The sequence below is a fragment of the Cyprinodon tularosa genome, unplaced genomic scaffold (genome assembly GCF_016077235.1).
Source record: "Cyprinodon tularosa strain WSP-4 unplaced genomic scaffold, ASM1607723v1 ctg977, whole genome shotgun sequence".
Lineage (NCBI taxonomy): Eukaryota > Metazoa > Chordata > Actinopteri > Cyprinodontiformes > Cyprinodontidae > Cyprinodon > Cyprinodon tularosa.
Genome location: NW_024039759.1, coordinates 4,174 through 126,404, shown reverse-complemented (window position 1 = coordinate 126,404; position 122,231 = coordinate 4,174). Strand labels below are relative to the sequence as shown.

The 122,231-nt window shown below is 43.9% G+C and overlaps 4 protein-coding genes across 5 annotated transcripts; 3 read left to right on the top strand and 1 right to left on the bottom strand.

The window, feature by feature from the left end:
- The first annotated feature begins 1,111 nt into the window (after positions 1–1,111).
- On the top strand, positions 1,112–6,115 carry LOC119777015 (transcription factor HES-1-B-like). Its single transcript, XM_038275747.1, has 4 exons — positions 1,112–1,317; positions 1,394–1,489; positions 2,250–2,337; positions 5,490–6,115. Exons 1-4 carry the CDS (start codon positions 1,210–1,212, stop codon positions 5,927–5,929), a joined length of 732 nt encoding a protein of 243 aa, XP_038131675.1. The 5' UTR covers positions 1,112–1,209; the 3' UTR covers positions 5,930–6,115.
- An 18,244-nt stretch (positions 6,116–24,359) lies between these two features.
- Positions 24,360–26,509, bottom strand: LOC119777017 (carboxypeptidase N subunit 2-like). Its single transcript, XM_038275752.1, has 2 exons — positions 26,355–26,509; positions 24,360–26,276 (listed from the first exon to the last, which is right to left on the bottom strand). Exon 2 carries the CDS (start codon positions 26,269–26,271, stop codon positions 24,697–24,699), a length of 1,575 nt encoding a protein of 524 aa, XP_038131680.1. The 5' UTR covers positions 26,272–26,276; positions 26,355–26,509; the 3' UTR covers positions 24,360–24,696.
- Positions 26,510–30,159: 3,650 nt separating this feature from the next.
- Positions 30,160–50,297, top strand: cldn1 (claudin 1). Its single transcript, XM_038275735.1, has 4 exons — positions 30,160–30,638; positions 32,506–32,670; positions 47,015–47,099; positions 49,840–50,297. Exons 1-4 carry the CDS (start codon positions 30,416–30,418, stop codon positions 49,997–49,999), a joined length of 633 nt encoding a protein of 210 aa, XP_038131663.1. The 5' UTR covers positions 30,160–30,415; the 3' UTR covers positions 50,000–50,297.
- Positions 50,298–115,661: 65,364 nt separating this feature from the next.
- On the top strand, positions 115,662–121,331 carry LOC119777018 (B-cell lymphoma 6 protein homolog). 2 transcript variants are annotated; one of them, XM_038275753.1, is made up of 9 exons: positions 115,662–115,746; positions 117,630–117,801; positions 117,890–118,111; positions 118,200–118,928; positions 119,009–119,121; positions 119,230–119,394; positions 119,480–119,610; positions 119,703–119,840; positions 120,660–121,331. In XM_038275753.1, exons 2-9 carry the CDS (start codon positions 117,641–117,643, stop codon positions 120,801–120,803), a joined length of 1,803 nt encoding a protein of 600 aa, XP_038131681.1. In that variant the 5' UTR covers positions 115,662–115,746; positions 117,630–117,640; the 3' UTR covers positions 120,804–121,331. The 2 variants fall into 2 exon arrangements, with proteins under 2 accessions (XP_038131681.1, XP_038131682.1); XM_038275754.1 differs by lacking the exon at positions 115,662–115,746 and adding an exon at positions 116,640–116,863.
- Positions 121,332–122,231: the final 900 nt, after the last annotated feature.

The following is a 122,231-nucleotide window of genomic DNA, read 5'->3' as shown; positions in this document are numbered from 1 at the left end:
CCCTTGAAATATAAGACAATTAAACCATGCAATCATTTCTTTTCTTATTTTAAATGTAAATTGTCTTATTGCATTGGCAAAGTGTCTCACTTACCTCCTCCATTGAAGAAAAAATGACTTATTTAGATTTTTTGCAGTGTAATTTCACAAACAGAAATTTGAACCACAAACAAATATCAAAGGGAAAATTTGAAATCTTAAGAATTTTTGGGACAATATTTTCTGGTTTATTTGCTTTAATTGCTTAATAATATTTGAAATAATCAGATAATGTTGAGAAAATGTCTTATTTTTATGGCACATTGGAAAAAGTCATTTTTTCTTAAAATAAGTGCATTTTTTCTTGGATTAAGGAGGTAAAAGAGACATTTTTCCAATGGAACAAGACGATTTAAATTTAAAATAATATAACGCAATTGTATTGTCTTATTTCAAGTGCATTTTATCTAATTATCTAATGTTAAGAGTAAAAATACTCTTTCCATTGGTAAATCATCTAATTTACCTGCTCAAATTAAGTGTAAACACACTTAAATGAAGACATTTTTACTTATTTCTAGATTGTTTTTGCAGTGAACAACCACACTGCAAAAAATCTAAATCTAGAAAAGTCATTTTTTCTTAAAATAAGTGCATTTGTTCTTCAATTGAGGAGGTAAAAGAGACATTTTGCCAATGGAACAAGACAATTTACACTTAAAATAAGAAAACACAATTGCATTGACTTATTTCAAGTGCATATTATCTAATTATCTTATTTTAAGAGTAAAAATACTCATTCCATTGGCAAACTATCTCATTTACCTACTCAAATTAACGGTGAATACACTTAATTTAAGACATTTTTACTTATTTCTAGATCATTTTTGCAGTGCAGCATCAGAATAAAATATATCGAAAATCAATATTTAGTGAACCTCGTTTTAATCGGGATCCTCGCAGATGAACCAGTTTGACGTAAATCTTTCGGAGCACGAGCTCGCGAGCTCCCAGGCGCCGCATCCCGCGCGCTTATTGGACAGGAAGAGGGAACCCCGAGATGTCACACGAGCCGCTCGCGTGCGCATCATGCTGCGCTATAAAGGCGGAGGCCGGGAGTCCAGCGCTGTGAGTCTGAGGCAGAGCGGACTGAGGGCTGCAGGAGACGGAAGGACTGTTTTCATTCTTTATCTTTCACTGTTTGGTTTCGGTTGTTCTGCTGACCTGACCATGCCAGCAGGAACGTTAGAAAGATCCTCCCCATCCGCTGTGGCTGCGATCCCGGCCAGAGGGGACGTCACACCGGGGAAACCCCGCATCCCGTCAGAGAGCAGAAAGGTAGGATCCCTGAGCGCCTGCGGCTTAACAGGAAGTCTGAAAGCAAAAACTAACTGCGGTTTATTTCCTCTGCAAGTCCTCTAAACCAATTATGGAGAAGCGGCGACGCGCCCGGATCAATGAGAGCCTGGGTCAGCTGAAGACCCTCATCCTGGAGGCCCTCAGGAAAGACGTAAGGAGTTATGCTGCTATAGGCTTAGACTGCTGGAGGACTCAGGGACCACTTTTCTTCTGTCTGCTTCCTTCTACTTATAGCTCTGATTGCTGCCATCAGCACACTGCAAAAACGATCTAGAAATAAGTTTATTTATCCTTAATTTAAGATGATTTGCCAGTGAAAGAGATTTATTTACTCCTAAATAAGATAATTAGATAATATGCACTAGAAAAAAGAAAATGCAATTGTTTTTTTTCTTATTTTAAACGTAAATTCTCTCACTGCAAAAACAATTTAAATCTCAATAAGTAATTTTTTTCTTAAAATAAGTGCATTTTTTCTTGAATTCAGGAGGTAAGTGAGACATTTTGCTAATGGAACAAGACAATTTAAAATAAGAAAAAAACAATTATATTGTCTTTTTACAAGTGCTTGTTATCTAGTTATCTTATTTTAAGAGTAAAAATACTAAATCTATTGGCAAACGATCCTATTTACCTGCTCAAATTACGGTTAAATACACTTAATTTAAGAAATTGTTATTCATTTTTAGATAGTTTTTGCAGTGCTTGGCAAAGTCTCCCACTAACCTCCTCAGTTCAATAAAAAAAAGAGTTATTTTAAAAGAAAATGACTTATTTAGATTTAAATTTTTTGCAGTGCACCTCCCTGTTTCTGTCAGAAGATGACTTTTAACCAAAAAGGAGGAGGAACTTTAAAAACACCACTGTGCCATTTATTTAATGTTTACCTATTGATTGTTTTTTTTCTAAAGAGCTCCAGACACTCCAAGCTGGAGAAGGCGGACATCCTGGAGATGACTGTGAAGCACCTGAGGAACCTGCAGCGGCTTCAGACCACAGGTATGGAAGCCCAGCCTCCCAGCACGGCTGCAACGAAATATTATTTTACAAATCGATTCATCGACAGAAACTGGTTAATCAGCTCATAGCTGAAGATTCTTTAAAGAAGATTTTTCCCCTTGAGGAGTTCTGGATAGAGCCGACTGACAGAAAAGTATTTATTATCTTAAATGCAAAATGTTAGTTTATATATTTTTACAACTTTGGAATAATTAGTGAGTCGCTCTGTCAGCTAAAGGCATTTTTTTACAGTCTCTATTCTCCAGATAATGATTAATCGATTACTAAATTAATTACCGATTTTTTCATTAATCGATTAATCCATTTAATTGTTGCAGCTCTACCTTCCAGTTTTAGATCGTTGGTGCTGATGATGCATCCATCGGCAAGTTTAGAACAAATTCATTTAAGTGACACAGAGGGAACGTTTTTTTCTTTTTTTTTTCACGAGGCCAGAAAGAAGTTAACAAAAAAAAAAAAACCCCAAAAAAACCAGGACAACAGTTCATGATCTAATATAGTTCTATATTTAATATAACTCAACCTGAAAGAGCTGAAATGTTCACATCATTTATCTCGATTCAATTTGTATGACTCAAATTTCTGGTTGGAAAATCCCCTTATAATACACTGAAAAAAATAATGCAACCGCTTTTAGCATTTACTCAATCATATTTACTTACTTTAACATAATTGTTTTATGTCCTACTCTGCTAACATGAAACAATTGTGTTAAAGTAACTAAATATGATTAAGTAAATGGCAAAAACTGTAACATTATTTATTTTTTATTTTTTTTTAGAAGTGTCTCATAATGTTATGAGTTTATTCTAGTAATATTACGACTTTATTGTCGTATTGTTACGACTTAATTCTCGTAATATTACAACTTTATTCTCATAATGTTACAACTTTATTCTCGTAATATTACGACTTTATTCTCGCAATATTACGACTTTATTCTCGTAATGTTACGACTTTATTCTCGTAATATTACGATATTATTCTCGCAATATTACGACTTTATTCTCGTAATGTTACGACTTTATTCTCGTAATATTATGACTTTATTCTCGTAATGTTACGACTTTATTCTCGTAATATTACGACTTTATTCTCGTAATGTTACGACTTTATTCTCGTAATGTTACTACTTTATTGTCATAATATTACAACTTTATTCTCATAATTTTTTGACTTTATTCTCGTAATTTTATGACTTTATTCTCGCAATATTACGACTTTATTCTCGTAATGTTACGACTTTATTCTCGTAATATTACGATATTATTCTCGCAATATTACGACTTTATTCTCGTAATGTTACGACTTTATTCTCGTAATATTATGACTTTATTCTCGTAATGTTACGACTTTATTCTCGTAATATTACGACTTTATTCTCGTAATGTTACGACTTTATTCTCGTAATGTTACTACTTTATTGTCATAATATTACAACTTTATTCTCATAATTTTTTGACTTTATTCTCGTAATGTTACGACTTTATTCTCGTAATGTTACGACTTTATTCTCGTAATTTTATGACTTTATTCTCGTCATATTACGACTTTATTCTCGTAATTTTAAGACTTTATTCTCGTAATTTTACAACTTTATTCTTGTAATGTTGCAACTTTATTCTCATATTGAAGAATCATTCTTGAAATTAAAGAAAAAAAAATCTCTAGCCTTGCCCTAAAACTCCATCGTAGGCTATTTTGTTTTAGAAGCAGTAAAATTGTAAATTAAAACAGGCAGAATTTGTCATTTTGTGTTTTATTATTAATATATTCAAAACCGGGAAATAAACAGCAGAAAAAAACCCTCATATTTAAAAATGTTCTATGATTCCTGAGATGGGTTAAAATAGTTTCGCCTACTGTATAAAGATTAAAATCAGTTGCAGATGGTTTGCTGACATAAAAAAATATACTGGTATTAAAGTAAATGTATCTTAAATGTATTTATGTTTTTCATTGTGTATTTCTCACTTCAGTGCTATAGTGGATATCCATATCATGTATTATATATAAATACAATTTCAAGGTGAATGTATTTGTTTTAGTCACATTAATGTGTTTATTAGTTAATTCTGGCCCCAAGGCGACCTCACAGATCACATCACAATAACCGTAAAAACCAGATCGCCAAACCGCCTGGAATAAATGACCTTTAATATTCTTTATTTTTAATGGATTGATGCTAAATTCAGTTAAATAGTTAAAAAAAATGTATTTAAAACAAAACGAAAATACTTTAAAGACTTTAAACTCTTTTTTAGTTGTGCACTGATTTCCTTTTCTGGACGATCACCGATAATGATAATTCAAAAACACCTAATTTACTTATTCTGATTCTAACTGATATTTTCCTAATAAAAGTCCGATCAGAATTGAAAAAGAAAAAAAAAGAAAGAAACAAAACCAGTTAAATAGAAACATGTTTTAAATTCACTAAATTTCGATGAAAAGATTAGAGTGCTGATAGTGGCCGATTTTCAGACCTTTACAAAGTTTAGATCAGATTAAATTCTATTCAGTTTATTTCTATAGCCCCAATTCACATCATGTCATCTCAGGTCACTTTCCAGTTCACCAGATCATCCAGTCAGATTGATTCAAAGTTTTCTATCTAAGGAAAACCAGCTGATTGCATCGACTCATTGACTCTTCAGCAATCCCTCACACTAAGCATGCTTGTAGCGACAGTGGAGAGGAAAAACTCCCTTTGAACAGGAAGAAACCTCCAGCAGAACCAGGCTCAGTGTGAGCGGCCATCTGCTGAGGCCCACTGGGCATGATGACATGATGTGAATTGGCGCTATAGAAATAAACTGAATAGAATTTCCTGAAAAGTTTTGTTTACAGAACAAAATTCCCTCAATAATCTCTAAATCTGTCGGCTTAGAAATCAGTGCAACCCTGTTTTTTTATTGATTAAAATCAGATTGTGTGTTAGATAGTTTGTGAAATTCACTTTTCTTTATTCAGCTGCTTGGAAAGTTGGCCGGGGTCTAATTAGAGAGAGCTTTTCTAAGTGATTTGATGATTGGCACATTTTTTATTTTTTATTCAGGTGTGCCGTATGTATTTGCTTGCTTGTCCGTCTCTCCATTTGTCCATTTTCTAACGTCTTTCTTCTCCTGTAGCTGCATTAAACACAGACCCATCCAACCTGGGGAAATACAGAGCCGGATTCAGCGAGTGCATCGGGGAGGTCACCCGTTTCCTGTCCACGTGCGAAGGGGTCACTGCAGAGGTCCGAACCCGCCTCCTTAGCCACCTGGCTGCCTGTGTGGCTCAGATCCATTCCTTGAACCTAAGCACCCCTGGCCTCGGTGAGCTGGGACAGACCGGCGGCGTGCCGGTCGCAGCGCACCCAGGCCTTCAGCTTCCGCTCAAAGGTGTCTCGGTTTGCCCTGAAGGACCGAAGCTGTACGGAGGCTTCCAGGTCGTGGCGTCGCCAGACGGACAGTTTGCTTTTCTTATTCCCAACGCTGCTCTCACACCTCTGAGTGTCCAAAACAGCCATCCGCTGTCGCCCGCTGCACCCGCCGTCACTTCAGACTCTGTGTGGAGACCGTGGTAGAAACCATAAAAAGGACAATGAATCCAGGAATCTTATTTTTTTATATTTTGTAAATAAGTTTTTTTTTTTTTACGTCAATGTTTTTTATTTGTATATATGCACAGGAAGTGATCCTCCTCTGCCTCTTTAGTGGGCTTAAATAAATCCTGATCAAGTTCTTGGAAAGCACTGCATGTTCATAATAATAAAAACATAGAATTGATTGCAATGTGAAATTTAAAAATGAGCTACAGTTTAAGTTTGGTTCAGACGTGTCTAGTTAGCACTTTTCTGGGTCCATCGAGGAAACAGGTAAGCCGACACGTCTAAGGTTCAAGTTTAATTAGGTTGCTTAAATGTTCTAAAAAATGAAATTATTCTCATTTAATTCATATGTAGAAAAGAATAAAGAATAGAACAGTAAATCCATTTATTGCTCCACAATGGGGAAATTACAGCAGCAAGAAGTGGTCACTAAATGTGGACCTTAGAAAGTGTATAAAAATAACAGAATAAGCGACAAAGTTAAGAAAATGAATAAATAAGGACTGTACAGTGTTTTTACAATATAAATGCTCTGTGTCTGGAGAGTAAATGATCTTTACAACCTCTTAACCCCTAGAACCCTACGGACCCACCGGTGGGTCCAGCTGCTACGTGACCTCGTAATTTTAACAAACCCCCAGTATTGATGTAAAAAACATATTTGGCACAGTTTGGTGACATTTATGGATAAATGTGCCAAAATGGCCTCTCCGCCTAAGAAATTTCTCACTAATACCATTCTAAAATAAATATGATTCATCTGATTGAGTCCAAATTTGGTATATTTTTACACAACATTTAGATTTAAAAGTCTGTACTACTTTTTTGTGCGTTAAATAATAAATCCCCCAATCTGCAGTGACAGGTCAGAGCTGATACCTCTCATATCTGAGCACAGGAACGTTTCACAGCATGCGCCATCTGGCAAAAAACAAATATTCTCAGGCAAAGCAATCATTCACATACCCATATAACAAATGACATTAGTGGGGGCCCATAAAAGGCAACGTAAAGGAAGTCTGCAGGATTTGAGCAGCTTTTATTACAGTGGAAGCGCCTCTAACTGCAGCAATAAGCGGCCATATCCATATGGTGTTTTCACAGCGGGCAAAAAGCTGGGTGTGATTTTCTTTTTGCTTTGCGTTGCCTCTACCTTGGTTAAATATTGAAACCTCAAGGATGTGATTTGCACATAACTGGCCACGGATTGTCTCTGTAATCCGGCTCTGCAAGTACAGGGAGAAGCATTCATTGATAAAAAGCAAATACAAATAAATAAATCTTACATTGTCAGAACAAAATCTCTCACTGGAAAAAACTTTAGCAAATAAAAATGTTCAGATTTAATTTTGACAGTATCCTGTTACCCTGCAGTCATGATAGCCTTTATGACCCCTCTGCTAATAGCAAAATATGTTTGGCCCACAGCATCACAGGTCCTAGATCTTGTTTAACCCCTTGAACCCTACGGACCCACCGGTGGGTCCAGCTGCTACATGACCTCGTAATTTTAACAAACCCCCAGTATTGATGTAAAAAACACATTTGGCACAGTTTGGTGACATTTCTGGATAAATGTGCCAAAATGGCCTCTCCGCCTAAGAAATCTCTCACTAATACCATTCTAAAATAAATATGATTCATCTGATTGAGTCCAAATTTGGTATATTTTTACACAACATTTAGATTTAAAAGTCTGTACTACTTTTTTGTGCTATAAATAATATTTTGGTAGTGTTTTGCAATGTTTATTTCAAAGAAAATTTTGGCGAGGTTCAAAAAATGCAAAATATTTTGTATTTTGTCCCTAATATTTCAGGCAGGGTCAAAGCTACAATGGTGCTGACACCAGAAAACCATTCATGACATCTTACCTTTACAGAGGTACCAAAAGTTTCTTCTTAAATCTAATAGCTTTGAGGCTATAAGTTATTTACTTTTGTGTGTTTTTGTCAGGCAGAAATTTATTTATACACCCTGAGGGTGTAAGAGGTTAACATTCACCTCATTTTCACCTATTCTGCATAACCAAATAAAAAAGCAAATAACTGTCTGCCCAAATTTCATGTGCAATCCATCATTTGAAAGCAAACACCTTCTAGTTTCTGAATATATGAATGAAAATTGGGCGAGTAAAACACAGACCAAGCTGCATCAGTTCAGACATGACTCAAAGTTGTTTTTTTATGTTTGAAAATGATCGGTCTTTTTCAAACAGCAGTAATATAGACATGCTCGAGAAAAGGCTTGTTGTTTTATATTTGTTCTACATCATGTCAGCCACAAATGCAGAAACTTTCAGACCTGTAGCTCCAACAGTTCCAGAGCTGTGAGGTGTTGAACCTTTGACCCACAGAATAACACTGAAGCATTTTCATGGCATCAAAACATTTATGAAGCAAATATTTTCCACTTTTTTTCAGAATCCGTTTATTAAAAATGTAATATTTCCAAACATAAAATAACATAAAAATCTATAGAAAAAAGGGAAACTGCTGCTTTTCAAGCTACAGGTGCTGGTCATAAAATTAGAATATCATGAAAAAGTAGATTGATTTCAGTAATTCCATTTAAAAAGTGAAACTTGTATATTATATTCATACATTACATACAAACTCATATATTTCAGATGTTTATTTTGTTTAATTTTGATGATTACAAATGACAACAAATGAAAATCTCAAATTCATCATATCAGAAAATTAGAATATTGTGAAAAGGTTCAAAATTGATGGCCCCTGGTGCCACACTCTAATCAGCTAATTAACTCAAACCACCTGCAAAAGCCTTTAAATGGTCTTTCAGTCTAGTTCTATAGGCTACACAATCATGGGGAAGACTGCTGACTTGACAGTTGTCCAAAAGACGACCATCGACACCTTGCACAAGGAGGGCAAGACACAAAAGGTCATCGCTAAAGAGGCTGGCTGTTCACAGAGCTCAGTGTCCAAGCACATTAATAGAGAGGCGAAGGGAAGGAAAAGATGTGGTCGAAAAAAGTGTACAAGCAAGAGAGATAACCGCACCCTGGAGAGGATTGTGAAACAAAACCCATTCAAAAATGTGGGGGAGATTCACAAAGAGTGGACTGCAGCTGGAGTGAGTGCTTCAAGAACCACCACACACAGACGTATGAAAGACATGGGTTTCTGCTGTCGCATTCCTTGTGTCAAGCCACTCTTGAACCACAGACAGCGTCAGAAGCGTCTTGCCTGGGCTAAAGAGAAACAGGACTGGACTGCTGGTGAGTGGTCCAAAGTCATGTTCTCTGATGAAAGTAAATTTTGCATTTCCTTTGGAAATCAAGGTCCCAGAGTCTGGAGGAAAAGAACAGAGGCACTTCATCCACGTTGCTTGAAGTCCAGTGTAAAGTTTCCACAGTCAGTGATGGTTTGGGATGCCATTTCATCTGCTGGTGTTGGTCCATTGTGTTTTCTGAGGTCCAGGGTCAACGCAGCCACATACCAGGAAGTTTTAGAGCACTTCATGCTTCCTGCAGCTGACAAACTTTTTGGAGATGCAGATTTCATTTTCCAACAGGACTTGGCACCTGCACACAGTGCCAAAGCTACCAGTACCTGGTTGAAGGACCATGGTATCCCTGTTCTTAATTGGCCAGCAAACTCTCCTGACCTTAACCCCATAGAAAATCTATGGGGTATTGTGAAGAAGAAGATGCAATACACCAGACCCAACAATTCAGAAGAGCTAAAAGCCACTATTAGAGCAACCTGGGCTATCATAACACCTGAGCAGTGCCACAGACTGATCGACTCCATGCCACGCCGCATTGCTGCAGTAATACAGGCCAAAGGAGGCCCAACTAAATACTGAGTGCTGTACATGCTCATACTTTTCATGTTCATACTTTTCAGTTGGCCAACATTTCTATAAATCCTTTGTTTTTATTGGTCTTCAGTAATATTCTAGTTTTCTGATATGATGAATTTGAGATTTTCATTTGTTGTCATTTGTAATCATCAAAATTAAACAAAATAAACATCTGAAATATATGAGTTTGTATGTAATGTATGAATATAATATACAAGTTTCACTTTTTAAATGGAATTACTGAAATCAATCTACTTTTTCATGATATTCTAATTTTATGACCAGCACCTGTAAAATAAGCCCCAGTGTCTTTTCTGAGCTGTATTTTGTTGTATTTTCAGCCTTAGGCATTGTAATAAAACAAAAATCAGCATCCAAACTTAAAATAAAACAGGACCGTTGTTATTATTCAGCTTGGAGCTGCTGGCATTGATCCCCTCTCAGCTGTGTGTTTCACTCCTATGCAACGCTGCCTGTGAAACGGCTCTGCCTTATATAACCCTGCCGTTTGCAGGCTCGTCTGAAACCTCATTTCATTGGCTACAAAGCCAAACAGCCTACATGGTCTTAACCAATAACAGCAGGACTCTATCAGGCGTAATAGCGCGTGTCACTGGCTGACAGGAAGTGACCAGAAGTGCGTTTTCATCGACTGTTGTATCTGGCGTAAATCGCGTCATAAAAAGATGCTTTTGTCTTGTAGGTAAGGAGACGAAGTAAAGAACCACACCGAACATCGTAGGCTAACAACTGAGGAAAAAATATTAGGAAGTAAATATTAGCATGATGCTAAGCATTAGCTATGATGAGCTAACTTTTCTGATGTCAATAACCGGACATTATGGGCAATTTTCTCATCATGAAATATTTTTATTACGAATATTCTGGATTACTTTTAATCTGTGGACCCTTAGGGAGGAATGGAGTATAAAGAATTGAAGATTGGATTTATATTACAGCTTCTGGACGCCTTCAAACGGCCGTAGCTGTGGCTGATTTGTTTGTTTACATTCTGACATGCTGCTATTTCTGTGTTAATTGGGCTTTGGTGTCCATAAAATGAACTTGGTGGTTGAATTGTGGAGAATCTAAGCTTTCCAACGATGTCTAACATGTTTATATTGGTTAACATTTTACAGGTGGAATTTCCATGCATTGAATTTTCATTATTAGCTATGAACACTTTAAAAAGGGTCAACGGCGATCGGGTGTAGACATGTTTACAGTAATGGATATTTAAAAATAGCAGCAACATCAGAGATGTGCAGAATGACAGCAGCAGGTTATTTAACTGACTAAGGTAGAAACTGAGCAGAATCAACATGAATGGAAGAACTGGTTGAGGTTGTTGGGAACAGTGGTGGTTCTAGAGTCTTCCAGCTGCTGGGAGGAAGGACCTGTGATAACGCTCCCTGGTGCATTTAAGGTGCAGCAGTCTGTCACTGAATGCATGCTATTACCTCACAGTACCAATCTTAAAGGAAAATTCACTTTTATTCGTAAAATCCTTCCTCATTGTTTCATAAAACAGAAGCATGTGTTGGAGAATTATAGAGGAATATAATTTTAGAGAGAAATAAGGATCTATTTGTGGAAGTCAGATGATTTGAAGCAGACAGATGGAGTAGATTGTGTCTATAGACGAGTCCAGGTCTTTCTGTCCCTCTGGCAAAAGAAATAATGTAGGACTGCCTATGTCACATCCGTATGGACTAAAGTTAGCTTTGTGTCAATGTTCTTCCAGGATCCCTGAAAAATATATAAACATTTTCCATTTAAAATAAAAAAATAAAATATTCTAATAAATATTCGAAATATGTTTAAATCCAGAATAGAATTTAAAATCCTCCTTCTCACATATAAAGCCTTAAATGGCCAAGCTCCATCTTATATCAGAGATCTGATTGTTCCTGATGTTCCTAACAGAGCACTTCGCTCTCAATCTGCAGGTTTACTAGTGGTTCCTAGAATTTCTAAAAGTAGAATGGGAGGCAGATCTTTTAGTTCTCAGGCTCCTCTCCTGTGGAACCAACTACCAGTTTTAGTCCGTGAGGCAGACACCCTGTCTACTTTTAAGGCTAGGCTTAAAACTTTCCTTTTTGATAAAGCTTCTAGTTAGAGTGGCTCAGGTTATCCTGATCTATCTCTATAGTTCTGCTGCTATAGGCTTAGACTGCTGGAGGACATAGGGACCCCTTTTTCATCATTCTGCTTCATTCTATCTCTATTCTCCCACTCTGCAGAATCTGTTAGTTCAATCTCTAACGTTCTGCTCTCTCTGCTTTTTCTCATAGTAGCTTCATCTGGTCTGTTCCTGTTTGGCTGTGACTCCATCCTGGAGAGAAATATCAGCTGTGCTGCTGCCATCAACACCTTTGTTTCTAGATGTTGGAGCTTGGCCTGTTTTCCAGTGTAGTCCTGTTTCTCTGACTGTGACTAACTGGATGTGCTCTCTTCATCCTCTGACATGGGAGCTGGCTCGGAGCTCGTCTGCCTGGCTGTGTGTTTCCTGGACGGGGCCGCCTGTGGAGCTGGTTGACAGTTGCCTTTTGTATCTATGCTTCTTTTTCTATGTCTGCTTCTGTCTCCTTGAACCCCAGTGGGCCTCAGCAGATGGCCGCTCACACTGAGCCTGGTTCTGCTGGAGGTTTCTTCCTGTTCAAAGGGAGTTTTTCCTCTCCACTGTCGCTACAAGCATGCTTAGTGTGAGGGATTGCTGAAGAGTCAATGAGTCGATGCAATCAGCTGGTTTTCCTTAGATTTGACTGGATGATCAGGTTGAATTGTAAAGTGCCTTGAGATGACATATACAGAAATAAACTGAACTGAATAGAATAAAATTTTTGTTTACTAAACAAAATTCCCTCCACAAACAATCGGCTGAAAAAATCGGTGCAGATTGTAGTTTGTGAAAATCACTTTTCTTTGTGACTGAAATGAACTGTGGGTAATACGCTTTAGTCTGCTTAGATCTATGCTTAGCCGAGGTTTACTTCATAAACTGGCTACCAAAGTGCCTTTGACTCGATGTATCACATAAAATACATCACAGTTTTATGCTTATAGCAATAAAAAATAAAAATAAAAAACTCAAAGGGTATAAAGGCTTTTGCAAATATTTGAAAAACAAAGAAGTAAAAGTAAAACCAGTATTTGGAAATGCTTTTCTTTTCCTCGTGGATTTTTTTTTTTTTTTTTACAGCTATCCACTCTGTGACAATAGCCTCTTGAGAAAGTACTCATGCAGCTGGAAGCTGAAGTGTTGGAGGCATTTCAGATGTTTGGTGGCAAATAAACCCGCTGAGTGTTGCACTCGCTCTTGCCTAGAACAACCGCATGTAGACAATGCAGCCATGCATAATAAAAGCTCTCCATCTGGGAGGCTGGAAACAAAAAGCTCCTTGCTTTGGAGAGCATGCTCCACAGGGCCATAGTTCTTGATTGTGAGCCTATAGTTCCTCAATAATTGTAATGTGATGATAAGGAGCTTATAGTCGCTTGTTGTGTTCCAATAGGGATGGAGAAGACAAAGGGCAGTGAACCAGGGCGCTAAAAGATTACCATTATGATGACATCTCCACGTCCACTTAACACCCACATCAGGTCAGCCGTCCTTAATTTGGTCACCAACCCCAGTTTAGCTGTGATCTAGGGGTCTGGATGCTCTGGGCGGTAAACCGTGACCCCGGTTTGTAAGGCAGGTTCACAGCCTGAGGGGGAGAATGGCCTGTTTGGGTTGTTGAGATGTTTGGGTCATCATATCATGGAGGAATGTGCGTCGTCCTCTAACATGGTAAGAGTCAAGCTAATAGCTGCCTGCCTGCACCTAGCAGCAACCGGCGGTGTTCTGTCAGACCAGCATACCCATAGTCAATACCCATTTATCCCTTTAGTTTTGTATGAAAATTAGACTTTAAAAACCTAGATGAGTCATTTTTTCTTAAATTAAGTGCATTTGTTCATGAATTGAGGAGGTAAAAGAGACATTTTGCCAATGGAACATGACAATTTACATTTAAAATAAGAAAAAACAACTGCATTGTCTTATTTCAAGTGAATTTTATCTAAATATCTTATTTTAAGAATAAAAATACTCGTTCCATTGGCAAATCGTCTCATTTACCTACTCAAAAAAAGGGTAAATACACTTAATTTGAGAAATTTTGACTTGTTTCTAGATCGTTTTTCCAGTGCATCCCCTTAGTCATGTATAAAAGACTATTTAATTACTTGCTAATTGGTGTTTTTTTTTAAGCATATTGCGATCTGACCTAAAATAGTTTTTTTTTTTGTACATGACTAAAGGGATACACGCCCATTGAGGTAGTTTAAAGTCTGACATCTTGTGTATTGACTCTACACTGCAAAAAGTCTAAATCTAGATAAGTCATTTTTTCTTAAAATAAGTGCATTTGTTCTTGAATTGAGGAGGTAAAAGTGACATTTTGCCAATGGACCAAGACAATTTACACTTAAAATAAGAAAACACAATTGCATTGTCTTATTTCAAGTGCATATTATCTAATTATTTTATTTTAAGAGTAAAATTACTCATTCCATTTGCAAACTATCTCATTTACCTACTCAAATTTAGGGCGAATACACTTAATTTAAGAAATGTTTACTTATTTCTAGATCGTTTTTGCAGTGTAGGTATGCTCATCTGAGAGAACAGCGGGCTGATCCTCAATCTGAATGAGCTTATTTCAATGGAGCTGAGAGAAAAATGCTAATAATAATAATAATAGTAATAGTAAGTCATGGTAAAAGTTGTCCCACTCCTGGTAGACCTTTATTATTTACTGCAAGGTGATAATAGAAAAAAATAAAACACAACATTTTAGTTTAAGCATTCGTACTAAGATGGCAAAAAAGAAAATCAGTGATTTGGAAAATATCTTAAAATGATATGGGGTCGATTTTGTTCCATTATTGTGGCAAACAAAGAAGACATTTTGCAAATGGAAATTTAAAAGAAAAAAATGCAATCCAGCAATAAAATTTCCTTATTCAAAAATATTTTAGGGTAAGTTTTAAGAATAAGAGTCAAATACTTTTTAAGTTTTTCTAGAGTAAGGAAGGAAAAGTTTTTACCAAAACCAGCATTAGCTGAGTTAATGTTAGCGCCGTCTTCGCTCCAGGAGGCCGACTCTCTCCTGCTTCAGCTCACATAGGCTACGTTCACACAGCAGCCTGAAGTGACCCGAATATTATTATTTTTTTTGTCCATAGGCAACCTTAATCTGATCTTTTCATTCAACGGAGTATCAGGGCCAGGCTAGAGATTCCTTTTATTTCGGAAATAAAGTCGTAACATTACAAGAAGAAATTCGTAACATTTCGAGATTAATGAAATACTCAACAAAGGTCACTATTCTGCATCTTGCATCTTGGGAAGAAAAACAAGAACCATGGTGGACGATAATGCTAATACTAGATGCGCTCCAGCGCTAACATCCATGTTTACGTCCGTTAACACAGAGCACTCTCGCTTGTGACGTCATTGCGTCTTCTACTGCGCATGCGGGACACTTGAGCTGTATGAATGCAGTTCAAACAGGAGATCAAATACAAGTTGCATTTTTTTGGAAATGTTAACGGCAAAGCAAAAGAATTGTATTTCACAAAAAAATTGGAATCGATTATGAGGCCTGCAGTGTGAACGTAGCCTTAGTCCCTTCCTTTTTAACGTTTTAAAATGACGGACGGCAGGCCGGTGATGATGTCACTATCTAAGGTTATTTCAGCTCTTCTGATCACAGTTTTTACCCCGAGGGCCTGAGCCTTAGCTGACCTTTGCTCTTTGTCCTGAGGACCCTGCCCTGCCCTCTCCACCTCTGGTCCCTGGTCAGTGTGAACACTGTGGGAACCCCCACCCTGGTGCTTTGTACCGTTCTGGACATTGTTTGTTGCACCACATAATGTCTCCTCCCCTTTATTTCTCTCCTTTTCAGTCTGTGTTTAGAGCGCGGTGTCCAGTGCTAAAGAATCCCAATGCTCAGGATAAAGAGAGAAGATTTGAGCAAAAGGCTTCTTCACAGCAGCTCCTCATCCTCCATGCATTGCCTCTGGTTTTCCACCGAGTGCTGGGACACACTGCTCAGTTCTGACAGCTGATAGGGGATTAAGGATGACTCCATTAGTCTCTCGGGTTCTGCTGTTGTTGTCATTTATATTCCGACATCATCGTTCAGCTCGTTTACTGCTTGAATTGTTTCGTTTTTGCAATTTTCCAACTTTGATCTGCTGTGAATTTTAGGAGATGGGCTGGGATGAGTAAGGAAAACATGCTAGCTCATGTCCTGCAGGTCAACCATTGGATGCAACCAGTCTAACTGTATTACCTGATTAAACTGTCTCTGTAAACAGCCTTCAGATGTTAAGAAATACATGTAAAAAAAAAAAAAGTTTTTTACCTAATTTTTCACCTCTTCAATTACAATAAGATCTATTGGTTACACTTTACAATAACCATCATAACCGTCATTTATAAATTGGAAATGAGACCATTAATTATTATTTTATTTATTTATTTATTTATTTATTATTATTATTTTTATCTTATTTTTTTATTTTTATTTTTTATTTTTATTTATTTTATTTATTTTTTTTATATTTTTTATTTTTATTATTTTTTTTATAAATTTTTAAATTTTATTTTTTTATTAACATTATATAATTACATAATAAAAAATATATATATATAAAAAAAAAAAAGAAAAAAAAAAAAAAAAAGGGACCATTAATTAATGATTAACACATAGTTTGTCAAATTACTAAATTGGTCAAGGTTGCCATCAACATCGTCTATTATAGCTGCTAGAGTTGGACACTTTTTTAGTCCTGTTTTTCTCCCAGGAATAGCAATGTGCCCAAGTTCACTGTAACTTGATGTGGTCTCTTTCAACCACTGTACACCCAATCAGAGCTTCTTCAACAGTCTTATTAAAATTTCCGCCTCTTTCCAATCTTCACTCATCGGTTTCTACTTGCATGTTTCCAAGCGATACGAGGCTTTGTCTATAAAGACTCAAACTCACTGCAGATCCAGACATTTTAATTGAGAAAGCTTCCTGGAGAGGTGGCGAAACGTCTTAAAACTTTGGAAACCAAGTCCAGTGGATGTTTTTTTTTAAATTTTACGGAATTTCCAATCAATCTGTAAAGTCTGTGGAGCATTTTTTATTTTTATTTAACCTTTATTTTACCAGGAAGTCCCTTGAGATGAAATCTCTTTTTCGAGGGAGACCTGTCCAAGAGGCAGCAGTACAATAAGACATAAAAAAACACATAAAAACAACATAATAAAATCAATCATAAACTAGACTCTAGAATAACAGTTACAATTCTCTGTGCAGCGGTTTTCAATAGTGATTTAAAATGCTGTAGCGGAATAAGAGTCAGGGAGTTTTGAATATTGTGCCACGACCATGGTGCTGCATAGGAAAATGATGTTTTGCCAAGATCTGTGTTGATCCTGGGAATAGTGAAAGAACCCGACTTGAAGACGGTGAGTTGTAACCACTGTTAGCTACAGACATGAGGTGACACAGGCATGGAGGGAGTTCAGCCAGGATGGCCTAAAAATGAAAGTAAGCCAATGATGTTGTCTTCTGAGGCTTAGAGAGGGCCATGAAACCAGAGCATACAGTTCAATGATGAGTCCTGAAGGCAGAGTTGGTGATGAAACGTAAAGCTCTGTAATAAACTAGAGCTGAGGAGGCAGCATTCATATATATGATGTCTCCATAGTCCAGAACAGGAAGGAAGGTGGTCTGAATAAGTCTTTTCCTCACTGAATTTATTGCCAAGTGTTTTAGTTGATTGTATTGACTCGTTGACTCAAATACAATCCCTCACACTAAGCTATCCTGATGTGAAGCCAACGCAGCTCCTCCAGATTTACCATGGGTGTCTTTAGTTTGAAACTCAACAAAACTTTTATGTAGTTAAGTTTGATTTTATAAAAAACTGGAAAAAAAACAAAATCACAAAGAGATTACATACATCACAGCAGGACTATATCTTAGACAAACTTTATTGCCAAGCACTGTGTGTATACAAAACAACATTTCAATGTGAACGGCTTTTCAACAGTAAATGAGCAGCTAACAGCAGTGAAATTCAAATTAAAGTGTAGCAGTGGTCAGAATGTAAACAGTGAAGGAGAAACGGAAAACCAGTTTAAAGACGTGGTGTAAAAGGCATCGATGTTGGAGGCTCAGAGTTGTGCAAAATAAATACATATGGTGCAAAATGCAGTAGAACACTGAGTTGAGTTCTATTTAAAGGGATTTGAACATTCACCAAGTAGTGCAACTATCATGTTAACGGTGTGATGCAGAGTTTCGATTTGCTGCTTAATTAGTATTGCGGCTTCCAAACACATCCTTTTGGCCGCTGAGAGATGGGTCGGCTACTCGTTGGTTGCCCTATTTGAGAAGCGATTAATAGTTTATTGTTACAGATTCGCTGACATCTAGGATGCTTTTTGCTGTAGTCCAGGTCGTTGTCGTCTCTGATGAGGCCCACCGCCGTGGTGTCGTCTGCAAACTTCACCATGTGATCGGTGGTGAACCTGGGGACGCAGTCGTGTGTCATCAGGGTGAACGGCAGGGGGCTCAAGACGCAGCCCTGAGGGGAGGGGCTTAGGCTGATGACATCAGAGGTGTTCTGTCCGACCCGGACTGACTGAGGTCTGTTGGTGAGGAAGTCTAGCAGCCGATAGCAGAGGGTTGTATTGAAGCCCAGCTGTCCCAGTTTGCCCATCAGATGCTGTGGGATGATGGTGCTGAAAGCTGAACTGAAGTCCAGGAACAGCATCCATCGTGGGTGTTCTTCTCCTCCAGGTGTGCCAGGCTCAGGTGGAGATTAGCAGAGATGGCGTCCTCAATGGAGCGGTTCCGTCAGTAGGCGAACTGGAACGGGTGGAATGTTGGCGGCAGACTGGAGATGATGTCTTTTGTCTCACAAGATGCATAGCTTCTCTCCAGAACCTCCTCCCTCAATCCAAGAAATACTGAAGCTTATTGAATGTGTCTCTATGTTGCCTTTAAGGGCGATGGTGTACATGCATGATAGTCTCCTTGTTGACATGTCTAGAATACAACATCTGTTCCGTTAAGTACCTCCAGAGACGAGCACCAATCATGCACTGACCCAGTTTGGTGCCGGAAATCTATGGAAGAAAATCTCTGAAAATGCTAAATATACACTGACTGAAATGGTGGATTTATTTAGGCTGAGGCGACATGAGTAATTTATAAGGCCTGGGGGAATTTGGGGCCCCATGAAAGACATTGATATTGCCCCTGCCCCCCCCAAAAAAAAAAAAATTGATGCAAGCTTTAAAACTGCTATAAAGATGGACAAAGGAGGATCCTTAACATTATCGTTGTAATTTTTACTGTACAATTTCAAATAAGGAAAATTAATCTCACACAAAAAAGTTAAAGTCGTAGGAAAGCGGCTGTTCGAACCGTTGCATTTCCGAATTCTCCCAGTGGTGCACAACTTTACACGGGTGAATAAAGTGAATGTGATTGGTTGATTATAAAGGGGGCGGGATTGTTGTGGCAGAAGGTTCGCAAGCCTTTCGGTTGTGGCTGGTGTCTCGGAAGCATCTTGCTAACCAGTTAGCAACTTAGTGCTAGTAGGTTCCCAATGGGAAATTCCATTGGGACCAGAGATGGGAAGTAACGAAGTACAAATACTTCGTTACTGTACTCAAGTAGATTTTTCTGATATTTTTACTTTACTTTACTACTTATTTTTATGGCGACTTTTTACTTCTACTCCTTACATTTTTACACAAATATCTGTACTTTCTACTCCTTACATTTTAAAAAATTGTCTCGTTACTTTAGTTTTGAATCATTTCAATGGAGTTACCGTTATTATTTTTCACGTCATCAATACCAAATTCAATCTAATTGGATGGGAATCTACGTTGCATTTGACGCACCACTACAAGATGAATCGACAGATTCGGCGGTATTCATTGGCGGCAAATCATTGCAGCTCGGTGGCGGTGGCGTTAGCATAGTAGCATGGACGACGAGATGATTGAAAATGAACACAACGGAGATCTAGTCCTATTGGCAGACATCCATTTAAAATGTAGGCAACGGCATGAAAAAAGTGGTTTCTACTTTTACTTTTATACTTTAAGTAAATTTACAAGCCTGTACTTTGTTACTTTTACTTGAGTAAAGAAGTTTAATCAGTACTTCCACTTTTACCAGAGTATTTTTTAACACAAGTATCTGTACTTTTACTCAAGTACGGAAAGTGAGACCAAAATTGGGACCAAGTAGCACTAAATTGGTGACTTAGAAACGACGCTGTCAAGGAACGCTATGGACAGCGGAAACATGCAAGAGGAGGAGAGTTTAGTGTCGGAGGTCGTGGATGAGTCTCCTCCGTCATCCATTTTTTATTTAGAGGAGGAAAGCGGGGACGAAGATGTTGTGGAAGAGGACGCCAGGGCAGCAGAAGCTTGGTTTGGTGTAGAAGGCTTCCAGCCGTACATGTTTGAGCCCTTGCCTCGCAACGCTGCCAGTTCTGTTAGCTCTACGCCTGCCGAAGACACAGACGTCCATCCCCGTGAACACTGGGACGCAACTCAATGGGAAAGGAAAGGATTCTGATTTCAACCGTTGCGTATATTAGCTGCAACAGATGAATCAAGATGCTATGACCGAAAACATTTGATTGACAGATGACCGTTGATATATGATTGGCTGAATTTAGGTGTTCAGGCTGACGTAGAACTAACTGGCCTGCAGAAGATAACGGAAAAAAAAAAGATTTTAAGACAGGATTTTTTTAATAGAAATTTTCAAATTTTTTGGACAATCTGGTCTAATAAAGAGTACATTTATATACATGCTTAAGCCAGAATGATTTGACATTTAAATATGATTTCCTTACAACTGAAACTATTAACACTTATGTTTCTATTTTAGCACTTCAAATGTTTGTCTTTTATTTTCTGTTTTATTTCTCTCTGATACAAAATCAAAGTTCTAAATTAGCTTCATCATCCAATCAGGGTGGAGGTAATCTGAACTCCACAGCTTTTTGTCCTGTTAAATGTGATTCTATTCACATCAAAATGAAGAGCCAATTGACCCCATCCCTCCATCTGACCCCTGTTAACCACCACTAAGTGTTGTATTGGAGGTGAAGCCATCTGTGTGCCTTGCTGTGCAGAGGGGACGCTTTGTCATCCCTCCCAGTCTTCAGGACCAGAGGGGTGACCACAGGACGACCAGTGAGTCTCTAACATGTTGTGGGACTCTGCATGGATGTGATGGGCTGCTTTTGATAATTTAAATAAAAACATATGTTTGCAAAAATTGTATATTTGTAGTTAATTCTTTGTTTGTTTAATTTTTCCCCTGATGATAATTGAACATTGTTTAACATTGATTAGTTCTTTCTGGGGGAAAGTTTTCATTTAATATTTAGAAACTCAAACATTTAGAAAACTCTTAATCCCAGTCGTTTCCAAATTCACCTTTATTCCTCTTCCTATTTTAAACCTGCAGAGACTCACGTAGAAAAAGTGCTTTTAGAAAAGTTTTATTCAATTTATTTAGAAGTAACTATCAAATTGGATTAGATTTACAATTAAGGAAAAACCAGCTGATTGCATCGACTCATTGACTCTTCAGCAATCCCTCACACTAAGCATGCTTGTAGCGACAGTGGAGAGGAGAAACTCCCTTTGAACAGGAAGAAACCTCCAGCAGAACCAGGCTCAGTGTGAGCGGCCATCTGCTGAGGCCCACTGGGGTTCAAGGAGACAGAAGCAGACATAGAAAAAGAAGCATAGATACAAAAGGCAACTGTCAACCAGCTCCACAGGCGGCCCCGTCCAGGAAACACACAGCCAGGCAGACGAGCTCCGAGCCAGCTCCCATGTCAGAGGATGAAGAGAGCACATCCAGTTAGTCACAGTCAGAGAAACAGGACTACACTGGAAAACAGGCCAAGCTCCAACATCTAGAAACAAAGGTGTTGATGGCAGCAGCACAGCTGATATTTCTCTCCAGGATGGAGTCACAGCCAAACAGGAACAGATCAGATGAAGCTACTATGAGAAAAAGCAGAGAGAGCAGAAGGTTAGAGATTGAACTAACAGATTCTGCAGAGTGGGAGAATAGAGATAGAATGAAGCAGAATGATGAAAAAGGGGTCCCTATGTCCTCCAGCAGTCTAAGCCTATAGCAGCAGAACTATAGAGATGGCCTACAGGTGCTGGTCATAAAATTAGAATATCATGAAAAAGTAGATTGATTTCAGTAATTCCATTTAAAAAGTGAAACTTGTATATTATATTCATACATTACATACAAACTCATATATTTCAGATGTTTATTTTGTTTAATTTTGATGATTACAAATGACAACAAATGAAAATCTCAAATTCATCATATCTGAAAATTAGAATATTGTGAAAAGGTTCAAAATTGATGGCCCCTGGTGCCACACTCTAATCAGCTAATTAACTCAAACCACCTGCAAAAGCCTTTAAATGGTCTTTCAGTCTAGTTCTATAGGCTACACAATCATGGGGAAGACTGCTGACTTGACAGTTGTCCAAAAGACGACCATCGACACCTTGCACAAGGAGGGCAAGACACAAAAGGTCATCGCTAAAGAGGCTGGCTGTTCACAGAGCTCAGTGTCCAAGCACATTAATAGAGAGGCGAAGGGAAGGAAAAGATGTGGTCGAAAAAAGTGTACAAGCAAGAGAGATAACCGCACCCTGGAGAGGATTGTGAAACAAAACCCCTTCAAAAATGTGGGGGAGATTCACAAAGAGTGGACTGCAGCTGGAGTGAGTGCTTCAAGAACCACCACACACAGACGTATGAAAGACATGGGTTTCTGCTGTCGCATTCCTTGTGTCAAGCCACTCTTGAACCACAGACAGCGTCAGAAGCGTCTTGCCTGGGCTAAAGAGAAACAGGACTGGACTGCTGGTGAGTGGTCCAAAGTCATGTTCTCTGATGAAAGTAAATTTTGCATTTCCTTTGGAAATCAAGGTCCCAGAGTCTGGAGGAAAAGAAGAGAGGCACTTCATCCACGTTGCTTGAAGTCCAGTGTAAAGTTTCCACAGTCAGTGATGGTTTGGGGTGCCATGTCATCTGCTGGTGTTGGTCCATTGTGTTTTCTGAGGTCCAGGGTCAACGCAGCCACATACCAGGAAGTTTTAGAGCACTTCATGCTTCCTGCAGCTGACCAACTTTTTGGAGATGCAGATTTCATTTTCCAACAGGACTTGGCACCTGCACACAGTGCCAAAGCTACCAGTACCTGGTTGAAGGACCATGGTATCCCTGTTCTTAATTGGCCAGCAAACTCTCCTGACCTTAACCCCATAGAAAATCTATGGGGTATTGTGAAGAAGAAGATGCAATACACCAGACCCAACAATTCAGAAGAGCTAAAAGCCACTATTAGAGCAACCTGGGCTATCATAACACCTGAGCAGTGCCACAGACTGATCGACTCCATGCCACGCCGCATTGCTGCAGTAATACAGGCCAAAGGAGGCCCAACTAAATACTGAGTGCTGTACATGCTCATACTTTTCATGTTCATACTTTTCAGTTGGCCAACATTTCTATAAATCCTTTGTTTTTATTGGTCTTCAGTAATATTCTAATTTTCTGATATGATGAATTTGAGATTTTCATTTGTTGTCATTTGTAATCATCAAAATTAAACAAAATAAACATCTGAAATATATGAGTTTGTATGTAATGTATGAATATAATATACAAGTTTCACTTTTTAAATGGAATTACTGAAATCAATCTACTTTTTCATGATATTCTAATTTTATGACCAGCACCTGTATTTCAGTATGTAGCCCTCGTTAAAAGTAATTTTATTCCAAAAATACTCGACTTACCACTCTGCCTCCATCCTCTTTCCTCAGTTGGCGTTAGAGATATTATTATTCTATAATTATCCTAATATGCAATATTATCACAAGGGTTTCAAACTTTATGACTCTTGACCCCATTCCAATGCAACAGACTGGTGACCCCCTGAAAAGAACATATCATTTTGATTAATAAATATAAATTTAACAAATTGAAGTTGACATCCATTTATTTCATTTATCATTTTAAATTTATTTTTAGATATTCAAAGGGATATATGTATATTGGTTCCTTTTGTATCTCAGCTTCTGTCTCCTTGAACTGAGCCTGGTTCTGCTGGAGGTTTCTTCCTGTTCAAAGGGAGTTTTTCCTCTCCACTGTCGCTACAAGCATGCTTAGTGTGAGGGATTGCTGAAGAGTCAATGAGTCGATGCAATCAGCTGGTTTTCCTTAGATAGAAAACTTTGAATCAATCTGACTGGATGATCTGGTGAACTGGAAAGTGACCTGAGATGACATGATGGGAATTGGAGCTATAGAAATAAACTGAATAGAATTTAATTGAATAAGGCGTTACAACATTTAATAATATCAACTCGTCCTGTTTTTCTATATTTTACTCTTATTGAAACATTAAAAGTATGATTTTAATCTGCAAGACGAAAAACTTCTACTTGTTAACAGAAGATTAACAGGAAGCAGAAATCGATCCTTTAAACAATTTTTTTAGCTTTACTGTCTCCCAAACATCAAAGGGTTTGTCTCTGTTGTTTGATTCTGGAATAGAAAGAAAACTTTTTCTGGTCATCATCAACACATTTGATTTTTACTTCTTCTTTTTAGCCAATACAGGATCTTAAATAAAAATGATAATTTGAACTTTGCACTGAAAAAGTTTGTCATCCAGCAGCCTTCCTGTTATCAGTTGGTGACTCAGAGGTTTGCTTACAGTGCAGACTGGATGCATGATTGGCTGCTGCTGTGGGGGAAGCATCTGAGCAAAGTCCTCAGTCAATCGATTCTTCTCGCATTCAGGGTCTCATTGCTGCACTGAGACTTTTCCATCGTATTATTGAAGATGTGCTCCCTAATCTCACCGCTTTCCTCCTCCAGCTGCAACCTTACCATCGCCGCAGAGCATTTCTCCACTCTGCACCTGATGATCATGGTGTCGTTAGCTTCTTGCAGCCAGCAGGAGTTCAGATCAGGCGCTTGGTTTCCAGCCGGGTGACAGACCAGCTGATCCCGGCCAACTGACCCCACGGTTCGTCCCCTCAGAAAACCTGGGCTCTGACAGGACAACCTGTCCAAGATCTCCCTGTCGCTGCTGTTCGTCAGCAGCCAGTCGTAAAGGTACCGCAGCTGGCAGTCACATCTCCAGGGGTTCCCATGAAGCCTCACTGTAAGCTGCAAGAAAGAATTGTCCAAAAGTCCCGGCGGGAGCGTCTCCAACCGGTTGTCAGACAGGTAGAGCCGCTCAATCATAATCTGGTCCTCAATCAGTTTGGCGTCCACCTTTTCCAGGTGATTATTGTGGAGGTTTATCACGCTGATGCTCCACAGAGCGTTGAAGATCCCTTCAGGCAGAGAGGCCAGCTGATTGTCAGACAGGTCCAGGGTCTCCAGGGCCGTTAGGTTTCTGAAAGAGTTTTCTTTGAGGCTGGAGAGCCGGTTGGCTGATAGCATGAGGTCTGTCAGTGAGCTCAGATGGCTCAGAGAGGACAGCTCAGTCAGTCTGTTGCCTTTCAGATTCAGTTCCCTCAGATTCGTCAGCTCAGATCCAAACGCCGCATCGCTGAACGAATTCAGGAGGTTTCCACGGAGATTCAGCACGCTCAGGTTTGTCATAGCAGAGAAGACGTTGTCATCCAGGTGGGATATCCTGTTCCACTCTAAGTGAAGCTCTGTGAGCTGAGGAACGCTCCGCAGCGTTTCCCATGTAAGGTTACTAATGAGGTTGTTGTTCAACCTAAGGATCTTCAAACCAGCCAGACCAGAAAACGTCCCTTCTGTTAAATTCTGGAGTCGGTTTTGGGAGAGATCCAGGAAATGCAGCGAGCCCAGGTTCTGGAAGAGAAGAGGAGGGAGGCCCGATAGGAGGTTCCCCTTCATCTGCAGAACCTCCAGCTGTTTCAGGGAATCAAACATCCCAGGAAGAACCGTTTTCAAACTGTTATAGTTGAGCAGCAGCTTGGTTAAATTCTCCTGCTTGGAAAAGGTTCCCAGGTAGAGATGATCCAGTGGAGGATTCCCGCTGAGCTCCAGCTCCCGCAGCTCAGTCAGGTGCTCAAACGTGTCGGAGTGGATGCTTCTCAGAGCGTTGTTTAGGAAAACCAGCTTGGTGAGCTGTGGGCTCTCCGTCAGGGAGGTGGGGAAAAGGTAGGCCAGTGAGGACGTCATTATCACCACCTCCCGGACCTGCCTGGAGATGACTCTGGGGAAACTCGACATCCTTTCATCAGCACACAGGACTTGAAGTGAGGTGAAGCACTGACATTTGTACGGACAGACGCTCTGCCAGTCGCTGTCGCCTGAACGGCAGAGAAGCAGCAGCAGAAGGAGAGTCTGACCCAACTGCCTGTCCATAGTCACTGGAAAAATAACAGAATCAAGACAGATGATATTCAGAACATTTCTTAGCTGTGGAATATGAAAGAAATCCAACGTACCTGTTTTTTCCACTGGATCTCCGGACCAAAGCAGCTGACGCTAACTGCAAACAAAAGGCTTTGGAAAGATCTAAACCTTTGGACAGCAGCGAGACGCTGCCAACATTTCATCACTAAAAGTTCCCGCTGAGATAAGTTAGTTACAGCAGGAAGTAAACAGAACTGAGCTAAAACAAGGCAAAAGGGACTGATTTCAACTATTCCGTTTAATTAAATTTTAAAACTTAAAATTATTTATTATTTTATGGAAAAAAATCATGAAAAGTCCCGTACATTGCGATGAACGTCCCTCCTGACTCTCTCTGTATGAACGGCTGGGACGTTTGGGAGGCCCAGAAACTTAAAGCTCATAATAAAGAATAGAATAGAATAATTCAATTCTATTCAGTTTATTTCTATAGCTCCAATTCACATCATGTCATCTCAGGTCACTTTCCAGTTCACCTGATCATCCAGTCAGATTGATTCAAAGTTTTCTATCTAAGGAAAACCAGCTGATTGCATCGACTCATTGACTCTTCAGCAATCCCTCACACTAAGCATGCTTGTAGCGACAGTGGAGAGGAAAAACTCCCTTTGAACAGGAAGAAACCTCCAGCAGAACCAGGCTCAGTGTGAGCGGCCATCTGCTGAGGCCCACTGGGGTTCAAGGAGACAGAAGCAGACATAGAAAAAGAAGCATAGATACAAAAGGCAACTGTCAACCAGCTCCACAGGCGGCCCCGTCCAGGAAACACACAGCCAGGCAGACGAGCTCCGAGCCAGCTCCCATGTCAGAGGATGAAGAGAGCACATCCAGTTAGTCACAGTCAGAGAAACAGGACTACACTGGAAAACAGGCCAAGCTCCAACATCTAGAAACAAAGGTGTTGATGGCAGCAGCACAGCTGATATTTCTCTCCAGGATGGAGTCACAGCCAAACATGAACAGACCAGATGAAGCTACTATGAGAAAAAGCAGAGAGAGCAGAACGTTAGAGATTGAACTAATAGATTCTGCAGAGTGGGAGAATAGAGATTTTTTTGCAAAAATACAAATTAATAAAAAAAATGAATAAATTGATTTAACATAGAAAACAGCAAAGCTACTCTCAAAACCTGTGTTTGGTCATAACAGTTTCATTTCTGGAATGTATTTTTTAAATAAAATCCATAAAGAAAATAATATGTTTTTATATAATCTCAGTCTTTTATCTAAGGTCAAATCATTTTTATCTTTTTAACCCTTTGGGCAGATTTTACATTCTTATTTCTAGCCATCTGGACTACTGTAATGCACGTTATTCAGGCATTAGCCAGCGAGCTCGTCTTTTAACAGGGACCAAACATCAACACTTTACACCAAATCTTGCTTCTTTTCAATTCTGTTCATTTTAGAATTGATATAAAGATTTTATTGTTTGTGTTTAGAGCTTGGAATGGGATGGCTCCTCAATACATTATCGATCTTCTCCGGATTTACTCCAAAAAAGTCAAAAAACAATCCACTGGACTTTGTTTCCAAGTCTGAGGATGTTTCTCTTCCATCCAGGAAGATTTTTCAATCCAAAATGTCAGAAATAGCGTTTAGTTCCAGGTTTTATCAGCAGCCCAACAAAGCCTGGTTTTAGTTTAGAAAACATGCAAATAGAAACGGATGAACGGGTCCCCCCCTTTGGAATGGGGGTTGTTTGGCTTCTTTGTTAGCCTGCAATGCCCCATACCTGTCTATGTCTCTGAAAGGGGGGGTCGTTAGAGGGAATAGTTGGCCTGGCTGAATAGGTGTCAGGTCTAAGCACCTAAAACATCATACATACATACATACAGGGAAAGAAAGAAGGCACAGAGACAATTAATTTAGTTACTCGCGAGGAGAGTTGAAAGAGACTGCAGAGTTTACAATCTCCACCCCACTCTGCAGTCTTCAGCTTTCACGCTATTTATTGAAGTCAGGGGATGTCCCTAATTACACAAGCTGAGGTTTAACTAGGGGGAAGGGAAACAAAAGGATCTTACTGTAAACCTCAGCACATATGTTAAAACAAGGCATGTGGTTGTTTTACATTTGAATTGTTCCAAGAACACATGTTTGGAAGAAACACGTGATAGAGGATGTTCAGACCTCTTTCACAACCCGTCTGTTGCATGACCTTTATCTGGAACGATCTTAAGCAAGAGTTAATAAACGATGAATCACATATTATATATACATCATAAGAGTTCATTAGTACACAACCCATGAAACACAAACAAAGTAAGAGTATAAATAAAATATTTCTAATAATAGGTGAGGTCTTCCGGTCTCCTGTAAAGGGGGTGGAGCTGCAATGATAGCGGGAAGGAATCAACTCTATTGCTGCATTGGAGGTTCTTGAAAGCTGGAATCTGAGTTCCCCCCCCCCCTCTGTTTCAGGTTGTTTTTTCTTTCTTAACATAGATGCTTCCTTCCTCTCAAACCACCTGTCTTCTTTGTCTAAAATGTGAACATTCTGCTCCTCCAAAGAATGTCCTTTGTCCATCAGGTGTAGATGTAGTGCAGAGTGTTGTCCAGAGGAGGGCGCTCTTCTGTGTTGGTCCATGCGTCTGTGGAGAGGTTGTTTGGTTTCTCAAGTATAAAGATCAGAGCATTCCTTACTCGGAATTGAAAAAGCTTCCTGGAAGCGAAACGTCTTCAGACTTGGAAACAAAGTCCAGTGGATTATTTTTAAACTTTTTTTGGAATGACTGTGACCTGGATGACTGAGAATCTTCACCAGCATATCCTCCAGATGTAGTTTCCGCCCCCTGCTCTGAGGTCTGAGCGCCATCTTCAGCTAATAGTGTCATGTTGGGGTCTAAGCGTCTAACCCACATGCAGAAACACTCTTCAGACAGGGAAAAAGTTAAATGGTTTATTTACAAAGTTTACAGAGAAATGTGAACTGGATCTTGGCTCGGCAGACTGGTCATGGGAGGGAAGCACTAGAGGAGGACAGATCTGTTAGAGTGGATCCAGGAAACTTGCAGTTTAATGATGACTTGGATTAATACCTGCTCAGAGGGTATTCTGATCAGCAGGGGGGGAACCTTGTGGGTCCAGAGGCTGGTCGGCAGGCTGAGGGCAGAGGCAGAGACAGAGGCTGAGGCGGAGGGCAGACAGGCAGGTTCCAGGCAGCGATTGTTTTCTCCAGGATTAGGCTGATTTCCAGATAAGTCAGGATCTGAGAGGCAGAAGAACACAGGGTCAGACTAGTTCACAAAATCAGAGAATCAGATCAGAGAAGCCGGCTCAGGTTTTGCTGGTGCCATTACTGGCAAACACTCTGGCAGGGAAGTGTCAGCCTCCTCCTCCTTAAGTAGGGGCTCCTGATGAGCAGATGGGAAACAGGTGTTTAGAAGTCAGCTCATGCCCTCAGGAGGAAGATCTCAGGCACCCTCTGGTGGAGAAAGTAGACAAGCCTCCAGATCCCAACAAATAGTGCAGAAGACCAGGCTTGAAACCAGAGGGGACAGATCCTTTCTTGAAGTTGGCCCCAGACTGTGGATTCATTTTCCCTCCATATACCAACAGCCTCCACAGTGGAGCATTTTAAATCACTTCTTAAGACCCACTTTTACTCTTTGTCTTTTAACACCTCCTCTTGCGTTGTCTTCTGTGTGCTTTTAATTAATTTATTTATTTTAAAGTCTTATTCATTTCCTTTTTTGATTGTGTGTGGGTTTTTATTTTGTTTTTTTACGTACAGCACATTGGAAACATTTTTGTTGTTAAATTTGCTATATAATTAATGTGGATTGGAAACTAAATGTGTTTTTGCTGTAACTGTAATGGAAAACTTCCCTCCATCATTTTTCTGTCTCTCTAGGGAATGTAATGGGAACTCTGGGCCTTGCAGTGGACCCTCAGGTCCACACAGTGTCACCCTTTTTCTTCACAGGATGAAATTCCTGGATCCTCCCTTCTTCTCCAGGTTCGCCCAAAGGGATGCACAGCAGCACACCTTCTCTTTGTGAAAGAGAAAATCCACTGGGGGAAGAAACAGCAAAGCAAGATCTTAAAAATCTGTCTCATCGCTCTACTTTTACCTTTAGCTAAAAAAAAAATGGCAAATGCTGGAGTTCAGCTGCTGGGTTTCACGCTGGCCTTCCTCGGCCTGATTGGAACCATCGCTTCAACCATCCTGGTGGAGTGGAAAGCTTCGTCGCACGCGGGGGACAACATCATCACAGCCCAGGCTCTGTATGAGGGTCTGTGGAAAACCTGTGCATGGCAGAGCACCGGGCAGATTCAGTGTAAAGTCTACGATTCCCTCCTTCAGCTACCAGGTAAGGTTTCACCTGTCAGGCTCTTTTCACAACTCTCAACCAAATTCACTGCAATGAGGATGTTATACAAAAAAGGCAAAGTTTGTAAAATATTTAAACCGCTTCTGTGGATTTACTGACATGTTTGACTACACTCCAAAAAATTATATCTAAATAAGTCAGCTTTTCTTAAAATAAGTGGATTTGTTCTTGAATTGAGGAGGTAAGTGAGACACTTTGCTAATGGAACAAGACAAGTTAGATTTAAAATAAGTAAAAAAAAATTCTATTGTGTTATTTCAAGTGCATATCATATAATTATCTTAATTGAAGAGTAAAAATACTCATTCCATTGGCAAATTATCTTATTTACTTACTCAAATTAAGGGTGAATGTACTTAATTTAAGAAATGTTTACTTATTTCTAGCTTGTTTTTGCAGTGTAACTGCTTTGCAGAGTAAATGTTTGCCTCCGTTTTATATTTTTCCAGGGTTTTCTGAGCTACCTTCCTCTTTAGGACCTCTGACATGCTGAGACACGTCGGTCAGATACCAGCACTGAAAAGAAGGAAGCGGGTTTTTAGCCCTTTTAACATATTTCCTGAAAGTTATGTTAAAGTCCTGTAATAAAACAGTTATTTATCATTTCTCTTTTGTTTTTCAATGTTCGTTGAGGAAACATTAATGTAAGTAAAGGGTTAGGGTTACTTGTGATGAATTCCTGTAAGCTGGATGTGACTCATCCTGTGTTCATTTTCCTGAAACCGTGACAGGATGAAAAAGAAGGAAATTAGTTTCTCATTTAAAGTCACAATGACTCAAGAAAATTAAACGGGGAAAAAAAATTCTCCTGTTTTTTTTGTTGTCTTTTTTAAATGGTTAAGATTGTTTCACTGCAAAAATGATCTAGAAATACATAAAAATTTCTTAAATCAAGTGTATTTACCCCTAATTTTTGTAGGTTAATGGGATGATCTGCCAATGGAATGAATATTTTTACTTTTAGAATAATATAATTAGATAATATGCAATTTTAATAAGCCAATGCAATTATTTTTTTCTTATTTTAAAAGTCTTGTTCCATTTGCAAAGTGTTACACTTATCTCCTTACAAAATGGACTTACCGGTAAAGAAAAAATGACTTATTTAGATTTCAGTTTTTTGCAGTGTGCATTTACTAAAGTAAAACAAAAAAACAAAAACTGAACTAATCAAGTAATCAACCCGTTTATTAAAAGCCAAACGCACCACTGGTTGACTTATGGAGTGGAAAGTGATAATACAGTTCTTCTGAAAATGTATTTAAATTCATGTTCGTTAATTTTAGCAGAAAGAAAAAGTTAAGCAGAACTCATCATGATTCATTTTTTATAACAAAAATCTGATTAAACATCATCATTCTATTCAGTTTATTTCTATAGCTCCAATTCCCATCATGTCATCTCAGGTCTCTTTCCAGTTCACCAGATCATCCAGTCAGATTGATTCAAAGTTTTCTATCTAAGGAAAACCAGCTGATTGCATCGACTCATTGACTCTTCAGCAATCCCTCACACTAAGCATGCTTGTAGCGACAGTGGAGAGGAAAAACTCCCTTTGAACAGGAAGAAACCTCCAGCAGAACCAGGCTCAGTGTGAGCGGCCATCTGCTGAGGCCCACCGGGGTTCAAGGAGACAGAAGCAGACATAGAAAAAGAAGCATAGATACGAAAGGCAACTGTCAACCAGCTCCACAGACGGCCCCGTTCCCACATTTTAAATCCAACTTACAAGCAAAAGCAAAGGATATTTAGGACTTCTATTAAATGTGTATCTATTACCAGGTAGAGGAAGCAGTTCATCCTGGATGTGTTTGACCGGCGCCGTGTCCCTCCTCTGTTCCTGCAGGGATTGTTCAGGGAACTCGGGGACTCATGTTGGTGTCCATCTTGCTCTCCTTCATCTCCATGTTGGTGGCCGTAGTGGGAATGAGATGCACAACCTGTATGGAAGGTCAACCCCAGCAGAAGGACAAAGTGGCGCTGGCTGGAGGCATTCTCTTCATCTTAGCTGGTAAGACTGGAACCAGATCAGGGTCACAAAAAAACAAAAACTCGCTTCTATACATACAACTGATTTCCCCCACATCAAATCTTATTCTTTCAACTATTCATTATTATTAACTTTGTTCTTTTATTTAATTAATTTTATTATTTTAAACTATTTTATTTCATTTCAGCTAATTCAATTTAATATATTTTTTAAATTTTGTTATCTTTCTATATTCTATTCTGTTTTGTCATTATTCTATCATTCAATTCAATTCAATTCAGTTTATTTATATAGCGCCAAATTCACAACACATGTCATCTCAAGGCACTTTACAGTTCAACCAGATCATACAGTCAAATTGATACAAAGTTGTCTATCTAAGGAAAACCAGCTGATTGCATCGACTCATTGACTCTTCAGCAATCCCTCACACTAAGCATGCTTGTAGCGACAGTGGAGAGGAAAAACTCCCTTTTAACAGGAAGAAACCTCCAGCAGAACCAGGCTCAGGGTGAGCGGCCATCATCATCAATAAACTATTCTATTTTATTGTACATTTACTCTTTTCTATTCTATTTCAGATGCTTTGAATTTATTCTTTTTTATCTTATTTGATTTTTGTATTTTCTGTTATCTTAATATATTTTATTGTATTTTATGATTTTATGCTGTTTTATTTCAGTTAACGGTACTTATCATATTCTATTCTATCTTATTCTGTTCTATTCTATTCTATTTTATTCTATTCTATTCTATCTTACTCTGTTCTATTCTATTCTATTCTATCTTATTCTATTCTATTCTATTCTATTCTATTTTTTATTTATTTATTTGTTTATTTGACAGGGACAGTACAATTAAACATTGCAACCAAACAGGTGGCCGATGTCTAAGTACATAAGGCTTGTAGCCATGGGCTAATTTGCAGCCTTCGTCCCTGGTTAGGCTTTTAAAAGGTGTTAGCATTGAGGGGGAGGGAGGTTAATAACGACACACAGATGCATAAAAACACACAAAAAAACAAAAAAAACAAAAAAACAAGAGAAGTTAAAACAAAAATGTGCAGTACAAGCCAGTTTAGTGCTCACACTCTTGATTGTCTTTGAGCCATTTTTTCAATCTTGTGGAGAAAAGTCGAATATCAGTCTGTGACTGAAGCTCCAGAGGCAAAGAGTTCCAGAGATGTGATGCTTTCACTGAGAAGGCAGACTGACCCATAGATGTCCGACATCTTTTAATCCTGCAGTTCCCACTAGCTCCAGCTCTTGTCCTGATTCCTTCATTTGCATACTTTAAAACAAATTTACAGATTACCTCAGGGGCAAGACCATTAAGGCATTTAAAAATAGCTTTTAAAAATTAGAAATTTATAAAATTTTCAAATGTCATCATATTGTGTTTTTTAATAATTTTGCAGTGATGCCACTTCACCGGTTTTTGATCGAATATTTTTAATGCTTGCTTGTGAAGTGAGAGTAAAGGTTTTAAAACAGACTTTGTGGCCTGGGCCTAAACGATGGCGCAATAAGACATATGAGATAAAATCATTGCATGTAAATATACTTGTGCAGCTTGATTTGATACATATGGTCGAATCATTCGAAAACAGTTTATATTTGTCTTTATAGTTTTTGTCATTTTCTGTCTATTCTATTCTATTCTATTCTATCTTATTATTATTCTATTCCAGATAATTTCTTACAGCTTGGAGTATCAGTGCTACTTTTCTAATGAAACAAACAATCAGTAGATTTTCTGTTTTCGTTGTTAAACTGTGATTTTTTGTATCATGAAGTGACGCCAGTGTAAAGGCCATTCACCATTTGTGATCCATTTAATCCTCCCACAGTAGATGAGGTTGTATCCGCCATATTGATCTGTAGAATCAGAAACCAGCTGGAGGATCTCCATGGTTGTGTTTGAACGTCCGCCCTAATCACTATAGTGGTTACGCATTTTAAATGAGTGTCTGAATGTCTAGTGGATGAAATAGCAATGGAAATTTCCCACAATGCACCTTGAACAGTAGTGATCATCCATGGTCACTAGACGAGCGGATATAACCCAGAACATATAACCCCTGTGACAGGGGGGACACATGCCAAAGATGGCGCCGTTAACTGATGATTCGGACGGGTGATGACTGCCTTTCGCTCCCTGTTGGTCACATAACTCTGCCTCCCCCCACGGCCCCCGCGCCATCTTTGTTATTCGTTGCCGCTCACACCACCCGACAGGAGCCCGCAGTCACAACAAATCCAAAGATGCTTTGCAAGTAGAGATCACGAGTATTTCAGGATATATCTGCTCGTCTAGTGACCATGGATGATTACTTCTTTTCAAGGTGCATTGTGGGAAATTTCGAGTCCACTACTTTTTCTTCCACTAGATGTTCAGACAGTAATCTAAAATGACCTAATCACCATATAGTCCACTACAGTGCACTGTATGGTGATTAGGTCGAATGTTCGGACGCAGCCAGAGTTGTTTCGGCTTGTTAGATCGGAAGCGACTAGTGGGTGTGTTGAGGTCCACACGTTGCGTTCCATGGTATCAAGCGATTTTTTGTTTACATTTTTTTACTTTTTTATTTCATTATTTTTTATTTATTTGTATCACGTAATTTAGTGGGTCGACCCTGCTCTGGTGTTCCCACAGCAAGCCGACAAGAGCCGAGCAGTTGCGCCACCAAGGGGTGGCCAGGTGTGGTCACCTGTGTGATGCCCTGGCCACCCCACTGGCCACCCCACTGGCCTTCCCACTGGCCACCCCACTGGCCTCCCCACTGGCCTCCCCACTGGCCACCCCCCTGGCCTTCCCACTGGCCACCCCACTGGCCAACCCACTGGCCTCCCCACTGGCCACCCCACTGGCCTTCCCACTGGCCTCCCCACTGGCCACCCCCCTGGCCTTCCCACTGGCCTCCCCACTGGCCACCCCCCTGGCCTTCCCACTGGCCTCCCCACTGGCCACCCCACTGGCCTTCCCACTGGCCACCCCACTGGCCTCCTCACTGGCCTTCCCACTGGCCTCCTCACTGGCCAACCCACTGGCCTCCCCACTGGCCACCCCACTGGCCTTCCCACTGGCCTCCCCACTGGCCACCCCCCTGGCCTTCCCACTGGCCACCCCACTGGCCTTCCCACTGGCCTCCTCACTGGCCTTCCCACTGGCCTTCCCACTGGCCACCCCACTGGCCACCCCACTGGCCTCCCCACTGGCCACCCCACTGGCCTTCCCACTGGCCTCCCCACTGGCCACCCCCCTGGCCTTCCCACTGGCCTTCCCACTGGCCACCCCCCTGGCCTCCCCACTGGCCTTCCCACTGGCCTTCCCACTGGCCTCCTCACTGGCCAACCCACTGGCCTCCCCACTGGCCACCCCACTGGCCTTCCCACTGGCCTCCCCCACTGGCCACCCCCCCTGGCCTTCCCACTGGCCACCCCACTGGCCTTCCCACTGGCCTCCTCACTGGCCTTCCCACTGGCCACCCCACTGGCCACCCCACTGGCCTCCCCACTGGCCTTCCCACTGGCCACCCCCCCTGGCCTTCCCACTGGCCACCCCACTGGCCAACCCACTGGCCTCCCCACTGGCCTACCCACTGGCCTTCCCACTGGCCTCCCCACTGGCCACCCCCCCTGGCCTTCCCACTGGCCTCCCCACTGGCCACCCCACTGGCCTTCCACTGGCCACCCCACTGGCCTCCTCACTGGCCTTCCCACTGGCCTCCTCACTGGCCAGCCCACTGGCCTCCTCACTGGCCACCCCACTGGCCTTCCCACTGGTCAGCCCACTGGCCTCCTCACTGGCCACCCCACTGGCCTTCCCACTGGTCAGCCCACTGGCCTCCTCACTGGCCTCCTCACTGGCCTCCCCACTGGCCTTCCCACTGGCCTCCTCACTGGCCACCCCACTGGCCTTCCCACTGGCCTTCCCACTGGCCACCCCACTGGCCACCCCACTGGCCTCCTCACTGGCCTCCCCACTGGCCTTCCCACTGGCCTTCCCACTGGCCTTCCCACTGGCCACCCCACTGGCCTCCCCACTGGCCTCCCCACTGGCCTCCCCACTGGCCTTCCCACTGGCCTCCCCACTGGCCTTCCCACTGGCCTTCCCACTGGCCTTCCCACTGGCCAGCCCACTGGCCTCCCCACTGGCCACCCCACTGGCCTCCCCACTGGCCTCCCCACTGGCCTCCCCACTGGCCTCCCCACTGGCCTTCCCACTGGCCTTCCCACTGGCCTTCCCACTGGCCACCCCACTGGCCTCCCCACTAGCCACCCCACTAGCCACCCCACTGGCCACCCCACTGGCCTCCCCACTGGCCTCCCCACTGGCCTCCCCACTGGCCTTCCCACTGGCCACCCCACTGGCCACCCCACTGGCCTCCTCACTGGCCTCCTCACTGGCCTCCCCACTGGCCACCCCACTGGCCACCCCACTGGCCTCCCCACTGGCCTCCTCACTGGCCTCCCCACTGGCCTCCCCACTGGCCTTCCCACTGGCCTCCCCACTGGCCTTCCCACTGGCCTTCCCACTGGCCACCCCACTGGCCTCCCCACTAGCCACCCCACTGGCCTCCCCACTAGCCACCCCACTGGCCACCCCACTGGCCACCCCACTGGCCTCCTCACTGGCCACCCCACTGGCCTCCCCACTGGCCTCCTCACTGGCCTCATCACTGGCCTCCCCACTGGCCTTCCCACTGGCCTTCCCACTGGCCTCCCCACTGGCCTTCCCACTGGCCTCCCCACTAGCCACCCCACAGCCTCCCCACTAGCCTCCCCACTGCCTCCCCACTGCCTCCCCCCACTGCCTCCCCACAGCCACCCCCACTGCCACCCCACTGCCTCCTCACTGCCTCCGCACTGGCCCTCCCCCACTGCCACCCCCACTAGCCCACCCCTCTGGCCTCCTCCCCCACTTCCTCCCCCACACTCAACTGGCCTCCCCCTCCTCCCCACACGCCTCGCCCACTGGACGTCCCACAGGCCTTCCCACGTGCCACCCCCAAGGGCCGCCCCCACTAGCCACCCGCCACTGGGCCTCCCCACGACCACCCGCACGCCACCCCACTGGCCACCCCACTGCCCCTCACTGCGACCTGCCCACTGCCTCCACCAACTGGCCTCCGCACTGCCTCCTGCACTTGCTCCTCAGCTCACCCACGGGCTCACCCCACTGCCACCCCCACGGGGGCCTTCCCCCCTGGCCTCCTCACTAGCCGCCCCCACTGGGGCCTACGCCCACTGTGCCGCGTCCGCACTTGCCTCCAGCACCTGGCCTTGCCCGACTGGTGCCTTGAGTGCACCCACTTGGCCGCTACTGGCGCTCTTGTAATCTCTCTCTCTCTCCGAGAGATCACTGGTCTCTGCATGGTGTTGTAGGGTGGGGTTACGCGCCCCTTGTATCCACTCTCGCTCGGATGTGTCCTTCCCACTCCTGCCAACTGGCCACCCACGCCTCCCCAGTACGCCTTCCCACTGTCCTTCCCCACGACCACTCTACCACCTGGTCCGCTCCACTGCCTTTCTCCACTGCCTTCCCCACTGCCTCCCAACTAGGCCTCCTTCACTGAGGCCTCCACTGTCCTCCCCACTAGCCAGCCCCTCGTGCCTCACCCACTGCCTGTCCCACGTAACGACCCTTCCCACTGGCCACCCCACGCCTCCCACTACCACCCCACCTGGCCCCTTTCTCCCTCAGATCCACAACCCACTGGCCGACACCAACTGTCCACCCCCCACGGCCCTCCTCACTGGCCACTCCCACTGGCCTCGCCCACTGCCTCGCACCTGGCCTCACACCGGTCCGCCACACGGCCTTCCCTCTGGCCCCTTCCACACCTGCCCCCCACTGGCCTCCACTGCCTCCAGCCCACTAGCCACCCCAGCTAGCCCACCCCACTGCCACCCCACTGGCCCTCCACACTGGCCTCCCCACTTGCCTCCCCACTGCCTGCCCACTGCCACCCCACTGAGCCACACCCACGGCCCTCATCACTGGCCTCCTCACTGCTATTGACTTACCGGGGCCTCCCCACTGGCCACCCCACTTCCACCGTACTGCCTACCCCACTGCCTCCCCACAGCCTCCTCACTGCCCCCCACTGCCTCGAACCCACATGGCCTTCCCACTGGCCATCTCTCCCACTAGCCTTCCAAAACTGCCTTCCCACAACGCCACCCCTCGGCCTCCCCACTACCACCCGCATCTGCCCCTCCCCTCACTACCACCCCCACTGGCCTCCCCACGGCCACTAGACCCACTGCCTCCTCACTCTGGCCACACCCACGGCCTGCAAGCCCGAACTGGCCTCCGCACTGGGACTACATCTCTGGCCTCACCACTGCCTTTCCCACGGGCCTTCCCCACGGGCCCTCCCCACGGGCCTACCCACTGGCCTCCTCACTCCACTCACAACCCTGCCTTCCCACGGCCTTTCCCTACTAGCCCTTCCACTGCCGCCTCACTGGCCACCCCTCGGAGCCGTCCCAATGAGGCACGTCTCAACTCTGGCCCTGCCCACTGCCTTCTTTCCCACTGCCTCCTCCACGGGCCACCCCTCTGAGGCCTGCCACTCCGTCCCCATGGCATTCCCACTGCCTACCCACTGCCCCTCTCGGGGCCTCCCCACTGGCCACCCCCACGCCTCTCCCACCTGGCCTCCTCGACTGGCCTCAATCACTGGCCTCCCCCACTGGCCTCCTCACTCCACCCCACTGGGCCTTACGCGCCCAACCTGGCCTTCCCACTGCCTACCCCCTGCACTTCCCACTGTGCATTCCTCACTGGCCGCCCCACCCTGGCCTCCCACTGCCTTCCACGTGGCCACACCCCACGGGATCCCATCACTGCCAACCTCACTCTGCCTCCCCTCTGCCACCCACTGGCTTCCCCACTGTCCACCCCACGTGCCATACCCACTGGACGTTCCCCTGGCAACCCCCACGGGCCTCCCACTAGCCACCCCAATGGGCCGCCCCACTGCCTCCCCACTGCCTCCCCACTAGCCCCCCCACAGGCCTCACGCCACGCCGTCCCCACTGCCTCCCTCACTTGAACAAGCCTCCACCACTGGCCTCCCCACTGCCACCCCACTGGCCTTCCCACTGCCTACCACTCGGCCGCCTCACGGCGCTCCCCGACTGGCCGTCCCACTGCGCTACCCCACTGCCTTCCCCACTGGCCACGCCCACTAGCCACCCCGCTGAGAGGCACTTCCCACTAGGCCTGCCCAACTGGCCTCCTCACTTACTGGCTCCTAACCACTGCCTTGCCACTTGGCCACCTCCACTGCCCTCCCCCCACTGGCCTCCCCACTAGCCACCACCACTCCTTCCCACTGGCCTTACCCACTGCCTCCTCACTCCTCACCCACTGGCCTTCCCACGTGGCCACCCCACTGGCCACCACCCATCTGGCACTCCCCGCACTGCCACCCCACTGCCACCCCACTGCCCTCGCCCAATGGCCACCCCACTGCCTCCTCACTGCCGCCCCACTGGCGAACCACCCCACTGCTCCCCACTGGCCACTCCCCTCTGCCCTCCTTCACTGGGCCCCCCACTGGCCTCTCCCACTGGCCTCCCCACTGCACCCCACTGGCCCCTCCCCACTACCCCCCACTGCCTCCCCACTGCCCCCCTCTGGCCACCACCACTAGGCCTTCCTCTGGCCTCCCCCACTTAGGCCACCCACTGGCCTCCCACACCCACTGCCTTCTTTCCCCCCCCCCCCCAACCGGTGCCCTTCACTGGGCCTTGCCCAAGGCCTCCCCACACACACCACTGCCTCCCCCACCGCCTTCCCACTAGCCTTCACCCACTGCCTCCCCACTGGCCTTCCCTCGGGCCTCTTCCTCACTGGCCTTCCCACTGAGGCCACCCCCACAGGCCTCCCATGGCCTCCCCACTGAGCACACCCACTGGCCGCCCCACTGGCCTTGCCCACTGGCCTTCCCACTGTCCTCCCCACGGGGCCTTCCCACTGGCCTCTCCTCACGGGCCTCCCCACTGGCCTTCCACTAGCACCCCCTGGCACCCCACTGCCTCCTCACTGCCTCATACCACTGAGCCACCCCACTGCCTCCCCACTTATGGCCACCCACTGCCTTCCCAGGCCTTAGTCCAGGGGGCCACCCCACGGCCTCCCACTTAGCCACCCCACTGCCTCCCCACTGGTCCTCCCACTGGCCTTGCCCACTTGGCCACCCCACTGGCCTTCCCAGCTGGCCCCCCCACTGGCCACCCACTCCTCCCATCTACCTTGCCCACTGGCCTTCCCACTGCCTCCCACTGCCTTACCCCACCTGGCCCCTCCACTGCCTCCCCACTATGGCCATTCGCCACTGCCACCCCTACTTCCACCCCACTGGCCTCCTCTCTGGCCTCACACACTGGCCACCCCACATGGCCTCCCCACTGGCCACCCACTGCCTTCCCTACTCCTTCCACTGGCCACCCACTGGCCTCCCCACTACCAGCCACCCCCACTGGCCTCCCACCTGTCCTACCCCACTACCACCCACTGGCCTTCCCACTAGGCCTTCCACTGCCTCCTTCACTGGCCTCCCCATGTGTTGTCTCGTCCTTCCCACTGCCACCCCCCACTGGCGCCTCCCCACTGGCCGTCCCACTGCCTCTCTCACTGCCACCCCACTGGCCTCCTCACGCCCCCCGACTTCTGCCTCCACCACTGCCTTCCACTTGGCCCTCCCCCCACTTGGCCACCCCACTGGCCTCCACACTCGGCCACTCCCACTGGCCTTCCCACTGCCACCCCCCTGCCTTCCGACGGCCTTCCCCCCACGGCCTTCCCACTGCCTCCCTCATCGCGGCCTCCCCACTGCCTTCCCACTGGCCTCCTACCCACTGGCCACCCCACTGCCGTCTCTCACTGGCCTCCCACTCCACCCACTGCCTCCCCAGCTGGCCACTCCCACTGGCCTCCTCACTGCCTCCCCACTCCACCCATCACGGCCCACTGGCCACCCCACTGCCCGCCCACTGGGCCTCCCCACAGCCTTCCACTGGCCTTCCCTATGGCCTTACACACGGCCCCCCACGATCCACCCCACTAGGCCTCCCCACGGCCTTCCCTCGGCCTTCCCACATGCCGTATGGGACCCACTGCCCACCCACTGGCCTTCCCACTGCCTTGCCCACTGGCCACCCACTCGGCCGCCCACTGCCACTTCCCACTGACTTCCCACTGCCTCCCCACTGGCCTTCCACTGGCCTCCACTGCCACCCTCTACTGATCCTTCCACACTGGCCACCCAACTGCCTTCCCCACGGCCTTTTCCCCACTGGCCTTCCCACTGAGTCCTTCCCACTGCCTCCCCCTCGCCTTCCCACTGCCTCCTCACGTTTGGGTCCTCCCACGCCTCCCACTGGCCACACCCACTGGCCTCCTCACTGGCCTCCCAACTTTGCCTACGCCCACAGGTCCTCCCCACGCCACCCACTGGCCTTCCCACTGCCTTCCCAATGCCTTCCCCACTGGCCGCCCACGGCCACACCCACTGCCTCCCCACTACCTCCCCACTGGCCTCTCCCACTGCCTCCCACTTCCTCCCCACTGGGCCGCCCCACTGCCACCATTACCCACGGCCTCCCCAAGGCCCTCTACCACGTGGCCTCCCCACTGCCGTTACCCAGCTGCCGTGTCCACTGGCTCCCCACTGGCCTGCCCCGCCATCCCCACTGGCCACCCACTGCCTCCCCACTGCCTTGCCCACTGGCCTGCCGACAGCCCATGCCCTCGCCTCACCCACTGCCTTACACCCCACTGCCTCCCCCACTGGCCTGCCCACTGCCTCCCCACTGGCCACTCCACTGGCCTCCCCACTGGCCTTCCCACGCCTCTCCCACGTGGAGCCACTCCCACTGCCTTCCTCCCCATGGCCTTCCCCACTGGCCTTCGCACTGGCCACCCCACGCCTCCCCACTACCCTGCCTTTTCCCACGCCTTCCCCAACGACACCCCCACTGGCCATCCCACTCCTGATCCCACGGGACGCCCAACTGGCCCTCCCACGGCCCGCACTCCCCCACTGGCCTCCCAGCGCCTTCCCACGGCCACATCATAAACCCAACTGGCACCCCCCCCCACTGGCCGTCCCTCAGCCCCGGCACACTGCCTTCCACTCCACCCCACGGCCACCCCACGGCCTCGCCCACTATCGGCCTTCACCCACTGCCTTACCCACTGGCCACACCCACTGGCCTCCCCACTGCCTTCCCACTGGCCTTTCCACTGCCCGCCCCACTGCCACCCGCACTCCCTGGCCTTCCCCACAGGCCTTTCACTGCCACCCTCTCCAACGCCACGGGGGCCACCACCTACGCCACCCCACTGGCCTTCCCCACTGGCCTTCCCCTCTTGGCCTTCCCAACGGCCTCCCCACTACCTCCCCTAGCCTTTAATCCCAGCTGAGCCTCCACAGGCCACACCCACTGGCCACCCCACTCCTCCCATGCCCCCCACTGGGCCTTCCCCCTGGCCCTTCGTCCACTGCCACCCACTGCTCCTTTCCCACTGCCACACTCCCCCCGGCTTTCCCACTGGCCTCCCCCTGAGCCTTCCCCCACTGGGCCTTACCACTTGGCCTCACCCACACTGCCTTGCCCACTGGCCTCCTCACTGGCCTCACCCACTGCCGCTCCCACTCCACTGGCCCTCACACAGGCCTCCTCACTGCCTCCCCACAGCCACTGGCCCCACTGCTGGCCCGCCCCACTGGCCACCCCACTGGCCTTCCCACGGGCCTTCCCACTGCCGTACCCGACTGCCTTCCCACGACCACCCCACGCGGCCTCCCCACGAGCCACCCCACTTGCCTCCCACTGCCTCCCCACTCCTCCCACGGCCTCCCCACGGCACCCCCACTGGCCTCCCCCACGGGCCTCCCCCACTGCCTCCCCACCGCCTTACACACTCGGGCCTTCCCACTCCTCCCCAACTAGCCTCCCCACTACTGCCTTCCCACTGCCTCCTCCTGCCTTCCCACTGGCCCCCACTGCCACCCCCTACTCCTCCCCACCTGGCCGTCCACTGGCCCACACGCCCCACTGCCTCCCCACTGGCCTTCCCACTGCCTTCACTGGACACCCCACTGCCACCCCTACTGGCCTTTCCCACTGCCTTCCCACGGCGCCTTTCCCACTGCCTCCCACTGAGCCACTCCACTGCCTCCCACTGCCTCCCCTCTCCCAATCTGCCATCCCCACTGCCGTACCCCACTGCCTTCCCACTGCCTCCCCACTGCCTCCTCCCCACTGGCCTAACCACTGCCTCACCACTGGCCTCACCCACTGGCCTCCCCACTGGCCTTCCCATCATAGGCCTGCCCACTGGCCACCCCATACGGCCACCCCCACTGCCTCCACTGGCCTCCTCTGCCTTCCCACTGGAGCCCCCACTGCCTCTACCCACTGCCTTCCCACGGCCTTTCCCACGCCACCCCACTGCCACGGCCCACTGGCCGTCCCTCTGGCCGTCACACTGCCTTCCCCACGGGCCACCATCCACGGCCACCCCACTGGCCTCCCCACTGGCCTCCCACTGCCACCCCACGGCCACCCCACTGGCCTTCCCTCTGCCCGTTCCCACGGGCCTCCCACTGCCACTCCCACTCCTCCCACCATCCTCCCACTGCCTTCCACTAGGCCCACCCCACTGCCACCCCCACTGGTCCTTCCCCAACATGGCCTTCCTCTGGCCGTCCCCACTGGCGCCCCACTACCTCCCCACTGACCTTGCCCTACTGCCGTTCCCACTGGCCACGCCCACTGCCACCTCGAGCTCACAGCCTTCTCCCACGGGCCGCCCCACCAGCCACCCCACTGGCCTCCCCCCCACTGGGCCGCCCACTGCCTTCACTCCTCTGCCTCTTCCCACTGCCTCCCCACGCCTTCCCACCGGGCCATTCCACTGCCTCCCCACACTGGCCTTCACCCAACTACGCCACCCCACCCCGCCTCCGCCCTCCACTGGCCACCCCATCTGGCCTCCCCACTGGCCACCCCACTGGCCTTCCCACTGGCCTTACCCACTGGCCTTCCCATGGCCTTCCCACTGGCCACACGCCACGTTGGCCTCCCCACGTAGCCACCCGCCCTGGCACTCCCCACGTTGGCCTCCCCACTGGCCTCCCCCAATGCCTTCACCACTGGCCACACCCCACTGGGCCTTCACCCACTGCCGCCCCACTGGCCTCCCCACGGCCTTCCCTCGGGCCTTCCCACTGGAGCCTCCCCACTGCCTTCCCCACTGCCTTCCACGGACCCCCCTACAGCCTTCCCACTGGCCGCCCACTGCCACCCACTGGCCTCACCACTGCCTCCCACTCCTTTCCCACTCCACCCCACGCCGCCCCACTGCTCCCTTCCCACTGGCCTTCCCACGACACCCCACTGAGGCCACCCGCCTGGCCTTCCACGGCCTTACCCACGGGCCGTTCCCACGGGCTCCACGGCCTTCACCATCGCCTCCCCCACTTGGCCTCCCCACATGGCCTCTCACTGGCCTTCCACTGCCGTCGCCCCAACTGGCCTCCCCACTGCCTCCCCACTGCATTCCCTCGCCTCCCCACTGGCCCGCCCCCACTGGCCTCGCCCACAGCCGTTCACCCACGGGCCTGCCCACTGCCACCCCACTGCCTCCCCACTGCCTTTACCCCACTGCCTTCCCACTGGCCTTTCCCACAGGACTCCCCACTGGCCTCCCCTTCTGGCCTTCCCACTGCCTTATCCACTGGCCACCCCACTGCCACCCCACTGGCCTTCCCACTGCCTTCACTCTGGCCTTCCCACTGGCCACCCGCGGCCATCCCCCACTGGCCCCCCACTGCCTTCCCACCTGCCACCTTGTACCCCACTGCTCGCCCGACTGGCCAACCACTGCCTTCCCCACTGGACCGCCCCAGCTGGCGACACCCCCCACCCCCACGTGCCCGCCCACAGCCTTCCCACTGGCTTCCCACTGGCCACCCACTCCACACTCCCAATGTCCGTCTCCCACTGGCCTCTTTCCCACTGGCCTTCCCACTGGCCGCCCCCACTAGTCCTCACCCTCTGGGCCTTCCCACTGGCCTTTCCCCCACTGAGCCACCCCAATGCCACCCCACTGCCTTCCACTGCCGCCCCCCACTCGGCCACCCACGGGCCTCCACGGGCGCATCGTCCCCCACTGCCTTCCACATGGCCTTCCCACTCTCGCCACTGCCTCCCCACTGGCCGTTCGCCTCCACTGCCAACCCCACTTGGCCACACCCCTGTGCGCCGTGCCCACTGCCTACCCACCGGCCTGTCCCACTGGCCCTCCCCGCTAGCCTCCTCCATCTGCCCGTACCCACGGGCCTTCCACTGCCTCCCCACGGGCCACCCCAATACGTCCCACCTGGCCTCCCACACGGGCCACCCCACGGCCGTCCGCACCCACTGGCCCTCCCCACTGCCTTCCCAATGGCCTTCCCACTGCCTTCCCACATGGCCTCCCCTCTGCCTTTCCTCGCCTTTCCCACTGGCCTCCCCCACTAGGGCCTTACCCACCCTCCACCGGCCACCCCACTGTACCTCCCCACTGTGCCAGTGTAAATTGCATGTAGCATCATGGTAGCATTTCCTCTCATCAGGCACACACGACTAAACTATAAAATCCTTAATAATCCAGGATCGGAGGAGGGTGTTTACTGAATCTGTAACGGAATTCTATTTCTACAGTCTGGTTTACCATTATATGTAGATCAAGACCCTAAATGATCTTTAGTGCAGTGGCCTCCCCAAGGAGGTCTTTCGGCCGCATATCGGCCCCCCATGACACCTTTTCTCAGAACCCACGGTAGCCAAGGTGAATGTTAACAAGGTCGCGTGAATTAGATTAAACTTATTATTAACTCAGTTGGCCAATCAGTTACTGAGGAGCCCGATGAACACGTGTCAGAATCGTTCACCTCTATAAAGACCCATGGTCCAAGGGTTTTAAAGTGTTTTTCTGCCAGTGGGATTTGGGGTATCAAATAAAGTCCTTCCTTGTGAAAAAAAAGTAATAAACGCAGGGGGATAAAACGACCAAATCAAACCGCACTGAGTATTTGCAGTTGTGAGAGGTGGAAATAAATTCCACATGACATTGCATGAGGAAGATTATGCTTAGGACTGAGTGTTCTCCCCCATCGATATGAAACTGAACCAATATAACATTAGATATTTTAATAGAATAAACCGGATCGCGGGATACAATTGTTGATATCTGCTTTATTGTTATAAGTTTTTCCATGTTTTGGAGTTTTTGTGTTTCCTTGTGAGATTGAATATAAACTGCATGAAACAGTAATAAGTTGATGTTGTTTCTGCAGGTCTGTTTGCTCTGGTTGGAACATCCTGGTACGGCCACAGAGTAGCCCAGGACTTCTACAGCCCGTTTACCCCAACTAACTCCAGGTCAGTCATCAACTAACCTGTCGGTTGAACTTTCAGTATTAATGTAAAAAAAAACCTGATCCAAACATTGAATCAGTGAATTAGCTGAAAAAAGTTTAAATTAAAGATTGCATAAAATCTGAAAATATAAATGTTTAACATGTGAGTGTGAAAAGAAATTCAAATGATGAGATTTTTTTTATGTGGCGCCGAAAATAGATTTGAATAAAACAATTTATACTGTAACATTTCTTTAAGTTAACTCACTTTCCAACATTTAGAGCTTTTTTTCCTACATTTAGTTTGGTATAATGCTTCAATCTATTATGTCCTGTATTTAAAATTTTATAAAAATTTTAAATGTAATTTTTAAAATCTAAATACATATGTTTTGTTAAGCTAAATTTGAAGCCAAAATTAATAAAATTCTAAATCTAACATTGAAATCTTTTTAAGATATGCTAATTACCGGCACAACTTTAACTAAATACCTTATGGCCGCACCTGTCTCCCATAGAAACACCAATAAGATGAACAGTTCACATATTTATTTAGATTCAGATGTAAAATTTGGATGAATTATTTAGTTCTATTTATTCTATTTAGAGCTATATATATCTATATATATATAGATATAAATAGATATATATAGATATCAAATGAAGCAAAAATTATCATACAAATGGAGAAATAATATCGATATGATATAATATGAATTAATATTTATATTTTAGCGTTTTTCCCATAAATGTCAGGAAAAAAACACTTAAGGTGAGAAAGAAGTGCATTAAACAACAGAAATGTAAAAATATTGTTTTGCATAATTTTTCACATTTGGCACCCCACAGTTTTAGTTAAGCTGGATCTTAGTTCAGGGTGATTTCTACTTTCCAGTGTTCTGTCAGATTAGCATATCCACAGTCAATACGCATGTGCAAGAAGTCAGATTAGCATACGCCTATGCTAGTCCCGTTTATACCTTTAGTTCCTTACGAAAAATACACTTTAAACTACCTTGATGGTTGCGTATTGCAACGGGGTATTAGGGCCAGGCTAGAGATTTTTTTTCTTTTATTTCGAGAATAAAGACATACAATTACGAGAATGAAGTCATAATATTAAGAGAATAAAGTCCTAAAATTACGAGAATAAAGTTGTATTTTATGACAACTCTTCCAAGAAGCCCTTTCTTCCCTAAAATGAGGAATGTGGAGCTTCATGTGAAGTTCTACTTTAGCATCGGTTTGACAAATCAGGAAATCTTTTAGCAGCAGCATCAAACTGGGCAGGATGTCAAAGTGGACTCTGGTGGCTGATTGGTGGAACTGGTCGGTTGTCATCTGCTGGGTGGAACTCCAAGCTTTCTTTCTCAAAGCGGTTGTTGTTTGATGACTTCATTCTTGTAATGTTACAACTTTATTCTCATAATGTTACAACTTTATTCTCGTAATGTTACGATTTTATTCTCGTAATGTTATAACTTTATTCTCGTAATATTACGATTTTATTCTCGTAATGTTACAACTTTTTTCTCGTAATGTTACAACTTTATTCTCGTAATGTTACGATTTTATTCTCGTAATGTTACAACTTTATTCTCGTAATGTTACAACTTTATTCTCGTAATGTTACGATTTTATTCTCGTAATGTTACAACTTTATTCTCGTGATGTTAAAATTTTATTCTCATAATGTTACGATTTTATTCTCGTAATGTTACAACTTTATTCTCGTAATGTTACAACTTTATTCTCGTAATGTTACAATTTTATTCTCATAATGGTAGGATTTTATTCTCGTAATGTTACAACTTTATTCTCGTAATGTTACGATTTTATTCTCGTAATGTTATAACTTTATTTTCGTAATATTACGATTTTATTCTCGTAATGTTACAAATTTTTTCTCGTAATGTTACAACTTTATTCTCGTAATGTTACGATTTTATTCTCGTAATGTTACAACTTTATTCTCGTAATGTTACGATTTTATTCTCGTAATGTTACAACTTTATTCTCGTAATGTTACGACTTTATTCTCATAATGTTACGATTTTATTCTCGTAATGTTACAACTTTATTCTCGTAATGTTACGATTTTATTCTTGTAATGTTACGATTTTATTCTCATAATGTTACGATTTTATTCTCGTAATTTTACAACTTTATTCTCGTAATGTTACAACTATATTCTCGTAATGTTACGATTTTATTCTTGTAATGTTACGATTTTATTCTCGTAATGTTACGATTTTATTCTCGTAATGATACAACTTTATCCTCGTAATGTTACAATTTTATTCTCGTAATTTAACAATTTTATTCTCGTAATGTTACGATTTTATTCTCGTAATGTTACAACTTTATTCTCGTAATGTTACGATTTTATTCTCACAATGTTACAACTTTATTCTCGTAATGTTACAACTTTATTCTCGTAATTGTACGACTTTATTCCCGAAATAGTAGAAATAAATCTCTAGTACGTCGTAATCTATCCCTTCAGACTAAAGGGAAACACGAGGTAGTTTAAAGTGTATTTTTCTACAAAAATAAAGGGATAAATGAGGATAAACTAAAAGGGTAAACAGGTATTGACTATGGGTAGGCTGGTCTGACTGGGTATAATGATGTGACAGAACACCGGATCTTGTTACATCTGTTTAAACCAGGAAGGATTTTATTATCATCTATATTCTGTAAACAGACTTTTAAAGCTGTGTGGTTTTAAGGCATCATGAAGATCTCTGTATCATTCACAGGTATGAATTTGGGACGGCCTTGTACGTTGGATGGGGGTCGGCCTGTCTGTGCCTTATAGGTGGGGGCTTCCTCTGCTGCAACTGTTCAGGGAAGAGCAGCTCTGGGAAAACCATGCACTACACATCAGCCGGCGCTGCAGGGGACCGGAACTACGTTTAGGAGGACAGGCTCTGTCCAGCGTTTAGTCAGAGCCTTTAAAAAGCAGGGAATATAAAGCTCTGTGTTAATAATCACCAGCATGTTATATTTTTCATCTCTTTCTCTAAAGATAACTAACATCCAGTGGCAGTTTGTAGTTCTTAAAGTGCGCATAAAAACATCTGGCATCACTTTTTTATTGTGTCCTTTTTTAGAGCTGATGTAAATGTGATCAACTTTATCAGGAATTTGTTTTATATTGATCTATATTGTTTTTAATTTGTTATTAATAATCCAATTAAAGCTAAATGATAATGTTTCTTGATGTATAGGTTTGTTTTAATGTAGGTAAGATCTGTCCCTGCAGAAAAGAAACTTCAAAACAATGTTTATTAAACTCTATCAACCAAGTTCATTAGCACTCCTGCTCTTTGTCTGCATCGTTGTTACGCTGATCTGTTGTTACCCGATCCGTACCACACCCCCAACCCCTTTACAGGGGAACAGAAGACCTCACCTGTTCAGCCAGGCCAACAATTCCCTCTAATGACCCCCCTTTCAGAGACATAGACAGGTATGGGGCATTGCAGGCTAACAAAGAAGCTAAACGACCCCCATTCCAAAGGGGGGGACCCGTTCATCCGTTTCTATTTGCATGTTTTCTAAACTAAAACCAGGCTTTGTTGGGCTGCTGGATAAAACCTGGAACTAAACGCTATTTCTGACATTTTGAACTAAAAAAAGCCTGGATGGAAGAGAAACGTCTTCAAACTTGGAAACAAAGTCCATCGGATTGATTTTAACTTTTTTGGAATAAATATGACCTGGATGACTGAGAAGATTCAGGTTTTATGACTTTCTGAGACAATTAGATGCTTTTTCCATTTTCTCTGATGTCATCAGGGGACATGCTCAGAGCAGTACAGTAAAATATGATCATGTTTATCTGCATTTTAGTTGTTTCTTTCTTTAGATTACGCACTACATACCATAATGTTAACACGAAAGGAAAATGTAAAACTCTTAACTGAAACGCTTCAATCCAAAGCTGGAAAAGTTAGCTCCTGGGAGTAGCGTAGCATCCCATTTCTGGAACAGATCACGCACAGAGGGATAAAACAGAAGGGATTTTAATACATTTATTTTCTTAGGAAATGTTTTATTAACCTTTAACATGTTGTTGTTTACTGTAACGTATGCCTATTTTTTTTATGGAGGGAAAAACGTAATTTAGGTATTTTTTTAAAAAGTAAAATCGATGGCGACCCGGATGTATATCTGATTGCCCGGATGAGCTGATGGTACGGATCGGCCGGTGACATGTATATCAGTACTGACTCTCTTTCCTGGTTATTTTCTAAGGTTTGAGATCATTTTAATCTTCTGTCCCTTTATGTTCCTAACAGTGCACTCTATTCTGAGGGTACTGGGCTTCTAAATGTTCGCGAAGCTAAAATATATTAAAATATAATGAAAAAAGCTTCTTAAGGTGGTGCTCTTTCCTTTCATGCCCAATCCTTGTGTCACGGTTTCTGTCGGGTAATCTCTGAAGAGGTTTTTAAAGTCATTAACTAAAGACCAATTTGTTCAATCTGTCTAATCTAAGTTATTCCTGACTCTAATTGTCTTGCTTTTCTTGCTCTCTGCTATTAAACCATATTGTTTTTATTCATATTTGGTTTTTCTATTCTTATTGACTCTTCAGCACTTGATTTGAAGTTAGAAATATTCTTAAGCTACTTGGGTTTGATTTAACCTTTTTATGTGTTGAGAAAAATCACATGTTAAAAAATAAAATAATTTCAATTAAAATGTTAGCAGACATAACGATTAAATGTAATTAAACCAGTTTAACATTTCTTTTTATTTCTAAGCTAATCAGAATTAAACAAACAAAAAAAAAATGTCAAAAACCCATGACTGATTTTTGTAGTTGTTTGAGTAATTTCAAAATTTTCCATCTCAAAATACTCAATCTAGAGTTGTTCATCTCCTACCTGTCAGATTGGAGGAAACTGCATCGACTTCAACTCTTCAAAATCAATCAGTTTCTTAAAGTTTGATGTGAATGTATGAGTTTCAAACATATTTCTGTCCCCTAACTTGTCCAAATTGGACAAGTACACTGAATCTATACATTTTTAATTTTGGTAGTCCACCATTTCTTTGTTACTAAAAAAGAAATAAATTCCAGATATGAATTTTAATTCAGATTAGGTTGGTTTGCACATTCTGAACTACCCATTTCACAAACTTGTAATGCTAGCTTAGACATGATTGGATTTGTTCAAAATGTGTGTAGTCCCATGCATTCTTATGTTCAGACTTTGGTTCAGACTTTTGCTAAAATATGACATTGATTGAGAATTAAAAACAGCATTTCCTCACAAAATTACTTTAAACCAAAGATGGTTTCATTATAGAGTCAGATAGTACAGTGAACATTTTAAAGAATCTGTCATTTTCTCCTCCCCTGTATCACCGATTAAATTAACAAATTGATTATTTTTTGATGGGGTTACTTTATTTTCTGTGCACTGCTTCAGACAATGTAGACATTTATAAATATGAGGCTGGCTTCTTAGTTTAATACAGAGATTATCCTCAATAATAGAGGAGAAAAAGAATAATCCTAGATATTTTTTTAATCCAGTTGCCAAACTCACCCAGAGCCATAGCTCTGTTGAACCGTCCATTCCATCTGCTCTTAACAGTAACGATTTTATGGGATTCTTTATAAATAAGATTGATCTTAATAAAAATAAGATTATTAGCACTCCTCTATCCGCGATTGATTTGTCTCTGGAGGGGGGGGGCAGCATCTGAGGTAGTCATGGAATCTGAGCCGGGTTTAGACTGCTTTGATCCAGTTGAACTTTCAGAGTTAGCAAAACTATTGTCTTCATCTAAGCCTTCAACTTGGATGTTAGATCCAGTTCCAACCAGGTTATTTAAGGAGGTATTCCCTTTGATCTCCTCCTCCATTTTAGATGTGATCAATCTATCTCTGTTACAGGGATATGTACCAAAGGCTTTTAAGGTTGCTGGAATTAAACATTTACATAAAGGAAAAGTCCGCTCATATTCAGGATTCAAACTTCTGAACATACTTTAAATCTGAAATGATTCCATCCTGTTCAATAAATGATCAGTGTTTTTAATCCAGAGTAATTTTCATGTGAATGTGCTTTACTGAAGGCATCCATTTTTGTCAAAGAACACTACTGCCACCTACTGGTATGTGACGTCACGGTGCGGTATCGGCTGTTGATCAAGTCCCAGTGCTGTATCTGGTGTTTGTCACAACGCGCTATTATCCAAGTCATTTTGAAAACATTCTTCTTCCAAATGTTGGCTACATATTACGGGTTTTTTCTCTGGCCAGAAGTTCGATGGCAAATCCTCCCTCTTCAAGTTGGCGATCCAACGACCAACCCGTCCGTGGAGGATCAGGAATCAGAAAGGTGGAATAACTCTTTTTTTTTCACTTTTACCCGATGTATTCCAGCATCCAGCTGCCATGCACGTGGGCATTGTCAGTTTCACTATAGCTCTGGTGAATTTCAATGGTGAAGTCCTCTGGAAATCTTCAATAATTGTTGTTGATTGCAGATGTGTCTAGTAGTTCCCATTGATTTAGCTTGGAAAGCGGGGAGAATGGCGCTAGGCTTACCGCACCGTGACGTCACTGCTGGAAGATGGCAGGAGGGAGGGGCTACTATATTTGGGCAAAAATGGCCGCTCCCAGACTCAGTGATCGCAACGAAAATTATTGTTTTTATTTTTTTACTAATTAAAGCTGCAGTCTGTAACATTGAGAAGAGAGCAGACTTCGACTGAAAATTTTAAGAAAAACAGGTTTCACGCCACTCCCCCACCCTCTCTGTTTCACTCATGCCCCACTTCCAAGCTCCACCCCTCTCACAGCATCTGCGCGGCTACCGCATGCGACCAGAGGGGGGGGGGGGGGATTCAGCGTGTGTGAGCTGTGATTGACACTCCATCAGACGCTCCTCTGGCTGTGATTGGTTGTTTTGACTCGTCCCGAATTATTCTTTCCAGAGTGAAATACAGGCAGTATGCGGTACCAATTGAAGCAGTTTTTTTCACAGGTTACATATCACATGTACTGCTGTCTGGGCATAGGGACAGTTTTAGCCAATATGACAAAAAAGTGATTTTTAAAAACTTACAGACTTCTGCTTTAATGCTAAATTCATTAAATCACGGCGAACGTATTAGTTTCAGGTATAAATAATGATCAATTCATTATTCCTTGTTGACCGGACTTTTCCTTTAAGAAACCGTCTCTTGACCCAGATTGACTTGCTCAATTATAGACCTATATCCAATCTTCCTTTCTTATCTTAAATTTTGGAAAAAAGTAGTTGCTAAATAGGTGTGCAAGCACTTGCACCATGATGAACAGGCTTTTAGAGCCCAGCATAGCCCTGATACAGTGCTGCTTAAAGTCACCGATGTTTTTTTTTATGGCCTCAGATAATGGACTTTAACTAAAGGGTTAAGTCCAAAGGGTTTTCACATTAAAATTTTTAAAGTTGTATGCACCTCTTCACTACAGGTTATTTCATATGTTAATTATCCAAAAGGCCAAACCAACAACAAAACTGTTTGCAAGGCACATAACCGACTGTCGCACCAAATCTGGCACTGGGTCTTTTTATTCAGTGATCATATTGTTCAGAATTTGGAAGAGAAAAAATATTTGATGATTTTACCTGGTTTCAATAATGAGTTAAATAATTGGGAAGAGCGGTGCAACCTTTTCTTTTTAGTGGCTCTGCTGTAATACAAAAGTTATTAAGAGTGGAGGATCTTTCCCTCTTCCTATTTGTATGTTTGTTGTTTATTTTTTATTAACCAGGCTTTCATAGTGCGTCATAGACTTCTCTAGTTCAAGTTACAAAGAATATAAACCAAACTGATTGTGCAAAGGTGCAGAAAATATTTTTATTTTTTCTGAGCTTCTCCAAACTGGCTTGTCTGTTTCAGTCTCTGTGTTCACCAGCGGCTTGAACTCATCTGAATGTTTCTTTGATAATTAAAAATAATAATTGAACTGCATTGATCTCTCCGCATTTAACCCTTGGGAAGCAGTGGGCTGCCATTGTGCGGCACCCAGGGAGCAATCGCAGGTTAAGGGTCTTGCTCAGGGACCAGGAGGGGAGGCAGTGGGATTCGCACGGCTCTAACCAGTACACCATCACTCCCCATTATTAGGAATATTCTAGAGATTTCAGAAGACAAATAAATGGGACAAAAAAGTCCACTTAAAAAAAACCAACAACAATCTGTTATCTACCTTAAAAACAAGTAGAAATTAGTTGCCAGAGGGAAGGTAATTTACTTCCAGGCAGGACGGGCGTGGGCTGATGAGCGCCTCCCTTCACACCACCTGTCCTGACATGCCTTTTATCTGAAGGGTTCCTAAGAAGCTGCTTTCAGGAAACGTTAGAAGACATTTGTTGCAACGTGAAGGAATGGAATGCTGTGTATAAAGCAGCCATTACCTGCAAGGAAAAGGAGGAGCAGTCCTAAAAAAGAACAACAAAACTTTCTACTTAGACTAAACTTAGACTCAGACAAACTTTGTCATTTTTTTCAAATAGGGTGTGTAAAAAAAAGTTAAGCAGTGATAAAATATAAAAATGGTGATCAGAAATAAACATATGACTGAGATATGTGGATATATATATATATATATATCAAGAAGATATATATATATAATGTATTAATATAATATTTGTTAATACAGTACTCTGTGTTAAGCCATGCTTTGATGTTAGTGTTATTAAAGTACAGCCTTTAAGGTAAATGTAGGAGTTTCCTGATTGTCAAAGGAGCCTAAGGCAGAGATTTTAAAGGAAAAAGGGCGCCACCATGTGGCGTTTAATAAACTGCAGCTGTCATCTGTGGGCTTCTCCTGAGAAGTTTGCTAACTGTAGAAAATTACAAAAACTACAAAATTAAAGTTATGTAATAAAATCAGATCGGAATCAGATCAGAAAATCTGATCAATCAGTTGGAACCATGTAAGCCGTGAACCTTCCTCGTTTCCAGTCAGCCAATTTATCTGGAAATCAGTTCAGAGAATCTAACCTTATCCAGAGCCTCAATTGAAGCGTATTGCCTCTGACAGCAGCTTGGTCTGACCAAAGATGGCCGCTCTCTCAGCATGCCTCACACTCAAAGGCTGTGTTTGAATTCATGAGCTTCATCTTCCAAGGACCCGGTTTACCTGGACTGGATCCTTCAAAGTCCTTAAAAATAAGGAGACTGGAAGAGTTTAGACTGTGGATTCAAACAGGTCCAGCTTTCAGCTGCTTTCTCTGCCCTGCTCTGTCGCCTAGCAACAGCTGACACAAGCAGGAAAAGAATGAATACCGCCATTCACTTTTCAAAACAGTTTTTTATTATTGTTAAAACTCTTTACAGTTTTTAATGTTTATATTACTTGTTAGTTAGTTAGTTAGTTAGTTAGTTAGTTAGTTAGTTAGTTAGTTAGTTAGTTAGTTAGTTAGTTAGTTAGTTAGTTAGCAGGGGCGGATCTAGAAAAATATTTATGGAGTGGCGGGAGGGGGGCAGGAATTTTTGAGGGGTGGCAACATATGGCATTTGTTTAAACTGATTTTAATCAGTTGTCACAGTTTGGTGAGAATAGTATGTACAGTACTAGTGTTTCATGTGAAACAGTTCATATTAATAATACATCATACAATGTGATCTCACTTAATAGGAGATAGAAGAGTGATAACTCTACTTCTAGAGGGGCATTATCACAAGAAAAGTATTAAGGTAAGACACAGATGCTGAGTCGCAGATGTGTGAGATTGACTGTCAGAGGCTTTGCAGCATTTGCACAAGAAAAAACTATAGAAAGAAAAAGTTCCCCATCAGAGATCTATGGACTGAGCTGCACTAAAGTGAGCAGAACTACACAGTAGAAATAAATGGGTCAAGGCACCCGAACAAGGTACTGGACATCTATGTAATGTTAACTCTGAACACACATTTACTCCATTTGTTCCTCAGTAACGTGACATACAAGAGTTAAGGCAACATGAAAGGGACATTTCATGCATGTAGATATGCTGTAGATAGAGCTGCTTTATCAACAAATCAACAAAAAGGCAGGTACTGTATGTTACATTAAAATCTCCACAAATCTGAAAAGAAGCAACATAAAAATACATTTCGCTTCCAATCTGAAAAAGTACAAAACATTTAGTGAGTAGGTTCATACGGGTCATTTCTGGAGAGTTTCATACTATGTATTCAAACAAAGAAACAACAACACTGCTTCATATTAAGCAGGATTCACACCAGTATCACATTTTAACTTTACTTTTAACACTTTTGGTTTTATTAAAGGAAATACCAGATTTTCTCAGGTGCCAAAACAAAATGTAACAACCAAACTTGATAATCTCTTTTCTGTCATGGTTGACCACAAATATGTCTTTATGAGCCTGAGACGTCAGGCCTAACTAACATCATAGTTAGAGAAGTAATGTTCTGCAACCTGATTTTTATCATCTCAAAATCAGCATTGCAGCTATGCTAGCAACATTGTGCTTTCATTATGATTTAATTTCTCAATAGATAGTTAATCAGTTTTCACCTGTTTCATCCGGTGTCTCCTCTCCCCATCACCCCTGGCTCCCTCGCTTTGCCCCATTCGGTTTTCAAAACTAATCAGTCTCAGTCGCTTTCGCGTGCTGCATTCACTGCAGTCCGACATTGGAAATTAGCGGCCGTAATTCTCAAATTATCCATAATTTATAAGCCTCGCCACCCCTACCGCCAACAGGGGTGGCAGCAGGGGTGGCAAGGCTGTCATTTAGGGGGGCATTTGCCACCCTATGCCACCCCAGTAGATCCGCCTATGTTAGTTAGTTTATAGGTTCACCACCGATCACATGGTGAAGTTTGCAGACGACACCACGGCGGTGGGCCTCATCAGAGACAACAACGACCTGGACTACAGAGAGGAGGTGGAGCAGCTGGTGGAGCAGAGATAACAGCCTGATCCTGAAGGTGGAGAAGACCAAGGAGATGATGGTGGAATTCAGGAAGAAGCGGCCTAACCACGCTCCACTGCTCATCAACAGCTCAGCTGTAGAGGTGGTCAGCAGCACCACATTCATCACAGACACCCTCACCTGGACTGCAAACACCACCTCACTGGTCCACAGGGCCCAGAAGCGCTTGGACTTCCTGCGGAGGATGAAGAGAGCCCACCTGCCCGCCCCCCATCCTCCCCACCTTCTCCAGAAGCACCATAGAGAGCGTTCTGCCCCCCCCCCATCCTCCCCACCTTTTCCAGAAGCACCATAGAGAGCGTTCTGAGCAGCTGTCTCACTGTGTGGTGTGGAGGCTGCAGCGCCTCAGACTGGAAGAAGGTGAGAACAGCAGAGAGGATCATGGGGGCTCCTCTTCCCTCCATTAAAGACATTTCATCCCAGCGCTGCGTGTCCCGAGCCCGTGACATCATCACGGGCTCGGGAATCATTGAAAATAATAAAATGTGTGAAACTGAAAAATAGAAATAAAAAAATACAAAATCTTAAAAAAAAATTATTAACAATCAGAAAAATGTATAATGAACATAAAATGAGAAAAATAAGAAATCTGAGAAAACAGCCAAGTTACTCTCAAAACCCTTTTTTTATGAAAATCCTTGTATATAGCTTCGTTTCCTTTCTTTTACAAACCATGTTCTTTACTGGCAAAAATAACGAAACACAATTCACTCCATATTACTCGGATGAGTGTAAAAAGTATACTTTAGTTTATTCTTCACACTAAACTAAGAGTTTTAGGTTTATAAAACGTATATTCTAGGTACACTGTTACACAGCACACTTTAACAATATTCATCAAGTTTATTCATCCTTATACTAATACTATAAAAGGTTTTTTATGCTTGGTTCACCTTTCAATTTATTAAATAAATTAGTGTAGGATAATTATACTTTTGATATTTCATGTTCCATCGTGGATAGAGCATAGAAATAAGTATAAAATTTAAAATAAAATCTTGAATTTATGTTCTTGTATATTTTCAGTATAGACCAATACCCATGCTAAAGTATATAAAGCGTAGTTTATAAAAAAAACTAACACACGGAAATGTTTGAAACTGATCTGAGGAGTAATGACTAATAATGACCACTAGAGGGAAGCAGAATCCAGCTTTCCACTTGTTTAATTTTTCAACTTTAAGAACTTGAGGTTTAAACCAGCTACAAGAACAAAAAAATACATTTTCGACAGAGCCAAGACCCAGAGATGGTTGTTGGTAATAATCTGATGACTTTTTTTCATTATAAACTGGGAGCTGTGGCACAGAAGTCACTCAGCAGGAGGTGACATTGGCAGAGGATGAATAATAGGTTTAACAGCTTCATAAGTATTTGGAGACATTTAGTTCTAACATTTCAGCACATCTTCTTCACTATTGTCTCAAATTAGGATATTTAAAGTTCAAAAACTTCTCAAAATGTAAAGAGATCGTTTTTAACTGCACTATAAACGCGCCTTAGCAGACAAACATGTCAGCATCTTGTCACTGCAAAGTCTCAGCTGCTGCTATAATTCTGTAATAGGCTTAGCTAAATCAGTGGGCAAACTCCTCTGCTATGCTTGCTTGCTAACATGTTCCCTGCTAAGCTAAACAAGAGTCAAAGCTAAAAAGGCAAAGCTAAACATAAACATGTCAGAAACGTTGTATAAGCAGCAAAGCTCAGTGATCTACAGCTTGCTGTCACAGCTGACCCTCCCACTGCAAAAAATGAAATCTAAATAAGTCAGTTTTTCTTAAAATAAGTGGATTTGTTCTTGAATTGAGGTAAGTGAGACACTTTGCCAATGGAACAAGACAATTTACATTTAAAATAAGGGGGGAAAATCATTATTTCAAGTGTATTTTATCTAATTATCTTATTTTAAGAGTAAAAATAATCATCTCATTCACCTGCTCAAATTAAGGGAAAATACAATTAATTTAAGAAAATTTTACTTATTTCTAGATCATTTTTCCAGTGAGTGAGATCAGGCCACATTTGTGAGCTGTGCTTGAATCTTTGGGCTAACAGTTGGGGGCAGCTGCTCTCTGCATAATACACAGGAGGCCCCCTCTGCAAAATTGGGATTTTAATCTGCATTATATATTTTGAAAAAGATGTTCTACAGTAGAGAGAGCGCATAATGTGCTTTGTTCCTCCTGGCAGGGAGGATTCAGTCCTGACAGATGTTTCTCCTTGGTTCTATCTTTCTCATACCTCATCTAACATATGTTATCCTGAGCTATCTCTATAGCTATGCTGCTATAGGCTTAGACTGCTGGAGGACATAGGGACCCCTTTTTCATCACTCTGCTTCATTCTATCTCTATTAGATTTAGATTACATTACACTGGAAAAAATAAAAATCTAAATAAGTCATTTTTTCTTGAAATGAGGAGATAAAAGAGTAATTTTCTCAATGGAACAAGACAGTTTACACTTAAAATAAGAAAACACAATTGCATTGTCTTATTTCAAGTGCATATTATAGAATAAACTTATTTTAAGACTAAAAATACTAATTCCATTGGCAAACTTATCTTATTTACCTACTCAAATTAAGAGTAAATACACTTAATTTAAGAAATTTGGACTCCTTTCTAGATCGTTTTTCCAGTGTAGATTCAACTTTATTGTCATTACACAGGTACAGGTACAAGGCAACGAAATGCAGTTTAAGTCTAACCAGAAGTGCAACAGCAGCAAGTGCAGGATAAATAATGGTTCTATAAATACAGGACATGGTTTCTACTAAATGAGTTTAGAGATGGATACTATTATAAATAATGAATATAATATATAGATCACGAGTGTTATGAACTAAATTTACAGCTGGATATGTACTGAATATAATATACAGATGGATATTACTATTAAAAAAAGGTTTTTACAGTTATGTACAATAGCATAATATACAGATGGGTTTTACTATAAAATGAATAAATAGAGTTTGGCCAGAAGCTATCTAAATTAAAGTGCAGTGGAAGGTAATTGCATATTAAAGTTAAAGTACGTTATTGCAGATGTAAATGTTAACAATTGGTACTGTGAATAAACAGTCGGCAGTGCAAATCAATATTCAGTCAAAGTGAGTAGTGCAAGATGCATGTAAAGAGTTGTTACTATAGTAACAGTCAGGAGTGCAGGTGAACTTTACAGTCTTTAAAAAAAGAAAACAGAATAGCAAACTCTGCAACTCTGCAGAATCTGGGTCTCTTGAACTAGATGACTTGGTCAATTATAGACCTATATCTAATCTTCCTTTCTGATCTAAAATTCTCGAGAAAGTAAATGCCAAACAAGTGTATGATCAAGTCATCAGGTTAAGACTAGACTCACCTTGATGAGATGAATGGAGTCTGGTGTGCTACTGCTTGGGTGGAAAGAAAACCAGCAGCCACACGGCCCTTTCTGGAACGACTTTGACACCTGTGCTCTAAAGCCTACCATCCATAGATTCTGTCAGAGTCTAGATCTGTGTGCGATCCTCATGGCGTGCAGCAGCCTCCCAGACACTGTTTTCCCTCCCTGTAGATCTCATCTTTCATGAAGGACCACAGGTTCTCCATGGGGTTCAGATCAGGGGACCAAGGGGGCCATGTCATTATTTTTTCTCCTATTTCTGGCCGCCACGCTGTGGTGTGTTTTGATGCGTGTAACGGAGGATTGTCCTACAGGAATATCAGGTGTTTCTGGAATGATGGCGACTTCTTCTTGTTCCGCTGTTTGAAGAAGGTGTCTTCCAGAAACTGGCAGTAGGTCTGGGAGTTGATCTTCACTCCATCATCAACCTGAAAAGGTTCCACAAGCTCATCTTTGATGATAGCAGCCCATAGCATTACCCCACCTCCACCTTGCTGGCGTCTGAGTGGATAAGGAACTTGCTGCCCTTTACTGATCCAGCCTGGTGCCCATCCATCCATCTGGACCATCTAGACTCTCTCTCATTCCATCAGACCAAAACACCTTGGAGGAATCAGTCTGCAGAGATTTCTTGTTCCAATCTTGACGTTTTGTCTCGTGCGTCTTGTTCAAAGGTGGCCTTTTTTCAGCTTTCCTTACCTTGGCCAGGTCCCTGAGGATTGAGCACCTTGTGCTTCTCGGCGCTCCAGACATGTTGCAGCTCTGAAATATGGAACAACTGGTGGCTAATGGCTTCCTGGCAGCTTCACGCTTCATCCTTCACAATTCATGGGGAGGTATTTTGCGTCTTCTTTTTTCAACTTGCCTCTTGCGCCCCTGTTGGCTATTTGCCATGAATCGCTTGATTGAGCGATGATCACGCTTCAGAAAATTTGGCAATTTCCAAATCGCTGCTCCCCTCTGAAAGACATCTGACCATTTTTGACTTTTCAGAGTCTGTAAATCTCTTTTCTGGCCCATTTTGCCAAAGGAAATTAAGTTGGCTACAAATTAAGCACACCCTATATAGGGTGTTGATGTAATTAGGCCACACCCCTTCTCATTACTTAATTTGTAGTTGGCTTTCAAGCCTATACAGGTTGGAGTAGAACAACATGTATGAAAAGGATGATGTGTCTGCTTCTGTCTCCTTGAACCCCAGTGGGCCTCAGCAGATGGCCGCTCACACTGAGCCTGGTTCTGCTGGAGGTTTCTTCCTGTTCAAAGGGAGTTTTTCCTCTCCACTGTCGCTACAAGCATGCTTAGTGTGAGGGATTGCTGAAGAGTCAATGAGTCGATGCAATCAGCTGGTTTTCCTTAGATAGAAAACTTTGAATCAATCTGACTGGATGATCTGGTGAACTGGAAAGTGACCTGAGATGACATGATGGGAATTGGAGCTATAGAAATAAACTGAATAGAATTGAATTCACCATTGATGCTTTTAGATTTCGTAGGTGTGAAAACTTTCCCACAGCACAGTGCTTCATCCGCTGCCTCTGTGACCGTTTTCTGGTGCTTGTATATGTCTGTGTGACTCAATATGGAGAGACTCCAACGCCACCTGGAGCTCTCAGATCAAAATAACCTGATCTGTTAATCCAATCACGGAGCTGCTCTAATGCCGCGTGTCTCAGCGTAACCTGCAGAACCGAACCGGGGAGCAGCAGAGTGATGTGGGATCACTACTTCCTCCTCAGTCGTCTCTTCATGTTCTGCACTGTAAACACAAACATCCTGACGCTGAGTTCACTGTGCAGCACTTTCAACCCCCCCCACCCCATAATCTGCCATAATGCTCATGCAATGTATTTTGGGATCCCTGAGGCTTTGCTCGGGGTGAAAGAAATGCAACCACCCGCACAGTTTCACGCCTCTCAGAGCGACTATGAGGATATTTTCTGATACCTGCAAAAGCAGCATTGATGCTTTTTTTTCACCTTGACGTGAAAATCTCCTTTTAACCGCCACACACACGCATAGACACACTCAGGCCTTCTCAGGCCACGCGCTCCTTAAAGGTGAACTAATGAGCTCGGTGCGTCTTAGAGATTTTTCCTCCAACTTAGCAGCCTGTCTAAGTCGTTAACGTCGGTGCTTGAGCTTCCAGCCATCCTCACGTTTGGTGCGTTCCTCCGTGTACGTGTGAACGGCTGAGCCAGCATGTGTTCTGTGTCGTTTTTGTTACATCCTCTGTGAATTGGCCAGCAGTTCACCATCACTGACATCCTCCAACACCTGGATTCTGTTCTGTACACAACAGCTGCGGGTCTCCATGGGAACTGGGTCCTCTCCTTCAGATTTTTCTGGAGCCGAGGCTGCAAAAACAAACACGGTTTCTCCATCTGCTGCCCTACTGGCCGCCGAGGCACAGCTGCATTTGGTACAACAAAAACATCAGGCCTCTTCTTTTTTTATGGTTTTAGAAAAAGAGTAACTTTATAACCATGTTGGAAATTTTTTTTCCAATCGGTTGACTTAATTTTATGAGGTTTGACAGAAAAAAAGCTCTGGCCAATCACAGGAGGAGGCCTGTGCTTCTGCTCTTCTCTGCTGAGTTTCTTGGCAAAGCATTTTCGAAGGTTCAGTGAGCAACTTTTTCAAACCTCTAAGGAGAGTTTAGAGCTCAGTCTGACCACACAGAGAGCTTCTATGAGCTTTGCCCCAAAATCCTCATCCAGTTCAGACTTTGACTAGGCCATTCTTTAAAGGAGAAAATTCTTTAAATGTGAAATGATTCCATCCTGTTCAATAAATGATCAGTGTTTTTAATTCAGAGTAATTTTCATGTGAATGTGCTTTACTGGAGGCATCCATGTTTGTCAAAGAACACTACTGCCACCTACTGGTTAGTGACGTCACGGTGCGGTATCGGCTGTTGATCAAGTCCCAGTGCTGTATCTGGTGTTTGTCACAACGCGCTATTATCCAAGTCATCTTGAAAACATTCTTCTTCCAAATGTTGGCTACATATTACGGGTTTTTTCTCTGGCCAGAAGTTCGATGGCAAATCCTCCCTCTTCAAGTTGGCGATCCAACGACCAACCCGTCCGTGGAGGATCAGGAATCAGAAAGGTGGAATAACTCTTTGTTTTTCACTTTTACCCGATGTATTCCAGCATCCAGCTGCCATGCACGTGGGCATTGTCAGTTTCACTATAGCTCAGGTGAATTTCAATGGTGAAGTCCTCTGGAAATCTTCAATAATTGTTGTTGATTGCAGATGTGTCTAGTAGTTCCCATTGATTTAGCTTGGAAAGCGGGGAGAATGGTAGCCTGGTGAGACCATCCTGATCTCGCGAGCTTTCAAGGTTTCACTCGCAGATCAGTCTGGAGACTCTCCGTTAAAGAAAATTTGGAGCCGTTCACCAAACGAACGTCCAATCAGCGTTGGCTTTGAGGCGGGTTGAGGTGTGACGCAACGAGAAGCGCGACAGTTCAGTCTAAAGAACATGGCGGCTTCAGCCGATGAAACTAGCGTTAGCGTGGCTATCGAGCAAGTTTTATGGGAATTACAGAGTATTTCTTCACTGAAAGAAGAGCAAAACACTGCTCTGGAGGCTTTTCTCAGAGGAAAAGATGTTTTTGCTCTTCTCCCGACTGGTTTCAGCAAGAGTTTGATCTATCAATTGGCTCCTCTTCATCGTCGCTCTGTTAGTACGTCATATGCTTCGTTGATCTGATTGGTTTATTTGGCCCGTCTATCACCAACATAGGCCAATCAGCTAACCAGTATTTTCGCCCCTTCCCAAAATTACTTCAACGGAAGGTTTCCAGATGGATATGCGGAGCAAATCCATCTGGTGGAGTCACGTTAGGAGAATGGCGCTAGGCTTACCGCACCGTGACGTCACTGCTTGAGGATGGCAGGAGGGAGGGGTTACTATATTTGGGCAAAAATGGCCGCTCCCAGACTCAGTGATCACGACAAAAATGATTAGGCCCGAGCGCTGCAAAAGCCTATTGTAATCCGAATGTTAATTATTTTTATTTTTTCACTGATTAACACGAAATTCATTAAATCACGGCGAACGTATTAGTTTTAGGTATAAATAATGATCCATTGATTATTCCTTGCTGACCGGACTTTTCCTTTAAAAGAATCAGAAACACTTCATTACATCTCAAGGTGTTTGTTTAGTTCATAGGTCGACAACTCAAACTGTTCAAAGAGCTATATTGGACAAAAATAAAAAATCACATTTTCTGTCTGGAGCTGCAAATATGTAAAACCTTCTATAAGCCTCTTATGGTAACACAGGCTCTAAGTGAATTAGCCCACTATTAAAAAGGACTACATGGGCTTAAATCTATAATAAGCATTCATGACTGAATGTTCATCCTGGAGCAAATGTCACATCATGTGACTCTGCTCCTATAAGGTGGTTTTAGTTTAAATTCCTTTACAATATTAATGCATTAGGTTTGGTTGCATTAATGAAATTAAAGAAACACTGCAAACAACAACTTTTTGCTGTAATTTTTATTTTGAGGGGGAAAAATGGAGGAAAGTTCCTATCCCTGTATCAGAGCGCAACCTGTTGGATCTATGAACGGTTTTCTATGCTTGCAACCAAACTAGCAGCAGTAGTAAAGCTTAGAGATGCAATCTACTTCTTAAATCTATCTTTGCTCTCCTTTAATTTATCCAGAAGTTCTGCAATCACACTTTTCCTCTTCCTCCCAGCTTGGTGGTCGGCTGCATCGTTAGCAGCCTTCCCTGGAAATGTCTTTCCTAATGACTCTTTTTATTACATGAAAACTTCTTATTCCAAAGCAAACATGCAGGCAATCCTTCCTCATTGGTAATGAAAGCAAATGATTCGCTCCATTTTTCTTTGAATCCTCTGTTCTCATCAGCCATCTTCCTTTTTTCCCTTTGGGATCAATAGTCCGAGGCACACCCTCCGCTTTGTTTACAGCAGCCACCTGCCTGGCACCGCGCCGCTCTGAAACATGTCACACAGCCTATATGATATGTACCAAAGGATTTTAAGGTTGCTGGAATCAAACCTCTGCTTAAGAAACCGTCTCTTGGCCCAGATGACTTGGTCAATTATAGACCTATATCCAATCTTCCTTTCTGATCTAAACTTCTTGAGAAAGTAGTTTCCAAACAAGTTTGCGATCACTTCCACCATAATGAACTTTTTGAAGAGTTTCAGTCTGGCTTTAGAGCTCATCATAGCACTGAAACAGCTCTGGTGAAAGTCACTAATGATATTCTCATGGCCTCAGATAATGGTCTTGTATCTGTGCTCTTGGACTGGATGATCTGGTGAACTGGAAAGTGCCTTGAGATGACATGTGATGGGAATCAGCGCTGTACTAGAAATAAACTGAATTGAATATCTTTTTAGATGTGCAAGATAAATATTAATTCTTTCATGATGACTAAAGCTGTTTCATTCGTCGTCGGATTTGTGAAGTATTTCCATAAATCGTCCCCTGTAGACTCTGGTTAAAAGTTGCAGCTCCTCTTCAATCCTAAGATAGGAGCATCCTGGGGAGCAGCTCTCCTGCACCCAGAGCTGAAAGCAGCTTTATTTGCGCTGACGTCACAGTCGTCTGTCAGAGAGTACGGTTGATTGACAGGTTTATAGAATTATTTAGCTCCAAGGCTAGGCTAACTGCATGCAGCGAGGCTAACTGCATGCAGCGAGGCTAACTGCATGCAGCGAGGCTAAGGCTTTATCCTGCTTCCTTTTTCAAACATCAGGATCTGAGCCAGCATGGATAAAGACAGCTAGGACTGATTTAAAGCACTTTGCAGAACATTTTAGGATGTTGTTTTTTGTTGTTGGCATTCATATAAATATACTGGTGTGATACCTTAGTATACATTTGATTGGTTTTTGGTATAGGCCTAAGTCTAATTTGAAGTTGTAGCGCCCCCTGGTGAAAAATCTTTTTGGGTTTTTTTTTTCTGCTACCTTTAAATCTTTGTTAAATGTTTTTTTTTTTTTCATAGACCTTCCATCTATGCATGGGGGGGGGGGGTTAAATTAGGCAACTCCAGGCAGTTGTCAAAGGGCCCCAAGATCTTGGGGGCCCCATAAAACTTGTATGGTTAATACAACTATTCCTTATTTCTGCACATTAATTATGTTTTTGATAAAGATCCTTTGGCTAAAATGCCATCAGAACGCTGATAATATTAAGTGTGTCTCAGCCCCCCCCCCCTTCAGTGTCCACCATATTGGATCAGTCCATTTGCTGCACATGTTCAGAAAGGTCCAAACAGACAGCAGCAAACCATTTGAAAACAAACCATGCAAAGAGCAGTGTTGCCAACTTAGCGCTTTAGTCGCTATATTTAGCCACTTTTCAGACCCCTCTAGCACTTTGATTTCTAAAAAGCTCCTAGCGCCAAATCTAGAGACTTTTTTCTGCTACTGGAGACTTTGGAGACAACATCTAAAAGCAGCGAACTCTGCTCTCCAGAGCGAGTAGATTGGTAACCCCGCCTCCTGCTCTCCTCTATCTTGTCTGCTGTCATGATTCATGCAGCTATTATTTCATCCAAATGAAAAATGGAGAACAGATAAGCAGATCATGGCTTGTCTACAGTGAAAAGAAGGACTGGGTTATTTACTTTGGCCTTTTTGGAAACACAGGAAGGAGCAATCAGCTAAGTGAGCTTAGTGCTTGGAAAAAATCTTTCATTCCTTTAGAGACAGCATGAAAAGTCAGCTGAGTACAAAACATAGAGAGGAAAACAAGAAGAAAAGGGACAAGAAGAGAGGGACACAACCTAGAACAGATAATGGATGTCTATTCTATTAACATTTCTACATCTGGAGAATGGGGCTGATCTATGTGTTCTCCATTCAGAGGGCCCCCTGCCTGTCTTTGCCCAGGGCCCCACATTTCCTAAATCCACCCCTGCCTAGAAGGTCAGTTTTTATGAACCACTGCTGTCCCAGCTTCTCCAGACTTTTCAGAGTGAGTTTAGGTGGACAGAAAGATCTCTGCAGGTTTCATAACCAAACTCTGCTTCATCCAAACCTGATCTTCTTTCCACACTTGACCTTAAATCCTAATGAAAAACACGGAGGTGTGTTTATTTATAATGTGGAAACATTGGAAAAAGTTAAAGATCTTTGATCACTTCTGTGAATCTCTCTCTGGGCTAAACTCAGAACTAGTCTGGTTAGTGGAGACCTTCACTACGCTGCTCAAGAATCCGTTTCCTGCCAGATTCCTTCTTGCCTTTTTTCCACCAGTACCAGTCTTGGGTTTACGTTTCTGTCACAGTTGGTTTAGCTGTGCGTTGAATTTATGTTTCCGGACTTCCTGCATCTGCAGATTCATGTTTTGGTTAAAGTTTAAGCTTGCTGTCTCCTACTTGCTTGCTGTAGTTCTTCAAAATACAGCTCAGAATAGTTTCCATCCAGCAATGAATAAAAAAAAAAAGGCAAAATGACATAAAATAGGTCTGACTTTGTTAGAGGGGATGTAAAAGCAGCTATTTAATTAAAACAAGGAGAAATGAAAGTTGGAGTTGCTGGATTTTTCCCATCCTGGGTTAAAATCTAAACCTTATAGTAAATCTGAACCTCTCTATAAATTATATTTCCTAAACGGGAACAAAAAGTGATTTAGAAAGTTAACCAACATGAATTCAGAAACACAATGCAGCTTTTTCCCCAAATCCTGCTTGCTGGTTCTAATGTTCTGAACCACGATATAAATCATACTTTTAAGCCTTTTTTCCAAACCAGCCACTCAACTCCTCCTTTCCTCTTTTTCTCTGAAATATTTGCAAAAACACCCAGAATGCTAAAGTTTTCCCCACATCGTCTGTATAACTGGCTGAAGCGAAACGCATATATTTTATGAGGTTCTACAGAATCATCAGATTAGAAAAAACATGTGGTCTGGAGGACCAATTCTTTCAGTGCCACCCCTTCTTAAAGGGACGGTATCTTCAGTATCTTTAACTCTGTCTTACATGAGATGACTCCAGTCCTCCTTGTTTTTAAGGACAACTGAACTAAATCTAGTCGTTTTGAGGATCGGCCTGAGGAAAGTTTCCCTCCTTATTCTCAGAGGGGAGATGTTGGAGGATTTTCTTTTATGCAAACCTTGCTTCCAGTCATCCAGCTCAGTGAGAATCAGACAAACTTTATGGAACTGTTGATGCTTTTAACAGTGAATGAACAGATTACCGCAGAGAAATGAACATTTCCATTAATAACATGCAGCAGTGATCAGAAGAAAATGGTGCGAATGCAGTAGAAACACTGAGTTCTATTTAAAGGGGTTTGAAAATGTTCCAATTTGTAGTGCAAATATATTTACAAGTGTGATGCAGAGTCTAGATTTGTGACTAGATTAGAGTTTTCTCATCAGTTCATCAGTGTGATGGCGGTGGGGAAGAAGCTGCTGCAGAACCTGCTGGTCCTGCACTGAATGCTGGGAAGCCTCTTCCCAGAGGGCAGCAGGGAGAACAGTCCATGGTGGGGGGGTGAGGGGTCATTGATGATGGTAAGCCGGGCGTACACTGTATGATTGTTTCAATAGTTGCACGTAGCTGCAGCTCAAACTGTACGATGAAACTGCAGGGTTTAAAAGTTCTCAGCTCCCGATGTTTGTTCTCACGCTGCGACCCGACGCTCTGATGCGATCTACCTGCTCACGTCTAAAAACCAGGTGGGACTCAGCTCCGCAGTGAGATGGCGCTACTCGGACTCGTCTATCTGGAAGCCAAACCAGTAGCAGAGGAACATGAAGCTCACTAGAGTGAAACGCGCTGCCTTGGATATTTGGGCAATTTAGTGCTGAAAGCCCTAAAAAGAAAAGGAGACGACGTATTTGGACAAAGACATGGCTGAGCTAACGTGGCTACTACGGTCTGTCAGTTTGACAGAAAGAACTCCATTTCACTCATTGCCCCCCGCCATGCTGCTGGGTTTACATCTGAGAGGAAGAAGAAGAAGAAGAAGAATCCTTGTTTGCCCGCTGAGAGATTTGCCGACGACCAGGTTAACAAAGATGGCTTCCTTAACTCCTCTCTCAAACCATGAGTCTTCCTTGGCCAGAATCTGGACGTTGTTGTCTCCAAACCAGTTTCCTTTAGCCAAGGAAGGACGACAATAAATCTGCTCGTAGCTCTGCTTCAACAGACGGATTTGCTCCCGAAAACCTCACGACGGCCGACTGAATTTCATACGTTTGATTTTCTCCCGACCTTACATTTCCTGATGGGGAGGTGGATCGCCCCTCGTTACCCCCTGTTCACTACATCACGCACCATCAGGCTGAAAGTTTGCCCGTTCTGGAAGCCGACTTTCTGGAGATTCTGCAAAACATCGTACAGAGTATGCCCGGCGTTACGGGCTCGGGACACGCAGCGCTGGGATGAAATGTCTTCAATGGAGGGAAGAGGAGCCCCCATGATCCTCTCTGCTGTTCTCACCTTCTTCCAGTCTGAGGCGCTGCAGCCTCCCAGTGTATTCTCATTATCAGCTCGTATGAAATCGTACGAAAAGTTATGCACCGTAATTTTGTACGTTTTAGACGTTTTTTTCGTGGCATTTCGTTGTATTTTTACGTCTTGCCTCGAGACAAGATATCCTTGCACATGCGCATCTTACGCACCATTTAATAACATAGAATTTAACATACAATTAACTCTAACCCTAAGATACAAAACAGCAAGCAACGTAGTTAGAGACCTGAAGAAGTGATTATTGCACTGTTTTTCCCAGTTTTACGTCCGTCCGCGGATCAGCTTTTTTCGTCTGTCTGGCTGCGCATGCGCACTGATCTGTATTTTCGAGGAAAAACGTCCAAAACGTACAAAATACTGTGCATAACTTTTCGTACGATTTCATACGAACTGATAATGAGAATATGTTGAGGCTCCACACCACACAGTGAGACAGCTGCTCAGAACGCTCTCTATGGTGCTTCTGGAGAAGGTGGGGAGGATGGGGGGGGGGGCAGGAAGTCCAAGCGCTTCTGGGCCCTTTGGACCAGTGAGGTGGTGTTTCCAGTCCAGGTGAGGGTGTCTGTGATGAATGTGGTGCTGCTGACCACCTCTACAGCTGAGCTGTTGATGAGCAGTGGAGCGTGGTTAGGCCGCTTCTTCCTGAAGTCCACCATGATCTCCTTGGTCTTCTCCACCTTCAGGATCAGGCTGTTATCTCTGCTCCACCAGCAGCTCTGGTGAACTGGAAAGTGACCTGAGATGACATGATGTGAATTGGAGCTATAGAAATAAACTGAATAGAATTGAAATGGTGAGGGTCACAGTTAAGCTGCAGAAATTAATGGAAAGTCCCCACAAAGATAGCAAGTTTGTGTGTGTGTCTGTAATCCTAAACGGTTGGAAATAAACGGCTGCAGTGAGACGGAGACGCTGGCAGGAGTCGCTGCACCTCTTCTCTGAACATCAGCTTCTCTCCTGTAAGAAAGGAGGCCAACGATTCGTAAAACGCCTCACCTTTGGTTCTCAGAGCTGAACCACACCTGTGATGAAGAAACATGCTCCAAGCAGGAAGACCTGGGTGTGGCACCGCTGCACACCCCGACTGGGCTAAAGAGCTGTCTGTATAGAGCAACATGGGAGTGTTACAGCACCACCAGAGCTTTCTATCATGTACTTAACACTGGGGGAAAAGCTTCACATGGTTGCTGGTAGAACTCTGACATCTTCTAGGCTCTAACTTATAAACTTGAATCTGCTCATTTCTATGATAAAAGACATAAACAAAGCTCCGTCTGTCACTTCCTATGAACCGCACTCTGCTGAGTTACCCAGTAAATCACATATTTCTCATTGGGCCCCAGAGAACCGGAGCTTTTTCTTTTTTTCATAACAAAGCCTAAACAACTCCAGTGAGTCCTCCACGTGGCAGACACATGGTTCTGATCATGAGACCTGGAGAGTCACAAACGCCTCTGCTCCAAACACACATTTACATTCTGGAAGAAGAATAACAACCTCTTGTTTAAACATTAATCCTAAAATGCATTTCCACATGGCTGCAGTATAAAAGGAGCCTTATAAACAATGTTTCTTGGACAGTGTTCCTAGAGACTCTGTTCAGACTCGCGGTTTTTGGTGGAGAAAACGGGCCTCTGTTTACGCGCTCAGCTGCAGAGGAGCCCGTCAGCCTCACAGCTGCGACCGTGTGAAGGTTACTAACAGCGTAGGCTCCTGGTGAAACGAGGTTGCTGACTTTTCCAGTTTTTTGATGGATCTCTTTTGGATTGAGGCTCCTCCCTGGCTGGCTGGGTGGTGCCAGCTAACAGTTGTGTAATTTATCTTGCAGGGACAAGTTCTGTCAGTCAAAGTAATGTTAAAGCCAAACTAAATAAGGCAGTCAAACAGCATGGCAGAATGTTGTCAGCGTGGATGCACCCTAAAGTTCTAGCTCTGGATGGATCATCATTTTAACGTTACGACCGAGTGTTAGGGTCAGAATACAGATTTACATTTTTTAAAATATGAGAGTAAAGTCATAAAATGAAGAGAATAAAATCATAATAATAAGAATAGATTTGTTGCATTCCAAGAATAAAGTCATGATATAACAAGAACAAAGGGGCAACATTACAAGAATAAAGTCAAAACGTTATGAGAATAAAGTCATAATATTACGAGAATAGATGGAGAATTGTATGGAGTGAATTTTGTTCCTTTATTTTTTAAGCAAATAAAGTGTTTTGTAAATTTAATCTGAAAAAAATTAATCTAGGTCTAGCCCAGTAATGAAACCTTTAAAAATGCTTTATTTAACAAAAGGTTCTGCGAGTAACTTTGCCGTTTTTTTTAAGATTTTCCTATTTCTTTTTTTTTTTTTTTTACATTTTTTTTTTTACATATTTTTCAAAATAAAGTGTATTATTTTAAATTTGTGCTTTACAAACAACAGTTGTTTTGACTTCAAGCCCAATAAGGACTCTAGCTCTGGGCGGTGCGTCCAGCAGACCAATAGAAACACGTCTTCACTCCTCAGTCCAAAGCAAAGCCCGCCCCCTGATGTAAAAGAATGTCGTCACTAAAGCACAATTTGAAAAGCATGTCTTTTGTAAATCAATCTAAAAAAAACAGAATTATAAAAAAAGAAAAATATATATAAAAAATGCACAAAAATGGTTTGAAAAAAGTTCTATTTGAAAAAAATATATATTTAAAAAATTCATCCATTTTCTTCCTCCTTATCTGGGGTCATGGAGGCAGCAGTCTAAGCAGAGATGCTCAGACTTCCCTCCTCCAGCTGCTCCCAGGCCAGCTCAGAGACATCGTCCCTCCAGCGTGTCCTTGGCTGTCCACCACACTTCCAGGTTTTTTTCCAAGGAGCTGAGTGGGGGGGGGAGCTCTCGGTTTACCGATCGCCTTATCAAACTTTACTGTAATCTAATAATAATGAATTGGAAATCAAGATTTTCTTAGGAATATCAGTATACAGGAGGAGCCATCAATTGATGGGCCCTTGGCTGGTCCCTGGTTGGCCCTTGGTTGGCCCTTGGCTGGTCCCTGGTTGGCCCTTGGTTGGCCCTTGGCTGGTCCCTGGTTGGTCCTTGGCTGGTCCCTGGTTGGCCCTTAGCTGGTCCATGGCTTGTCCCTGGTTGGCCCTTAGCTGGCCCTTGGCTGGCCCTGGTTGGCCCTTGGCTGGTCCCTGGTTGGTCCTTGGCTGGTCCCTGGTTGGCCCTTGGTTGGCCCTTGGTTGGCCCTTGGCTAGTCCCTGGTTGGTCCTTGGCTGGTCCCTGGTTGGCCCTTGGTTGGTCCTTGGCTGGCCCTTGGTTGGCCCTTGGCTGGTCCCTGGTTGGCCCTTGGTTGGCCCTTGGCTGGTCCCTGGTTGGCCCTTGGTTGGCCCTTGGCTGGCCCTGGTTGGCCCTTGGTTGGCCCTTGGCTGGTCCCTGGTTGGCCCTTGGTTGGCCCTTGGCTGGTCCCTGGTTGGCCCTTGGCTGCTCCCTGGTTGGTCCTTGGCTGGTCCCTGGTTGGCCCTTAGCTGGTCCCTGGTTGGCCCTTGGTTGGCCCTTGGCTGGTCCCTGGTTGGCCCTTGGTTGGTCCTTGGCTGGTCCCTGGTTGGCCCTTGGTTGGCCCTTGGCTGGTCCCTGGTTGGCCCTTGGTTGGTCCTTGGCTGGTCCCTGGTTGGCCCTTGGCTGCTCCCTGGTTGGTCCTTGGCTGGTCCCTGGTTGGCCCTTAGCTGGTCCCTGGTTGGTCCTTGGCTGGTCCCCGGTTGGCCCTAGGTTGGTCCTTGGCTGGTCCCTGGTTGGCCCTTGGTTGGCCCTTGGCTGGTCCCTGGTTGGCCCTAGGTTGGTCCTTGGCTGGTCCCTGGTTGGCCCTAGGTTGGTCCTTGGCTGGTCCCTGGTTGGCCCTTGGTTGGCCCTTGGCTGGTCCCTGGTTGGCCCTAGGTTGGTCCTTGGCTGGTCCCTGGTTGGCCCTTAGTTGGTCCCTGGTTGGTCCTTGGCTGCTCCCTGGTTGGTCCTTGGCTGGTCCCTGGTTGGCCCTAGGTTGGTCCTTGGCTGGTCCCTGGTTGGCCCTAGGTTGGTCCTTGGCTGGTCCCTGGTTGGCCCTTGGTTGGCCCTTGGCTGGCCCTGGTTGGCCCTTGGTTGGCCCTTGGCTGGTCCCTGGTTGGCCCTTGGTTGGCCCTTGGCTGGTCCCTGGTTGGCCCTTGGCTGCTCCCTGGTTGGTCCTTGGCTGGTCCCTGGTTGGCCCTTAGCTGGTCCCTGGTTGGCCCTTGGTTGGCCCTTGGCTGGTCCCTGGTTGGCCCTTGGTTGGTCCTTGGCTGGTCCCTGGTTGGCCCTTGGTTGGCCCTTGGCTGGTCCCTGGTTGGCCCTTGGTTGGTCCTTGGCTGGTCCCTGGTTGGCCCTTGGCTGCTCCCTGGTTGGTCCTTGGCTGGTCCCTGGTTGGCCCTTAGCTGGTCCCTGGTTGGTCCTTGGCTGGTCCCTGGTTGGCCCTAGGTTGGTCCTTGGCTGGTCCCTGGTTGGCCCTTGGTTGGCCCTTGGCTGGTCCCTGGTTGGCCCTAGGTTGGTCCTTGGCTGGTCCCTGGTTGGCCCTAGGTTGGTCCTTGGCTGGTCCCTGGTTGGCCCTAGGTTGGTCCTTGGCTGGTCCCTGGTTGGCCCTTGGTTGGCCCTTGGCTGGTCCCTGGTTGGCCCTAGGTTGGTCCTTGGCTGGTCCCTGGTTGGCCCTTAGTTGGTCCCTGGTTGGTCCTTGGCTGCTCCCTGGTTGGTCCTTGGCTGGTCCCTGGTTGGCCCTAGGTTGGTCCTTGGCTGGTCCCTGGTTGGCCCTAGGTTGGTCCTTGGCTGGTCCCTGGTTGGCCCTTGGTTGGCCCTTGGCTGGTCCCTGGTTGGCCCTTAGCTGGTCCCTGGTTGGTCCTTGGCTGGTCCCTGGTTGGCCCTTGGCTGGTCCCTGGTTGGCCCTTGGCTGGTCCCTGGTTGGCCCTTGGCTGGTCCCTGGTTGGCCCTTGGTTGGCCCTTGGCTTGTCCCTGGTTGGCCCTTAGCTGGTCCCTGGTTGGTCCTTGGCTGGTCCCTGGTTGGCCCTTGGCTGGTCCCTGGTTGGCCCTTGGCTGGTCCCTGGTTGGCCCTTGGCTGGTCCCTGGTTGGCCCTTGGTTGGCCCTTGGCTTGTCCCTGGTTGGCCCTTAGCTGGTCCCTGGTTGGCCCTTGGCTGGTCCCTGGTTGGCCCTTGGCTGGTCCCTGGTTGGCCCTTGGTTGGCCCTTGGCTTGTCCCTGGTTGGCCCTTAGCTGGTCCCTGGTTGGTCCTTGGCTGGTCCCTGGTTGGCCCTTGGCTGGTCCCTGGTTGGCCCTTGGCTGGTCCCTGGTTGGCCCTTGGCTGGTCCCTGGTTGGCCCTTGGCTGGTCCCCTACAATTCCTTATTAAACAACTAAAATATTCTTTCTGTCATGATTTGTGGACATTAAAATCAAAAGAGAAGCTTCATCTCCTGGTCAGACCCTGTAATTCAGTGAAATGGTGCAGTCAGAGTAAAAAATATGCATGCCCAGGAGGCCAGTGGCTGGAAGTTGGAGGGGATTTTGCTGCCATTCAGCTGGCTTTTGACTGCTACTGCAGTTAAAGAGACAAAGACGTCAGGCATTCTTTGCAGGGTCAGATCATTGATAATTAGAGAGCAGGGAGGCAACGGCAGGTGGATGAAGTGATTAATCGGAGAAACTACTGGAGCTGCGATCATTGCTGACATTGTTGTAATAAATTTTTCTGTGTTATACCTTCCAAGCAGTTTCTAGGAGTTTACCTCCAGCTTTATTGTCCCTACCCTTGAATAAATCTCCAACTAACACCTCTATGTTTATACTTGCCAGGAATACTTACTATTATCACCGATAGCCTGCTGTGGTTCTTCCGCTTTAGTCAAAACATCACAAACCAATTTCCTGTCTACTCATCCCACTTATCCACCTTTCACAGAGTTCAGTGCAATGAAAGGAGCCCATCTCTCTCCACCATGAGGTCCGCCATCACCCTGAGTCATCTTAGGATCCCTCATTCCTCTCTCTTTACTGGCAGCGTTTAGGAAGCAGGTAACAACAAGTAAGATGTAGTTCATTACCCAACATAAACCAATTTTCCCCTTCTCAGCTTGTTCCCTGGTCAGCTGCTCTAATCACCAACTTGTTCAGAACGTTCTGGAATATCACAATGATCTTATTAACTTACCCACCCTCATTCTCAGTATGGTTCTGTGTTTGGGTCAAAAAGCAAATCTCAAATCGTGCCCCCCAACAGCAAATGAGATTCACGTCTTTTCAGCCGAGTTACCCTCGCTTTTCAAATCAGATCAATTACATGTTTATAAAGAACAAAATGAGTAACAGAGTCTATGTGAAGAATGCAAATTTAAAGCTTCAAAATCATGGCTGCCTGATTTAAAGAAACCATTCAAGATGCAACCAGATGCAGAGCAGTTTTCATCTCTTACACTCATTAAAAAGTCCCCCGAACAGTCATGAGTAAGCCATCCATCAGTGGCGGCTGGCCAATAGAGGCGCTAGGGCGCCGCCACAATCCCCCTATGACTTTGATTGAGACATAAAAAAGTTATAAAAATTAAGTTATAAAATAAAAATATTTCAAAATATATTAATATATTTTTTAGATGTGCAAGATGCATATTTAATATTTAATGACGAGTAAAGCTGTTTTGTTCATCATTGGATTGGTGAATATTTCCCCCCTGGGGTGCAAAAATCTTCCCCCATAGGCTCTGGTTAAAAGTGTCCATGCGCAGTAGCTCCTGTAGGAGCATCCTGGGGAGCAGCTCTCCTGCACCCGGATTGACAGGTTTATAGATCGAATGAATTAGTTAGAAGGCTAGGCTAACTGCATGCAGCGAGGCTAGCGCTGTATTGTGCTATCCCTGCCATCTTTTTTTCTCAAACATCAGGATCTGACCCAGCATGGATAAACGTAGCTAGGACTGATACTTTAATACCTACCTTGATATCTTGACCCACGCATACACTGTACAATTTTTTGCCTTTTTGAGGGTGATTCTCCTGACTGCGCATCCTGCGTCATGTAGAGTACAGGGGGTAAAGAGGGGTGATCAGCCTCTCACGACCACCTCCCAATCAGGATTTGTAAGGTCGGGATAAAATCAAACATGTTTGAAATTCAGTCGGCCTTGCTGAGGTGTTTGTGGACAAATCCTGCTGTTGAAGAAGAGCTATGAGCCGAATTACCAGAACCTCAAGCACTGCGCATGCGCAAACAAGGGAGTTCTTCTGGCTGCGGCAGCCAGGGCCAACGTCAGCCCGTCTGTGGCGGCCAGGGCTAACGTCAGCCCGTCTGCGCCGGCCAGGGCCAACGTCAGCCCGTCTGCGGTAGCCAGAGCCAACGTCAGCCCGTCTGCACCGGCCAGGGCCAACGTCAGCCCGTCTGCGGCAGCCACAGCCAAAGTCAGCCCGTCTGCGGCGGCCATGGCTAACGTCAGCCCGTATGCGCCGCCCGGGGCCAAAGTCAGCCCGTCTGCGGCGGCCAAAGCCAACATCAGCCCGTCTGCGCCGGCCATGGCCAACGTCAGCCCGTCTGCGGCAGCCACAGCCAAAGTCAGCCCGTCTGCGGCGGCCATGGCTAACGTCAGCCCGTCTGCGGCAGCCAGAGCCAAAGTCAGCCCGTCTGCGGCGGCCATGGCCAACGTCAGCCCGTCTGCGGCGGCCATAGCCAAAGTCAGCCCGTCTGCGCCGGCCATGGCTAACGTCAGCCCGTCTGCGCCGGCCAGGGCCAACGTCAGCCCGTCTGCGGCGGCCATGGCCAACGTCAGCCCGTCTGCGGCGGCCATGGCCAACGTCAGCCCGTCTGCGGCGGCCATAGCCAAAGTCAGCCCGTCTGCGCCGGCCATGGCTAACGTCAGCCCGTCTGCGGCGGCCAAAGCCAACATCAGCCCGTCTGCACCGGCCAGGGCCAACGTCAGCCCGTCTGCGGCAGCCACAGCCAAAGTCAGCCCGTCTGCGGCGGCCATGGCTAACGTCAGCCCGTCTGCGGCAGCCAGAGCCAACATCAGCCCGTCTGCGCCGGCCATGGCTAACGTTAGCCCGTCTGCGCCGGCCAGGGCCAACGTCAGCCCGTCTGCGGTAGCCAGAGCCAACGTCAGCCCGTCTGCGGCGGCCATGGCTAACGTCAGCCCGTCTGCGGCAGCCAGAGCCAATGTCAGCCCGTCTGCGGCGGCCATGGCTAACGTCAGCCCGTCTGCGCCGGCCAGGGCCAACGTCAGCCCGTCTGCGGCAGCCACAGCCAAAGTCAGCCCGTCTGCGCCGCCCGGGGCCAAAGTCAGCCCGTCTGCGGCGGCCAGAGCCAACATCAGCCCGTCTGCGCCGGCCATGGCTAACGTCAGCCCGTCTGCGCCGGCCAGGGCCAACGTCAGCCCGTCTGCGGCAGCCACAGCCAAAGTCAGCCCGTCTGCGGCAGCCATGGCTAACGTCAGCCCGTCTGCGGCAGCCAGAGCCAACATCAGCCCGTCTGCGGCAGCCACAGCCAAAGTCAGCCCGTCTGCGGCGGCCATGGCTAACGTCAGCCCGTTTGCGGCGGCCAGAGCCAACGTCAGCCCGTCTGCGGCGGCCAGAGCCAACGTCAGCCCGTCTGCGGCGGCCAGAGCCAACGTCAGCCCGTCTGCGGCGGCCAGAGCCAACGTCAGAGCCAACGTCGGCCAGAGCCAACGTCAGCCCGTCTGCGGCGGCCAGGGCCAACGTCAGCCCGTCTGCGGCAGCCACAGCCAAAGTCATCCCGTCTGCGGCGGCCAGAGCCAACATCAGCCCGTCTGCGCCGGCCATGGCTAACGTCAGCCCGTCTGCGCCGGCCAGGGCCAACGTCAGCCCGTCTGCGGCAGCCACAGCCAAAGTCAGCCCGTCTGCGGCGGCCATGGCTAACGTCAGCCCGTCTGCGGCAGCCAGAGCCAACATCAGCCCGTCTGCGGCAGCCACAGCCAAAGTCAGCCCGTCTGCGGCGGCCATGGCTAACGTCAGCCCGTTTGCGGCGGCCAGAGCCAACGTCAGCCCGTCTGCGGCGGCCAGAGCCAACGTCAGAGCCAACGTCGGCCAGAGCCAACGTCAGCCCGTCTGCGGCGGCCAGAGCCAACGTCAGAGCCAACGTCGGCCATGGCTAACGTCAGCCCGTCTGCGCCGGCCAGGGCCAACGTCAGCCCGTCTGCGGCAGCCACAGCCAAAGTCAGCCCGTCTGCGGCGGCCATGGCTAACGTCAGCCCGTCTGCGGCAGCCAGAGCCAACATCAGCCCGTCTGCGGCAGCCACAGCCAAAGTCAGCCCGTCTGCGCTGGCCATGGCTAACGTCAGCCCGTTTGCGGCGGCCAGAGCCAACGTCAGCCCGTCTGCGGCGGCCAGAGCCAACGTCAGCCCGTCTGCGGCGGCCAGAGCCAACGTCAGCCCGTCTGCGGCGGCCAGAGCCAACGTCAGAGCCAACGTCGGCCAGAGCCAACGTCAGCCCGTCTGCGGCGGCCAGAGCCAACGTCAGAGCCAACGTCGGCCCGTCTGCGGCAGCCACAGCCAAAGTCAGCCCGTCTGCGCTGGCCATGGCTAACGTCAGCCCGTCTGCGGCGGCCAGAGCCAACGTCAGCCCGTCTGCGGCGGCCAGGGCTAACGTTAGCCCGTCTGCAGCAGCCCTCTCTCTGCATAGCCGTGTGTGAAGTGCTGCTGGCTCTGATGGAGATTTAATTGTTTTATTTGGCAAAAGGTTCATTTGATTTGTGTTTATCTGACTGTGTTCATCATTATTCCTCCACTAAAATAAAAAAGTCATAATTTATTATTATCTAGAGACTATTGATAACAGGAGGTGAAATGCAGCTCCAGACGAGCTTTGAATGTGGTGATGTCATCAGTACGCTGCTGTTCCAGTTGACCCAGACTATTCTGCGTGCTCCCGTTGATATTTGAACATAGTTGGCGAGGATACGAGTCCGTTCTCGTGTTCTTGTGAATTGAGAAACAGCATGTAACCTTGTTAAGCTAACCATTAGCTTGTGACCACACTTGGTAGCCATAGCGATATTGGTCAGGGCTCAGGATTCTACACATCTATATTTCCTTTACTCCTTCCCTTAAATGATCAAACTATATATAAAGTACTGAAGAACATTGAACAAATGTCCCCTTTAGGATGTTTATTTGCACTATATCACTTGTTTTATCTTTGACCCAACAGATATCCCACCTGTACATAGTTTAAGTTTAAAGGTATATAATCATAACCTTTATGCTGCATATGAGTTATTTTCTGAAATGAGTCACCAGAGTAATTGTACTTTTCCATGATTTTACAGGTCATGTAATTTATGTCAGACAGGTTGATCTTGTAGGATCATGAGGTGTGCATGCTTTTGGAGTTTATAACTGGAATCAAAGAATCCACAGGGTGTGGCCAATAATTCGACAGCATTCACTGATGCAATAGGCATGTCTGTTGTGTTTGAGTGGGCGGTGATCTTTGTACAGGAAGTCAAACAATTAGCAGCTAAATGTCATCAGCGTTCTTTTATTTTCAGCTTAGTAACAGATTTTTTCTGATTAGTCTGTTTTTAAAGCATAGAGACTATGGTACGGGACAACTGGTGGATCTGCTTTGTTAAATAAATACATTTATTTATTTATTTATATATATATATATATATATATATATATACCTTTAATTCCTTGTTGGGAGCCTTCTGCTGATTAAAGTGGTAGATAATTAACTGAGAGTTGGTATCTAAGGTCCTATGCACACAGGGACAGGATTTTAACGTTATTATTATTATTATTTTTGAGGCCAGGTCAAAGAGTCGGATACCGTTTAAAATCGTGGCGGTTTCTTTCAGTGTCAACATGCAAGGTGCCTCTTTTCTTAAATTACATTACCAGCTCAACTCTCCAGTAGAGATCATTCACTCTCATTTACACACACACTCAAAGTAAAAAGGATAAATAAATAAATGAAATGCGTAAATCAAAGTAACTGAATCAATGAATGAATAAATAGACAGCTAAAAATAAATAAATATATAAAAAATAAATAATTTGGGGAAAAAAAAGGTGTAAATAAAATAAAAATAAACAAAAAATTATAAAAACAAATGAAAAAATTCCTTTTACTTGCATACATTTAAACTCTTAGATGTCTCATTATTTCTTATTATCTGGTCATTTCCCAGAATGTCACAGTAATGTTTCACCCTAAAGGTCACGTTAGACTCCCATCTTCCCGGATTCAGTGAAAAGCAACTTTCACATGACAAGTGTTCAGCTGAATTAGTTTGAAAATTACAATTAATGCTTCAGTACCGAATAGAATTTCTTCACAGCGATTTTCTGCTGTATAAATAAATAATTTCATTTGCAGCTATTGCATACTATACTAGAGATATGAACCTCACAGCCTGCAAACTGTTGTCATGGCATCTGACAGTCGGTTCAGGCGGTGAGCGGAGTTCAAGCAGCCAGAGAGGAGGCCTCATCAGACAGAGTTTAAGGAGGCCATGTTGGGCGTTTCTAAGAGGTTTGGATCATGAATCTGGATGACATGAATGATGCCCAGATTTCACCATTGCTCCAAGTTAATCCAGTGATTACAGGCAGGGGCGGATTTAGGACATTTGGGGCCCTAGGCAAAGACAGTCGTTTGCATGGTTTGTTTTCAAATGGTTTGCTGCTGTCTGTTTGGAGCTTTCTGAACATGTGCAGCAAATGGACTGATCCAATATGGCGGACACTGAAGGGGGGGGGGGGGGGGGGGGGGCGTTCTGATGGTGTTTTAGCCAAAGTGTTTTTATCAAACGCATAATGTGCACAAATAAGGAATATTTGCATTAACCATACGTGTAAACAGAGTGTTATGGGGGCCCCCAGGAACCTGGGCAACAGCCTAGCTTTGCCAAATGTTAACCCCCCCCCCACCCCCCCTCAGATAACAGGTCCAGCTTATCCAAGACGTACAAATACCACAAGTTTATTTAAAGGGCTCACTCACACACTATACATAAAAAAAAATAATAAAAAATCTTCCTCCATCCTCTGCTGGGGTAACGGCATCAGAGCTAATGACTGAAATAAGCTCAACCAGCTAATAAAGAAGGATGGCTCTGTTCTAGGAACTCCTCTAGAACCTCTGGAGATGATTTCACAGAGAAGGAAGAAGATGATGGACAACAGTGAGCATCCTCTTCAGAAGATTTTTAACCAACAGAGTTTCTTTAGTAAGCGGCTTCTGCAGATCCACTGCAATTCAGATAAACGTGTGTTGGATCTGCTATGACGTCAATTCCCTCAAACTAACTATAAAGAGCCTGGAGATGACGTGTTGTAAATTGCCGCTTGAATTGAAAAGATACATCAAAAATGTTAGTTCTTGAAGATCCTTACAAGTAGTCGAACATATTCGCCTAAATAAGTTGAAATTTTCCTGTTAAGTAAAAAAAAATGCCATTTGTGATTTCTAAAACCTCTTAATTACTCTTCTAACAGGGTTAATAATAAATAGAAAATCAATGAAACTGAAAAAAGGAAAGTCAAACATTGCTTTTCAACAATGCTACAACAAAATTATATTAAAAAATTAAACAATGAAAGCGACTCACACTAGGTCCAAAGATGGAGTCACAGCCAAACAGGAACAGACCAGATGAAGCTACTATGAGAAAAAGCAGAGAGAGCAGAACGTTAGAGATTGAACTAACAGATTCTGCAGAGTGGGAGAATAGAGATAGAATGAAGCAGAATGATGAAAAAGGGGTCCCTATGTCCTCCAGCAGTCTAAGCCTATAGCAGCAGAACTATAGAGATAGCTCAGGAAAAACCTGAGCCACTCTAACTAGAAGCTTTATCAAAAAGGAAAGTTTTAAGCCTAGCCTTAAAAGTAGACAGGGTGTCTGCCTCACGGACTAAAACTGGTAGTTGGTTCCACAGGAGAGGAGCCTGACCCCAGGCTCACACCGACTCCGGTCTTACCGTTGCGGTGCGGTGGGTGCGGCGCCGCAGTGATTCCAAGTCATTAAAAAGACGTAAACCTCTCTCACCGGCTGCTGAGCTGTCCGGCTGCGGTTACCGAGACACTCCGGCGCTGCAGAAAATTCCGCAAGAAAGCTATCCTTGCGGCGTGCCGGAGAACCTCCGCAACAAGCTCTCGCAAATATCCTTATTTGGGCCGTGTTATCGCGTGAAGTTACGTGAACTCAAGTGAACTTCTGTTAAATCTCCGGACCTGTTGCCGGAGCCACACCGCACCGTAGTCAAAAGGGCGGTGTGAGAGGGGGTGTGCGGGAGTTGCGGTCTCCGTCGGCTCGGTAACCGCACCGGAGCCAGTGTGAGCAAGGGGTGAGAACTAAAAGATCTGCCTCCCATTCTACTTTTAGAAGTTCTAGGAACCACTAGTAAAGTAGGGTAACGGCAGCCAGGGCTAACGTTAGCCCGTCTGCGGCAACCTGGGCTAACGTTAGCACGTATGCAGCAGCTCTCTCTGCATAGCCGTGTGTGAAGGACCGCTGGCTCTGATGGAAGTTTTTTGTCTTATTTGGCAAAATGATGATTTGATTTGTGTTTATCTGACTGCGTTCATTATTATTCCCCCACTAAATGAAAAAAGTAATAATTTATTATTATCTAGAGACTATTAATAACAGGAGGTGAAATGCAGCTCCAGACTAGCTTTGAATGTGGTGATGTCATCAGTACGCTTCTGTTCCAGGTAACCCAGATTTATTCTGCGTGCTCCCGTTCTCCCTGAGTCCAGACTTTCCTGTGTTCTTCCCAGGAACATACTTGTCGAGGAAACGAGTCCGTGCACGCGTTCTTTTGGCAAACATTTCGCTCTCCAACTACACACCTGTAACGGTCACCACTACTCTGCGAAGATTCTGATTTCAACCGTTGCGTATATTAGCTGCGACATATGAATCAAGATGCTATGACCGAAAAAATTTGATTGACGGATGACCGTTGATATATGATTGGACGAATTTAGATGTTCAGGATGACGTAGAACTAACTGGCCTGCAGAAGATAACGAAAAAAAACAGATTTTAAGACGGGATTTTTTTTTTTATTGAAATTTTCAACATTTTGGGACAATATTGTCTGATAAAGAGTACATTTATATAGCCTCTTGAGACCATCCTGATCTTGCGAGCTTTCAAGGTTTCACTCGCAGATCAGTCTGGAGACTCTCCGTTGAAGAAAATGTGGAGCCGTTCACCAAACGAACGTCCAATCAGCGTTGGCTTTGAGGCGGGTTGAGGTGTGACGCAATGAGAAGCGCGACAGTTCAGTCTAAAGAACATGGCGGCTTCAGCCGATGAAGCTAGCGTTAGCGTGGCTATCGAGCAAGTTTTATGGGAATTACAGAGTATTTCTTCACTGAAAGAAGAGCAAAACACTGCTCTGGAGGCTTTTCTCAGAGGAAAAGATGTTTTTGCTCTTCTCCCGACTGGTTTCAGCAAGAGTTTGATCTATCAATTGGCTCCTCTTCGTCGTCGCTCTGTTAGTACGTCATATGCTTCGTTGATCTGATTAGTTTATTTGGCCCGTCTATCACCAACATAGGCCAATCAGCTAACCAGGATTTTCGCCCCTTTCCAAAATTACTTCAACAGAAGGTTTCCAGATGGATATGCGGAGCAAATCCATCTGGCGGAGTCAGGTTAACATTTATATACATGTTTGAATGAATTGGCATTTAAATATGATTTCCCTACGACTTTAAAAACATGTTCTCTTCTCATGTACTTTAAGACTTTGGCTCATCCTAACAGAGGAAAGCGATCTCTCAGTGCCTCCAAATCAACCTGAGCGTTCAGCGTTCCACGTGAGCGAGGAGGCAGAAGGTCAGGAAGCAAACCAGACTCAAGCACGAGAGAGAGAGGAAAAAAAGAAATCCTCCATGAGTGATTTGTCAAATGGAAAAGATTTTTGATCCTGTTTTAAAACTGCCTGGCAGCTACATTGCTTAAGTGTGTGGATTACTAACAGGTGCTGGTGTCTACAGCATCACTGCATGTTATCAGGTTCCCACCCTGGCCTTTGTCCACGCAGTGACACCGTCAGGCAAACTGATCCCATCATGGAAGGCTGTCACCTGCAGGTGTCGGGTAGAGACAGTGGGGCAACGCTGCCCCCATTTCACACCTCACCAGCGTGGAAGACTTGTTTACCTCCCGGTCAGGTTACACTCGCGGTTCAGCTTCAGTGCTCCTTGTGAAACCGATGAGAAAACATGGAACTCTATCCTGACGCGTGTGGGGAGTATGCTGCTAGATGCACTCTCATGGTCGCATCTTTCTCTCTTTCTTTCTTTTTTTTATTTCTTTTTAATTTTTTTTTTCTGTCCTTTATAAATTTCTTTCTTTCCTTCTTACTTTCCTTATTTCTTCCTTTCTTTACTTCTTTCTTCCTTTACTTCTTTCTTTACTTCTTTCCTTCTTTCTTTCCTTCTTTCTTTATTTACTTCTTTCTTTCTTTACTTCTTTCTTTACTTCTTTCCTTCTTTCTTTCCTTCTTTCTTTATTTACTTCTTTCTTTACTTCTTTCTTTCTTCCTTTCTTTACTCCTTTACATCTTTATTTACTTCTTTCTTTCCTTCTTTCTTTCTTTACTTCCTTCTTTCTTTCCTTCTTTCTTTACTTCCTTCCTTACTACAGATCTCTAAAAGTTGCAGAAGACTCTAGAAGCAGCCCACAGTACATAGTGTCATATTTCAGATGACTCCTCAAACTGGTTTTACTGGCTGGGTGAATGGGCTGACCTTCGATGGTGGGAATGTTAGCAGGATTTGACAGTCGAAACAAGCAGCACATCATTCAGGGCTACAGCAGCCGCCTGTTTACGGCACAATAAACGTTCTGCCAAGTTAGTTCTCTGCAGCAGGAGGGAACAGATTAGCACCTAGGAACTGCATAACCCCCCCCCCCACCACCACCACCACACACACAGAGATGTACCATATTTTCAACATAGACAGCAATAAAAACAAAAACTTTTCCAATTCAAATGTCAGAATTTGCGTTGACTTTAAACTCGACGCTATTTCTGACATTTTGAATTGAAAACCTTCCTGAATAGAAGAGAAACAAACGTCTTCAAACTTGGAAACAAAGTCCAGTGAATTGTTTTTGTTGTCGTTTTAACTTTTTTTGGAACAATAGGGGCTCATTTGGCTCCTGTACACCGGTAAGCTGAGACACACTTAATATTATCAGCGTTCTGATGGCATTTTAGCCAAAGGATTTTTATCAAAAACATAATTAATGTGCACAAATAAGGAATAGTTGTATAAATCATACATGGAAACAGAGTTTTATGGGGCCCCCAGGAACTCGGGGCCCTGGGCATCTGCCTAGTATTGGCTAATGGTGAATCCCCCCCGACTTTGTTAGGCTTCTCATAGTCAATAAAGCTTTGTGAATCCACCTCTGTGGTGAAATTGACAATCAGCATATTTGATGGCATGGTGGAACGTTTGGTTCTTAAATTGCTGCTGCCCATCAGCATGGGGTTATTTTTGTGTCTTTATTAAATTCAAGAAAAAAAAGCGAAATAAAAGGGTAAAATAATATCAACACTGATAGGAAAAAGTGATGTTATTTGGTTCAGAAGAGAAAGTTTTGAGAGAAAGTATTTTGTTTTAGAATAACTAAAAGTTAAAGTGACATTTGTAAAATTATATCCAATGGGGAAAAAAATCATTGTGTAAAAATATAAAAGGAAAAATCAAGGGCCGTTTCTCGCTTCACTAGAACGTGAGTATGGACTCATTTTTGGGAGTCATGGAGAAAGTCTTGATGCTTTATGCTGGTTTTCCTTCTATACAAAACACTTAATATTTATGAAAAGAACATAACGGCTTTATTAGATGAGCAGGATCAGCAGGAAAGCAGGTTTTTGACTCGGAATCTGTTTGATTCATTAGAATTAGCCTTATAAAGAGTTTTAACATGGTGCTACATTAATAAACTGATCTAAATTGAATTTCAAACGGTTGAATGTTAACAAGTAAACGCTCAATAACAGGCTCAACTGTCCAAACCAGCTTTAAGCTGATGTCCCACTTCAATGTTCTGAGGGAAGTTTTTGCATCACTGAGGTTTTTCCACTTACTGGAATTCAGTTCCTCAAAATGTGGTGATTTTCCTCGCTCGACTCGACCTCAATTAGAGTTTATTCAGCACTGCAAATCATGCGGCTGACATGGCAGCTTTGGCTTTCAGTGATGGTGAACATTCCTCCAAAATAATCCAAGCGCTTGAGTGAATGTCTAAACGGAACAGAGTCTCACTTTACCTCTAAAGAAGGAAGACAAACTGGATGTAGATCTTTCACATTTCTAAAGGGATAGAATCATTGTAACACCTACATTTTTGTAGCTAATTCTGAAGCCAGAGATAGCAGCTGTTAGCTTAGCTTTTAATTCAATTCTATTCAGTTTTACTTTTAGAAATTCATGATTTCTAAAGATAGATTTAGTTCTCAGTTGACCATTTCTCCCACCATATATGTTTAAAATCAGCCTCAGTTTTAATTTTTTAGGTTTCTCTAACTCTAACTTAACACAAAGGTTAATTGCTTGTGTCCGTATGCATGTAGATAAACTAAATGGGACAATGTCTAAGGAATGTTTGCATGTCATAGAGAAAGAGAGTTACAGCTCTGGGGGGGGGGGGTGGCTGGAATGTTGCATGGCTGTGTTATGTTTTTCATCATATTTGGCCTGGAGACTCTTTCTGTTGTACGCTGAACATCCGTGTGAACCTTGCATTATAGAGAGATCTGCTTGTCTTCCAACAGAGGCTGTGTCATTAAAAACATACAGCAGGTCTTCATCTATCAGGATGCTCTGGTTTTTACTGAGTCCTAAAGAAAACACACTACAACTGTTACTGTTTATAGATGAAAATTTGGAACATTCATTGGCTGCAATAACCTGAAGTAGTCATTCTCTGCAGGACTTTATCAGCCTTCCACATCGCTGTGAAGCAATTTTTAGAACATTGCTTCATTGTTTGCATAATCCAGTCAAGTGTCAGCTCGCAGACAGGTGGTCTTAGATCCACAGTGCTTTGGTACACCTAGGAGTCAGTTGTCCGTTTAAAATGAGCAAACATGTCCTGTACCTGCAAAAAATAATAAAAAAATAAAATCATTAACCTTCCACTTCCATGCCTGACTGTTTCTTTTTTGTTTTTTATGATGTCAAGAACTTCAGTGGGCCTATCAAATAGTTTAACTCATGTTTAACTAACTTCTTCTCCCTCTATTGATTCTTGCAGGGGCGGATTTAGGAAATTTGGGGCCCAAGGCAAAGACAGGCAGGGGGGGCCCTCTGAATGGAGAAGACAACACATCAAACAGCCCCATTTTACAGGTAGAGAAATGTTAATAGAATAGACATCCATTATCTGTTCTAGGTTGTGTCCCTCTCTTCTTGTCCCTTTTCTTCTTGTTTTCCTCTCTATGTTTTGTACTCAGCTGACTTTCCATGCTGTCTCTAAAGGAATGAAAGATTTTTTCCAAGCACTAAGCTCACTTAGCTGATTGCTCCTTCCTGTGTTTCCAAAAAGGCCAAAGTAAATAACCCAGTCCTTCTTTTCAGAAGTAGAATGGGAGGCAGATCTTTTAGTTCTCAGGCTCCTCTCCTGTGGAACCAACTACCAGTTTTAGTCCGTGAGGCAGACACCCTGTCTACTTTTAAGGCTAGGCTTAAAACTTTCCTTTTTGATAAAGCTTCTAGTTAGAGTGGCTCAGGTTATCCTGAGCTATCTCTATAGTTATGCTGCTATAGGCTTAGACTGCTGGAGGACATAGAGCTTATAGTTAGAGTGGCTTAGGTAAAAAGGTTGAGAGTTATTGTTCTTTTTCCTCTGCTTTACTTCTGCATTTCTCCACTCGTCCGTCGTCCCGCTCCACTTCCTGATCGGCATCCTCAGATAACTCCTCCTGGAGCTGGCCCCATTCATGTCTGCTATGAAAAACAATATTTTGCTCTGACTCACCATCGTGGGACAAGATAAAGCTCTGGGGCAAATCACGGGGCGGCGTATCTAATTGTCGCGTCACATCTTCACATCTGGATTCAATGACGCTTAGTTTGTCGGTCATAAGATGCCTTGACCAGTGTCCCAGATGGCACTTAAACAACAACTAACACTTTTGTTTCCCTCAACCCCCCCCTCTTCAGTAGCTCCTCTGAGCGTTTTGATAAATTAGTCGATGATTAGTTGTTGATTAGATTTCTGGTTTTATTTGAGTCATCTGAGTGATCCACAGTGTACCAATAATCCCACTCTTCCTGGTCAATGAAAGTCCTTCTGAATTGAATTTTCCAGCTGAATGGGTGAACATATTGTAGACGAACAATTAGTCTCCACACGTCAAAGGAAGCAGCTTCTCTAGGATGACATACAAATAAAGGTGTGTTCATTGACACACTGGGAGAGGGAACAACTAAAACATCTGCACAATAACACAGAGGTAACATAACCCCCCCCCCCCCCCCCCCCCCCCCCCCCCCACACCCAGCAGCCTTTTAACACTCAGGGGTTTGGTCCCGGCTGATGGAGGCTTTTCTTTTTTCTGTTCAATTGTTGATGCTCGCAAAGAATTCATCTTTTTAATGAAAATTTGAAAAGGAATGTAATCTAGAAAGGACAGTTTGAAAAACCTTAATCAAAAAAAACTTTTTTTCCCCCCAAATGATTATGTTTGTTCCTAATAGAAAAAATTATCTAACATTTGTTTTAATGCAACTAGTCAGTAACTAGTAACTAGGGAGGGACGGATGGAGCATTAGATCAATGGACGGATCGTAGCGGCGACAGCAGTGACGTGGTCACTGTGTGGACAACAAAACCACGGAATTTAAAAGTTCTCAACTCACGATGTTTGTTCTCACACTGTGCGACGCTCTGATGCGATCTATCTGCTGACAGTGTACGTCAACGTAGTGAGATGGCGCTAAGGGCTAACGTTAGCAAATCTGCAGCAGCCGGAGCTAACGTTAGCCCGTCTTCAAGAGGAACATGAGGCTCACTAGAGTGAAACGCGCTGCCTTGGATATTTGGGTAATTTAGTGCTGAAAGCCCTAAAAAGAAAAGGAGACGACATATTTGGACAAAGACATGGCTGAGCTAACGTGGCTACTACGGTCTGACAGTTTGACAGAAAGAACTCCATTTCACTCATTGCCCCCCCCCCGCCATGCTGCTGGGTTTACATCTGAGAGGAAGAAGAAGAATCCTTGTTTGCCCACTGAGCGATTCGCCCACGACCACCTTATGAAGGTCGACTGGATTTCAAACATGTTTGATTTTCTCCCGACCTTCTGATTCCTGATGGGGAGGTGGTCGTTAGCGGCTGATCACCTCGTTACCCCCTGTTCACTACACCACGCACCATCAGGCTGGAAGTCGACCGAAAAATTCTTGTGGGGCTGGAGAATCGGCCCGAAAAGGGCAAACAAACGTACAGAGTACGCCCGGCTCAAGTTAGAAACTGAATAAAAGAAGTACTGCAGAATTTGAGAATAGAGATAGAACGACACAGAATGATGAAAAGTGCTTCCTCTGTGTCCTCCAGCAGTCTAAGCCTATAGCAGCATAACTCAGAAAATAGACTTTAAAAAGCTTCTGGCATTCAATAAATTCCAGAATTCCAAAATATACCACAGACTTTTTTCAGAGGATATAACACCCAGACCTCTCATGTCTTCTGGATCATATCTACTCTGCAAACCCCGAACAGAAATCAAACGTAGAGAAGCAGCTTTATGCTGCTGAAACCCTAAATTACTATAGATGGAAATTAAAAACAAATGTATTTAGAGTGGCCTTTGAATTAGCTATCTAAACATTATTAGTTAAGTTTTGAGTCCAGCTTTCCTTCATGTTTTTGTATTACATGTTTTATGATTGTATTAATATAATTTCCTATTTTAATGATTTACTTTAGTTATTTTTTATATTTTTTTTGTCAAAACTTGCTCCAGTAAATGTAACTAGTCACTTCCCACCTTTGTTAATTAATCTCTTTCAACCTTAACCAGGTTCAAATGTAAAGCTTTAGTTCGGGTGCAAACATTTCCCCAGTGGAACCACTATTGCAGCTTTTACTATCTCAGATTTATTTATTTATCTTATTTCACTCAATAAACTGGAATCTGGTCAAATAAAAATACTGAGAAACTTTCCTGTTTTCTCTGATTTTACTTTTTCTACAGATTTAAACTTATTTGTTCACATATCTATTTTTTTGTTTTGTTTTACAAGCTGCAATCTTTAAAAAATTATTTTTCACAGAGGCGTCAAGTAACAAAGTACAAATATTTCATTACCTTATTTATGTAGAAATGTTGTCTGTCTATACTTTACTGGAGTCATTATTTAATTTTTTTTACTTTTTATTCCTTCTCCTTACATTTTAAAAATAGAAATCATTAGTTTAGTTTCATTTAAGCTCATTTTCATTCTGGCCTGTTGGTATTAAAAAAATAAAAACCATCAAAATAATTAGTTTCATCCAGAAAATGAATTTGTGCGTAGTTTCACTGAGTGCTGTCCCAACTTGTTGCTCACCACAAACCAAAATAAATAGTTTTTCCAGATGATGCAAAGTTAAATGTGACACTGTTACCATTAGTTATAAAACTAATAAAATGAAGTCTAAGGAAGTTATCATCCAGAATTGTAGAAAAATGTTCCTTTAATGGAGTAGAGCAGTAAAGCTTCTGGCTTTAACAGTTTTTCCTTCGTTACTTTTATTTATTTATTTTTTTTTATTAAAAATATTACTTTTACACTTTTACTGGAGTAAAAAGCTGAAGTTTATCCTCTAATTTCTACAAAAGGTTTTTTAAACAGCAGGATTTATACTTCTACTGAGATACTACAGATTATTACTTTGACTCCTCTGCATTTTCTAGATCACATTCTCTTCACTTCTGGGATTTTCTCTGTAAGAGGAGAAAAGTTTGCAACAACATTTTTATTTTTTTATAGAGCAAATGTTTGTATTGCACCAGAAATGAAGAGAATGTGATGTGTGAACACTCAGAGAAAAAATGCAATTTGTAGAGCTCGATTTGAAAAACAGAGATTTGAAAACCTAAAGTTATAAAATTTAAAATCTGTACATCGTATTTAAAGAAGAAAAGAAATTCTCTGAATTCTTTTTAGAAAGCTTCTGGAAATCCATCAGGGCCTGAGGGCTTGGTTGAGTTCAGCTGCTGTCAGCGATGAATCCATAGTGTAAGGGAAGCCTTAATCTAACAATCGAAGTATCGATATCTGATGGATCCATTGATAATGAAAAATAAGATCCATGTAAACAGAAAAGTTACTCTCAAAACCTGTTTTGATTCAGAGGTTTTTCAAAATTTCCATTTTAAAACATTTAAATCTGAAAAAATCACAAAGAAAGAGAAGACAATTAGAAGAATTTTACTGATGCAATTACTCTGGTCTTTGGCGCTCAGACCACGGCAGGAAACATTAGTGCTGAATTTTGATAGATATGCATGAACAGGAGTAAAGAACGGGGCTGTTTCCCCCCCCCCAGGTCTGAAACTGGTGGTGGAGTGGAGATAGATGGAGTTGGTCAGTCTGTAGACTGCTGGTTGGAGAGACGGTCTGCTGAGCTTTATGGGGAGATCCAGAGGACTGCATGAGCTGATACTAGAGCTTCACTCAGGGACCAGAAGATGGAAGTCCAGCTGGATAACACAGGTTGAGAGAACCTGTCCATGATGAGCAAGCATGAAGCGACAGTGGAGAGGAAAAACTCACTGTCGGGAAGAAACCTCTGGCAGAACCAGGCTCATCATGGCGGTCTGCTGCTGGACTGCTTGAAATGAGACACATTCCACGCAGTAAGAGTCCAGGAGGAATGAAACTCTAATCAAGCTTCAGCTACGATGGTGGCGGAGGGGATGGAGGGGGGTTGAAACGGGGTCATCTGAATTGAATTGTCTAATTTTTTTAAGTTTATCTCTTAAGTGTTCCTCCTCATGGGAACAACCTAAAAAGAAATAGAAGAAAGTCTGTCTTTTATTTTGTTTACTGATGGAGTTTAAACACCATCCTCATTTTGGTCCTTGAGGTTTAGACAATCAATCGTTTTAAGGTTATGAACAATGAAATGTTACATTTTTTTACCGATGTCTAACTACTTTTTACTGTTTTTTACTTTGTGTTTTGATTTGTTTTTTGTTTTTTCCTCTATGTCCTTCTCATAATGACCTTAAAACTTTGTGCTTAAAGCGGTGCGGGTGCTTTTCCACCCTCTTCCTTTGGCGCTCACGTTTCACGCATTCAGCCAACCGCCCGCTTTGCTTTGTGTTGTTTTCTCTCGTTGGTATTTGAGAGGAAGGAGGAAAGAACCAACCAAACAGGTTTCTGCTATTTCAACGTACGCAACGGCCGACTGTTGTGGAAACAGGAGAAAAGGGGGAAACGGAGATCAGAGGTGATCAACAACCGTAGGACTGGAAAACTCATTTCTCTGGTAGAACCAGGAAGGATGCCTGGAGGAGGAGGAGACATGTCCTCGTTTTTACACCGTTTATAACATATTGATGGGTTTTAGAAGTCATTTGTGTCTCCAATGGAGGAAAACTGAATATTGTAAATGTTTTTGAGATGACATCTGCCGATCATCTCCTCCTCCTCTCCTAGGGTTGGGCAGGTGCTCGCTCAGGTGAGAGGCAGTTCATTTCCCTCATCCAAATTTTCCCAGCAGCCTTATGTCACCCCGGTAACTTTCCGATGCTCCAACCACCTGAGAGGCACCCAGGATCACAGAAAGAAAAAAAAACTCATTCTTTTACAAATACACATGCAGCCCAACACAAAGACACACAAACAACACAACAGTTGTGCTGCACAGCCCTCCTCCCCCTAGGCCGTGCTGTAAAACAACAGGGGAATCCGCCATAGTGACACTGCGTTCTCTGGTACTTTTCCATAGATAACAAAGGCAGAGGAGCGTCGTGTTGCAATATGTGTTGATATTGACTTTGCTTCGTTTATGGCCTCGCATTCCATGTCGGCAAGGTAGAGCACGATAAATGCTCCCCTCAGTCAAGCTGTTTTGGTCTTTTATAGGGCGGGAGCTGGCCACTGATCAACACCTGAAGTTTTCCAAATTCTCCATCTTCGCTCAGAGAGCTGGGAAAAGGCTTCGGGAGCGAAACGAAGCAGCAAGAATCTGACTTCAGAGACTCTGAGATCAACAAAAGCAAACAAGATCTTCATGTTGAGGCATGGAGAGCCCCTCAGTTCAAACGTCACTAATTCTGTCAGCAGCTGCGGAACAAAACTTTGTCCTCAGATGTTCTGACGACAACAGCATAGCACTGAATGTACAGATAGCAGAAAGGTCATCCGTGGCCATGTTTAATCCACTCAAACACTTAGAAATTAAGGACTTTTTTTTCTGCTTTAGATCCAACAAAGCTCCCTTTCAATTACTCATTCATTCCGCCCTGAGCACATTACTGAGGTCTGACCACAAGGACACCTCACAAGACCCAGAGTGGGGGGGGAAAAAAATTGGATGCCGATAATTGGATCAATAATTGATCGGTTCTGAAGGCACTCTTTTAAACAGGCCTCTTATTGGTCTGAGCAATCTTATAAAGAAAGTTCAGCAATATCTCCAAGAAAATAACATTCAATGATTTGTTTGGATTTAATTAAAAGTGTTGGGAATATCCCGTTTACACTGTAAAACGATCCCAAAATCAGTACAAATCTCCTAAATTAAGTGTATTTACCCGTAATTTGAGTAGGTAAATTAGATAGTTTGCCAAAGTAAGGGAGTTTTTACTCTTAAAATAAGATAATTTGATAATATGCACTTGAAAGCCTTAAATGGCCAAGCTCCATCTGATATCAGAGATCTGATTGTTCCTGATGTTCCTAACAGAGCACTTCGCTCTCAATCTGCAGGTTTACTAGTGGTTCCTAGAATTTCTAAAAGTAGAATGGGAGGCAGATCTTTTAGTTCTCAGGCTCCTCTCCTGTGGAACCAACTACCAGTTTTAGTCCGTGAGGCAGGCACCCTGTCTACTTTTAAGGCTAGGCTTAAAACTTTCATTTTTGATAAAGCTTCTAGTTAGAGTGGCTCAGGTTATCCTGATCTATCTCTATAGTTCTGCTGCTATAGGCTTAGACTGCTGGAGGACATAGGGACCCCTTTTTCATCATTCTGCTTCATTCTATCTCTATTCTCCCACTCTGCAGAATCTGTTAGTTCAATCTCTAACGTTCTGCTCTCTCTGCTTTTCCTCATAGTAGCTTCATCTGGTCTGTTCCTGTTTGGCTGTGACTCCATCCTGGAGAGAAATATCAGCTGTGCTGCTGCCATCAACACCTTTGTTTCTAGATGTTGGAGCTTGGCCTGTTTTCCAGTGTAGTCCTGTTTCTCTGACTGTGACTAACTGGATGTGCTCTCTTCATCCTCTGACATGGGAGCTGGCTCGGAGCTCGTCTGCCTGGCTGTGTGTTTCCTGGACGGGGCCGCCTGTGGAGCTGGTTGACAGTTGCCTTTTGTATCTATGCTTCTTTTTCTATGTCTGCTTCTGTCTCCTTGAACCCCAGTGGGCCTCAGCAGATGGCCGCTCACACTGAGCCTGGTTCTGCTGGAGGTTTCTTCCTGTTCAAAGGGAGTTTTTCCTCTCCACTGTCGCTACAAGCATGCTTAGTGTGAGGGATTGCTGAAGAGTCAATGAGTCGATGCAATCAGCTGGTTTTCCTTAGATAGAAAACTTTGAATCAATCTGACTGGATGATCTGGTGAACTGGAAAGTGACCTGAGATGACATGATGGGAATTGGAGCTATAGAAATACACTGAATATAATTGAATTGAAACCTAGAGATAGATGGAGATTGCCTAAGACAGCTCCATCAAAAAGGAAAAGTATTTCTATAAAATCAGTGTTTTTTTACCGCCCACTGATTTCTGACCGTTCTTAGTGCATCGTAGTCCCAGAAGTACCCAGCAGGCTGGCTGAAAGGAAGTTTGTTGTTTCCCCACATTTGTTTAAACATCGTCTGGCTGTTCATAGAAAGAAATGTGACCCAGATGCTAGAAAGAAACTACGTCGCTGTTCTTCTCGTTCTCCAAGTGGACTTTGAGCTGAGAGCAAAGTGCAGCACACCTCCCTTAGAAAAGCTGTATAAATTTGGCCTGGCTCCACTGCACGGTGCCAGTGTGCACAAAACTGGCAAAAGGTTCACCTTTTTATGTTCTTCCTGCTGTTTTGTCTGTAATTAAGAACAACCTTTCCTCTGGTCACAATGTAAAAACACAGAAATGCATTAAAGTGGCGCAGTGATATCACACATCATAACACGGCTGTTCCTGGCAACCAAATGTGGAGCAAATGGCAGACGATTGCACTAGGAGTGTTTATTTAATATGTTACTGGATGAGAGCAGGTTGTTCTGGCCTTCCAGCAGGCATGTTCCCTTCCAGGCTCCGCTGGTGCTGAGCCAGCAGCTGGAGACCACAGATATGTGAGTAACGGAGAGCAGGGTTAATGTTTGATGCTGAAGGAGCAAACTGTTTATTTTTATATGAAACTTTAACTGCGCTGGAACAGATCGCTGGACAGCCTAGCTTAGATTCTGATTTATTTATTTATTTAACAGGAACAGTGCACATTAATACGTATTCGTGCAAATGCACCAGAACTAGCCAACAGGCTAGTTTTCATCTGTTTTCTCTGGACAGATTAAAAATAGTCTAAAACTAAAAACACAACAATGAGAATTTTACAGTGAAAAATACAAATATAAAAAGAAATAAAAACAGCAAGAGTTATAGCCATTCAAAATGTCCACACTTTCCTTGGATGGACCTTGGATGGTCCTTGGATGGTTCTTGGCTGGTCCTTGGCTGGTTCTTGGATGGTCCTTGGATGGTCCTTGGATGGTTCTTGGCTGGTCCTTGGTTGGTCCTTGGCTGTACTTTACTGGCCCTTGGATGGTTCTTGGCTGGTCCTTGGCTGGTCCTTGGCTGGTCCTTGGCTGGTCCTTGGCTGGTTCTTGGCTGGTTCTTGGCTGGTCCTTGGCTGGTTCTTTTGCTGGTCCTTGGCTGGTCCTTGGCTGGTTCTTGGCTGGTCCTTGGCTGGTTCTTGGCTGGTCCTTGGCTGGTCCTTGGCTGGTACTTGGCTGGTTCTTGGCTGGTCCTTGGCTGGTCCTTGGCTGGTTCTTAGCTGGTCCTTTGCTTGTTCTTTGTCTGGTTCTTGGCTGGTTCTTGGCTGGTCCTTGGCTGGTTCTTGGCTGGTCCTTGGTTGGTCCTTGGTTGGTCCTTCGCTGGTTCTTGGCTGGTCCTTGGTTGGTCCTTGGTTGGTCCTTGGTTCGTCCTTCGCTGGTTCTTGGCTGGTTCTTGGCTAGCCCTTGGCTGGCCCTTGGATGGTCCTTGGCTGGTCTTTCGCTTGTTCTTGGATGGTCCTTGGATGGTCCTTGGCTGGTTCTTGGCTGGTCCTTGGCTGGTCCTTGGCTGGTTCTTAGCTGGTCCTTTGCTTGTTCTTTGTCTGGTTCTTGGCTGGTCCTTGGCTGGTACTTGGCTGGTTCTTGGCTGGTCCTTGGCTGGTCCTTGGCTGGTTCTTAGCTGGTCCTTTGCTTGTTCTTTGTCTGGTTCTTGGCTGGTCCTTGGCTGGTTCTTGGCTGGTCCTTGGTTGGTCCTTGGTTGGTCCTTCGCTGGTTCTTGGCTGGTTCTTGGTTGGTCCTTGGTTGGTCCTTGGTTGGTCCTTCGCTGGTTCTTGGCTGGTTCTTGGCTAGCCCTTGGCTGGCCCTTGGATGGTCCTTGGCTGGTCTTTCGCTTGTTCTTGGATGGTCCTTGGATGGTCCTTGGCTGGTTCTTGGCTGGTCCTTGGATGGTCCTTGGCTGGCCCTTGGATGGTTCTTGGCTGGTCCTTGGCTGGTCCTTGGCTGGTTCTTGGCTGGTCCTTGGCTGGTTCTTGGCTGGTTCTTGGCTGGTCCTTGGCTGGTTCTTGGCTGGTTCTTGGCTGGTCCTTGGCTGGTTCTTGGCTGGTCCTTGGCTGGTCCTTGGCTGGTACTTGGCTGGTTCTTGGCTGGTCCTTGGCTGGTCCTTGGCTGGTTCTTGGCTGGTCCTTGGCTGGTCCTTGGCTGGTACTTGGCTGGTTCTTGGCTGGTCCTTGGCTGGTTCTTGGCTGGTCCTTGGCTGGTTCTTGGCTAGTCCTTGGCTGGTACTTGGCTGGTCCTTGGCTGGTTCTTGGCTGGTCCTTGGCTGGTCCTTGGCTGGTACTTGGCTGGTTCTTGGCTGGTTCTTGGCTGGTCCTTGGCTGGTTCTTGGCTGGTCCTTGGTTGGTCCTTGGTTGGTCCTTCGCTGGTTCTTGGCTGGTTCTTGGTTGGTCCTTGGTTGGTCCTTGGTTGGTCCTTCGCTGGTTCTTGGCTGGTTCTTGGCTAGCCCTTGGCTGGCCCTTGGATGGTCCTTGGCTGGTCTTTCGCTTGTTCTTGGATGGTCCTTGGATGGTCCTTGGATGGTCCTTGGCTGGCCCTTGGATGGCCCTTGGATGGTCCTTGGCTGGTCCTTGGATGGTCCTTGGCTGGCCCTTGGATGGCCCTTGGATGGTCCTTGGATGGTCTTTCGCTTGTTCTTGGATGGTTCTTGGCTGGTTCTTGGCTGTTCTTTGGCTGGTTCTTGGCTGGTCCTTTGCTGGTTCTTGGCTGGTCCTTGGATGGTCCTTTGCTGGTTCTTGGCTGGTCCTTTGCTGGTTCTTGGCTGGTTCTTGGCTGGTCCTTGGCTGGTTCTTGGCTGGTCCTTTGCTGGTTCTTGGCTGGTCCTTGGATGGTCCTTGGCTGGTTCTTGGATGGTCCTTGGCTGGTTCTTGGCTGGTCCTTGGCTGGTTCTTGGCTGGTCCTTGGCTGGTTCTTGGATGGTCCTTCGCTGGTTCTTGGCTGGTTCTTGGCTGGTCCTTTGCTGGTTCTTGGCTGGTTCTTGGCTGGTCCTTTGGTGGTTCTTGGCTGGTTTCTTGGCTGGTCCTTGGCTGGTTCTTGGCTGGTCCTTTGCTGGTTCTTGGCTGTTCTTTGGCTGGTTCTTGGCTGGTCCTTTGCTGGTTCTTGGCTGGTCCTTGGATGGTCCTTGGCTGGTTCTTGGATGGTCCTTGGCTGGTTCTTGGCTGGTCCTTGGCTGGTTCTTGGCTGGTCCTTGGCTGGTTCTTGGATGGTCCTTCGCTGGTTCTTGGCTGGTTCTTGGCTGGTCCTTTGCTGGTTCTTGGCTGGTTCTTGGCTGGTCCTTTGGTGGTTCTTGGCTGGTTTCTTGGCTGGTCCTTGGCTGGTTCTTGGCTGGTCCTTTGCTGGTTCTTGGCTGTTCTTTGGCTGGTTCTTGGCTGGTCCTTTGCTGGTTCTTGGCTGGTCCTTGGATGGTCCTTGGCTGGTTCTTGGATGGTCCTTGGCTGGTTCTTGGCTGGTCCTTGGCTGGTTCTTGGCTGGTCCTTGGCTGGTTCTTGGATGGTCCTTCGCTGGTTCTTGGCTGGTTCTTGGCTGGTCCTTTGCTGGTCCTTTGCTGGTTCTTGGCTGTTTCTTGGCTGGTCCTTTGCTGGTTCTTGGCTGGTTTCTTGGCTGGTTCTTGGCTGGTCCTTTGCTGGTTCTTGGCTGGTCCTTTGCTGGTTCTTGGCTGGTTCTTGGCTGGTCCTTTGCTGGTTCTTGGCTGGTTTCTTGGCTGGTTCTTGGATGGTCCTTTGCTGGTTCTTGGCTGGTCCTTGGCTGGTTCTTGGCTGGTCCTTTGCTGGTTCTTGGCTGGTCCTTTGCTGGTTCTTGGCTGGTTCTTGGCTGGTCCTTGGCTGGTTCTTGGCTGGTCCTTTGCTGGTTCTTGGCTGGTCCTTGGATGGTCCTTGGCTGGTTCTTGGATGGTCCTTGGCTGGTTCTTGGCTGGTCCTTGGCTGGTTCTTGGCTGGTCCTTGGCTGGTTCTTGGATGGTCCTTCGCTGGTTCTTGGCTGGTTCTTGGCTGGTCCTTTGCTGGTTCTTGGCTGGTTCTTGGCTGGTCCTTTGGTGGTTCTTGGCTGGTTTCTTGGCTGGTCCTTGGCTGGTTCTTGGCTGGTCCTTTGCTGGTTCTTGGCTGGTCCTTGGCTGGTTCTTGGCTGGTCCTTTGCTGGTTCTTGGCTGGTCCTTTGCTGGTTCTTGGCTGGTTCTTGGCTGGTCCTTGGCTGGTTCTTGGCTGGTCCTTTGCTGGTTCTTGGCTGGTTCTTGGCTGGTCCTTTGCTGGTTCTTGGCTGGTTCTTGGCTGGTCCCCTTCAATTCCTTTTTAAACATCAGACCAACCACAACATCTTCAGCTGAAATATTCTTTCTGTCATGATTTGCGGACATTAAGATCTACAGAGAAGCTCTATCTCCTGGTCAGACCCTGTAATAAAAAAAAACGTTGGAGAGTAAAAAAACCCAGGAGAACGCCAGTGGCTTGGAGTTAAAGGGGATTCAGCTGGGGGTTGCAGGGAAGTGGGCTGCCATTCGCACTGGGTTTGACTGGGAAGGGCCAATTTGAATGGCTGCTACCGTATATCTCCTCAAAACTTGTTTAAAAATACATAATCAATGTTCGCTGGACTACAGATTTTAGGTTAATGAAATAGAATAAATCATTCAAATAACAATACACACACACACACACACATATATATATATATATATATATATATATATATATATATATATATATACGCACAGCAGAGACACAAGTGGCAGCATTGTTTGTTTTTAGAAGACATTTAACTCACATTGCAGTTGCAGCTCATCTCCTTTAGCTTTGTTAGCGTTTCACTTCTGATACGTTTGTTTTGTTTTTTGGACGACTGAGGATGGAAAATAACAGCCGACATGAAGATATTAGAACCAAATATGTGTTGGATTGAGTTTCTTATCCTTATCAGAGCAAGATAAGATGTTATTGGCTGCTTGACACACTGAGGTTAACCTCAAGCTCAGTGGTTATAAGACACAACACCTCCAGGTTGAATACATTAACCCACAGATTGGGTCCAGTAAAGCAGGCCCACCGTAAAGTCACATGAATCATGTAAAAATATTTTTATTGGTTCTTTGCTGTGTGTTTATTGACAGCATAAAAAGTGTTGAACTTTGTGTCATTAGTGAATAATTCTTTCCTCCTTCTTTATTCTAGCATTGAAGTTTGGTTTGCTGACAACAGTCGATGTTTCCTTTGAACACAAATGTTCTCATGGAGAGAGTTGAGATTTCTCCTCTTTGTATTTTGGAATCAGCATCAATAAAGTCATATTTCAGACGTATGAGGGGTTAGTTTTGGTGATAAGGTGCCACACATGGAGAAGCAAACACACACATTAAGATTAAGGAGAAAGTTATTTGCACTGCAAAAAATATACATCTAAATAAGTATTTTTCTTTTTTAAATAAATGCATTTTTCTTGAACTGAGGAGGTAATTGAGACCCTTTTCCAATGGAAGGAAATAACTGACATTTAAAGTAAGAAAAAAATATTGCATTGTCTTGTTTCAAGTGCATATTATCTAATTGTCTTATTTTAAGAGAAGAAATACTCGTTCGATTGGCAAATTATCTCTTTTACCTAATCAAATCAAGGGTAAATACACTTAATTTAAGATTGTTTTTACTTATTTCTACATTGTTTTTCCAGTGTGGTGATTATTAATCATCACTAAGACTTCTATAATGCGGTTTTACGTTACCCTTTAGATGCAAAACCCCATAATAGACCACAACATATTTTTGCAAAATATTTGAACATAAATTCGTCCAAATATAAGAGGAACATCATAGTTTGGTTTTAAAAAAGCATTTTTAGTTTTATTATAATTATGTTAGTATATTTGTGTATCACAGATTACCAGTCTGAGCCTGGGTCCATGTGATCAGTGGTGGACAGTAAAAAAAGTGCATTTACTTTATTACTTAGACTTAGACGTTCTTGTCATTTTGTACATTTTGTAGGTAAAAAATTTAAATTAAATTTTGTTCAGTACAGCGCTCAAGAGATTTCCATTTCTAAAGTGCAGCAGTGATAAAATGTAAATGTGATCAAAGGTGAACATGAGACTGAGATATGATTTACAGTTTTCCAACATTCCCATTTTATCCAGCAGTTCATCATGATGGCGGTGGGGAAGAAGCTGCTGCAGAACCTGCTGGTCCTGCATTGAATGCTGTGAAGCCTCTTCCCAGAGGGCAGCAGGGAGAACAGTCCATGGTGGGGGGGTGAGGGGTCATTTTTTGTTTCTATTGACTCAATTTCCAGGAAGCTGCTAGTTGTTTGTTCCTTTTGGCTCAGTTTTTTAATCCAGTTTCCATCATGGCTGATAGCAGCAGGAGTGAATCTGGACGCCACTAATCTAGAGTTTTGCTAACTGCAAAAACATTCTAGAAATAAGCAAAAATATCTAAAATTAAATGTATTTACTCTCAATTTGAGCAGCTAAAAAATATCATTTACCAACGGAATTAGCTTTTTTTTAGCTTTTACATTAGATAATTAGATAATATGCGCTTGAAATAAGAATATTCTTTTTCTTTATTTTTTTCATGTAAATTATCTTGTTAAATTGACCTATTAACCTTGTTGACGTCCTAAATTCAAGAACAAATACACTTATTTTAAGAAAAAAATACTTCAGTTGCATGCATGCACAGATGTGAGAAACTCTGAGAAAATATTATCTGCAGTTTATCATTTTATTAATTGTTGCCATGTGGCCAAGTGGATCAGTAGGATGAGTCTAAGAGCAATTTTAGTTTCTTCGCAGTAAAAGATTTAACCTTAAACCTCTATTCTATAGTGAATGGGTTAGTGCGTTTTTCCTTGAATTGAGGAGGCAAGTGAGACACTTTGCCAATGAAACAAGACAATTGATATTTAAAATAAGGAAAAAGAACAATTACATTTCAGGTGTATTTTATCTAATTATTTTATTTTAAGAGTAAAAATACTCATTCCATTGGTAGATCGTCTGATTTATTTACTTAGGATAGATTTTTTCTTTTTTCTAGATCCTTTTTGCTGTAATAATGCGAATCAAGACTCTCCTGTTTTCTTTTTGGTTTGTTTTTAAATAAGAGATTATAATTAATTAATAAATGTCCTTATTTTTGTGTCATTTGTTATGCTGAAGTTCTTTCCAGGTGGTGTAGAATCTATAGCAGGCGGCTCTACGCATGAATACATCAGGTGGTTTCTGAAAGTTACAGGTTCTTTAAAATCACTCTAAAAATTAGACAGAAATGAACTAATGTTAGAAAGTTACCGCGGCAGACCAAACCAGATGAAAGTGCGCATTCAGCTCGGCAAATAACTCATGCTCTTCCTCAACACTGAAGTCCTCAGACATTTTTCTTTCGTTGTTTTTTTCTTTGCACAGGTAAACAGCACATTTCTTCTTCTACGCTTGCATTATCGGCAGAGCAGACGCTGAATGCGCACTTTCATCTGGTTTGGTCTGCTGCGGTTTCCGTAGACTCGTGAACGCGCTTTTAGGAAATCCTATACACTACTTTTTATGCTCTAAAAACATTCTAAATGACTTCATTTCGAGTAAATTCTGGATGCTACCCACTCAGGACACTTGGAATACATTGGACGAGCAGTATGGAGGAATATTGACACGTTTTTTGTGGACTTTTATGGACCTTTCTGCCTCGGGCGCCATAGACCTCCATTATTTGAATGTCAGCAGACAGCAAGAAGCCTCCCAGATCTCCAGATGCATTTGAGATATCAAAAAAGTACTCCAGAGTGTTGTTCAGTATGGGGGTGAGTAGAAAATGAAGGCTAATCATGTTTTGGGTGTACTATTCCTTTAAAATAAGATAATTAGATAAAATGCACCTGAAATAAAACAATGCGATTAGTTTTTCTTGTTCTAAATGTCTTGTTCCATTGGCAAAGTGTCTCTTTCACCTCCTCAATCCAACAATAAATACACTTATTTTAAGAAAAAATTACTTTTCTAGATTTCAATTTTTTTCCAGTGTAAAGTTGAGTATTTCTTCCACCACTGCTTAAAATGTCTCTACTTTGATCCAGAACTGGTGTGGTTTGATTCTCTAAAGGTAGGGAGGACTTGCTTTTCTGGTCCCTTTTAGTAGTCGGACTCTGTTGAACTTTGGTATTAAACATGTTCGCTGAGGCGCGGGAACGGCACACTGTGACTTTGGGATGAATTAGTTGTGAGGAACGTCTGAAATGATCATTAGAGGGTTTGGAAAGAGCAGCAGCAGGGATTTCACTATCTGCCTTGACAGTGCAGCGATGCACACCTGCAGAGCAGAAAAATATTACAAATCCAGTTTTTAGAGGGGGGGGGTATGTCATGCATGCTGTTCCCCAAAATCCGCCTAAAGAGACTGCAAAGTGTCATTCTCTACTGACGCGACCTTTGGTCTTTGTCAGGCAACCATGTGCCTGGATCATGTTTTGGGAGAGGCGTGTTGCCATTCGTCTACATCCAGGCCACCGGGTCAGCAGAGTTCATCAGAAGGGGGGGGCTACTGGTTAACTCATAGGACACACTCTTTTACAGGCTTCAGATTAAAGGCAAACTGCTCCAAATTTGTTCCGGGGTTGGTTGGAAAAAGCCGGCGGCGGTGGGTCTCAGCATTCCTCAGATCGGCTGCAGAAAGATTAGTCCTGTTTGACGAAAGGGAAAAACAGGACATGATCGGTTCCAGTTTCTTTTCTTTTTAGTATCTTCTACGACAACCGATGCTACTACTTCTCATAGATCTTTGCAGGGCGTTACTACCGTAAACTGCTTTCTCTTCAAAAACTTTATACAGAAAAAAATCATTTTATCCGGCTTCTCTCGTCTAAAAAAATAAACGTACTCATGACAGAGAGCAGTAAAAGAGGTACAAATCTCCTCTTTTTTTATTTGTTACATCCAAAATAATACGCAGTTATCGAATAAAGATTTCCTCATTGGGGGGGGGCTTTCCAAACAAACTGGGTCTAATTGAACCTAATTTTGTTGATTAATACAGAGCCAATTTACAGCATGTCATCTTATCACACTTTACAGAAACATTGTAATCAGAACATACAATCAGATTGGTCAAAAAAGAGAACATAAACTTAGATTACTTTCTTAAAGTGGAACGCCATTTTTTTTCCCATTGGTTCCTTGATTTTCCGTTATTCCATCATGTTCTACTCTCCCATCTGAGTTTAGTGTCATTTGGAGCCGTTCTGAAGATATTCCGTTAGGTTATATCCAGTAACGTCTTCCTATGGGCAACGACTTGAAGGCACAAACTAAACTGTTCATCATTTATTCTTTATGGTACGCCAACCTAGAACAGATAATGGATGTCTATTCTATTAACAGTTCTCTATCTGTAGAATGGGGCTGTTTTATGTGTTGTCTTCTCAGTTCAGAGGGCCCCTTGCCTGTCTTTGCCTTGGGCCCCAAATGTCCTAAATCCACCCCTGGTATCGGTGTACTGGAAAATAATCTGGAAATAAGTAAAAATGTCTTAGATTAAGTGTATTTACCCTTGATTTAAGTAGGTAAAGGAAATAATTTGCCAATGGAATGAATATTTGTACTCTTAAAATAAAATAATTAGATAATATGCACTTGAAATAAGACAATGCAGTTGTGTTTTCTTATTTTAAATCTAAATTGTCTTGTTCCATTCGCAAAATGTCTCTTTTATTAATTCAACAACAAATGCACTTATTTTAAGAAAAAATGGCTTATCTAGATTTTGTTTTGTTTTTTTCCAGTGTAGCACAAACAAAGAAACCAGAAGGGATCTGTAAGGGTGGAAATACTCTGTAGGTTACCTAAAGGTCCAAAAATATGAAGGATAATGTCTCCTTTTCTGATTTAGCATGTCTGATGCACTCGTGCGTTTTCTGCAAAGATGTATGAAACTAAAAAGCCAAGCATTCACTTTGCAAAAGCATCAAGAAAACTGCCTGTTTATTGCGATGCAGCCGATATCTTCTTGCAGAGATTATCTACTGCGTGCAGAATTTTGTTTCCCATTTGCTATCAGCTTTTAGCGCTGCAGCAAAACCCCGGTGAGAAGCCCAGAGATGTTGCACTGATACCAGCAAGCGAACAGGCTGGCCTAATCAAAGCCAGTGCATCCTCTCGCCTGCGAGCGAAAGACCAAACCTGACCGATTTTTTTCTTCTTTCTTTCTCCCGCCGAGGTTCTGCACCTGACCGAGCAACTTTTGGTCTTCTATCATTGGCTGCAGAAAAGGATGTGGAGATGTCGCAGCCAAAGAAACATGGGCCACTGAAGATAACCACAAGGGGAAAAACATCGGCAATGAAAAAAGAAAAACATCCTCTGAAATAGATTGCTTTGTTGCCATAGCCACCTGAACTGCTGCTAAGAGCTGTTGAGCTCTAGTGCACGCCATTTACAAAGAAAAAAAAAAAGCTTTTCTCCTCTGCAGGTTGAAATTTAGGATAATTGCAAACCTTCATTTTCCTTATTGGTTTTTAACTTCAGTGAATAAAATAGTTTCTGATGTTCTTTTGCATTTTATTTTTTTTGCTCATTTGTGTTTTGCTGCTGCAGAACATATTTATAACTGTCTATGTTTCCAGAAGTGTCAGAGAGATTTATCAGGGGCTCATTTATAATAAAAACAAAGGCCTTTGCACCGTAGATATGAACATTTGGACCTGTTTACAATGATGCAATAAAAAACGACTCATATCATTTATCAGACTAAAGGTTTCTGCGTAATGTTCTCTAAAACGTAGGCACAATATATATTGAGAGAACCCTCTGAAAGTATACATCAAGTTTCTCTTAAAAAAAACAAGCTAACAGTTATCTTATTTGACTTTTATGCAATAGGCTAAATATGCAATTCCAAGTTTTCCTAGATTTCATTTAAATGCTAATCTATCTCATCGGGTTCTAATCAAATAAGTTTGAATCATTGGTTGTAAAATGCTTGCAGGGTGTGAAAACATTTACAGTGTGTGAAAATCACAAAGCATATCAACACTGCAAAAAAAAAAGCATTTTTTAGCTTAAAATAAGTGAACTTTTTATTGAATTAAGGAGGTACGTGAAACACTTTGCTAATGGAACAAGACAATTTACATTTAAAATAAGAAAAAACACAACCGCATTATCTTATTTTAAGTGCATAATATCTAATTATCCTATTTTAAGAGTAAAAAATATTAATTCCGTTTGCATTTTTATTTACCTGCTCAAATTAAAGGTAAATACACTTAATTTAAAACATTATTACTCATTTTTAGATTGTCTTTGCAGTATATCCTTTGCACTGGAAAAACAATCTAGAAATAGTGAACATTTTGTAAATGAAGTGTATTTACCCTTAATTTGAGCGGGTAAATGAGGTAGTTTGCCAATGGAACGAGCATTTTTACTCTTAAAATAAGATAATTTGATAACATGCACTTGAAATAAGACAATGCAATTGTGTTTTCTTATTTTAAGTGTAAATTGTCTTGTTCAATCGGCAACATTTCTCGTTTACCTCCTCAATTCAAGAAGAAATTCACTTATTTTAGGAAAAAATTACTTATCTAGATATCAATTTTTTCCAGTGTGTACTCATACAAGAAAAAAAAACAGTTTGATTACAATTACACTGGAAAAATAGATCTAGAAATAAGTAAAAATGTCTTAAATTAAGTGTATTTAGCCTTAAATTGAGTGGGTAAATGAGATGATTAGCCAAGGGAATGAGGATTTTTACTCTTAAAATAAGATCATTTGATAACATGCACTTGAAGTAAGACAATACAGCTGTGTTTTCTTATTTTAAGTGTAAATTGTCTCCATTAGCAAAATCTTGTACCTCTTCAACCCAGATTCTGATTTTTTCCAGTGTAAAAACAGCAGGGAGATGCATGAAACTTTTTTCTTTCTAACATTAGAGTAGGACACAAGCAAACGTTCAAGGCTTCGCAGACGTTCAAATATAATCTAATCTGCAACTGAAAGAGTAACAGCCTTGGCTCTCATAATAAGTGTCAGAAGATATGAGCCCATATCTGTTCCACATTCCCTGCATTTAGCGTTACATTCCAGCATCAGATCTGACGGTAAAAATCATTTCCCACTGGCTGAAAACCCCCTTTAAACCCGGGAACAATGAGCTTTTAGTGGCAGGGGGAACAGCTCACTGACGCGTGTCCACCCGGGTCAAACGACTCGGCAAGCAACCCGCTCCCGTCACACCTTGACGATTTAGACCAGCGTATGCCTGACGTACGAAAAATCGGGCAAAAACGCTGCCATACGTTGGATGAGGTATGGGTTAGTTTAGTAAAAGTTATGAGCACATAAGTTATATGCGTGTTAAAATTTCTCGCCGTATTTCAGCGTTTGCCATCAGTTCCAGGTCAGTTATCTGATGGCTGACATCCGTTCAGTGTCAGTTCCTCATCAGTCATGGCGTCTAGCTCATCCTAAACCTCTGAGTAACTTCTGCATAACTTCTTTGTAACTTATCAAGAACTTCTCTCCAACGCATATCAACGTATATATTTTGGTATAAAGGGGGTTCACAGGAGGAAACCGTCAGTTCTCCTCCAGCCTTCATCCCCATCATAGGGTGAGCCAGAAGGTGAGTGATGGATCCTCCCTGCGTTAACGCCCACCACCAACACACTTCCTAGCAGACATGACGCTCAATCGGCTGACACCAGAAACCTTCTTTCTTTTTCTTTTTTCTTATTTTGTTTTTGGGGTGGCGGGCGGTCAACAGTAACTAGGTTCTTCAAAAAACCACATCAGTGCGCATGCGCTGGCAGACAGAAAAAAAAAGCAGATCCGCGGACGGACGTAAAACTGGGAAAAACAGTGCAATCATGTCTTATTCATTATTCAATTCTGTCTTATTCTTATTCATGTCTCTAACTACGTTGCTTGCTGTTTTATGTCTTAGGGTTAGGGCATAAGCGTCGTTAGACCTATTTAAGGGTGGCTTCAGTCACCCTTTCTTTGGCATTAGCCACCCTATAATTATTTTGCGATTTAAAAAAATATATTTTTTTTTCTGTATTTATTTTTTCCTCATATTTTCCCAAAACAAATGCAGTAAAGCACCGAGTAAAAGCCATAAAGAAGACAAGTTAATCTGAACAATCATAGGCGTAACTTCCTTAAGGACTGGTGTGGACATGTCCCCACCAATATTTTGTACACGTATTTTGCTTTCGGTGCTGTGTATATCTGATTAAAACCCCATTCATGCCGCTCCTCAGAAAGAAAATAAAAAAGTTCTCCCGCTGCTCACCGTCCACAAACCCCGACAAAAAACTCAGAAAAAAGATTCTGTTGCCTCTCGCTTTCTCCCCATCACCCCCCTCCAACCTCTCCCCATAACATTTGAATTGAAGATATCCGCGGGTGGCGGGTCGGGTTCGGTAGTCATCCTAACGGGTTCGGGCGGGTGCGGGTTGGTAAAACTCGACCCATGCAGGTCTCTAAGCTACACTACATTCAGTATCGTTGCCATAGAAACAGACAACAGCGCCAGTATATCAGAATTATACTAAAACACACGCAAATAATTTCCCCCATAAAAAACAGGACTTTCAGTCCATTACAGTTTTCCGTTTTTAGAGGGTTGTTTATTTTGCGTTTATTAAGTGATGGCTGTGGTATATTAGCTTTCACTGCTATAAGCTTTCGCAGCAGTGATTGATTAATTCAAACACCTGCTCTACTGATGGTCTATCGGAGTTGGTGTTTAGGTTGAACATAAAGAACACCTTTTATTTCAAGCTTCTTGTAGCTACTGTTTTAATCCCGGCTTTACTTAAAACTTTTTCCTGACTTTGATAGTGTTGCCATTCAGTAGCAAGCACTGCGCCCCTTTTTCTTTTATATGTACATTTAAGATTTAGCGTGTTAAGTTGACAACTCATGAGCAAGCTGCTTTTTGCAATCTAGCAGGAAGGTAAGGATAGGATCTTGCAGTTGTGACGTCACTCTGCAGGGGGTCCAAAGATAAAAGATTTAAACAATTTTGGCATTGAAATTTCAGATTTAAGGGAGTTAGAAAGTTCACTTAGTAAAAGTGCAAATAATAAATCTGATTACCGATTACTTTTAAGCTGGTTGAACATACTGCGACAGACTGGTGACCTGTCCAGGGTGATCCCACCTCTCACCCAGAACGTGGCTAGAGATATGCACCAGCACCTCCTGATCCCACTGAGGGATAAGGTTAAAGAAAATGGATGGTTGAACATAGTCCGCTCTCCCAGATTCTATCATCAGTATTGATACCCTCAGGGGCGGATTTAGGACATTTGGGGCCCTAGGCAAAGACAGGCAGGGGGCCCCCTGAGAAGAAAACCCATAAAACAGACCCATTCTACAGATAGAGAAATGTTAATAGAATAGACATCCATTATTTGTTCTAGGTTTTGTCCCTCTCTTCTTGTCCCTTTTTCCTCTCCATTTATCAGAGTTCTGATGGCATTTTAGACAAAGGATTTTTATCAAAAACATAATTAATGTGCACAAATAAGGATTAGTTGTATTAACTATACATGGAAACAGAGTTTTATGGGGCCCCCAGAACTTGGGGCACTAGGCAACTGCCTAGTATTGCCTAATGGTAAATCCCCCCTGGATACCCTGCTGGTGGATGTTCTTGACAGAAAGACGGAGTTGCTTAATCATATTCTGCTTAAGGTCCCATAAGATCTTGTCCGAGTCCTGGTTTAAAAGTAAATAAATTTTAAAAAGTGACCCAAAATTGACTGTCAATAAATGCTCTAGAAAATTGATATATTTATTGGATTTATTTGATTTGTACTGTCTGTTTAGATTTATGTGATATTTTTTGCACAAAATATATAAGTGAATATTGTTATGTTTTCAACTGTAAGCATTAAATTGATAAATGTTATTCGCATTTTTTTGGCTTTATCCTTTCCAACAACAAAAAAAGGCATCGCGCAGGTAGCTCCCTTTCCTTATGAGCCGTCCCCACCAACTTTCAACACAAAGTTACACCCTTGTCTTAGACAACGCCTTAGCAGGTGCACTGAAAAAATTCGGCGCGCGCTATGCGTGCGCATTATCTTCTAGGGGCTGAGCCACCCTTGTCTCTTAAACCTAGAGACGCCCCTGGGTTAGGGTCAGGGTTAGGGCTAATTGTAATTTATATTCTACATTCGTGAATGGTGCGTCAAATGCGCATGCGCATACGACGAAAAAAACGTACGAAATTACGGTGCATAACTTTACGTACAATTTCATACGCACTCATAATGAGAATAGGTTGAAGTTCTTGGATATGTTTATGCCCAAAGCTCAAAACATTCATAGAAAGTTCTGCGTATGCCGGCGTTTTAGGACATTCTGGGACATCAGGCAGACGCTGGCTAAATCTTCCAGGTTTGACCGGGCCCTAAAGTCGTCTTCAAACAGCTCAGCTCCAGTACAGTGGGAACACCAGACCCAATAGACCTGCTAATATACGTGATACAGTCCAGCGCAACATTTAGACATAAACATTTCCCGCTTTGCCACTTCTGATCTAACAACTCTGTTTCCATTGGATAAACATGGAGCAGCTCTGATGAGAGGGATTCAGACAGATAATAGAGAGAAACAATAATAAATAACACTGACTACACCCTGGCTTCCTTCCATGTTGCTCTCCATTGTTTATGTCCCTGAGTTCTGTCACACTGGTGACATCTTTAACTCTAACCTAGCGTAATGATGTCACCAGACACGCAGCTGTGGGGGACAGAGGCCATGCAGCTGCCAGCAGGGGTTAGACCAGCTTTTTGTCCCAAAGGGAAGGGAGCCAAATGCTGGTTGTTAGCGGGTCGATCCATGTCTGAAAAACTAGGTAAAACATGGTCTTCTCAGTGGGAAAGAGGCTTATGACTCAATTGAAATGTATTTGATAAGGGCCTAGGGATTGATTGTCTTTATTGATCTCACAATGGAGAAATGTACTTGTTACATCGGCTCAATACTCAAAACACAGTGGCTTCCTTCCATGCTGCTCTCCATTGTTTATGTCCCTGATTTATGTCACACTGGTGACATTATCAACTTTAACCTAGCATGGTGATGTCAGCGGGTTAGACCAGCTTTTTTAGCCAGTGGGAAGGGAGTTAGATGCGATTGTTAGTGGACCAACCCATGTTTGAAAAACACGAGTTAACCTGCTAATTTCAGTGGAAAAGAGGCTAGAGGGATTTAGAGGGTTCTATATAATAAAAAAACTGGCCCTAAATCATGTCCTTATCTATGCAGCAGCCAGTTCCTAATAATTATTGCATCATATGAGAAACAAGCAACAAGGTATTCATCAAGGCCTTATCTTCTATGTTTCCACACTGGTTGGCATTATTACCGCTACTGTTATCATTGGTAACAGTTGTAGAAGTAACTATCGTCCCACTGTCAACAACAAAAACGGTCTGGTTGAATCAACATTTGTTACAGTATGAAGTCTACTATGCTTTGAGGAGCCTGCCTGTTATTACATGAGCTTTATAAACACTCAGAGGATCTGTGTGTTCCAGCTCTACATCAGCTTCCAGCTTCTGTTTGTTAAAGAACCAAATATAGTTCACCATCAGCTCATATGACGCTGCCTGACAAGCCAAGGCTCGGCCCAATTTAAATGTCTAACAAGCAAAAACCTTCATAAGAATAATAAGGTTGAATTCTTCACCACTTCCTTTGCCGTCTGTTTATAACGACTTGGAAATAAAACAGGTGAAAAAGATCTTGATGGTTCGTTTGTTGAAAAATATGTTTAACTCCAAGCTAAATATTTAGCTAGCACCAAGCTAGCTAGCTGAATATTTAGCAAGCTTGGTGCTAGCTAAATAGCTAGCTAAATATTTAGTTTGTTGAATAAATATTTAGCTCCAAACTAAATATTTAGCGAGCACCAAGCTAGCTAGCTGAATATTTAGCAAGCTTGGTGCTAGCTAAATAGCTAGCTAAATATTTAGTTTGTTGAATAAATATTTAGCTCCAAACTAAATATTTAGCGAGCACCAAGCTAGCTAGCTGAATATTTAGCCAGCTTGGTGCTAGCTAAATAGCTAGCTAAATATTTAGTTTGATGAATAAATATTTAGTTTGGAGCGAAATATTTATTTAACAAAGTACGATTTTTATTAATTAATTAATGAAATAGTGAAAAAGTGGTTTGGAAAAAAATTACCCCCCTATTTTTCTCTTAAAACGCGCTAAATAACCATAGATATTGCTCCAAATATTTGACTGCTTAACTTTACAAACAGCGCCCCATAGATCTAGCAGTTGCTATACTTCTGCTAAAGTATACGTTTTCTTAAGGCTATAGAGATTAATGGAAAATTAATGAAAGTTAAAGAAATTCAAAAGGAAAAATATGTTGTCAGAACTTGAGAAAGTATTTTTTTATTGTATTAGTAAAATGGGACAAATTATGTAAAGTGAAGATTTTTTTTTCGTTTTTAAGTGAGGTTTCAAATGTATTCATTTTTATTCCATCATTATAAATCCTGCTGTTTAAAAACACTTTTATTGAAGTTAGAGGATCAACTTCAGCTTTTTACTCCAGTAAAAGGAGCATTTTTAAAACCACTTAAAGTGAACTAACTCTAACTATAAGCTTTATCAAAAAGGAAAGTTTTAAGCCTAGCCTTAAAAGTAGACAGGGTGTCTGCCTCACGGACTAAAACTGGTAGTTGGTTCCACAGGAGAGGAGCCTGAGAACTAAAAGATCTGCCTCCCATTCTACTTCTGAAAAGAAGGACTGGGTTATTTACTTTGGCCTTTTTGGAAACACAGGAAGGAGCAATCAGCTAAGTGAGCTTAGTGCTTGGAAAAAAATCTTTCATTCCTTTAGAGACAGCATGAAAAGTCAGCTGAGTACAAAACATAGAGAGGAAAACAAGAAGAAAAGGGACAAGAAGAGAGGGACACAACCTAGAACAGATAATGGATGTCTATTCTATTAACATTTCTATATCTGGATAATGGGTCCGTTTTATGTGTTGTCTTCTCAGTTCAGAGGGGCCCCTGCCTGTCTTTGCCTAGGGCCCCAAATGTCCTAAATCCGCCCCTGACTTTAAGAAGAATTCCAGACAAAGACACAGTAAGACTTTATGTTATGAAAAGTTTATAACATTTTGAGTGCTATATATGGAGTAATAAATGCATATAAGTTAATACTCTCTCTGCAGAAAGTCTGGAAAACACAGATGTGTGTTTGTGTGTCGGTTCATCCTGTGCCTTGCTCATGGGCCCTTAGTTTCATGTTCTACAGACCATGTTTTATTACGTCCAACCAGCATAACAGAGACCTGAATCAGCTTCAACATGGCCGCCAGCGAAGATTTCCCCTCCTTCAGAGAACCCGGGCTAATTTTATATGAAAGAAGGAGCTGCTGCTCGATTTCTTCTTCGTTTGTTTATTAAGTTTTAGTAAGGGGGGGGGGGCTGTTCATTGGACTGAGGGCGAGTTTTGATCGACACCGTACAGCTCCGTTCCCCACGGTATTTATAACTTGGTCAGCTGACCTTGGACTTGTACGCCTCCACCACGCGGGGTGTCTCAAAACTTCAAAAAAACGTTTAATCTTCCTTAAATCACTGATGTATGTCGACATTAACATCGTTAATAAATCCAAAAGAGAGTTTGTTTTCAGCAAACCCGCGTAGCGCTGACTGAAAGCGTTTTTAACGCGGCGTTGTGGGAGGAGCCTCCCCCGCCCAGCAAATAATGGTACAGTCTTCTCTTGAAATTCCGAGAATTGAGCCTCTGTGTTTCTTAGAACTGGATTCTCAGAAGTGGTGATGCTCAGAGTTTCGAGGAAACTTTTATAAGGTGACTTTTTTTTTTTTCCTCTTCCTATTTTCTCAGAAGTTGCTCTGACTTGTTCAGCCGCTCCAGCTGCTGCCCAACGGCAGCCTTTCATAGATTTAATCTGTTTTTATTCCGTTTATTCTTGTTAAATGTTGCTGTTGTTGATAAATGCGCTGCTGGCTGTTTGTTTGACAGCTGCTGCTTTTCTGCACATTTCAGGGACTTTTCCTCCTTCCGCTCAGTCAGACTGCTGAGGACAAACCTCCTATTATTCATCTTTATTATTATTTTGTTTATAATCTAGGCCTTAATGAAGGAGCTGAAGGTCGTGTTGTCATAAATAGTCGCAGTCTGGTTTTATTTCGCTTCTAATTTCCTCTGCGCGTTTTTTGTTTTTCCCCGCGAACGTTTTTAATTTCATCAACTCTTTTATTATTATTATTATTATTAATGAATGTGTTTGTTTTGAATCAGATGTAAACAACATAAATGCTGCAGCAGTCTGCCAGGACAGCTTTAACTCCTGTAAACTTGGCAGGACTTTAGCCGCTCCTTCACCAGGCGCATTTCAGCGTCATTACCGCATCAGATCTGGTCTGGTGCAACACATTTGATGTGTTTGTGGGGGGGGGGGGGGGGTAACTGAGGAGAGTTCCCCTGGTGTCGGAGCGGGGGGGGGGGGGGGGGTCTGTCGCTGGCAGCTCCAATCTGAGCAGGAAGGACGGAATGTGCTCACGCGCTTGCAGAATATGCCAGCTCGCGCTCTGCGCCAGTTTGTTTGCGCACTTTAAGGAAACATGAGAACCGCTCACAGCCCTAATCCCAAACAAATATTCTTATTGTTTCTGCGTCATTGACACGATTATAAACGTGTATATGTTTGTTTTTTTTTACTCACTCTTAAAAAATATGAGTTGTCTAAAACTTTGTTGGGTGTAAATGTGATCCTAATTATGCGCGCGGGTGTTTTGTTTTATAAAAACTGCGCATTAAGTTGCTATATCGTGTTTACTAGGACGTCATTAGGACTCGGTCGGCGGAAAGCGGAGTTTTACACAGTTAGGGAAACAGGTGGGGTTTTTCCATTCAGCAATGGCTCCCCCTGGTGTCGAAACGCAGCCATGACAGCGTGATAATGGTTTGTCCAAAAGCAAACTCTACAAATGACTAATAACTTATAGTAAAGAAGATTAGGGCCACTGAAAAATAAAATGAACTGATTTCTACATATTATTTTAGTTCAATATGGGAAAATGCAGAATTTTAATCTCAGAATTCTGACTTTAATCTGAGAATTGTGGATCTTAATGGGCTCCATGAAGGCAGAGATGTGGAGTTCTCAGCTTCACTGATAAAGATGTGAGTTATTTGGGAGAAACAGGAACACATTGGTGGAAAATGATGGAATTAGGAGACTTTTTCCGTCCCTGCTGATGCTGTTTGATTAATGGAAGAGCTGGAGGTGATTAAAACAAGAGAGCTAGACTCTGCTTGATGCTAACATGTTTGTTAGCTGTCAGAATTCAGTCAGAATTCTGACTATTTTCTCAGAATTCAACAGAAATAAGATTTATAAATCAGTGGCCCTAATCCCCTTCCTTAGAGCTTTATCACATCAATGGATAATAAATGTATTACTGTAGCTTTCATTCGCCAAATAATTACTAGTTTTAATTTCAGCCTTATTGTTTTTTTTTATTTCTTTGAACAACAATGCTAGCAGAATTTACATTGAGATGTTAAGACATTTTATTAGCGCAGAATAGGAGTACATTTAGAAATGAGTAAAAACTTATTTGATTATATAATTTGAGCAGATAAATGAGATAGTTGCAACTTTATTTTTCTTCTCCTAAAATGTGACCTACTCATATCCTTAATGACATTATCCCCCCCGTGGACAGATTGCGACAGCATGGCCACCACTACAGATGGCTGCATTCAATTCACGCGTCACGCAGGCGACGTCCTGCTCAACTTCAACCGCCTCCGCAGCAGGAACCTCCTGACGGATGTCACGGTGCAGGTGGACGGTCAGATCTTTCATACTCATAAAGCCATCCTGGTAGCCTGCAGGTACGCACCACAGAGCAAAAATAAATAAAAACACTGTTCCAGACCTGACTGTTAAAATGTTAACTATACCTGTATGTTTTTTCTACAGCGGCTTCTTCTATTCTGTGTTCATGAAACCCGAGAACGCCTGCCTCAGCGCCATCAGCCTGGACCCCAAAGTAGATCCTAAGGGTTTCTCCCTCCTGTTGGACTTCATGTACACGTCTATCCTGAACCTCAACGACACGGTGGCCTTGACCACCCTGAACACAGCCATCTACCTCCAGATGGAGCACGTTGCTGACACCTGCCACAGGTTCATCAAGTCCAGGTAAACCACTGAGACTTTCAAAGACCTCCTGCTGTTGCTTTTGGTGAAGCTGGAAGGATCTGATGGGAGGTTTGCTTCATTCCTGCAGGCATCAGGTTCTTAATATGCAGATGGAAGAGGTGCAGAATAACCTGTCCGCTCTGACTGAGGAGATCTCCGTGAAGAAGCCTCTGGAGGAAAAGGAGGCAGACTTAAGAAACAACCTCTTACTGACCATGTCCTCTCAGGACTGTGGGGGCTACATCCCCAACGTCTTCAGGGGGATCAAAGCCACCGGTTCCTACCGCGTGTACGGTGATCGGCAGGTCCCCGCAGCGGTACAAGAGAGTTCTAACAAGATCCTACGACGGCAGGAAGCCGACATGGCCTCGGCGCAGCCGTTCTCCCTCAGCCGAAACCTTCAGTATCCCGTGTCTCCCATGGAGGACCACGGCACTCAACACCCGCAGACCGGCTGTCTGAGGCTCACTCCCAGCTACAGCAAAGGGGTCATCTGCAGCCCGCAGAGCCCCCTTAGATCCGACTGCCAGCCCAACTCGCCCACCGAGTCCAGCAGCAGCATCAACGCCAGGATGAGCCTGAAACAGGCCTGCAGCTCCCCCAGAGACGCCAGGGCCTGCAACTGGAAGAAGTACAAGCTTATAGCTCTGAACAAAACCCCTGATGAGAGCGGGAAGGAGGCGGCGTCCCCCTCCCCGAGCCCCTCCAGGGGCGAAGCAGCCGGCGGAAACGACGAGCTTCGGCCGGGGGAAGGAGCCGGCGGTCACAGAGAGGAAACGGCGCTGCCTCAGAGCGAACTCAGCTGCAGCAGCAGCAGGTAAAAAGCGGCAGAATTCCCGCTGGACGGCGATCTGTCAGGGAAAACCACATTTCAACGGAATTTCTTTCCTCTCCCAGATTCTCAAGCTGCAGCAGCCCTCAGGGAACGGAGACCAGCCACCTCTCTCCGGCCTCATACAGCAGCGACGAGGCCAAAAAAATGTGCTCCGACTTCTCCCCGTCCAGCTGTGGTAAGCAGAGGCGCCCGTCATCAGACTGTGGCACGTTTAGAAGAGAAATCATTAAAAATATCAGAAGCATCGAGTTTAAACTGTTCCTCTTTCTTTTTACATGTGCAGATAATAGTTTCTTCTGCAACGGCTGTGACTCCAAATTCTCAGAGGAAGACTCACTGAAGGACCACATGGGTCAGGCCCACAGCGACAAGCCATACAAGTGCGACTGCTGCCAGGCCGCCTTCCGCTACAAAGGCAACCTGGCCAGCCACAAGACCGTCCACACGGGTGAGTCCTCCATCGGGTGCCGCTGTACGGCCGGCGCAGGCGTCCTCCCTTCCCCCTCACTCACTCCGCCTCCGCCTCCTTCCAGGTGCAAAGCCGTACCACTGCAACATCTGCGGGGCTCAGTTCAACAGACCGGCCAACCTCAAGACCCACACAAGGATTCACTCCGGAGAGAAGCCATACAAGTGTGAGACGTGCGGCTCTAGATTTGTGCAGGTGAGAAAATCAAGCAAGCGGCCAAACGGAGCGAACCCGCCGTCCATGTTTCAGTGCCATTACGGTTTTTATGGTTTCCCGCCCGTCTCCAGGTCGCCCACCTCCGTGCTCACGTCCTGATCCACACCGGAGAGAAACCATACCCCTGCGAGATCTGTGGAACGCACTTCCGCCACCTTCAGACGCTCAAGAGTCACATGAGGATCCATACTGGAGAGAAGCCCTATCATGTAAGCTCAACTATAGATGGACTCAGTCGACTCTGAGTTAAACAGGAAGTATCTCTAAGGTGTTCGGTGCAGATAACAATATATATATTATAGTATTTTTTTAATAATCTAGTAGATTGTTGCGTTGAAATGTGTTCAGTATAACCGTGTGATGGGTTTGCTCCAGTCAGAGCTTCTCTCTCCATCTGCTGATGTAAAATTTATCTGTATTTTTGCTAAATTTGCCTCAGATTCCTGACTCCGCATATGATGGGGAAGATTCTCGAGGTCATTGTAGGTTTAGGGTCCAAATCTGAAGACGTTTCTCTTCCCATCCAGAAACAAAAACCAGGCTTTGTTGGGCTGCCGGATAAAACCTGGAACTAAACGCTATTTCTGACATTTTGGATTGAAAAATCTTCCCGGATGGAAGAGAAACGTCTTCAAAGTGGATTGATTTTAAAATTAGTTTGAATAAATCTGACCTGGATGACTGAGAATCTTCCCCATTAAATGCAGAGTCAGGAAGCTGAAGCAAATTTAGCAAAAATACAGATTATTTTACATCAGCAGATGGAGAGAGAAGCTCTGACTGGAGCAAACCCATCACACGGTTATACTGAACACGTTTCAACTCCCAGCTCCTGCATAAAGAACTTTCTCAGCTTAAACATTGAAACAAAACAACTTCAGTTCATCAGAGACGTTCATTTTTCATTATCCAGATAAACAGAACAGGTGTGTTGTGTTCATGGCAGGAAGGAGGAAGAGGAAACTTTAAACACTTATTTAAAACATAGCGGTCCATATAAATGACTAAACTTTGTTTCTTTTCCACAGTGTGAAAAATGTGACCTCCACTTCAGACACAAGAGTCAGCTCCGGCTTCACCTCCGACAGAAACACGGCGCCGTCACGAACACCAAGGCTCAGTACCGGCGGGCGGGCGGCAACATGGCGGCAGGCCTGGTCAGCTCCTCCTGAGTCTGACGCGTAGATCTAATCTCCGCCTTCTTTAGTCGGAGCTTATAAGCGATGACTGTCGACTCCCGGCTGCTCAGAGACTCTGTGCTTTGATCTTTTGAATGTACGTCTTGAATGTGAATCTGAGCGGGTTTTTCTCTCCGCCGCGCCGCGCAGATACCTTCCACAGAACGCCAGCCCTCTCCATGCAGAGAATCACTGTTACGCTCCGGTTCCAGGCTAGCTCTGACCTCGCCCTGTAATCCCTCTCATCCATTCATCAGGCCCATTATTTTGTGCTTTTTTCATAAAGCTGTTCATGTAAATAAGAAGATATCTTTATATTTTCAGATAATTGCTGGTTGAGTGCGACGTTATGAACCTTTGGTACTCATGGAGCAGCTCGGCTCCGCCTCCTTTTGCTGTGTCATAGTTTGCGGTACATGCTGTAATAATTACAGTCATAGTTGTTGTTTTTTAACTTGCTACTTTTTGTACATATTTAGTTTTTTTTGTCCACTAAATTTTTGGAGCTTGGTATCTTGCACAAACCCCTGTTTATAACGACTTGGAAATAAAACAGGTGAAGAAGATCTTGATGGTTAGTTTGTTGAAAAATATGTTTAACTCCAAGCTAAATATTTAGCTAGCACCAAGCTAGCTAGCTGAATATTTAGCTCCAAGCTAAATATTTGTTGAAAAATATGTTTAACTCCAAGCTAAATATTTAGCTAGCACCAAGCTAGCTAGCTGAATATTTAGCTCCAAGCTAAATATTTGTTGAAAAATATGTTTAACTCCAAGCTAAATATTTAGCTAGCACCAAGCTAGCTAGCTGAATATTTAGCTCCAAGCTAAATATTTGTTGAAAAATATGTTTAACTCCAAGCTAAATATTTTTTTGGAGTCTGTGTTCATACTTTAGTTGGAGCATTTCCACGTTAAATGTTCTCGGTGACTCGTCAGACCCCATTCCCAGCACTTTTATATATTCTTATTTATTTGTTTTGTAAATTTCTTACTGTTCATATGTGGTGCTGCAGAAATCTGTCGCCCCTCCCTGTGGGATTCTCTCTTTTTACTGCTTTATAAAACACTCATGATGATTATTCAGTGCCTTGTTTTCTATCGGCTGTTATGTTTCCACAGACTGACAATTAATGTGTTTTAATTGTTTGGAAGCTCTGGTACTTACCGCCTGTTCCCCCCCCCCCCCCCCCCCCCCCCCCCCCCCCCCCGCTCTGCCTTGGTACTATGGCTGATGATGTCATCCATATGCAGGTGAAGCTGTTTAATGTGCAGAAACCAGGCCTCAAGCTAAAAACACTCAGGAATATCAGTACTATGTAAGCAAATGTGTTTCTAATGGCAATTGAATATACATATGAAATATATGACAAAATAAAATGTGTATTGTGAAGCATATGGGATTCTCTTTCCTTATTGAGT

Coding starts and splice junctions, on each gene's coding strand:
- LOC119777015 (XM_038275747.1), top strand. CDS start 1,210: ATGCCAGCAGGAACGTTAGAAAGATCCTCCCCATCCGCTGTGGCTGCG. Junction 1,318..1,393: donor TCCCGTCAGAGAGCAGAAAG/GTAGGATCCCTG, acceptor TTCCTCTGCAAG/TCCTCTAAACCAATTATGGA. Junction 1,490..2,249: donor TGGAGGCCCTCAGGAAAGAC/GTAAGGAGTTAT, acceptor TTTTTTCTAAAG/AGCTCCAGACACTCCAAGCT.
- LOC119777017 (XM_038275752.1), bottom strand. CDS start 26,271: ATGGACAGGCAGTTGGGTCAGACTCTCCTTCTGCTGCTGCTTCTCTGC.
- cldn1 (XM_038275735.1), top strand. CDS start 30,416: ATGGCAAATGCTGGAGTTCAGCTGCTGGGTTTCACGCTGGCCTTCCTC. Junction 30,639..32,505: donor TTCCCTCCTTCAGCTACCAG/GTAAGGTTTCAC, acceptor CTGTTCCTGCAG/GGATTGTTCAGGGAACTCGG. Junction 32,671..47,014: donor CATTCTCTTCATCTTAGCTG/GTAAGACTGGAA, acceptor TTGTTTCTGCAG/GTCTGTTTGCTCTGGTTGGA.
- LOC119777018 (XM_038275753.1), top strand. CDS start 117,641: ATGGCCACCACTACAGATGGCTGCATTCAATTCACGCGTCACGCAGGC. Junction 117,802..117,889: donor GCCATCCTGGTAGCCTGCAG/GTACGCACCACA, acceptor TTTTTTCTACAG/CGGCTTCTTCTATTCTGTGT. Junction 118,112..118,199: donor CACAGGTTCATCAAGTCCAG/GTAAACCACTGA, acceptor TCATTCCTGCAG/GCATCAGGTTCTTAATATGC.